General features: G+C 43.4%; 8 protein-coding genes across 13 annotated transcripts in view; 4 read left to right on the forward strand and 4 right to left on the reverse strand.

The window, feature by feature from the left end:
• The first annotated feature begins 31,625 nt into the window (after positions 1-31,625).
• On the forward strand, positions 31,626-50,864 carry LOC106562046 (adhesion G-protein coupled receptor G5). Its single transcript, XM_014126583.2, has 14 exons — positions 31,626-32,266; positions 40,712-40,806; positions 40,931-41,377; positions 41,528-41,579; positions 44,511-44,625; positions 44,711-44,833; positions 45,098-45,226; positions 45,856-45,898; positions 46,323-46,429; positions 46,555-46,670; positions 46,931-47,190; positions 47,304-47,403; positions 47,524-47,804; positions 49,844-50,864. Exons 2-14 carry the CDS (start codon positions 40,740-40,742, stop codon positions 49,960-49,962), a joined length of 1,959 nt encoding a protein of 652 aa, XP_013982058.1. The 5' UTR covers positions 31,626-32,266; positions 40,712-40,739; the 3' UTR covers positions 49,963-50,864.
• A 3,691-nt stretch (positions 50,865-54,555) lies between these two features.
• LOC106562048 (receptor-interacting serine/threonine-protein kinase 2) lies at positions 54,556-63,752 on the forward strand. 3 transcript variants are annotated; one of them, XM_045689059.1, is made up of 11 exons: positions 54,556-55,109; positions 58,709-58,862; positions 60,066-60,215; positions 60,480-60,622; positions 60,771-60,820; positions 60,957-61,109; positions 61,537-61,622; positions 61,841-61,909; positions 62,004-62,145; positions 62,296-62,487; positions 63,138-63,752. In XM_045689059.1, exons 1-11 carry the CDS (start codon positions 54,964-54,966, stop codon positions 63,449-63,451), a joined length of 1,599 nt encoding a protein of 532 aa, XP_045545015.1. In that variant the 5' UTR covers positions 54,556-54,963; the 3' UTR covers positions 63,452-63,752. The 3 variants fall into 3 exon arrangements, with proteins under 3 accessions (XP_045545015.1, XP_045545016.1, XP_013982059.1); XM_045689060.1 differs by having other exon boundaries at positions 54,559-55,109; positions 63,141-63,752; XM_014126584.2 differs by having other exon boundaries at positions 54,559-55,109; positions 60,960-61,109.
• Positions 63,753-65,281: 1,529 nt separating this feature from the next.
• Positions 65,282-79,071, forward strand: LOC106562049 (Y+L amino acid transporter 2). Of its 3 annotated transcripts, XM_014126587.2 has the most exons (11): positions 65,308-65,400; positions 70,773-70,837; positions 70,959-71,539; positions 72,241-72,366; positions 72,489-72,633; positions 73,124-73,247; positions 73,656-73,759; positions 76,116-76,212; positions 76,472-76,621; positions 76,776-76,959; positions 77,128-79,071. In XM_014126587.2, the coding sequence occupies exons 3-11, from the start codon at positions 71,038-71,040 to the stop codon at positions 77,193-77,195; spliced, it is 1,500 nt and encodes a 499-aa protein (XP_013982062.1). In that variant the 5' UTR covers positions 65,308-65,400; positions 70,773-70,837; positions 70,959-71,037; the 3' UTR covers positions 77,196-79,071. The 3 variants fall into 3 exon arrangements, with proteins under 3 accessions (XP_013982061.1, XP_013982064.1, XP_013982062.1); XM_014126586.2 differs by lacking the exon at positions 70,773-70,837 and having other exon boundaries at positions 65,282-65,400; XM_014126589.2 differs by lacking the exon at positions 70,773-70,837 and having other exon boundaries at positions 65,282-65,400; positions 70,959-71,491.
• A 37-nt stretch (positions 79,072-79,108) lies between these two features.
• On the reverse strand, positions 79,109-82,186 carry s7a6o (SLC7A6OS). Of its 2 annotated transcripts, none has more exons than XM_014126558.2 (5): positions 81,891-82,186; positions 80,881-81,189; positions 80,463-80,669; positions 79,689-79,821; positions 79,109-79,556 (listed from the first exon to the last, which is right to left on the reverse strand). In XM_014126558.2, exons 1-5 carry the CDS (start codon positions 82,080-82,082, stop codon positions 79,447-79,449), a joined length of 951 nt encoding a protein of 316 aa, XP_013982033.1. In that variant the 5' UTR covers positions 82,083-82,186; the 3' UTR covers positions 79,109-79,446.
• Positions 82,187-83,667: 1,481 nt separating this feature from the next.
• On the reverse strand, positions 83,668-89,459 carry LOC106562050 (adhesion G protein-coupled receptor G3). The gene is made up of 12 exons (XM_014126590.2): positions 89,287-89,459; positions 88,714-88,777; positions 88,241-88,331; positions 87,914-88,048; positions 87,523-87,651; positions 87,301-87,355; positions 87,049-87,140; positions 86,371-86,489; positions 85,832-86,112; positions 85,631-85,730; positions 85,246-85,526; positions 83,668-85,139 (listed from the first exon to the last, which is right to left on the reverse strand). The coding sequence occupies exons 1-12, from the start codon at positions 89,345-89,347 to the stop codon at positions 85,030-85,032; spliced, it is 1,518 nt and encodes a 505-aa protein (XP_013982065.1). The 5' UTR covers positions 89,348-89,459; the 3' UTR covers positions 83,668-85,029.
• Positions 89,460-92,378: 2,919 nt separating this feature from the next.
• LOC106562069 (adhesion G-protein coupled receptor G2) lies at positions 92,379-95,490 on the reverse strand. Its single transcript, XM_045690347.1, has 7 exons — positions 95,277-95,490; positions 94,981-95,096; positions 94,761-94,879; positions 94,278-94,546; positions 94,052-94,157; positions 93,541-93,830; positions 92,379-93,300 (listed from the first exon to the last, which is right to left on the reverse strand). The coding sequence occupies exons 4-7, from the start codon at positions 94,372-94,374 to the stop codon at positions 93,155-93,157; spliced, it is 639 nt and encodes a 212-aa protein (XP_045546303.1). The 5' UTR covers positions 94,375-94,546; positions 94,761-94,879; positions 94,981-95,096; positions 95,277-95,490; the 3' UTR covers positions 92,379-93,154.
• A 297-nt stretch (positions 95,491-95,787) lies between these two features.
• LOC106562073 (uncharacterized) lies at positions 95,788-101,098 on the reverse strand. Its single transcript, XM_045690348.1, has 7 exons — positions 100,832-101,098; positions 100,348-100,416; positions 98,880-99,116; positions 98,184-98,358; positions 97,947-98,097; positions 96,482-96,604; positions 95,788-96,319 (listed from the first exon to the last, which is right to left on the reverse strand). The coding sequence occupies exons 2-7, from the start codon at positions 100,409-100,411 to the stop codon at positions 96,176-96,178; spliced, it is 894 nt and encodes a 297-aa protein (XP_045546304.1). The 5' UTR covers positions 100,412-100,416; positions 100,832-101,098; the 3' UTR covers positions 95,788-96,175.
• A 13,091-nt stretch (positions 101,099-114,189) lies between these two features.
• Positions 114,190-122,465, forward strand: part of LOC106562051 (matrix metalloproteinase-15) — a 23,527-nt gene continuing 15,251 nt past the window's right edge. The window contains exons 1-4 of the mRNA XM_014126591.2: positions 114,190-115,297; positions 121,266-121,414; positions 121,817-121,939; positions 122,033-122,340. Of these exons, the coding sequence (XP_013982066.2) occupies positions 115,172-115,297; positions 121,266-121,414; positions 121,817-121,939; positions 122,033-122,340 (706 nt within the window). The 5' untranslated portion in view covers positions 114,190-115,171. The remainder of the gene's footprint in view (positions 115,298-121,265; positions 121,415-121,816; positions 121,940-122,032; positions 122,341-122,465) is intronic.

Below are 122,465 nucleotides of genomic sequence, written 5' to 3' on the forward strand. Positions count from 1 at the left end.
ATGATGCCATCTAGTTTGTGAAGTGCACCAGTCCCTCCTGCAGCAAAGCAGCCCCAAAACATGATGCTGCCACCTCTGTGTTTCACGGTTGGGATGCTGTTCTTCGGCTTGCAAGCCTCCCCCTTTTTCCTCCACACATAACGATGGTCATTATGACCAAACAGTTATATTTTGGTTTCATCGGACCAGAGGACATTTCTCCAGAAAGTACGATCTTTGTCCCCATGTGCAGTTGCAAACTGTAATCTGGCTTTTTTATGGCGGTTTTGGAACACTGGCTTCTTCCTTGCTGAGCGGCCTTTCAGGTTATGTCGATATAGGACTCGTTTTACTGTGGATATAGATACTTTTGTACCTGTTTCCTCCAGCATCTTCACAAGGTCCTTTGCTGTTGTTCTGGGATTGATTTGCACTTTTCGCACCAAAGTACATTCATCTCTAGGAGACAGAACGCGTCTCCTTCCTGGGCGGTATGACGGCTGCCAATTTGGCGCTCTGCAATTTCACCGGTGGTGGCCAGGTGGGACGATAGCGTCCCACACCCCCTAGAGAGGTTAAAGGCACAGTCAACTTAGTGTATGTAAACTTCTGACCCACTGAAATTGTGATACAGTGAATTATAAGTGAAATAATCTGTCTGTAAACAATTGTTGGAAGAATTACTTGTGTCATGCACAAAGTAGATGCCCTAACCGACTTGCCAAAACTATAGTTTGTTAACAAGAAATTTGTGGAGAGGTTGAAAAACTAGTTTTAATGACTCCAACCTAAGTGTATGTAAACTTCCGACTTCAACTGTATGTAAACATTATTAAAGTGCCATTATTTAGAGTACATTGTATAAAGTGACTAGTGATCCATTTATTAAAGTGGCCAGTGATTGGTCTCAATGTAGGCAGCAGCCTCTCTGAGTGAGTGATTGATGTGTAGCAGTCTGATGGCCTTGAGATAGAAGCTGTTTTTCAGTCTCCTGGTCCCAGCTTTGATGCACCTGTACTGATAGCGCTGATCTTCGGGCTAGAAGGTCAGAGGCTTCGAGACCTGCTCCCTGCCAGTTTCATTACAGTATAGTAGTCAGATGAAGCTAGCTGGATGGCTACCTAGCTAATACTCACATGGATTCCTAAATCATTGCTATGAATATTGAAAATGACTGCAGATTCTATTGTTCATTGTTTTCAGGCTGCTTGCAGTGGTGCTAGCTATGTACTAAGCTAAAGCTAGCTAGTTACCGCAGAAGTTGCTAACATCTGTATCAAAGATATTTGCAAACCTTTTTGATCCTGCTCGTTTGATCCTGATTTAATATCAAATGCTTACACAGACGTTTTCACATTCAGTCGAACAAATCATGCCTTATTACTACCAACACAGTATTGTACAGCTTTGACAGTGATCGTAATGGTGGCGCTTGGCTTTCACGTGCAAATTCAGCACACACAACATTCTATAATAGAATTGACGTGCATCTTTTTTGACACGCAAAGACCCAAACGGCGTTCCAATTTAAAAGGCCAATCGAATTGTGCATTCACACTTTGATTGGGCATAAATCACAAACCCTGTGCAAAAGTTGTAAAACCATTTAATCCCATCCTTTTTCATGAACATAGCAACTGTATCACTCACATTTTACAACATTGTATTTATGAGTCATGGTTAAGACCAGATTCCTTTTCACAAAAATACTTTGTTTAAACAGTCAAGGAGATAAGAAAAAATAAGTAAGGACATAATGTAACCAACTGTGAATATCTGTAGCCTACCCCTTGTAGAAAGGAAGTATGGGAAGAATATCCATGATTATGTAATCATATCCATGGTTAAATAAACAGCCAATGTAACTGTAACACGCTTTACTGAATTGCAAATGTCTGTTACATATCAAAGACGATGCAGATTAAAAGTGTTTCTCTTCCAACTTTTTAAGGAAGAGGATCCAAGCTTTCTCTCTTTATGTAGGCTACAACTTCACAGAGTGCGACCTAGATACCTCTATGGTGTGTGTGCTTTCTCACCAGTAATTGTTTTTTCAGTGCATTACATCAGCTGCACTGTTGGAACTCAAACATCTTCCTTTGATAAATTATGTATGTGATCTCCGTTCTCCAGAACATTTGTGGTAAACACATAAAGTGATGCTAACATTTCGACACATTATACACTCTTTCAATGGATTGAACATATATCTCCACCAAACTGTTAGATCTTAAATTACCCCAACATTGGGTGTATCCATGGAGACTATAACACTTAGCAGGGTGCTAGATCCACAAAAAATGCTTCAGCTGATTGATGATGGTAGGCGTGGATTACTCTTTGCACAAACTCTGCAGTACAGAGAGAGGGCCTGCTGTCAAAGTAACTCTCTCTCCCTAGCCTATCATTGTCTGTGGGAGCCTGTCCATCAGTGTGGTGTGGTCTGCACCCCCTCCCAGGGAGACAACCAAGGAGCCAGAGGGAGTAAATGAAACCAGAGGGGCTGAGGAGAGACTATAAAACCCCTGCCAGAAAAATATTGTATTCATTTAAGAGGAGATTTTAATATCTCGCAGAAATCTATTCCATGAGTAGGGGCAAAGAGGATACTAGCCTCTATTACACAATACTAGAATATTAGTGTAATAGTCTTAGCATGGGGTTTAGCTATAACTAGTGCCTATAGGTTTTCCTGGTTGGGTCAAGAGGTCAGGAAAAACTCCTGACTCTACCCATAAGGTGTGGTATTGGGCGTACCTGAGGTTAGAGGTGAAGGAGGAGGTGGAGGTGAGAAGGTGAGCGACGGAAAGAGGCACATCCCTTCAAATCAATGATTTCATTGTGTTATGTATAATCCTGTCTAACTGTTATCTGTTACAACAATTGCAGCTTTTCTTCACCCTGTGGGGGAAGAGGGGGTGGTGAAGAATGCTTCAGAGACGAGTGCAACAATATGGAGGCCAAGGACAGAATGACATGTGCACTGCAGTGGGCGCTCTGACTGTACTCTTCTCTCACAGCACTCTCTCTCATGTTCCCTAGGGAGCCGAGCAGGCCCACAGGCCCTCTTAGGATGATTGTTAATAGCTGATGATGAGGTCACTTCTCCTGGGGTTTCCTCTCAGTCTCCACACAGCCAGGAGACTCACATAACTGTGGTCTGGGTGGGGGGACTAGGACACTGATAAAAATTAGGAAAGGGGGAGTCCATCCTTTTTCTAACCCATTATTACTACAGGTTTGCGTTGTTACTCAATTTGTTCTGTTTTGTTTGCCTGGCTGATTTTCGTTTTTGCAAGTCTCAGCTGGACTGTACAGGAAGTATGAGCATTATTTATTTACATTAGCAACATGTGAAACATAACAGGACATAAAATTGCATTGTCACTTCTATTCAGCCATCAGCTTTTAACAAGGGATGGGAGACCATCCACACAAATCAAGCAGGGGATTCTTCAGGCAGAGAGTCTAGTATACTCTGTGAACAGCAAGAAAGGAAGAACCCTGTGAACAGCAAGAAAGGAATACATATTATTTCTTGTTCTCCCCTGCCTACTGCGCCACAGCCAGCAGCCCTCTCAAATGTTTGGGAAAATGCATGTAATACAAACGCAATTTCAGTCAAGCACATCTGCTCAGGCCTAGTTTATGCAGTGTGGAGCAGGATGGGGCTAGGCGGAGAGGGAGGGAAGGGTAGATGGGGCCAGGGGGTTCTCCTCCTGTTCTTCCCCAGCCCAGCAGCTAGTCTCTGGGGCTCGCTGTGCTGAAAGATCAGCATGTCTTCTGTATATCTGGTTCATGAGAAGTCATACAAACCACAGAAGGAGTCATCATCATGTATACATGAATGAATATTCCACCCGCACTCCTACTTACTCAAACATTCATAGAGTACACGCACACAAATAAGCACACACAAGTCAATGCAAAAAGTCATGCACAGGTCGCTTCCAAAGCAAACAAATGAATGCTACGTCACATTGTGGAGCCCTGGAGTTGTTTTCAAAGCCAGGAAACTTTCACTGAAGAGCTGCCCAGCCACAGCAGGGAGACATCCAAGAAGAGGAGGAGGGACATGCGGAGTAGAGAAGGAGAGAGAGAGTGCAGATAGAGAGAGAGTAAGTAGAGGGGACACCTCAAAGTAGAGCTCGTAGAGAGAAGCCGAGCCTCTGAGTTGTTAGGATCAGCGTGATGGTGGTGTACACTTCAACAACGATTCACAGAGACCACACAATAATACACTCAGATCTAGAGCAGAGCACAGGGACTTTCCTGGGCTAGCTAAGAAACTTAGATTCTGCTCCCCACCCAGTGCTATACAAGTTCACTTGATAGTTCGAAGCCAAGATGGCCTAGCAGTCGGACATGTTTTGTCTTGTCCCGTCCTGTCCCGTGTAAATATTGTTTTTTTGTATATATTTTGTATATATTTTAATCTCACTTTCCATCTACGGACTGAATATACTCTCCTGCAACCCACCTCACCCAATGTGGTACGGATCTGCTATTTTTATACTTTAGAACCGGAACCCCCATCAGAGGCTAGCCACCTAACTAGCTACTAGCTAGTAATCAGTTAGCCACTGCTAGCGGTCTTCACCGTTAACTCGGACTCCAACTAGCCTCAGCTCGGCCAGTCTGCACAGCGCGATATCAACCCAGAGCATATCGGACTGCTTTTTCTCTACCACATCTCCGGATTCCTACCGCAAGCTCTGAACCTTTACACCGGATCATCACAACTAGCTTGCTGCAATTCGAGTGGCTACTCCTGGCTAACGTCTCTGTCCCGAAGCAAGCACCAGTTAGCCGTGAGCTAGCCTCGAGCTAGGCCCATCTCCCGGCTAGCTGAAGAGGTCCACCAGCCAATTCTTGGGCTACAATACCTCTTCTGCCAATTGGTCTGGACCATTTATTGCCGACTCAGAGCCCCACCGATCCATCACGACTGGTCTGCCGACGTAATCGTCCGAGGTGGTTTCAACAGGCTCTTCCATTGCAATGTCGCCGGAGCCCCATCTGCTAGCACCGGCCCGCTAGCTGTCTGAATCGCTGTGTCTCCAGCTCGCCTAGCATAGTAGCAACTACTGAATCAGCCCTCTGACTCATCTATTGCTACTCATTGAACGCTATTATCACTCGGCTACACATGCCTCTCCCTAATGTCAATATGCCTTGTCTATTGTTGTTTTGGTTAGTGATTATTGTCCTATTTCACTGTAGAGCCCCCAGCCCTGCCCAATATGCCTTAGATAGCCCTTTTGTTCCAACCCCACACCTGCGGTGACCTCACCTGACTTAACTGGTTCCTCTAGAGACAAAACCTCTCACATTGTCACTCAATGCCTAGGTTTACCTCCACTGTACTCACATCCTACCATACCCTTGTCTGTACATTATGCCTTGATTCTATTCTTCCACACCCAAAATTCTGCTCCTTTTACTCTCTATTCCAAATGCACTAGATGACCAGTTCTTATAGCCTTTAGCCGTACCCTTATCCTAGTCCTCCTCTGTTCCTCTGGTGATGTAGAGGTTAACCCAGGCCCTGTAGCCCCCAGCACCACTCCCATTCCCCAGGCACTCTCATTTGTTGACTTCTGTAACTGTAAAAGCCTTGGTTTCCTGCATGTTAGCATCAGAAGCCTCCTCCCTAAGTTTGTTTTATTCACTGCTTTAGCACACTCCGCCAACCTGGATGTCCTAGCTGTGACTGAATCCTGGCTTAGGAAGGCCACCAAAAATCCAGAAATTTCCATCCCCAACTACAACATTTTCCGACAAGATAGAACTGCCAAAGGGGGCGGAGTTGCAATCTACTGCAGAGATAGCCTGCAGAGTTCTGTCATACTATCCAGGTCTGTGCCCAAACAATTTGAGCTTCTACTTTTAGAAATCCACCTTTCCAGAAACAAGTCTCTCACTGTTGCCACTTGTTATAGACCCCCTCAGCCCCCAGCTGTGTCCTGGACACCAAATGTGAATTGATTGCCCCCATCTATCTTTAGAGTTTGTACTGTTAGGTGACCTAAACTGGGATATGATTAACACCCCGGCCATCCTACAATCTAAGCTAGATGCCCTTAATCTCACACAAATTATCAAGGAACCTACCAGGTACAACCCTAAATCCGTAACCATGGGCACCCTCTTAGATATCATCCTGACCAACCTGCCCTCTAAATACACCTCTGCTGTCGTCAACCAGGATCTCAGCGATCACTGCCTCATTGCCTGCATCCGTAATGGGTCCGTGGTCAAACAACCACCCCTCATCACTCTCAAACGCTCCCTAAAACACCAGCGAGCAGGCCTTTCTAATCAACCTGGCCCGGGTATCCTGAAAGGATATTGACCTCATCCCGTCAGTAGAGGATGCCTGGTTGCTCTTTAAAAATGATTTCCTCACCATCTTAAATAAGCATGCCCCATTCAAAAAATGTAGAACTAATAACAGATATAGCCCTTGGTTCACCCCAGAATTGACTGCCCTTGACCAGCACAAAAACATCCTGTGGTGTTCTGCATTAGCATCGAATAATCCCCGCAATATGCAACTTTTCAGGGAAAGTCAGGAATCAATATACACAGTCAGTTAGGAAAGCTAAGGCTAGCTTTTTCAAACAGAAATGTGCATCCTGTAGCACTAATTCCCAAAAGTTTTGCAACACTGTGAAGTCCATGGAGAATAAGAGCACCTCCTCCCAGCTGCCCACTGCACTGAGGCTAGGAATGAGTCTACATGCTGCTTGTGCATTTTGTTGCTAACCTTACTTTGCTACCTGCCAACTTTAGGGTTTTTACTTTTTAATTACCGTTTATATTTTTAGTTTTTCCCTCGCTCAAATTTTTGCATTCAACTTTTTCACTCCGGACGCTTTATCTGGACGTGGTTCGTCAGGACCTCCACCAGCCGAAGCTAAGTAGCAACATTAACATGATGCCTTCTAATTGCAGTCGCTGTACTCAAAATATACAGGAGAACGATAGCTGTGCTGCAAGCCCAGCTTCAGACGCAATCGTTAGGCAAGGGTCATTTAAGTGTAGGAAAGGATGAAACAGAGTGTGCCACCAGTAAGTACAGATAGTAGTATAAATCCCCTCGCACAGTCCCCGCAGCCAAACAACTTTCTCATGGTTTCTGGAAGGAAATGCTGTAGGAATGCTCAACTGGTGTCGCTCATTCAGCCGACAGAAACTTTCAACCGGTTCTCCCCATTAAGCAGCGAGTCGGAGTCAGAGGCCGAGTCTTCTCTGGTCTCTACTCCTCCCGTTACGGGGGCTGAAACGCTCAGCGTGTAAATCAGCTAGAAAGATGTGTCAGCATCGAGTAATTGTCTCTGGCCCCCTCCCAGTTAGGGGTAGTGATGAGCTCTACAGCAGAGTCTCACAACTCAATCGCTGGTTGAAAACTGTTTTCTGCCCCTCCCAAAAGATAGAATTTGAAGATAATTTGCCCTCTTTCTGGGACTCACCCACAAACAGGACCAAGCCCGGCCTGTTGAGGAGTAACGGACTTCATCCTAGCTGGAGGGGTGCTCTCATCTTATCTACGAATATAGACAGGGCTTTAACTCCCCTAGCTCCACAATGAGATAGGGTGCAGGCCAGACAGCAGGCTGTTAGCCAGCCTGCCAGCTTAGTGGAGTCTGTCACTACCACAGTCAGTGTAGTCAGCTCAGCTATCCCCATTGAGACCGGGTCTGTGCCTTGACCTAGGTTGGGCAAAACTAAACATGGCAGTGTTCGCCTTAGCAATCTCACTGGAGTAAAGACCTCCTAAATTCCTGTCATTATTGAAAGAGATTGTAGGGCTACTTAATAAGAGATTGTAGGGCTACTCAAAATAGGGCTACTTAATGTTATATCCCTCACTTCCAAGGCAGTTATAGTCAATTAACTAATCATAATCTTGATGTGATTGGCCTGACTGAAACATGGCTTAAGCCTGATGAATTTACTGTGTTAAATGAGGCCTCACCTCCTGGTTACACTAGTGACCATATCCCCCGCACATCCCGCAAAGGAGGTGTTGCTAACATTTATGATAGCAAATTTCAATTTAGAAAAAACCCCAGATTCTTTTGAGCTTCTAGTCATGAAATCTATGCAGCCTACTCAATCACTTTTTATAGCTACTGTTGTCACGTTCATCTCTGGAAGAAGGAGTAGACCAAAGCGCAGCGTGGTACGTGTTCATGATGTTTATTATAACTGAACACTGAAACAAAAAACTAAGTGGAACGAAACGCATCAGCTCTGTCAGGTGAACACACCAAACAGAAAACAGCTACCCACACCAACCCTGTGGGAAAAGGCTACCTAAGTATGGTTCCCAATCAGAGACAACGATAGACAGCTGTCCCTGATTGAGAACCATACCCGGCCAAAACAAAGACATACCAAAACATAGAAAAAGCAACAGAGAATGCCCACCCTGGTCACACCCTGGCCTAACCAAAATAGAGAATAAAAACCTGTCTATGGCCAGGGCGTGACAACTGTTTACAGGCCTCCTGGGCCATATACAGCGTTCCTCACTGAGTTCCCTGAATTCCTATTGGACCTTGTAGTCATGGCAGATAATATTCACATTTTTGGTGACTTTAACATTCGCATGGAAAAGTCCACAGACCCACTCCAAAAGGCTTACGAAGCCATCATCGACTCAATGGGTTTTGTCCAACATGTCTCCGGACCTACTCACTGCCACAGTCATACTCTGGGCCTAGTTTTGTCCCATGGAATAAATGTTGTGGATCTTAATGTTTTTCCTCATAATCCTGGACTATCGGACCACCATTTTATTATGTTTGGAATCGCAACAAATAATCTGCTCAGACCCCAACCAAGGATCATCAAAAGTCATATTATAAATTCTCGGACAACCCAAAGATTCCTAGATGCCCTTCCAGACTCCCTCCGCCTACCCAAGGACGTCAGAGTACAAAAATCAGTTAACCCCCAAACTGAGGAACTAAATTTAACCTTGCGCAATACCCTAGATGCAGTCACACCCCTAAACACAAAAAAACATTTGTCATAAGAAACTAGCTCCCTGGTATACAGAAAATACCCGAGCTCTGAAGCAAGCTTCCAGAAAATCTGAACGGAAATGGTGCTACAACAAACTGGAAGTCTTCCGACTAGCTTGGAAAGACAGTACCGTGCAGTATCGAAGAGCCCTTACTGCTTCTCGATCATCCTATTTTTCCAACTGAATTGAGGAAAATAAGAACAATACTAAATGTATTTTTGATGCTGTCACAAAGCTAACTAAAAAGCAGCATTTCCCAAGAGAGGATGGCTTTCACTTCAGCAGTGATAAATTCAGGAACTTCTTTGAGGAAAAGATCATGATCATTAGAAAGCAAATTACGGATTCCTCTTTAAATCTGAGTATTCCTCCAAAGCTCAGTTGTCCTGAGTCTGCACAACTCTGCCAGGACCTAGGATCAAGGGAGACACTCAAGTTTTTTAGTACTATATCTCTTGACACATTGATGAAAATAATCATGGCTTCTAAACCTTCAAGCTGCATACTGGACCCTATTCCAACTAAACTATTGAAAGAGCTGCTTCCTGTGCTTGGCCCCATTATGTTAAACATAATGCCCTGCTAACTATATCTACCGGATGTGTACCAAACTCACTAAAAGTGGCAGTAATAAAGCCTCTCTTGAAAAAGCCAAACCTTGACCCAGAAAATATAAAATACTATCGGCCTATATCGAATCTTCCATTCCTTTAAAACATTTTAGAAAAAGCTGTTGTGCAGCAACTCACTGCATTCCTGAAGACAAACAATGTATACGAAATGCTTCAGTCTGGTTTTAGACCCCATCATAGCACTGAGACTGCACTTGTGAAGGTGGTAAATTACATTTTAATTGCATCAGACCGAGGCTCTGTATCTGTCCTCGTGCTCCTAGACCTTAGTGCTGCTTTTGATACCATCGATTACCACATTCTTTTGGAGAGATTGGAAACCCAAAATGGTCTACACTGACAAGTTCTGACCTGGTTTAGATCTTATCTGTCGGAAATACATCAGTTTTTCTCTGTGGATGGTTTGTCCTCTGACAAATCAACTGTAAATGTTGGTGTTCCTCAAGGCTCCGTTTTAGAACCACTATTGTTTTCACTATATATTTTACCTCTTGGTGATGTCATTCGGAAACATAATGTTAACTTTCACTGCTATGCGGATGACACACAGCTGTACATTTCGATGAAACATGGTGAAGCCCCAAAATTGCCCTCCCTGGAAGCCTGTGTTTCAGACATAAGGAAGTGGATGGCTGCAAATGTTCTACTTTTAAACTCGGACAAAACAGAGATGCTTGTTCTAGGTCCCAAGAGACAAAGAGATCTTCTGTTGAATCTGACAATTAATCTTGATGGTTGTACAGTCGTCTCAAATAAAACTGTGAAGGACCTCGGCGTTACTCTGGACCCTGATCTCTCTTTTGATGAACATATCAACACTGTTTCAAGGACAGCTTTTTTCCCATGTACGTCACATTGCAACAATCAGAAACTTTCTGTCCAAAAATTATGCAGAAAAATGTATCCATGCTTTTGTCACTTCTAGGTTAGACTACTGCAATTCTCTACTTTCCGGCTACTCGGATAAAGCACTAAATAAACTTCAGTTAGTGCTAAACACGGCTGCTAGAATCTTGACTAGAACCAAAACATGTGATAATATTACTCCAGAAGACAGAGGCCTGCGTCACAAGATGCAGGCCTCCTAATTGCCCTTAGAATTTCTAAGCAAGCAGCTGGAGGCAGGGCTTTCTTGTAACGCTTACTGTAGTGGGTGTGGAGTCAGGCGCAGGAAACAGGAGTGTTTGCTATCGGGCTTTAATGAAATGCACCGTCAAAAGAATATACACCCAAGAAACAACAACAGGGTGTAATCCAAAAACACAAGATCCAAAAACACGTACCACTACACGAAACACAGTGAACAACAGAAATAAGCCCGCACACAGAACAGGTGGGGAAACGGGCTTAAATACCTAACTAAACACTAATGAGACACAGGTGAAACCAATAAAGACAAAACCAACAGAAAAGGAAAAAGGGATCGGTGGCAGCTAGTAGGCCGGTGACGACGACCGACGAGCGCCACCCGAACAGGGAGAGGAGTCACCCTCGGCAGGAGTCGTGACAGTACCCCCCCCGACGTGCAGCTCCCGCAGCGCGCCGACACCGGCCTCGGGGACGACCCAGAGGGCGAGGCGCAGGGCGATCCGGGTGGAGGTGATGGAAATCCCTCAATAGTGCTGGGTCCAGTATGTCCCCCACCGGCACCCAGCACCTCTCCTCCGGACCGTACCCCTCCCAGTCCACGAGGTACTGCAGGCCCCTCACCCCATACGCCGGGGACCCCTCGATGTCCAGAGGGGGCGGGGGGACCTCCGGCACCTCACCGTCTTGTAAGGGACCAGCTACCAGCTACCACCGGCCTGAGGAGAGACACATGAAACGAGGGGTTAATACGATAATACGAAGGGAGTTGTAATCGGTAACACACCTCGTTTATCCTCCTCAGGACTTTGAAGGGCCCTACACGCTGCGGACCCAGCTTCTGGCAGGTCAGGCGAAGTGGCAGGTTTCGGGTCGAGAGCCAGACCCTGTCCCCTGGTTGGAATGCGGGGGCCTCACTGTGGTGGCGGTCAGCGCTCCTCTTCTGTCGTCCCCCTGCTTCTTTAAGGGCCTCCTGGACAGCCCTCCAGGTCTCCTTGGAGCGCTGCACCCAATCCTCCACCGCAGGAGCCTCGGTCTGGCTCTGATGCCACGGTGCCAGGACCGGCTGGTAGTCTAACACACACTGAAATGGTGAAATGTTAGTGGAGGAGTGGCGGAGTGAGTTTTGGGCCAGTTCGGCCCAAGCTATGTACCTGGACCACTCCCCTGGCCGGTCCTGGCAGTACGACCACAGAAACCTACCCACCTCCTGGTTAACTCTCTCCACCTGCCCATTGCTCTCGGGGTGATAACCGGAGGTCAAGCTGACCGAGACCCCCAGGCGCTCCATAAATGCCCTCCATACACGGGACGTGAACTGGGGATCCTGATCCGAAACGATGTCCTCCGGCACCCCGTAGTGCCGGAAAACATGGGTGAATAGAGCTTCCGCAGTCTGTAGGGCCGTAGGGAGACCGGGCAACGGGAGGAGACGGCAGGACTTAGAGAACCGATCCACAACTACCAGGACCGTGGTATTCCCCTGAGACGGGGGAAGATCGGTGAGAAAGTCCACCGACAGGTGGGACCACGGCCTCTGTGGAACGGGGAGGGGTTGTAACTTCCCTCTAGGAAGGTGCCTAGGAGCCTTACTCTGGGCGCACACCGAACAGGAAGAGACATAAAACCTCACGTCCTTAGCCAAGGTGGGCCACCAGTACTTCCCCCTAAGGCCTAGCACTGTCCTCGCCACCCCAGGATGACCCGACGAGGGTAACGTATGAGCCCATCGAATCAATTGATCACGGACACCAAGCGGCACGTACTTACGGCCTGCTGGACAGTTGGAAGGCGCAGGCTCCAACTGTAGCGCCCGCTCGATGTCCGCGTCCACCTCCCATACCACCGGTGCGACCAGCTTAGAGGCTGGAAGGATGGGAGTAGGATCGATGGGCAGATCCTCAGTGTCATAAAGACGGGACAGTGCGTCGGCCTTAGTGTTCATGGAACCTGGTCTATATGAAATAGTGAACTGAAACCGGGTGAAGAACATGGCCCACCGTGCCTGACGCGGGTTCAGTCTCCTAGCTGCCCGGATATACTCCAGGTTCCGGTGGTCAGTCCAGATGAGAAAAGGGTGTCTAGCCCCCTCAAGCCAGTGTCTCCACACGGTCAGAGCCTTGACCACAGCCAACAGCTCCCGGTCCCCCACATCATAGTTACGCTCCGCCGGACTGAGCTTCCTAGAAAAGAAAGCACAGGGGCGGAGTTTTGGTGGCGTACCCGAGCGCTGAGATAGCACGGCACCCACCCCAGCCTCGGACACGTCCACCTCCACTATGAATGGTAAGGAAGGGTCCGGGTGCGCCAACACAGGCGCATCAGTGAACAGTGCCTTCAACTGGCTGAAAGCCCTGTCCACCTCTGTTGACCAACGCAAATGCACCGGTCCCCCCTTCAGCAGTGAGGTAATGGGCGCCGCCACTTGGCCAAAACCCCGAATAAACCTCCGGTAGTAATTGGCAAAACCCAAAAACCACTGCACTTCCTTCACCATGGCTGGAGTCGGCCAATTACGCACGGCCTTAACGCGGTCACACTCCATCACCACCCCCGAGGTGGAAATGCGATAACCCAGGAAGGAGACGGCTCGTTTGGAGAACTCACACTTCTCAGCCTTGATGTATAGGTCATGCTCCTGCAATCTCCAAGCACCCTGCGCACCAGGGACACATGCTCGGCGCGGGTGGCGGAGTAAATCAGGATGTCATCGATATACACTATCACGCCCTGCCCATGCAGGTCCCTGAGAATCTCGTCTACAAAGGATTGAAAGATGGCTGGAGCATTCTTTAACCCATACGGCACGACGAGGTACTCATAGTGGCCCGATGTGGTACTGAATGCGGTTTTCCACTCGTCTCCCTCCCGAATACGCACCAGATTATACGCGCTCCTGAGATCCAGTTTCGTGAAAAAACGCGCTCCGTGAAATGATTCCACCGCCGTAGCGATGAGAGGTAGTGGGTAACTAAACCCCACTGTGATGGATTTGAGACCTCTATAATCAATGCACGGATGCAGACCTCCCCCCTTTTTCTTCATGAAAAAGAAACTCGAGGAGACGGGTGAGATGGAGGGCCGAATGAACCCCTGTCTCAGAGATTCCGTGACATATGTCTCCATAGCCAACGTCTCCTCCTGGGACAAGGGGTACACGTGACTCTTGGGAAGCGCAGCGTTTACCTGGAGGTTTATCACACAATCCCCCTGTCGATGGGGTGGTAATTTAGTCGCCTTCTTCTTACAGAAGGCGAGAGCCAAATCGGCATACTCAGGGGGAATGCGCACAGTGGAAACCTGGTCTGGACTCTCCACCGACGTGGCACTGATGGAAACTCCCAAACACCTACCCGAACACTCCTCTGACCACCCCTGGAGAACCCCCTGTTTCCACAAAATCTTGGGATTGTGACTGGCCAGCCAAGGCACTCCCAGCACCACTGGAAACGCAGGCGAATCGATAAGGAAGAAACTAATTCGCTCCTTATGATTCCCCTGTGTTACCATGTCCAGTGGCACCGTAGTCTCCCTGACCAGCCCTGACCCTAATGGCCGGCTATCTAGGGAGTGCACGGGAAAGGGGGAATCTAACGGTACTAGTGGAACTCCCAGCTTAAGGGCGAGTCCGCGATCCATAAAGTTCCCCGCTGCGCCTGAATTGACTAGCGCCTTATGTTGGGAACAAGGGAAAAAAATAAAGAAAAAAATTTCAAACAAACATATGACCAACAGAGGGTTCTGGGTGAGTTTGGTGCAGACTCACCTGGGGTGAACGAGGAGTGTTCTGCCTGCCTTCTCGACTCCCAGAGGGACCCCCCCAGCATCGGTCGACCGTGTGTCCTCAGCGACCACAATTGGTGCAGGAGGAGCGCCCTCCTCCGGTTCCCTTAGATGCAGCCACTCCCAGCTCCAGAGGAATGGGCACGGGAGGGCTAGGAGGTGGAACTGACAGGACCCCTTCTGAACGCCCACGGTCAGCCAGCAGATTGTCCAGTCAGATTGACATGTCAATCAGTTCATCCAAGGAGAGTGTAGTGTCCCGACACGCTAGCTCCCCGCGGACGTCCTCCCGGAGGCTGCACCGGTAATGATCCATTAGGGCCCTGTCGTTCCACCCGGCCCCCGCAGCCAAGGTCCGGAACTCCAGAGCGAAGTCTTAAGCGCTCCTCGTCTCCTGCCTGAGATGAAACAGTCGCTCACCCGCCGCCCGGCCTTCTGGAGGGTGATCGAATACGGCCCGGAAACGGCGGGTGAACTCAGGGTAATTCTCTCTTGCTGAGTTGGGGCTGTTCCAGACAGCGTTGGCCCATTCCAAAGCTCGCCCCGTTAGGCAGGAGACGAGGAGGCTGACACTCTCCTGAGGGAGTCGGCCTCACGGTAGCCAGGTACAAGTCAATCTGCAGCAGAAACCCCTGGCATCCCGCTGCTGCTCCATCATACTCCCTCGGGAGCACAATACGTAATGCTCCAGAACCAGACGTAGGAGGGAGCAGAGTAGACCACTCCTCTCCCATCGGTCCATCCTTTCCATCATTTGGTCCATCGCCGACCCGATTCGATGGAGTACGGTGGTGTGGTGGAGGACCCGTTCCTCCATAGAGGGGAGAGGGGTGGCGGCTGCTCCTGCTGACTCCATACTTGATGGTGCGGGCTTCTGTAACGCTTACTGTAGTGGGTGTGGAGTCAGGCGCAGGAAACAGGAGTGTTTGCTATCGGGCTTTAATGAAATGCACCGTCAAAATAATATACACCCAAGAAACAACAACAGGGTGTAATCCAAAAAAAAACAAGATCCAAAAACACGTACCACTACATGAAACACAGTGAACAACAGAAATAAGCCCGCACACAGAACAGGTGGGGAAACGGGCTTAAATACCTAACTAAACACTAATGAGACACAGGTGAAACCAATAAAGACAAAACCAACAGAAAAGGAAAAAGGGATCGGTGGCAGCTAGTAGGCCGGTGACGACGAGCGCCGAGCGCCATCCGAACAGGGAGAGGAGTAACCCTCGGCAGGAGTCGTGACATTTCTCCTACAGAGCTCCATTTTTATGGAATGGTCTGCCTACCCATGTGAGAGACGCAGACTCGGTCTCAACTTTTAAGTCTTTATTGAAGACTCATCTTTTCAGTAGGTCCTATGATTGAGTGTAGTCTGGCCCAGGGGTGTGAAGGTGAATGGAAAGGCACTGGATCAACGAACCGCCTTGCTGTCTCTGGCTGGCCGGTTCCCCTCTCTCCATTGGGATTCTCTGCCTCTAACCATATTACAGGGGCTGAGTCACTGGCTTACTGGTGTTCTTCCATGCCGTCCCTAGGAGGGGTGCGTCACTTGAGAAGGTTGAGTCACTGACGTGATCTTCCTGTCCGGGTTGGTGCCATGGCAGAGATCTTTGTGGGCTATACTCAGCCTTGTCTCAGGATGGTAAGTTGGTGGTTGAAGATATCCCTCTAGTGGTGTGGGGGCTGTGCTTTGGCAAAGTGGGTGGGGTTATATCCTGCCTGTTTGGCCCTGTCCGGGGGTATCGTCGAACGGGGCCAGACTGTCTCCCGACTCCTCCTGTCTCAGCCTCCAGTATTTATGCTGCAGTAGTTTATGTGTCGGGGGGCTAGGGTCAGTCTGTTATATCTGGAGTATTTCTCCTATCTTATCCGGTGTCCTGTGTGAATGTCAGTATGCTCTCTCTTTTTCTCTCTTTCTTTCTTTCTTTCTCTCGGAGGACCTGAGCCCTAGGACCATGCCTCAGGACTACCTGGCCTGATGACTCCTTGCTGTCCCCAGTCCACCTGGCCGTGCTGCTGCTCGTTTCAACTGTTCTGCCTGCGACTATGGAACCCTGACCTGTTCACCGGACGTGCTACCTGCCCCAGACCTGCTGTTTTCAACTCTCTAGAGACAGCAGGAGCGGTAGAGATACTCTGAATGATCGGCTATGAAAAGCCAACTGACATTTACTCCTGAGGTGCTGACCTGTTGCACCCTCGACAACCACTGTGATTATTATTATTTGACCCTGCTGGCCATCTATGAGCATTTGAACATCTTGGCCCTGTTCTGTTATAATCTCCACCCGGCACAGCCAGAAGAGGACTGGCCACCCCTCATAGCCTGGTTCCTCTCTAGGTTTCTTCCTAGGTTCTGGCCTTTCTAGGGAGTTTTCCCTAGCCACTGTGCTTCTACACCTGCATTGCTTGCTGTTTGGGGTTTTAGGCTGGGTTTCTGTACAGCACTTTGTGACATCAGCTGATGTGAGAAGGGCTTCATAAATACATTTGATTGATTGATTGATTGATTGATTGATTGATTGATTAATAGGAAACACTGTCACCACCGATAAATCTACGATAATCGATCATTTCAATAAGCATTTTTCTAAGGCTTGACATGCTTTCCAACTGGCTACCCCTACCCTGGCCAAAAGCTCTGCAACCCCTGCAGCAACTTGCCCAAGCCCCACCCCGCTTCTCCTTCACCTAAATCCAGACATCTGATGTTCTGAAAGAGCTGCAAAATCTGGATCCCTACAAATCAGTTGGGCTAGACAATCTGGACCCTCTCTTTCTAAAATTATCTGCTGAAATTGTTGCAACCCCTATTACTAGCCTGTTCAACCTCTCTTTCGTATTGTCTGAGATCCCCAAAGATTGGAAAGCTGCCGCGGTCATCCCCCTCTTCAAAGGGGGAGACACTCTAGACCCAAACTGTTATAGACCTATATCCATCCTGCCCTGCCTCTCTAAAATCTTTGAAAGCCAAGTTAACAAACAGATCACCGACCATTTCGAATCCCACCACACCTTCTCCACTATGCAATCTGGTTTCCGAGCTGGTCATGGGTGCACCTCAGCCACGCTCAAGGTCCTAAACGATATCATAACCGCCATCGATAAAAGTGCAGGAGTCTTCATTGACCTGGCCAAAGCTTTCGACTCTGTCAATCACCGCATTCTTATCGGTAGACTCAATAGCCTTAGTTTCTCAAATGACTGCCTCACCTGGTTCACCAACTACTTCTCAGATAGAGTTCAGTGTGTCAAATCGGCGGGCCTGTTGTCCGGACCTCTGGCAGTCTATGGGGGTGCACACAGGGTTCAATTCTCGGGCCGACTCTTTTCTCTGTATATATCAATGATGTCGCTCTTGCTGCTGGTTATTCTCTGATCCACCTCTATGCAGACACCATTCTGTATACATCTGGCCCTTCTTTGGACACTGTGTTAACTAACCTCCAAACAAGCTTCAATACCATACAACACTCCTTTCGTGGCCTCCAACTGCTTTTAAATGCTAGTAAATCTAAATGCTTGCTCTTCAACTGATTGCTGCCCTCACCCGCCCACCCAAATAACATCACTAGTCTGGACGGTTCTGACTTAGAATATGTGGACAACTACAAATACCTAGGTGTCTGGTTAGACTGTAAACTCTCCTTCCAGACTCACATTAAGCATCTCCAATCCAAAATTAAATCTAGAATCGGCTTATTATTTCGCAACAAAGCCGCCTCCACTCATGCTGCCAAACATACCCTCTTAAAACTGATTATCCTACCGATCCTTGACTTCGGCAATGTCATTTACAAAATAGCCTCCAACACTCTACTCAGAAAACTAGATGTAGTCTATCACAGTGCCATCCATTTTGTCACCAAAGCCCCATATACTACCCACCACTGCGACCTGTATGCTCTCGTTGGCTGGCCCTCGCTACATATTCGTCGCCAAACCCACTGGCTCCAGGTCATCTATAAGTCTTTGCTCGGTAAAGCCCCGCCTTATCTCAGCTCACTGGTCACCATAGCAACACCTACCCGTAGAACACGCTCCAGCAGGTATATTTCACTGGTCATCCCCAAAGCCAACACTTACTTTGGCCGCCTTTCCTTCCAGTTCTCTGCTGCCAATGACTGCAACGAATTTCAAAAATCACTGAAGCTGGAGACTTATATCTCCCTCTCTAACTTTAAGCATCAGCTGTCAGAGCAGCTTACCGATCACTGTACCTGTACACAGCCAATCTGTAAATAGCACACCCAACTACCTCATCCCCATATTGTTATTTATCTTCTTGCTCTTTTGCACCCCAGTATCTCTATTTGCACATCATCATCTCCACATCTATCACTACAGTGTTAATGCTAAATTGTAATTATTTCGCCTCTATGGACTATTTATTGCCTTACCTCCCTACTCTTCTACATTTGCACACACTGTACATAGATTTTTCTGTTGTGTTATTGACTGTACGTTTGTTTACGTGTAACTCTGTGTTGTTGTTTTTGTCGCACTGCTTTGCTTTATCTTGGCCAGGTTGCAGTTGTAGATGAGAACTTGTTCTCAACTGGCCTACCTGGTAAAATAAAGGTGAAATAAAATAAAAATACCAGTATTGCAGAATTGGCGCATAAAAAAGGAAGTCACTGGGCCTCCCAAGTGGCACAGCAGTCTAAGGCACTGAGTTCGATCCCAGGCTGTGTCACATCCGGCCGTGACTGGTGGCGCACAATTGGCACAGCATTATACAGTATGACTGTGAATCCGTGGATCAGAGTGCATATGCTGGCACAACAATTACTCTATTTTCCACACCATCCCTCTTTCTTCTGTCTTGCAGGGAAAAGGCTGTGTATGAAGTTTCTCTCTCTCAGCTTTAACTTCAAAGAGGATGGTGAATGTGCAGAGAGACTGAGCTCTCTTATGTCAGCCATGTGTGGTATGTGAGAAACTGGAGGAATATGGTTTTGCTGAGAATAAGATAATCACTTGCTGCACAATCAACTCTTTCTCATCCTGTGGGACCTGGAATTGTGCTCTCTTCCTCTGCATCACTGGACACCACAACTGTCAGCTGTGCTTTACCTACAAACACACTGCAGGGGAGGACTATATAAACATGTAAATCAAATAACAGTAGACAGGCGTTATATGGAATGTTGATCTCTGTGCTTTTCCTAGTTAATTGCATGCAATATACATTTTGTCCAAACGTGGCGCTATATACTCACTTTTGTCTTTTTAGAAAGTTCACTGTAGCCTCAGTGCAATTGCTTCATTCACTGTGTAGACAGACATACAGTCGACAACACAATACTGTTTCTAGGGGCCGAGGTTAATCTGAGGCAATATCTTTTAAAGTCTATAAAGTATGAAAACCAGCCAAGAATACGCCATATCTGGTACTGAAACATTCTCAATGGTGCTGTGTTCACATTAGAAAACCATGAAATGACTCAGTGCCCGTGCCTAGTATGATGAGGGATAACCAGTAACATCTGAGTCACAAGGATTGGTATGTAATGAGGAACAATACTCCAATTACATATTCAGGGTTAAAATTAAACTTGAAACATACATTCTGACTGTTAAGGATAACTTAAACACATTTCTACACATTTCAATGTCATATGAGAACGGAAATAATCAAATCAGACACACGCCTGATCACACCGATATGATTGGGAGGAAATGCTGAGGGGATGCAAGAGGAGGAGGTCAGAGGTGATACACACTGACCAAAAATATATTAAATCCCAGCTGAGTCAGAAAGAATCTCTTTCTATTAAGGCACAAAGACTGATAAATTATTCTGCCTCCCCATCCCCCTCTTCCCCATGTGACTTCCTGTAAAACAGACGTCCCTTACAAAAAAAATGCATTTTTGTCACATTTGCATTTTCACAAGTGAAATATCTGTTTTCAAATGTTGAGCTTAAATTTTACATGTGAAACCATATTTTCATATGCACTACATTTTCACGTGAGGAGAATAACTTGTAAAAAAAATGGTATTCGTCACATGCTTCGTAAACAACAGGTGTAGACTAACAGTGAAATGCTGACTTACGGGCCCTTCCCAACAATGCAAAAAGAAAGAAAATGGAGAAATAACGGAAAAATAATAACACGTAGTAATAAAAGTAATAATAAATACACAATGAGTAACAATAACTTTGCTATATACACAGGGTACCAGTACCGAGTCGAAGTGCAGGGGTACGAGGTAATTGAGGAAGATACAGTATGTAGATATAACTAGGAATAAAGTGACTAGGCAACAGGATAGATAATAAACAGTAGCAGCAGTGTACAGTATGTGATGTGTCAAAAAGTGTCAATGCAGATAGTCTGAGTAGCTATTTTGTTAACTACTTAACAAACTATTTAGCAGTCATATGGCTTGGGGGTAGAAGCTGTTCAGGGTCCTGTTGGTTGCAGATTTGGTGTATCGGTACCGCTTGCTGTGAAGTAGTAGAGAAAGCAGTCTATGACTTGGGTAGCTGGAGTCTATGGCAATTTTTAGGGCCTTCCTCTGACACCGCCTGGTATAGAGGTCCTGGATGACAAGGAGCTCAGCCCCAGCGATGTACTGGGCCATACGCACTACCCTCTGTAGCGCCTTATGGTCAGATGCCAAGCAGTTGCCATACCAAGAAGTCATGCAGCCAGTCAAGATGCTCTCAATAGTAGAGCTGTAGAACTCTGAAGGCCCATGCCAAATCTTTTCAACCTCCTGAAGAAAAAAAATGTATTTATTGTCACATGCACCAGATGTGTTGTTTTACAGGGTAAGCCATAGAAGTTAAGTTAAAGTTAAGGTTTAGTGCCTTGCTCAAGGGCACATCGACAGATGTTTTACTCTAGTGACTGAGTTACTTTTGTGCCATTAATATCAAGCAAAACCTCAGTAGTCGAAAACAAAATTCTTAGTATTGCAAACAAAAAGAATGATATTGAAAGAAACAAAGATAAACCCTAAAGTAGTGATAGCAACAACAAAATAATTGCAAGGATATCCTTTTTAAATGCCAGAGCAAATTCATTGTAGCTCAGAAATTCATTCCATCAACATAGCACCCTGCATCCCACTGCTGGTTTGCCTCTGAAGATAAGCAGGATTGTCCCTGGATGGGACACCAGCTGTAGTTGAAAGTGGTCAAAAATAATAATAACAATAATAAAAAATGTGGGAAAAAAAAATCACATGGGAATTTATTTTTCACATGAGGAAAAATTAACATGTGAAACTTCACACGTGTCCGTAAACCACAGCTGTGTTCGAATACTCATACTAACCGCACTAAACATACTATTTATGTCGTACTAAATTCGCCAAAATATCAAGTATTCACGCAGAGGACACTATTTCCGTACTTTAGGGCCCATAATGCAATTCTTCAGGAAATGGGCGTGGCTTCACATCATTTCCAAATTTGAAGAAAATGGCAGAAAATATGCAGTCGAAGTACAACGAGGGCGGATACAAATTCATTGCTTTAACTAATTATGACAAATGTTAAGAAAAGGTTGAGCAATGTAATAAAGTAATGACTTTTCAAATAAGTTACCTTATGTGTTATATTGGCTGACAATTTGTTAGCTATGCTGTCCTTACGAACCACATAGAGTATCATTACAGCAGTATGTCCCAGTATATTGTTAACTCGCTACCTAATGTTAGTTGGCTACTTATACATCAAACTTGCCAGTATATTAACTATAGACTAGCTAACTACCCAACATTTATTGACTTGATTATTCCCGTCATTCTTAGCTTAGCTAAATGGTATAGTCGTTGTGCGTTCTCAATGGACATTCGGGTGCTTTCGTAAATTTGCTCTGGCAATCTACTTCGATTTCAGAGCACTCTCGTCTGAGTGTACCAGAGCGCAGAATAATGAATTGATGAGTGCTCAACACCCGGCTAAAAAGCGTAATTAGCAGCACAGTTACGGTTACCAATGCTCTGGATAACATGAAAACTGCCTAACCAGCTCTGCTAGGGCGATTAAAATTGTCAGAGTGGTCTCATTTGTGTCTGGAAGTAGCTAGCAGGCTTGGGTGCTTGACTGCTGTTGTAAGGTCAGAACGCTCAAATCAACCCTACTCCTCGTCCCGAGCTTCCAGTGTGCGCTCCGAGAGCAAAACGCTCTGAATTTACAAACTAACAATCTGACAAAGCTCTGAATTTACGAGTGCACTCTGGCAATCCAGATTGAAAATGTCTAACTAGTCATTTGTTATGCTAACTAGCTAGCAAGAGGTTGCATAGCAACAGCATCAACTTCCGGTAGACAGACTAAGAGCTAGCAGCTAAACTGAAAGCATACTGTTCATTGACAGTATACTAAAATGAACTAATAATATATAGTATATACTCATTCTGTATGTAGTATACAGTATGTTAGTAAGGGTATTCGAACACAGCTCACATGTTTTTCCACAAGTTTCTTTGTAAGGGGTGTCAGGATCCTTATCAAGTAAGGCCAGGGAAAAACAGCAAATAATTGATCAGTTAAGCACAGAATTTAATGTTTTTCATATAACCTAACTGAAGAGCATACTAGAGTGAGGCAGCTGGAAATGAGTGAGTGAGTGAGTGAGTAAGTATGGAGTGATATAATGGAAACCTTTGCATGTTTACTCTGTAATCATGTAGACTCTCTTACAAGCAACAGAGCTGGTCTCCACACGTTCTTACAACTTCCCCGGGTTCGATGGTTCTGAAATATACACACTACTCAGTAGCCATAAACCATAGCATTGGGATCCTTTATCATAATGGCCAAAGTACAATCTTATCAATATGGCTATTTTGTGAGATTTGTTTTTTTATGATACAGAACTCCAGTATAAGTGATACAGTCATTCAATGGCTAAACAAGCTCTATCTATATGGCAATGGCTGTAAAAAGGCAGCTCGGTGGCTGACTGGCTGCAGAGAGAGAGCCTGGGGGAGGAGCAACGCTGACCAGCTGGTCCCTGGGCACACACTCATCGCCTTGGTGACAGGACACAGCAGATGAGGACCTTATGTAATCGCAGGGTCGTTCAGTGTCCTAGTGAGTCCCTATGTTCAGTTAAAATTGTTTAATAATGCAGGGGACAAGGTCCATCTGTGGTTGTCTTTGTCAGCCCAGCCCAAGCCAAACCCCTGCCATCTGTCTACAGTGAGAGATGCCACTGACCACACAGTCAGTCAGCTACAATGTTGCTTGTGGGCAGACATAGAAAGGAGAAAGGAGAGAGAGAAAGAGAGAAAGAGAGAGAGAGAGAGAGAGAGAATATTAGATGCTGGCTACTGCCTCAGGACAGAAATTCTCAACAGAAGATGGTGGGGAAGGGGGAAGAACATTTGTTATTCTGCTTTTTAAATAAGATAACAGCGGCAGAAGAATGGGAGATACAAAAATTAAAAAGTTGGCTACCCACTGAAAACATCAAACTACCTATCTTTGAAAATTGTGTGGGTGATATGCACATTCCAAATTATTAAACTGGTGTTTGGCAGCATGTTGGAGCAGAATTTAAGATCGTCTTTCCTTATTCAAATGTTATATCATACCAGACACATACAGTTGAAGTCGGAAGTTTACATACACTTTTCAACCAAAACTATAGTTTTGGCAAGTCGGTTAGGACATCTACTTTGTGCATGAAACAAGTACTTTTTCCAACAATTGTTTACAGACAGATTATTTCACTGTATCACAACTCCAGTGGGTCAGAAGTTTAAATACACTGTTGACTGTGCCTTTAAACTGCTTGAAAAACTCCAGAAAATGATGTCATGGCTTTAGAAGCTTCTGATAGGCTAATTGACATCATTTGAGTCAATTGGAGGTGTACCTGTGGATGTATTTCAAGGCCTACCTTCAAACTCAGTACCTCTTTGCTTGACATCATGGGAAAATCAAAAAAATATATGTTTTAGACCTCCACAAGTCTGGTTCATACTTGGGAGCAATTTCCAAATGCCTGAAGGTGCCACGTTCATCTGTACAAACAATAGTACGCAAGTATAAACACCATGGGACCACGCAGCCATCATACTGCTCAGGAAGGAGACGCGTTCTGTCTCCTATAGATGAACGTACTTTGGTGCGAAAAGTGCAAATCAATCCCAGAACAACAGCAAAGAACCTTGTGAAGATGCTGGAGGAAATGGATACAAAAGTATCTTTATCCACAGTAAAATGAGTCCTACATCAACATAACCTGAAAGGCCGCTCAGCAAGGAAGAAACCACTGCTCCAAAACCACCATAAAAAAAGCCAGACTACGGTTCGCATCTGCACATGGGGACAAAGATCGTACTTTTTGGAGAAATCTCCTCTGGTCTGATGAAACAAAAATTGAACTATTTGGTCATAATGACCATCGTTGTGTGGAGGAAAAAGGGGGAGGCTTGCAAGCCAAAGAACATCATCCCAACCGTGAAGCACAGGGGTGGCAGCATCATGCTGTGGGGGTGCTTTGCAGCTGGAGGGACTGGTGCACTTCACAAAATAGATGGCATCATGAGGAAAGAACATTATGTGGATACATTAAAGCAACATCTCAAGACGTCAGTCAGGAAGTTAAAGCTTGTTCGCAAATGGGTCTTCCAAATGAACAATGACCCCAAGCATACTTCCAAGGTTGTGGCAAAATGGCTTAAGGACAACAAAGTCTAGGTATTGGAGTGGCCATCACAAAGCCCTGACCTCAATCCTATAGAAAATTTGTGGGCAGAACTGAAAAAGCATGTGCAAGCAAGGAGGCCTACAAACCTGACTCAGTTACACCAGCTCTTATTGTGGGAAGCTTATGGAAGGCTACCCGAAACATTTGACCCAAGTTAAACTATTTAAAGGCAATGTTACCAAATACTAATTGAGTGCATGTAAACTTCTGACCTACTGGGAATGTGATGAAAGAAATAAAAGCTGAAATAAATCATTCTCTCTACTATTATTCTGACATTTCACATTCTTAAAATAAAGTGGTGATCCTAACTGACCTAAGACAGGGAATTTTTACTAGGATTAAATGTCAGCAATTGTGAAAAACTGAGTTTAAATGTATTTGGCTAAGGTGTATGTAAACTTCTGACTTCAACTGTAACTCAAATCAAATTTTATTGGTCACCACATGGTTAGCAGATGTTATAGTGAGTGTAGCAAAATGCTTGTGCTTCTAGTTCCGACAGTGCAGCAATATCTAAGAAGTAATATCTAACAATTACACAACAGATACCTAATACACACAAATCGAAGTAAAGGAATGGAATAAGGATATATAAATATACGCTACTGTTCAAAAGTTTGGGGTCAATTAGAAATGTCCTTGTATTTGAAAGAAAAACACATTTTTTGTTAATTAAGATAACATCAAATTGATCATAAATACAGTGTTGCAATTGTTAATGTTGTAAATGACTATTGTAGCTGGAAACGGCAGATTTTTTATGTAATATCTACATAGGCGTACAGAGGCCCATTTTCAGCAACCATCACTTAATTCTAATGTGGACTACTTATAGAAAATGCTCCAGATACTCAACTAGTCTAAAGAAGGCCAGTTTATTTGCTTCTTTAAATCAGGACAACAGTTTTCAGCTGTGCTAACAGCAAAAGGGTTTTCTAATGATCAATTATCCTTTTAAAATGATAAACTTGGATTAGCTAACACAACGCGCCATTGGAACACAGGAGTGATGGTTGCTGATAATGGGCCTCTGTACGCCTATGTAGATATTGCATTAAAACAATCTGCCGTTTCCAGCTACAATAGTCATTTACAACATTAACAATGTCTACACTGTATTTATGATCAATTTGATGTTAATCTAATGGACAAAAAAAAGTGCTTTTCTTTCAAATACGAGGACGTTTCTAAGTGACCCCAAACTTTTGAATGGTAGTGTAAATATATGGATGAGCAATGACAGATCGGCATAAGCTAAAATGCAATTGATAGTATAGAATACAGTATATACAAATGAGATGAGTAATGCAAGATATGTAAACATTATTAAAGTGGCAATATTAAAGTGACTAGTGTTCTATTTATTAAAGTGGCCAATGATTTCAAGTCTTTATGTAGGCAGCAGCCTCTCTGTGCTGGTGATGGCTGTTTAATGGTTTTATGACCTTGAGATAGAAGCTATTTTTCAGTCTTTGATGCACCTGTACTGATCTCGCGTTCTGGATGGTAGCGGGGTGAACAGGCAGTGGCTCGGGTGGTTGTTGTCCTTGATGGTCTTTTTGGCCTTCCTGACATCGAGTGCTGTATGTGTCCTGGAGGGCGGGTAGTTTGCCCCTGGTGATGCTTTGTGCAGACCGCACCACCCTCTGTAGAGCCCTGTGGTTGTGGGCGGTGCAGTTGCTGTACCAGGCAGTGATTCAGCCCGACAGGATGCTCTTAATTGTGCATGTGTAAAAGTTTGTGAGGGTTTTAGGTGGCAAACCACATTTCTTCAGCCTCCTGAAGTTGAAGAGGCGCTGTTGCGCCTTCTTCACCACACTGTCTGTGTGGGTGGACCATTTCAGTTTGTCCGTGATGTGTACGCCGAGGAACTTAAAACTTTACACCTTCTCCACTGCTGTCCCGTTGATGTGGATAGGGGAGTGCTCCCTCTGAGGTTTCCTGAAGTCCACGATCATCTCCTTTGTTTTGTTGACGTTGAGTGAGAGGTTATGTTCCTGACTCCACACTCCGAGAGCCATCACCTCCTCCCTGTAGGCTGTCTCGTCGTTGTTGGTAATCAGGCCTACTACTGTTGTGTCATCTGCAAACTTCATGATTGAGTTGGAGGCGTGCATGGCCACGCAGTCATTGGTGAACATGGAGTACAGGAGGGGGCTGAGGACGCACCTTTGTGGTGCCCCAGTGTTGAGGATCAGCAAAGTGGAGATGTTGTTTCCTACCTTCACCACCTGGGGATGGCCCGTCAGGAAGTCCAGGACACAATTGCACAGAGCAGAGATGAGACCCAGGGACTCAAGCTAAATGATGAGCTTGGAGGATACTATGGTGTTGAATGCTGAGCTGTAGTCAATGAACAGCCTTCTTACATAGGTATTCCTCTTGTCCAGATGGGATAAGGCAGTGTGCCGTGTGATGGCAATTGCATCGTCTGTGGACCTATTGGGGCGGTAAGCAAATTGAAGTGGGTCTAGGGTGACAGGCAAGGTGGAGGTGATATGATCCTTGACTAGTCTCTCACAGCACTTCATGATGACAGAAGTGAGTGCTACGGAGTGATAGTCATTTAGTCAAGTTATCTTTGGCAGCTTTGCAAGGGTTAACACGTTTAAATGTCTAACTCACGTCGGCCAAGGAGAAGGAGAGCCCAAGTACTTGGTAGCAGGCTGCGTCAGTGGCATTGTATTATCCTCAAAGCGGGCAAAGAAGGTGTTAAGTTTGTCTAGGAGCAAGACGTCGGTGTCCGTGACGTGGCTGGTTTTCCTATTGTAGTCCGTGATTGTCAATAGACCCTGCCACATGTGTCTCGTGTTTAAGACGTTGAATTGCGACTCCACTTTGTCTCTATACTCACATTTTGCTTGTTTGATTGCACACAGGTCATGTAGACTAGAGGGGAAGTTGTCACGGTTGTCCTAGGAACGGGACCAAGGCGCAGCGTGTGTAGAGTTTCACATCTTTATTCCAAAGTGAAACTTCAAGCAAAATCAAATAAACGAACAACTAAACGTGACTACGTGGTACACAAAACAATATCCCACAAACACAGGTGGGAAAAATAGCTACTTAAATATGATCCCCAATTAGAGACAACGATTACCAGCTGCCTCTAATTGGGAATCATTCAAAACACCAACATAGAAAATATAAACTAGAACACAACATAGAAATATTAAACTAGACTACCCCATAGTCACGCCCTGACCTACTACACCATAGAGAAACAAGGGCTCTCTATGGTCAGGGCGTGACAGAAGTGTTTGCATTCTATCTAAAATAAGAGATTCTTATCAGCGTTTGACTGTTAGATTATCTCCACCTGCCAGGAACTATACAAACAGCACCCAATCATAAAGCAGTGGTGGGAAAAGTACCCAATTGTCATACTTGAGCAAAAGTATAGATACGTTAATAGAAAGTTACTCAAGTAAAAGTAAAAGTCACCCAATAAAATACTACTTGAGTAAAAGTCTAAAAGTATTTGGTTCTAAATATACTTAAGTATCAAAAGTAAATGTAATTGCTAAAATATACCCAAGTACCAAAAGTAAAAGTATAGATCATTTCAAATTCCTTATAATAAGCAAAGCAGATGGCACCATTTTCTTGTTTTCCAACACTCAGAAATAATTTACAAATGTAAGAATATTTTAAGATAATACACAACGCAGAGGACTAGAGGTCAATAGGGAATTAACGATCAATAGAAATAGTTGTTTTTCAGTTCAACATCTGTTTAGAATCTGTGTAGGAGTTTCCGTCCTGGACTCATAGCGACATGTGTCAAGTTTTCATTGGTTCGAATGATCTATACGTTGAGCCTGAAACAGGATACTTGTTATTTGGCCATTGGACCAATTTTACTGTAAGGAATTCTAATTGGTCAACCACAGGCTAGGGTTGGGGGTTATAAATTACATCCTGTCACTTTGTTCTGTGAAGAATCATTGAGGACAGGGAAGAATGAACATCTACCATCTACTTCCCAGCATAACTACTATGATTTGTTCTCTTTGAATAACATATTTTCCTCCCCGATTTACTTTGGGGTCTGTGTTATTGAAGGATAACATCAACTGCTAACATAAACAATGCATTTGTGTTTAGTGAGTCTGCCAGATCAGAGGCAGTAGGGATGACCACATGTTCTCTTGATAAGCGCGATAATTGGACCATTTTCCTGTCCGAATACTTTTGGGTGTCATGGAAAATGTATGGAGTAAAAAGTACATTATTTTGTTTAGGAATGTAGTGAAGTAAAAGTAGTCAAAAATATGAATAGTAAAGTAGAGTACAGATACCCCCAAAAAACTACTTAAGTAGTACTTTAAAGTATTTTTGCATAAATACTTTACACCACTGATCATCAATACACACTCAACTAAATTTTGATGAACATAGGCTATAGTCTGGGAAACACTACAATATGAGCTTTAAGTGTGTGGAGTCTCTCACATAAACAGACATTATCTCTCCTGTGAGGCCACCACCTGGATTTCCCCCACATTCTATCACCGTTGGTAGTAGGCGTTAGACAAAACAGGTGTGGGAGTAGGGATACGGGCGGTGGTTTTAAGAAGTCTGCTGGCACCTCATTGGCAGGTAGCCAGTCTCAATGTTCACCACCCTGGAATAACAACTACAATACATACATGTGTAGTCATGATTGGGCCTGTGGTGAAAATGAGGGCACATAAACTCAGAGATGCCAAAAAGCTGTGATACCAAAGTGTAGTGAACTCAGCATTACAGGTCCAAAATACTATTACATCTTTGTGTTTGCTGTGAATGTGGTATTATACTCTTTAGTGTGGCCTTAGGTGCTATAACCATTGACTGGAGTTAGTGGTGAGGCCCCAAATCACCCAAATTGCTATGAAACCATTGACTTGGACAATAACAAGAGGAGGCCTCAGAGAACGTGAGTCCAAGTGTCTTGGTTTGCATCCATAAAATATTTAATAGGGTAAGACCTAAGACACGTGTGTGAGTGTGTGTGTGTGTGTGTGTGTGTGTGTGTGTGACCCTAGGCACAATACATCAGTGTTATTAACTTGGGGCGCCACGGCATTCCAGGGGTGAGGGAGGGAGAAAGGGTGTGAGGAGGTTAACAAAAGTATCTCGGAGCACAAGGCACCTGCTGTATTTGAGCCATAGCTGTGAGTGTGCAAGTGCATGAGGGGAATCTACCTGATACTGTCTGACGTAATACGGAATGTTTTAAGCTTTGAGCTTCAGAGCATTAACAAGTGAATGAAACCTCCTACAAATGACATGATGTTCAAAGAAAGGTTTGAGGAAGTGTAGGTTCCTTCAACACCAAGTTCACGTCATATTTCTACATTTTTATGACTTCTCTGCAAAAAATGACAGACAATTTTTTCACAAGTGGTTAAAAGCAAAGCACATTTGTGTTTGATATTTGTTTATGAAAGGTTGAAGGTGAAAACCATAATTGCAGGATGTTGGAGTCCAGACAGAGGCCACCAAACCTATAAAGGCATGCAGCAGAGCTGACTCATCACTACCTATTGGTCTCCCAGTGAAAAACTACACCAACATGCAATTTTAACAAAGACCATTACTGTTTTACAAATCTTTAATAAATGACAGACCTTCTAGAACAGATGATAGGCAAGTGTGTGTGCGTGTGTGTGCTGAGGAACCATTGTGAAGTTGTTACTTAACTGACTGCCACAGTTAATAGCCTACTTCCTTCACCACAAAAACACTATGTCCTAATAGTGAAAAAGCCTAATCATCAACCATTATAACCACTGTCTGGAGATTGGCAAAGAAATAGTGATGTTTGTTTAATCTTCCTCTTTGTCTCTGATATGGAGACTTGACAAATTTCTGCTTCCCTTTTTAACTCCTGGGGTAGGCTGGACAGTTATTGGGGTGTCAGGGTGCATGCATTGCTGGACAGACGGCCAGTTGTGACTCTCAACTGTAGCCCCCTATGCCTATATTAATTCTGTATTGTCCTATTCCCGCTACCAAACACAAAAACAAGCCACAGAGAATCAGCAGACACCTTTCATCACCAGTGAAGTGGGACTTATCCTTATCGCGTTGAGGGCAACAGCCATATAATAAAATAAAACTGGAAAATACTTCCACTCCACAGACAAGTATCCCTTTGTTAGCTTGCTTTCTTCACATGCACGCATGTGCACACCCTCCTGTACAGACACACAAACACAGACAGCTGAAGAGAGAAGAGGAGCCTCTACCTCATTCTCTCTCTCCTTCCTGTGAGGTTTTTCATCGGAAAATGTGACTTGACAAAATGTCAAATGTCAAAGTCTACAGGTAATTGTTACCCATGGTTAAACATTAACGTGGCACAATATCACAGTTGGCGAGCCTACTGCTGATAACCTTGGGGAAATAACAGTGCATAACAATAAGACATACTGTAGTATGTAGACTTCACTTATAGATAATGACGTTCTCTAAGAAAACATTACAGAAAGTGAGAGCTAGGAACACGTTATAGCCTAAAATAGATTGTATAGTGAATAGCCTATTACTTTCTATTCTTCTTGCAGAGAGAAAGCTTACCAAACAGTGGCCCTCTTACCAACCACCCGCAGGCAGTCTGGCGCTCACACGTTGTCCGTGCTGACAGCTATTCCCTAAGGAGTGTACAGGGTTAGGCAGCTCAAACAACACTGGACCTTTTCTTTGTGGCTGTACTGTGTAGCACGGGTGCCAGTGCAGTGTCGTATGGTCTGGAAGTTGCCTAATGACATTTAAAAATACCCGAGTCTTTGAAAGAGTAACTTTCAGTCATGTATGACTGAGCTCATTTTCACACGCTGTGAGTGAGTGTCTGAGCTTTGGGGAGGAATCCGGTTTTTTTTCGCCTTCCATTTCAAACCGTCAGTTTATGTTTCTGTCACCAGTGTATAGTCCGCGTGTGGAGTTGTGGAGAGCATCGCTTATAGGAGGACCTCTAACACAGATCTTTAGACATCGACGGAAAACAATCGACGGAAAACCATAACCACCACGTTCAGCAGAGGCGCAGACGGGGTCCGATTGTGTAAAGGTAACAACAACAAAACAAATGTAAACCCGTTTTTTACTGCATTAATCTGTGATATTTAATTGTTTTCCTAATTTCACCAGAACACATGTGTAGCCTACCGGTTAATAAATGCAGTGTGGAGACAATTCATTTATTGACAAAGCAGAGGCAGGTGTTTCTGTATTTTAGGGTCTAATAGTGAACGTCAGATTTGGCCTGCTATACATTGTGCTAAATGAGTCTACAACTCGTTACAAACCAGTTCTTACATTTGTGTTTTCTTTAATTTCTTATTTTTTTTCTGTTGTTGATAGGAATATGTTACGTTAACTTGATAACTTTCTTTGTCAGGTTGACCAAAACATAAATAACTTGCTCTGAAGTACGTGACAGTTGATTTTGGCTTAATTTCTATCTGTTCTTACTTTTAGTAGGCATAATTGTAATGGTATTACGTATTACTATTATGAAATGCAGAATCGAAAAATGAGGTGCTGCTAGTATTTATACCAATGCTTGGGTGATGGGTGATGGTTCTGGTGCAGTTTAATGTTTGTCCGCTTGCTTGCAAGGTTGGCAAAATAATACAATTCCTGTATCAGGATAAGCCTTTTAACCAGCAGATTACAATTGTTGCTATAAACACTGGGACAAAATGCCTGTGAAGACTGCAAAGTTCAATAACTACTGGCATTAACTAAATGCACCTTAGGAAATGGGGACATCTAGTCAGCTGCACAACTGAATGCATTCAACCGAAATATGTCTCCCATATTCAGCCCAAACCCAACCCAAACCCTCTGAATCAGAGAGGTGCGGGGGTCTGCCTTAATCAACATCATAGGCGCCCAGGTAGCAGTTGTTGTTGGGGGTTAACAGTTGACAGTGCATGTCAGACCAAAAACCAAGCCATGAGGTCGAAGGAATTGTCCGTAGAGCTCCGAGACATGATTGTGTAGAGGCACAGATCTGGGGAAGGGTAACAAAAAATGTCTGCAGCATTGAAGGTCCCCAAGAACACAGTGGCCTCCATCATTATTAAATGGAAGAAGTTTGGAACCACCAGCACTCTTCCTAGAGCTGGTCGCCCGGCCAAACGGAGCAATCGGGGGAGAAGGACAACCATCCCTACGATGAAGCATGTTGGTTACAGCATCATGCTGTGGGGATGTTTTTCAGCAGAAGGGTCTGGGAGACTAGTCAGGAGTGAGGGAAAGATGAACGGAGCAAAATACTGTACAGAGAGATCCTTGATGAAAACCTACTCCAGAGCGCTCAGGGCCTCAAACTGGGGCGAAGGTTCACCTTCCAACGGGACAAGGACCCTAAGCACACAGCCAAGACAACGCATGAGTGGCTTCAGGACAAGTCTCTGAATGTCCTTGAGTGGCCCAGCCAGAGCCCGGACTTGAACCCAATCGAACATCTCTAGAGACCTGAAAATAGCTGTGCAGCGACACTCTCCATCCAACCTGACAGCGCTTGAGAGGATCTGCAAAGAAGAATGGGGAAAAACTGCCCAAATACAGGTGTGCCAAGATTGTAGCCTCATACCCAAGAAGACTCGAGGCTCTAATCACTGCCAAAAGGTGCTTCAACAAAGTACTAAGTAAAGGTCTGAATACTTATGTAAATGTGATATTTCAGTTTTTTTTTTTTGTCATTATGGGATAGTGTGTAAATTGATGAGGGAAAAAAACAATTTCATCAATGTTAGAATAAGGCTGTAACGTAACAAAATGTGGAAAAAGTCAAGGGGTCTGAATACTTTCCATATGCACTCTATCTCTAGGTTAAACTGATAGATTTTTATGGGGATTTTTTTATTATGCTAATTAGATTCCCGCAGGGGAACAGACATCGATTAGAGCGCTGGAGTAGTAACCGGAAGGTTGCAAGATCGAATCCCCGAGCTGGCAAAGTAAAAATCTGTCGTTCTGCCCCTGAACAAGGCAGTTAACCCACTGTTCCTAGGCTGTCATTGAAAATAAGAATTTGTTCTTAACTGACTTGCCTAGTTAAATAAAGGTAAAATAAAAATAAAATCGACATTGGCAATGTTGATGCTTACTGGGCCATGGCTTCCTCACAGAAGGAATCAATATTAAAGTCATATTAAATTACTGGATGAACTGTATACCCTTAAATTAAAATGTAGTAAATGTGAATATTTTTGGCACTTTCATCTTTGTTTTGGCCCTCTTGAAACAGCTGAGTTTCCTAGCATCTCTGATCTGAACCAACTACTCTGCCCACCTGTTCATCTAAATGGCTGAAATCAGGTCTTTGAGGGGACACTGGTCAACATAGCTAAAGCAGATGCTGGACCATCGTTTGACCCTTGAACTTTATTCACGCTCTTTGTCTGTTTAGCTTAGGGCCCCAACAACAGAGCTTTTTTGTTTAGCTCTGATGTCACAGACCAGGTCACATTTCTCTGCCATAGCGGGGCGTTTATGCTCTGTTTACTCTTCTCAGACAAAAGGTGGTGGAGTAAAGCCTGTTGCATGTCTGTCTGACTCACAATTGCTTTGACTGGTTTGCCACTCAGAGCTATACTACTCTGAAGTGATATACAGATGCTGTCCATGACAGACAGGATGAATCACTGTTGTTGAATACATCGAAACACTGCAGCTTAAAGAAAAAAGGTTTGCAGTTTAAAATACTGCTGCTTATTAAATAAATAAAAAATTGAACAAGAGTTCAAGGGATAGCGGAAGTTTCAATTGAGGCCACAATGTCACACATGCAGCATCTTTGAAAAGAAAGGGTGAAACGGGTGGGGGAAGTGTGAAAAGAAATTACAGTAAGTAGTTCAAATCTTTTTTATGATCGTGTGTGTGTGTGTGTGAATTTACCTCTGTCACATCAGAAGTATCAAAATGTAAACTTAAGTTGCTTACACAATGATAAGACTCATATTTGACACCAAGCTCATGAGTTATTTGGCTAGCTACTATACAATATGCTTTGTGGCCTTGAGCATTTATAACTGCCTGAACCGTGTCAACACACACACATACACACACACACACACACACACACACACACACACACAAAGTTGAGAAGTGAAAAGGGACATTCTTTCACTGCATTTAGGCCCTCGGCTTGAACAATGGAGAGGGGGTGGGGGCAGAGACTGGGTGGAGGTCGGGTTCGCCCTTCTCAAACAGAAGAGAACTGAGCACCGTGTGTGCACTTGTTGATTATGTGAAGTCTGATTATGTGGTGGGGGAGACTGTGCATTTCTTATAAGTATGGTTAAGGTATAGTCCACTGTATAATCCATAAAGACCATGCTGTTGACGATTGTCTGATATTTGACGTTGTCTTCATACTTTCAAAAATGTGCTGTATTTCATTTACTCATAGACAAATAATCAAGACCTCTCTTATTGTGCTCACTTTTTGCATGATAATAACACTACTGTTACATTGTTTTTATACTTCAACTTGTTGGCAAATGATCTTAAGCCCACTTTAGCAGTAATGTGACAGATAGGGAAGGTGTGCAACACTGCTTGTTGAGGTGGCTACAAGGGAGTTGGTCATGCAAGGGCGATAAAAAACATCAAGTTTAGACCTGCCTGGTGGGTTGATGCGTAGATCTTATTGGTATGTTCAGCAGTTTCACATAGACTCACAGTGGTATTCAAAGTCGGGGTCGCCAAATTATTATTTAGTATTTATACATTTTTTAGGAACAAAAAATTCAGAATACAGATTATTGTATTGGACAATATAAAAACATTTGAGAAAGACAATAAAAACATATATACAGTACCAGCTAAGTTTGGACACACCTACTCATTCCAGGGTTTTTCTTTATTTTTGTAATTTTCTACATTGTATGTAGAATAATAGTGAAGACATCAAAACTATGAAATAATACATATGGAATCATCTAGTAACCCAAAAAATTGTTAAACAAATCAAAATATATTTTATATTTGAGATTCTTCAAATAGCCACCCTTTGCCTTGATGACAGTTTGCACACTCTAGGCATTCTCTCAACCAGCTTCACCTGTAATGCTTTTCAGACAGTCTTGAAGGAGTTCCCACATATGCTGAGCACTTGTTGGCTGCTTTTCCTTCACTCTGCGGTCCAACTCATCTCAAACCATCTCAATTGGGTTGAGGTCAGGTGATTGTGGAGGCCAGGTCAAATGATGCAGCGCTCCATCACTCTCCTTCTTGGTCATATAACCCTTACACAGCTGGAGGTGTGTTGGGTCATTGTCCTGTTGAAAAACAAATTATAGTCCCACTAAGCGCCAACCAGATGGGACGATGTGGTAGCAATGCTGGTTAAGTGTGCCTTGTATTCTAAATAAATCACTGACAGTGTCGCCAGCAAAGCAGCCCCACACCATCCATCACACCTCCTCCTCCATGCTTGACGGTGGGAACCACACATGCGAAGATCATCCGTTCACCAACTCTACGTCTCACAAAGACATGGCGGCAGGAATCAAAAATCTCAAATTTGGACTCATCAGACCAAAGGACAGATTTCCACCGGTCTAATACCCATTGCTCGTGTTTCTTGGCCCAAGCAACTCTCCTCTTCCTATTGGTGTCCTTTAGTAGTGGTTTCTTTGCAACAATTTGACCATGAAGGCCTGATTCAGGCAGTCTCCTCTGAACAGTTGATGTTGAGATGTGTCTGTTACTTGAACTCTGTGAAGCATTTATTTGGAATGCATTTTCTGAGGCTGGTAACTCAAATGAACTTGTCCTCTGCAGTAGAGGTAACTCTGGGTCTTCCTTTCCTGTGGCAGTCCTTGTGAGAGCCAGTTTCATCATAGCGCTTGATGGTTTTTGCGACTGTACTTGAATAAACTTTAAAAGTTCTTGAAATTTTCCGCATTGACTGACCTTCATGTCTTAAAATATTGATGGACTGTCGTTTCTCTTTGCTTATTTGAGCTGTTCTTACCATAATATGGACTTGGTCTTTTACCAAATAGGGCTATCTTCTGTATACGACTCCTACCTTGTCACAACAGAACTGATTGGCTCAAATGCATTAAGAAGGAAAGAAATTCCACAAATGTACTTGTAATTGGCACAACTGTTAATTGAAATGCATTCCAGGTGACTACCTCATGAAGCTGGTTGAGAGAATGCCAAGAGTGTGCAAAGCTGTCATCAAGGCAAAGGGTCGTTACTTTGAAGAATTTCAAATATAAAATATATTTTGATTTGTTTAACACTTTTTTGGTTACTACATGATTCCATATGTGTTATTTCATAGTTTTGATGTCTTCAATATTATTATACAATTTAGAAAATAGTAAAAATAAAGAAAAACCCTAAAATGAGTAGGTGTGTCCAAACTTTTGACTGGTACTGTATATTTTGAGTAAATGTATTTATTGGTTTCTTTTCATTTTGATAAGAGATGGAAATGTAAGGAATTGAAGGTTATTTGTTGATGTAAAAATGTTCATGTAACTATTTTAAGGTTGTTTCATTACATTTTGGGTGGGGTCCCGAGAAGTCCTTATGAACACGTTTTTTTGTTGTTGAAAAAGTTTGAATACCACTGCATTAGAGCATGTTACTACAGTCCCCCTCATGCCCCAGTGCATGAAGACTAACTGCTACTGCTGCTAAAACTAAAATGAATTCCCATCCTTATTCCTGAAGTGTACAACGAATTCCTAACTGGAATTACACAATGCAATACTTCGAAGTACAAAACCGTGTATAGCTTATCAGTAGTATGATCTGTTTGCCAAGGGGGCCATGCTTAGAGAGGAAGAAAGAGTGGTTGAACATGGAGAAGAGTAGTATTGCAGACGTGTGTGACCTGACCCCATTGTGTTAGATTATGTGAGATAAGTTCTGAGCAAAGTACAAATATTGTGTAGGGAAGCAGGATAGGTAAAGACATGGTTAAAAAATAAAAAATAAACAGTCAGAGGAGAAAGGTTTGTGGAAATGGAGAAGTTTCTCAACACCTGAAACCACCGGGAACTCACACCTTACCACAAAGGGCAAGTACAGAGACCACAATCCAGACATACTTTATAGAAAACGGCATTCACTGTTCTGTTTGTGACATCTGTCATATGCTGCTGTTTTTACAGCAGGCCTATTGTGGGATTGATGATGTCTCACTTGTGTTGGTGCTCACACTCATTACATAATAAATACATTTTTGCATAGATGAGAATAGGCCTTCACCTGTAGGAAACCTTTCTGTCTCAACATTTAGCTCAGTGCTTGTACGTGTGTATCATTTGCAGGTGGCAGGTTTCTTAGGTATGTTGTACGTAAACTGTCTCCTCCACAAATCCCACTAGATTGTGGTTCAATGGCTGTGTGCAGTTTTTGTCTGTCTTCTGTTATGGAGGAGTGAAGTTTTCCCACAGAAACCAAAGCATGTAGCCAATAGCTTGCACTGTCATCATTAGTTTGTGTAATGCCATTGTAATAAACGTTCTAAAGCCGCTGTCCACCATATTGCTGCCGAAAAGTTGACTGATGTCCAGTTATTCTGAAAGGGGACTAATGACCATTTAGTCTAAATTACGATGGCATTGCTAAAGTAGGCAAATAATTAGTAGGAAACAACTTTGCCATTATTATCATGTCGTCAAATTTACTTTAGAGAGATGGCAATGTTTCCATTAGCTAATAAAGTTTGTCAAAAATAGCTAGCATTGTTAACGTTAGCTAGCTAAAATCCCGTCCTGTCCCCTCAATCTTAGGGCCTCTTTACACTACACTATTTTGACGCCACAAACTAGTCCCAGGAAATATACTTTTGTAGTGTAAAGAGACAGATCTAGATTCAAATCTTTCTTCAACAGATGTCTCCAACACTTCCTCCTGAGGTAATGTGGGAGACTACTACACCATATACCCCACTCTGAGTCGTACAGCGTGAAGCTCATTTCCCTGCAAGAATTACCTTAATACCAATAGATGGGATTTTTGCTCTGTTAGCGAAATTGTAAATTAAAGGCTCTAAAAATATCCACAAAAATATTTGTGAATAATATCACTGCATTAATCACGTTTGCAACACTATGCACAATATGGTTTAGATGAGAATCTCCTGTATAGTTTGAATTGGTGTCCTTATTTTGTTTGTCTATAAACTATGGTATTTACGGTATGCTAATAGCTGCACTCACACATGAAGCAGTAATGTGGCTTTGGCCATATCACATCAGAGGCTAGTGTAAACAGAAAAGTTGTAAATCTGATGTTGAAGAGAGATAGATCTCACTAAACATATTTTACTAATGTAGCGAAATTCACCCTTAGCTAGCTTCCATGTAGTGGTGTAGCTAACTACTGGAACTACACACTACTTTTTAACAAAAATAAAATATGGATGAAGTAGTCAAGAATTTCCTTTATTTTTCGGCATCAGATCTGCATAATTCTTACTTGAAACATAATTTTTGTGTTTAATAGGCTAAATTAAACATTCTGTAACATTTTACCCAAGTGATCTGTTCTTGCAATTTGTAGTCTATGACATTTCAGATTTACATATGATCATTTTTCACAAAGTAGTTTGGATGTAGTGAACTACTTTTCCCAAGTAACTTTAGTTAAATAAACAATACTTTTCTTCAGGGTAGCTTTAGTGTAGCTTAATTTCTTCCAGTGTGACGTCATTTCTATATACTCTTAGGAAAAAAAGGTGCTCTCTAACCCTTTGAAGAACCCTTTTTGGTTGCAGGTAGAACCCTCCTGGGTTCCATGTAGAACCCTTTATACAGAGGGTTCTACATGGAACCAAAAAGGGTTCTCCTATGGGTACAGCTGAAGAACCCGTTTGGAACCCTTTTTTTTGTATTTTCAGAGTAGCTTCCCCAACACTTTAAATTGTGCACATGTAGGTCACTTGTCTGCTACTACAACTCAGTTGGAATTGAAATAAAAGACTGTGGCGTGTGTCTGTGGGAAGATACGTCGATCACCATGGCAGCAGCCACATGGGTTTTACACGTCTTCTGCAGAATAGCTAATACAATATCGAGATTTTAGTTCTCAAAAAGGGAATTAGTGTGAATACAGTGAATTAGCATTGCATTCATTGGCAAGTCTGCATCTGTGAGACCTCAGAACACATACTTGTCATTGACGACTCAGTGAATACAAGACACAGTGACTGGTGTCCGTGTGATTGTTGGAAGGAAAGAGTGTTCTCATTGATAAGAACTCAATAAAGGACACTGAATGTATTTTTAGAACAAATGTTTTTATTGATAAGGAAATAGTAAATTCTACATTTTGTGTCTAGGAAATGTGTTGTTTAGAGAAGACAGGGTAAATAATTAGAGAATCGCCCCTGGAAGGAATGGTACAGATATGTGTTTGAAAGACTGACTGCAATCACCCTGAGACAGATCTATCCTGCTTTTCACAGAACGCTAATTAAAGTTGAGCAGTATTCATGTTTTACAACTGTGTTGTTCTTCTTGCCGTTCTATAGAGGTCAAAGGTGAAACCATACAGTAACAATGGGGCCCAACCAGGGGTTTGGAGGGACCTTGTGGATGATCTTTCTCTTTGCCCTCTTTGCATCAGGTAAGTGAACATTTTATTTGTAATGTCCTACAAATAAAGCAAAATACTGTATGAACTGAGAGGGATTCTGTTTCTTAAAAAGTTTAAAAGTAAAACTAAAAGTCAAAAACTATTGTCCAAACAGGATCAGGGGAAAACGACAGGGACTTCAAAATGTGTGGAACCTGGTGCCATGGCAACGGGCTTTTAACTCTGGCTCACGATTTGAAAAGGGGCTGTGGCACCATCACCATCTCAGCCAATGAGAGCTCCCTGTCCATCCGAGGTGAGATAACGGCCCAATGTGAGAACTCCTCTGTCATCAAGCTGGATCCGAGCCCAGGGGCAAGAGAGAGACACTTCTGTGTGTACTGGGAGCCGCTTCTGGACCAGCTCTGGGTAGAGGTGAATGGACAGAACCACACTCTGTGCTGGCCGTCTGGTCTACAGGGGAACTGCTGCACTGACCTGTCCCAAGGCAGCAACAAAGGGACTTCGACGTACGGGATACTCAACGCGACACAACGGGATGATATCATAAGTTACAAAACACACCCAGCCTATGAGTTTTTTGGCGAAATTATCAACTGCAGTAAGCAAGCCTTTAGGTTGTCAGTTAAATTGTCTGATGAGGAAATCAACTTGAATAATTTATTGTTCATCTAAGTACATTTTGGGTGTGTTATACAGTCTTGAAAATATAAATACTAGACTGTTTCTGAACGGATTCTTTGCCTTTCAGAAAACAAGTTTTGTGATGAGGCGAGTCAGGGATCTGGTGATAAGGTGAACATGTAAGTTGTACCTCTTTATTTTGAATTACACCCCTCCATGTCATCTCTCAAACTCCTTTATCCTCTATGCCTATCGTCCTGAGTTGACTAACCAGCATGACAAGATGTGATTGTAAACATGCTCGGGCAGTAGTGAAGTATTTTTTATTTTTAACTAGGCAAGTCAGTTAAGAACAAATTCTTATTTTCAATGACGGCCTAGGAACAATGGGTTAACTGCCTTGTTCAGAACGACAGATTTGTACCTTGTCGGCTCGGGGATTTGAACTTGCAACCTTCTGGTTACTAGTCCAACGCTCTAACCACTAGGCTACCCTGCCGCCCCAAGTATGAAGTCATCTATTATGAGTGAGCTGCAGAGCTTAAACAGAAAATTGAGCTCATTGTGATTAGTGGGTGGTGGCTGGTTTGTACACAAAACGTCCATCTATTGTACAGCAGTTTCTATATCACTATCACATGCCCAAAAGCAATCTACACACAATAGCTGTAACGATGTGTGCTGAGAGTCAGGAAACAAGTTCAGGGAGTGAGTGTTTTAATAAATAAATGAAACTAACACGTAACACAAACAACGCACAGACATGACCCAGGAACAGAAACAATAACGCCTGTGGAAGGAACAAAAAGGAGTGACATATTTAGGGAAGGTAATCAGGGAGGTAATGGAGCCCAGGTGAGTCTGATGATGCGCAGGTGCCCGTAACGATGGTGACAGGTGTGCGCCATTATGAGCAGCCTGGTGACCTAGAGGCCGGAGAGGGAACACACGTGACAGTACCCCCTCCCAAAATGATGATCCCGGGTATCAGGAGCAGACCGGTCACCTCTGCTGAGGCGCAGGAAACCTGTCAATCCGGCTGAGACGCGGGAGCATGGTGACCTAGAGCGCCGGAGAGAGCATACGTGACGGTACCCCCTCCCTGGCGCGTTCGGCTCCAGCAGCAGGACGCCAACCAAGGGGACGAACCCGGGGATCAGGAGTGGACCGGTCACCCCTGCTAATGCACGGGAACCTGTCGCCACCTGGGGCGCGGGAACCTGACAGACCGGCTGAGGCAGGGGAGCCTGGCCATCCGGCTGAGGCATTAGAGCCTGACGAGCCGTTGGAAGCAGGGGAGACTGGCGATCCGGCAAAGGCATAAAAGCCAGACGAGCCGGCTGTGGCAGGGGAGTCTGGCGATCCAGCTGAAGCATGAGAGCCTGTAGTGGGTCCCGGACCCGACTGCATTTACAATGACACACAAAAAAAAAGACTCCCTGATGCTTCCCTTAGGTGAGGCGTTATTCCGTAACGATGTGCGCTGAGAGTCAGGAAGCAAGTTCAGGGAGTGAGTGTTTTAATAAGTAAACACACTAGAGGCCGGAGAGGGAGCACACGTGACAATACCCCATAATGACAAAGTAAAAATAGATTTTTTGTAGTTTTTGCAAATGTATAAAAAATAAAAAACAGGGACCCTATTTACATAAATAGACTCAAAATTGAGCTCAGGTGCATCCTGTTTCCATTGATCATCCTTGAGATGTTTCTACAACTTGATTGGAGTCCACCTGTGATAAATTCAATTGATTTGACATGATTTGGTAAGGCACACAACTGTCTGTAAAAGGTCCCATAGTTGAAAGTGCATGTCAGAGCAAAAACCAAGCCATGAGGTTGAAGGAATTATCCGTAGAGCTCCAAGACAGGATTGTGTTGAAGCACAGATCTGGGGAAGGGTACCAAAAAATGTCTGCAGCATTGAAGGTCCCCAAGAACACTGTGCCCTCCATCATTCTTAAATGGAAGGAGTTTGGAACCACTAAGACTCTTCCTAGAGCTGGCCACCCGGTCAAACTGAACAATCGGGGGAGAAGGGCCTGGTCAGGGAGGTTATCAAGAACCCGATGGTCACTCTGACAGAGCTCTAGAGTTCCTCTGTGGAGATGGGAGAACCTTCCAGGAGGACAACCATCTCTGCAGCACTCCACCAATCAGGCCTTTATGGTAGAGTGGCCAGACGGAAGCCACTCCTCAATAAAAGGCACATGACAGCTCGCTTGGAGTTTGCCAAAAGGCACCTAAATACTCTCAGAGAAACAAGATTCTCTGCTTTGATGAAACCAAGATTGAACTCTTTGACCTGAATGCTAAGCGTCACGTCTTGAGGAAACCTGGCAGCATCCCTACAGTGAAGCGTGGTGGTGGCAGCATCATGCTGTGGGGATGTTTTTCAGCGGCAAGGACTGGGAGACTAGTCGGGATCGAGGCAAAGATGAACGGAGCAAAGTACAGAGAGATCCTTGATAAAACCTGCTCCAGAGCGCTCAGGACCTCAGACTGGGGCGAAGGTTCATCTTCCAACAGGACAAGAACCCTAAGCACACAGCCAAGACAACACAGGAGTGGCTTTGGGACAAGTCTCTGAATGTCCTTGAGTGGCCCGGCCAGAGCCCGGACTTGAACCCGATCAAACATCTCTGGAGAGACCTGAAAATAGCTGTGCAGCAACACTCCCTATCCAACCTGACAGAGTTTGAGAGGATCTGCAGAGAAGAATGGGAGAAACTCCGCAAATACAGATGTGCCAAGCTTGTAGCATCATACCCAAGAAGACTCAAGGCTGTAGTTGCTGCCAAAGGTGCTTCAACAAAGTACTGAGTAAAGAGTCTGAATAGTTATGTAAATGTGATATTTCAGGGTTTTCTTTATTATAAATTAGCTCAAATTTATTAACCTGTTTTTGCTTAGTCATTATGGGGTATTCTGGGTAGATTCATGAGGACGGGGAAAAACTATTTAATCCATTTTAGAATAAGGCTGTAATGTAACATAATGTGGAAAAAGTCAAGGGGTCTGAATACTTTCCAAAGGCACTGTATGTAATGCATAGAAATTACCTGTATGAGATAGAGTGGGTTGTAAATGCTGTCTGTATTGGTCTGTAGGATAGAGGAGACAGTGATGAGGTCCAAGGTGCTGGGGAACGTGGTGCTGCCCTGTGCCCTGAGCTCTGTGGTGGAGATGAAGGAAGGCTTTCAGGGCTACAACATCACTCTGCCTGTAAGACCATAAACGCACACACAGACACACAAACACGTAATGTTATATGATTATTATAACTGACTTGTGTGTTGGTGTTGTGCAGGCGCCTCAAGGAGTTCCTCCTCAAATGATTCCATCAGTTCACCTGCCTTCTTGTCTGAAACCTCCAGAAAAGAAAAAGGTCAAGGTTGTCTGCACCTACTTCAAAAACAGTACCTTATTCCAGGTAAGAGCCAATTGGGTTTTTCACTTGGCTGCTAACCTAGTCTATGTAAACTGTACATTACAGTTTACACTAAAGCACCAAATCATTGGTAATGCTTCCTTATAGCAGGACCGGTTTTCCGGACATAATTTAAGCTAAGAATTAGACAATGAAGATTCTCCATTGAACATGCTTTTTAGTCCTAGACGAAGTTTAATCTGTGTCCGGGGAAACCGACCCGTATAGTATGAAGTGTAGTTGTGATTCTGGTTGTTGTGTTCACAGGGGTGTTCTAAGGTAGACCAGAATGACATCAGGATTCTAGAAGATGTGGTGGGAATCACTGTGGAGAATGAGATCATCACCAACCTTCCAGAGCCAATCAGGATTGGTTTCCATCATTCTGTCATACCAGTAAGTGTGTGCGTGCTTGCCTGAATGCATCTGTGTATCTTAGTTGACTTGAAGCACGCCAAATCCTTCCCTTGATGTATTTTACTGTCTCAAACCCTCCGAGCACAAACCACTTCAAAAGCCCTTTCAGAAGCAAAAGGAAACAATGTGAAAGATTTGTAGAAAAAGATGTCTGCTTCATCTCAGAATTAGTCACTCTAGCAATTGTACTGTAGCAAGTAGCTTTTTATTCAACACTGTACATCACAGGGGTGTTGCCCCTGAGTACAGTAGATTTGTATCCTTAAACAGTTGTACAGTTAGAGTAAAGTTAACTTTCTGTTGTATGGTTGTAGTGTTTCTGTACTTTATCTCAGCGTGGTCTTAGTGTTGATTGATTCTGGTGCATCAGTTAAATTGAAAATATGTTCACATCATTGCACACTTGATCCTTTCTGGTCTGACTCAGTGTGTGATTTGGTCAACAGTAGCACTTGTAAAATATGATTGAAGCTAATCTTGTATGCCAGACAGATATACAGTATTTGGTATGTGTTGTTGTTCAGTATCCAGGTCACCATCTAGTGGTGAATTAAATATGTTAGTCCCTACTTGCCTCTTATCTCCTTTTTGTAACTTGTCTTTTTCAGACAAGTCACTCAAGAAAATGTGTTTCTTGGGACACAAAGAAAGGTTTGTAAAGAAGCATGTTTAAACTTGGTTGCAATAATAGCGTACTTATTTATATTATTATTTGTATTGAATATAGAGGATGTTTATTCATGATTATAAACCGGTCTTTCGAACCCTGGATGCTGATTGGCTGAAAGCCGTGGTATATCAGATAATATACCACAGGTATGATGCAAAATTACTTGTTTACTGTTCTAATTATGTTGGTAACCAGTTTATAATAGCAATAAGGCACCTCTGGGGTTTGTGATATATGGTCAATATACCATGGCTAAGGACTGTATCCAGGCACTTCTCGTTGCGTCGTGTGTTAGAACAGCCCTTACTTGTGGTATATTGGCCATATACCACACCACGCTTAATAATGAAGTGTTAGCATTTCCCGGTCTTGCTACGGCTATTGATATTGGTTTAATTGTTGCAGATCCAACAGAGGTCACATGGAAAAAGGAAGGTTGTGAGACCATACAGAAAGGTGGGGAGGACACAGAGTGCCACTGTAATCATCTCACATACTTTGCCATCCTAGTGGTGAGCTATAACCTCTATCTAGAATATTTACATGGGCAATCATTTAAATAAATAAATAAGAACTCATCTCAAGTAGATTAGTAATAGTAGGCCTAAACTTGGTTTTTGTCTTCTATTCACCTCAGCAATTGGAACCACGACCAGTCCGCCATCTGGTGGCTCTAACTGTCATTACATCTATGGGCTGTGCTGCCTCTACGTTGAGCTGTGTTGTCCTCATCTACTTCCTTAACACACAGAGGTACTTCTCCTCACATGCAATGATCTGTCTCCCTGCAGCCTGTCCTACGCATAATATCTCCTACCAGGCCTCAACATGTGACAATACTTCCTAATCATGTTGTGCAAATATCTGAGATCATGGGAAATCCTAAATGTTTGAAAAATATGAGTGATATTCGTTTCATTACAGTTACCCACTCTCTCCCTCCCTCCCTCCATCCCCCTCCCCTTCCTCCATCTCTCTCACTAACTTTCTCTCCTCTTCTTGCACTGTGGCAGGAGAGCGAAGGACCAGTCCACTGCAGTCCATCGGGGTCTGGCCATGGCACTGTTCCTTCTTAGCCTCTTCTTCTTCCTGACAGGGACTGTGGCCAATGTAGGAGGGAACAGGGCATGCTGGGCTTTTGGGGCAGCTCTCCACTATGCTCTGCTCAGTTCCTTCTCCTGGATGTTTATTGAAGTGTTTCACAGCTTTTGGTTGGTCTACATGGTGTTCAGCTCCTCCCCCAATCCTTATGTTTGGCACCTGGTTGGCTTTGGTGAGTAGAAACATACACAAAGAATTGGTTTATATTCCACTGCCCATTGGTAGATGAATACAATTGACTTGAATAAACATTAACTGTTACCATCATTTTGATCCTCTGTCCAGGTCTCCCAGCTGTTCCGGTCATTGTACTGCTTGCCATTGGAAAAGTCTATGGTGTGATAGAGGTTGTGTCCAGTGATGATGTCAACAACCCCTACTTGATGTGAGTGCACTTTGGATCTACTGTACCTGTAAGATGAACAGTAGTTAAAGTTTTGACATTTGACTGAGGTGATGAGTAAGTTAGCCCAGCGATTCATTCTTTTTCACCATGGTCTTCTAGGTGCTGGATGGATGTGTCTCCACGCTCTGTAGGCCTACTAGCCCATTACTTCATCAACCTGACCTTCCTGGCTGTAGTGGTCATCTCTGGTCTGATCATGCTCTTCCTGGTCCTGAGAAATATCCAGAACCGAGACGAGTGGCGGAAGAACAAGGTGGCGTTCCTCAGTATCTGGGGTCTCAGCTGCCTGTTCGGGACCACGTGGGGCCTGGGATTCTTGGACTTTGGACAGCTCTCTGAGTTCATCCCCTTCCTCTTCTGCATCCTCAACTCCCTACAGGGTAGGTCCACCTCTGTTGAGTCTATCAAAAAGTGAATATGGTCACATGACCAGAGGAGGCTGTCAGAGCCAACTGTCTATTGTGTTGCTTTGAAACAATGCCCTGTAAAAGTGTTCCGTTTCAACAGCGTATCAGGAAAAACCTCCCTGCAACCGATTTCCGGTTGTATTCACTAGCTATTAGCTACATGCTTAGTTTAGAAGCTAGTGTATAGCTCTGTCTGCAGGAAGTTCACAAAAAAGCTGCTCTTTATTGCTGGTGTGACCTTTTTAAAATACCTACACTACCAGTCAAAGGTTTTAGAACACCCACTCATTCAAAGGTTTTTCTTTATTTTTACTATTTTCTACATTGTAGAATAATAGTGAAGACATCAAAACTATGAAGTAACACATATGGAATCATGTAGTAACCAAAAGTGTTAAACAAATCAAAATATATTTTATATTAGATTTTTCAAACAGCCACCCTTTGCCTTGACAGCTTTGCACACTCTTTTCATTCTCTCAACCAACTTCACCTAGAATGTTCCCACATATACTGAGTACTTGTCGGCTGCTTTTCCTTCACTTTGCGGTCCAACTCATCCCAAACCATCACAATTTGGTTGAGGTCGGGATTGTGGAGGCCAGGTCATCTGATGCAGCACGCCATCACTCTCCTTCTTGGTCAAATAGCCCTTACACAGCCCGGAGGTGTGTTGGGTCATTGTCCTATTGAAAAACAAATGATAGTCCCACTAAGCCCAAACCAGTAGGGATGGCGTATCGCTGCAGAATGCTGTGGTAGCCATGCAGGTTAAGTATTTTAATTCTAAATAAATCACAGACAGTGTCACCAACAAAGCACCCCCACACCATAACACCTCCTCCTCCATGCTTTACGGTGGGAAATACACATGCGGAGATCATCCGTTCACCCACACCGCATCTCACAAAGACACGGCGGTTAGAACCAAAAATCTCCAATTTGGACTCCAACCCAAAGGACAAATTCCCACTGGTCTAATGTCCATTGCTCGTGTTTCTTGGCCCAAGCAAGTCTCATCTTCTTATGGGTGTCCTTTAGTAGTGGTTCCTTTAGCAGCAATTCGACCACGAAGGCCTGATTCGGGCAGTCTCCTTTGAACAGTTGATGTTAAGATGTGTCTGTTACTTGAACTTTGTGAAGCATTTATTTGGGCTGCAATTTCTGAGGCTGGTAAATCTAATGAACTTATCCTCTGCAGCAGAGGTAACTCTGGGTCTTCCATTCCTGTGGCGGTCCTCATGAGTGCCAGTTTCATCATATCGCTTGATAGTTTATGCGACTACACTTGAAGAAATATTCAAAGTTCTTGAAATGTTCCTTATTGACTGACCTTCATGTTTTAAAGTAATGATGGACTGTCATTTCTCTTTGCTTATTTGAGCTGTTCTTGCCATAATATGGACTTGGTCTTTTACCAAATAAGGCTGGTATACCCCCCCCTACTGGGTCACAACACAATTGATTGGCTCAAACGCATTAAGAAGGAAAGAAATTCCACAAATTAACTTAAGAAAGCACACCTGTTAATTGAAATGCATTCCAGGTGACTACCTCATGAAGCTGGTTGAGAGAATGCCAAAAGTGTGCAAAGCTGTCATCAAGGCAAAGGGTGGCTATTTGAAGAATCTCAAATATATTTTGATTTGTTGAACACATTTTTGGTAACTATATGATTCCATATGTGTTATTTCATAGTTTTGATGTCTTCACTATTATACAATGTAAAAAAAAAAGTCAAATAAAAAAAAAACTTGAATGAGAAGATGTTATAAAACTTTTGACCGGTAGTGTATATGGATTTGTTTCCATGTCATTTGTTTCACTACTGTTGAAATAAGTGACATTCATTAAGCATTTAGCTGTTACAGATAGCTTAGAATGATGTTGATTATAGGCTGTTTTGAATTCAGAATCTGGAATCTAATTCTAGAGCATAGATTCCAGCTCCTGTACTGTATTATTGGTCCATCACAGAACTAATCTGAAACATTGTGTGGTCTGTCCCATAGGTTTCTTCCTGATGCTCCGATTCTACATTCTTGATCGGATGCGGAAACAATCCAGGTCTAGTTTGGATGGTAGCACAGCATCTTCCACCAGGCAACACATGCTGCAGGAGAAGAGCTGAGCTGGGGTACATGGGATATCATTTTTTTTGTAGGCTAACGGAGGAGCAATGTACCAAATGTACCTCTGTCAGTCAGAACATTCCAACTCTGGGGGTGAGATTCAGAATATTGCACTATACAAGCCATTTCCATACACATCTGAGTGACTGTAAAAAAAAGCTTAAAGCTATAATTCACATAAAGTGAAACAGTGCCACTGGTCACTCCAGGCACATTTGTTATTCTTTTATTATGGGGCAGAGATGCATCCTGGTAAAAAAAATATCATAGTACTCTGCTGATCTATCGCATGTGCAATGAAAAAAAATTGTGTTCGTTGTTTGAAGTAACGTCTTTGTTGTAATATTGCAGACGGATGTGGCAGTTTCACCCCTACAGATTTCAGCTTTAAGCCCAGGGCGAACCTTGATAAGCTTGTTTTATTCTATGTAAACATATCATTTCATAGATATCAGTCATCGCTCATTTCAAACTTTTGAAGTAGCACTTTAGCTTCTTAGTCTTGTCGTTTACCCATTCATCGTGTTGTAGAATCACATATGTAAGAAACTTTCATACATCATTTTCCAGAGAATGGTAGTTTCTTTACTCAGAAAAGGACTCATAGAAGTGTCACTCAGGCCATCATCTGAAAGACGGCAGGCATTGTACAATGACATTTGGCTGAAGTTGGCAACTTGCTCTATTCTGTGACAAACACTGTATTTTCAGATCATAGTTACTGGACTGTGTTTTGCACTTTATTGTACAGAGATATATTTTTTTGAAAACATGACTGGTTGTGCCACTGCCATTATTGTGTGTATATATTTTGCAACTTTTGAAAACGTATTGTAATATTGTATTTGTGTGGATGTAAATGTATATTGCTTCAATAAAAGTTTACTGTATAAGAAAAGAACACCAGGACCTTAGTTTGACTGTACAACTACAAAAATATGTAATATTTGATCTTAACAATTCATAAGCGAAATACCTGCACTGTATACAACTACAATGTGTGTACAAAACATTAAACACATGCTCTTTCCATGACAGACTGACCAGTTGAAGCCAGGTGAAAGCTATGATCCCTTATACCTTATTAAATCCACTTCAATTCCATGTAGATGAAGGGGAGGAGACAGGTTAAAGAAGGATTTTTAAGCTTTGAGACATGGATTGTGAATGGGCAAGACAAAGACTGAAGTGCCTTTGAACATGGTATGGTAGTAGGTGCCAGGCGCACCGGTTTGAGTATGTTAAGAACTGCAACGCTGCTGGGTTTTTCGCACTCAACAGTTTCCTGTGTGTATCAATGATGGTCCACCACCCAAAGAACATCCAGCCAACTTGACACAACGGTGGGAAGCATTGGAGTCAACATGGGCCAACATCCCTGTGGAACACTTTCGACGCCTTGTAGCCCGTGTCCCGACAAATTGAGGCTGTTCTGAGGGCAAAAGGGGGTTCAACTCAATATTAGAAAGGTTTTCTTAATGTTTGGTACACTTAGTGTATGACGCTGTAGCTCTGGTTTACAGTAAATTGCAGAGGTTCTAAGGAAAGCAGAGTGTTTCATGATTGCTTAGTTGCAGGATGATTACAGTGACTGTGTGGAAACTTGCACAACATGGTTTTTACGTGGCCCACACACTGGGTTACTTCAGAGTGACAGGGAGCAGGGTAAATGCACTGTAAAAACACATGATGGAAAAGAGTGGGGGAGAATGAGGAAGTAAACCATCAAACTGATACTTATGTCTCTTGTAGCCTGTCAATGAGTTGTCCATTCTTAGGAAGAGGATTGACTATATTTAGCCTACATTAGAATTTACTGTTACCAGACTTAGATACAGCAAACCGATTGTGTCCACACTATCTCCCTGTGCTTTTAATGCCCAAAGGCAGGTGTGAGTAAAACATAGTGTTTAATAAGACAGTCTTTTCATACCCACAAACATTTCAACCTACCCATTGTGCACTCGTACATTGTAGCCTATTGTTAAATAGCGTAACGCCCTAACCAGATCTTAAAGTAAATGGAATATAGATAGACACATAGGCCATGCTCTTCTCTATTTCTGTTTTATGCCTCCATCAACCGTGTCTACCTCATGAGTCTCATCAAATATCACTTCCTCTGTGTCTGAGTCATCAAGGCCAGTCATAAAATCATCACATGGACAAAATGATGATCCAAGTCAGATACAGTACCAGTCAAAAGTTGACACTCCTACTCATTCAAGGGTTTATCTTTGACTATTTTCTACATTGTAGAATAATAGTGAAGACATCAAAACTATGAAATAACACATATGGAATCATATAGTAACCAAAAACGTGTTAAACAAATAGAAATATATTATATATTTGACATCCTTCAAAGTAGCCACCCTTTGCCTTGATGAACTCTGAACCAGCTTCACCTGGAATGCTTTTCAACAGTCTTGAAGGAGTTCCCACATATGCTAAGCACTTGTTGGTTGCTTTTCCTTCACTCTGCAGTCCAACTCATCCCAAACCACCATTTTCCAGGTCGCATTTGTAAATGAGAACTTGTTCTCAACTTGCCTACCTGGTTAAATAAAGGTGAAATAAATAAAAATAAATAAAAATCTCAATTGGGTTGAGGTCAGGTGATTGTGGAGGCCAGGTCATCTGATGCAGCACTCCATCACTCTCGTTCTTGGTCATATAGCTCTTACAAAGCCTGGAGGTGTGTTGGGTTATTAGATAGTTGTTTGTGAGTGTTGTGTTAGATGGGATGCTATTTGTTTATTTTTTTCAAGCAAAGTATAAGGGAGTTGTACTCCAGTCTAGTAGCTGGCGGTAATGCAACAGTTATTGGATGCAAAACATCGTTAAACCTCATGGAAGAAGAAGGAGATTGGCTAGGGGCGGCTCGCGTGCCACTGAGCGCGGGTTTGAGAATGAGCGAATCCAGAGAGCAATAGCGTCTTTTTGTAGGCACTAATTCCGCCATGGTTCGTTGGACAAAGTCTATGTGGAAATGAATGCCGTTTTTGTAGGATTTTGTGATATACGCCAAAAATAAGGTGAGGTTGACAAGTTTATGAGATCTTATACCTATTGTTCTATGAAAGTCTTCAACAGCTAAAGTCACATTTTGTGAATTTTGTAGCATTTGTAATTTCAAAAAGCACATAAAGGCTTCATAAAGGTCATGTTAAGTTATTAATATTATCTTGTAGAACGAAACGTATACTATCTCCTAAGCGTGTGTTAACCTCATACCTTATTTTCGGCATTTATCCCAAACCCTTTTCTTTCCCCATTTCTTTTCGCCACACTGTAGGAATGACTGAAAGAACAAGAGGTTAGGACTACAAGCTGGCTATCTCTATTAAGGCGCTCTATTATGACAAACAGCGGTGGCCCATACATTTTCAATTAAGCCTAGGTGGAGGTGGTATTCCATCCAGGTGGAGAGGAGAACATGACCGTGTTTGAGAGCATCAGAGCGACTGCTGACTGACTGATCAACAAAGCACCTTGCATCATAAATAACAACTCATTATTATTTGTAGATCAGTCAGTCACAATTTATCCATGATACACTGCTGTTTTGATCCTCTCCAAAACAGCCTTTTGGCTTTTGCTCTATTTTTTCAAGAAGTGCCTTTCATTGTTGACCAATCACAGTAGAAAACGTGGCATGCGTGGTGAAACGTCAGGCTTTGTGGAGCTGAAGAAGCTCATTCATATTATCCCATCATTCGTTGGCTAATTATTAGGCCTAATAGGCTACTGCAGTACATTGATCATCACCAGTCAACGTTATCACACCACCACAGCTAACTTCCCCACTCTAGCTAGCTAGCTAAGTTAGCTGGTTAGCACAATCTGCCAACTGTCACGTTTAACAATAAAAATCATTGTTTTGTAATAGATTTTTTTTGTGAATAATTTCTGTTGCCTGTAAATACGTTTTATGAATGCTTATGTTGTTATAGCGATTATTCTTTTCGCATGTTGATAATGTTTGTTTATTTCATTGCTATGGTCACCGGTGGCTGTCGCATAGACTGGTGGGCTGTCGCATAGACTGGTGGGCGACAGGTGGTGTATTCCGCAGGCTACTCTGCGACATTCCGCTGGTTGGCTGAAAACTGCTTTGTTGTCACAGCGACTGGGGAGTTCACCCTTTGCCAAAGAAGTTGCTATTTTAAGAATCTCAAATATAAAATAGATTGATTTGTTTAACACTTTTGGGTTATTACATACGTGTAATTTCATAGTTTTGACGTCTTCACTATTATTCTACAATGTAGAAAATAGTAACAAATTAAGAAAAACCTTTGAATGAGTAGGTGTTCTAAAACTTTGGACCGGTAGTGTAAGATGTTTTATTCTGTTATATTCCATAATTTTCTTACTGTAAAATGTGTGTTGACTGTTTAATGAACAAGATAATGAACTATTGATTTCATTTGCATGGCACAGCCATGCAGCCTCCGTCCCCTAACAGCCCATCTCTACAGGAGGCATGGGGAAATCCTCTTCAGTCCTTTCCCTTTTGGTTGAGTTGTCAACTAACAAAAACATTCACTATGTCATTATCATTTAGGTTAAACGTTGGGTGAAAAAAAGTCGAAATGCCCTCAGTTTTCCACGTGGATTAAACATTGTCATGTAGATATTGCGGGTTAAAATCACGTGGTTCAATTCGTTTTTGACCAGTTGGTAGTTGAATCAGGAGTTGTTCAAGCCAAGTTACGCCGCTGCCTTTATCTGTTGTTACGCCATTGACAAAAAAAAATGACTTCATCCTTCATTTTATAGCCTACTGTTGCTAGCCAGGAGATTTCCGTGAACAAAGCAGCCAATCGTGTCGATGTACATACACTGTCTTAATAGCACACGTGGCAACTCGATGCTTGCTGTTCAATTTGTCAGTGCAGTGAAAGACAAATATATTAATCCATGGCAGAGCAACAAGCAAGATAAAATACAGTTTTATTATTATTGAGCCGACTGGTTTCTATTCCTACTATCAGATGGCGGTGGAAACTGTTCATCAAGAGGACGTGCTAAATGTGATATTGTGCCGAACCAGCGCAGGCGGGTGTCTTCGGGGTACTTACCGGAGAACAGAGCTACAGGTGTCAATCAAGGTCCTCTCGTCTCGCACTGCAGGTGGAAGGTAAAGTTTGCAAAGCTCAAATGCAATGACAAAATCTCTCTCAATTCAAGTCAAGTCAAATGGCTTTATAGGCATGGGAAACATGTTGACATTGCCAAAGCAAGTGGAGTAGATAATAAACAAAAGTGAAATAAACCATCAGAAATGAACAGTAACATTACACTCAAAAGTTTGTAAATAATAGAGGTATTTTAAAAGTTGTATTACTAGCCAGGTACGGTGTTGCAACAATATGCAATTAGTTGAAGTAGGCTACGAAAGGGAAAATAAGTAGACAGATAAATATAGTATGTATTTACAATGATGTTTGTGCTTCACTGGTTGCTCTTTTCTTGTGGCAACAGGTCACAAATCTTGCTGCTGTGATGGCACACTGGTATTTCGCATAATAGATATGGGAGTTTATCAAAATGTGATTTGTTTTCAAATTCTTTGTGGGTCTGTGTAATCTGAGGGAAATATGTGTCTCTAATATGGTCATACATTTGGCAGGAGGTTCGGAAGTGCGTGTCAGTTTCCACCTCATCGTCTCTCGAGAGCCAGGTCTGCCTATGGCGGCCTCTCTCAATAACAAGGGCTATGCTCTTTGAGGCTGTACATAGTCAAAGTGTTCCTTAATTTTGGGTCAGTCACAGTGGTCAGGTATTCTGCCACTATGTACTCTCTGTTTCATTTGATTTATTTTATTTTATTTAACCTTTTATTTAACTAGGCAAGTCAGTTAAGAACAAGTTCTTATTTACAATGACGGCCTACCAAAAGGCAAAAGGCCTCCTGTGGGGATGGGGGCCTGGGATTAAACAAATAATAATAATAATAATAATACAATATAAATATAGGACAAAACACACATCACAACAAGAGAGACAACACTACATAAAGAGAGACCTAAGACAATAACATAGCAAGGCAGCAACACATGACAACAGAGCATGATAGCAACATAACAACAACATGGTAGCAACACAAAACATGGTACAAACATTATTGGGCACAGACAACAGCATAAAGGGCAAGAAGATAGAGACAACAATACATCACACAAAGCAGCCACAACTGTCTGTAAAAGTGTCCATGATTGAGTCTTTGAATGAAGGGATTGAGATAAAACTGTCCAGTTTGAGTATTGTTGCAGCTCATTCCAGTCGCTAGCTGCAGCGAACTGAAAAGAGGAGCGACCCAGAGATGTGTATGCTTTGGGGACCTTTAGCAGAATGCGACTGGCAGAATGGGTGTTGGATGAGGGCTGCAGTAGATATCTCAGATAGGAGGGAGTGAAACCTAAGAGGGTTTTATAAATAAGCATCAACCAGTGGGTCTTGCGACAGGTATACAGAGATGACCAGTTTACAGAGGAGTATAGAGTGTAGTGATGTGTCCTACAAAGAGCATTGAGCATTTTTTATTCTACTGCATCATTGATTGTATGTTGTTTTACTCCATGTGTAACTCTGTGTTTTTGTATGTTGTCGAACTGCTTTGCTTTATCTTGGCCAGGTCGCAATTGTAAATGAGAACTTGTTCTCAACTTGCCTACCTGGTTAAATAAAGGTGAAATAAAATAAATAAATAAATAAATTGGTGGAAAATCTGATGGCCGAATGGTAAAGAACATCTAGCCGCTCGAGAGCACCCTTACCTGCCGATCTATAAATTATGTCTCCGTAATCTAGCATGGGTAGGATGGTCATCTGAACCAGGGTTAGTTTGGCAGCTGGGGTGAAAGAGCAGCAATTACGATAGAGGAAACCAAGTCTAGATTTAACTTTAGCCTGCAGCTTTGATATGTGCTGAGAGAAGGACAGTGCACCGTCTAGCCATACTCCCAAGTACTTGTATGAGGTGACTACCTCAAGCTCTAAACCATCAGAGGCTCTAATGACACCTGTGGGAGGAGGGGCATTCTTCTTACCAAATGATTACCACATTACCTTTTCTTTTGGAGGTGTTCAGAACAGGGTTAAGGGTAGAGAAAGCTTGTTGGACATTAAGAAAGCTTTGTTGTAGAGCATTTAACATAAAATCCGGGGAGGGGCCAGCTGAGTATAAGACTGTATCATCTGCATATAAATGGATGAGAGAGCTTCCTACTGCCTGAGCTATGGTGTTGATGTAAATTGAGAAGAGCGTGGGGCCTAGGATCGAGCCTTGGGGTACTCCCTTGGTGACAGGCAGTGGCTGAGACAGCAGAGTTTCTGACTTTATACACTGCATTCTTTGAGAGAGGTAGTTAGCAAACCAGCCCAAAGACCCCTCAGAGACACCAATACTCCTTAGCAGAGAATGGAATGGTCTACTGTATCAAAATCGTTGGCCAAGTCAATAAAAATAGCAGCACAATATTGCTTAGAATCAAGGGCAATGGTGACATCATTGAGGACTTTTAAGGTTGCAGTGACACATCCATAACCTGAGTGGAAACCAGATTCCATACCCAAGAGAATACTATAGACATCAAGAAAGCCAGTCATTTGATTATTGACAAGTTTTTCCAACACTTTTGATAAACAGGGCAAAATAGAAATAGGCCTATAACAGTAAGGATCAGCTTGATCTCCTCCTTTAAATAAAGGACGAACCATGGCTTGCTTCCAAGCAATGGAAACCTCACCATAAAGGAGAGACAGGTTACAAAGGTTCGATATAGGCTTGGCGATGATAGGGTCAGCAACCTTAAAGAAGAAAGGATCAAGTTTAAGGAGCTCCTTTAGCACCTCAGACTCAGTGACTGCCTGCAGGGAGAAGGCCAAATATCATTAAGGCCAAATAGCATTCCAGTTTGCTTAATTTTTTTTGTTAGTTCTTTCCAATGTGTCAAGTAATTATCTGTTTGTTTTCTCATGATTTGGTTCGGTCTAATTGTGCTGCTGTCCTGGGGCTCTGTCGTGTATTTGTGAATCATAGCCCCAGGACCAGCTTGCTGAGGGGACACTTCTCTAGGTTAATCTCTCTGTAGGTCATGACTTTGTTATGGAAGGTTTGGGAATCACTTCATTTTAGGTGGTTGTAGAATATAAAGGCTCTTTTAGCCAGATCCTAATTGGGATGTTGAATTTTATGATCATTTTGATGGCTTAGAATGCCCTTACTTTGTCTCTCAGATCATTCACCGCTTTGTGGAAGTTACCTGTGGTGCTGATGTTTAGGCCGAGGTAGGTGTGTTTTGTTTGTGTTCTCTAGGTCAACGGTGTCTAGATGGAATTTGTATTTGTGGTCCTGGCAATTGAACCTTTCTTGGAACCCCATTATTTGTATTATAGGTGCTGCTGTAGGCCCTTGTTGGGAACAGAAGCACCAGATCATCAGCAAACAGTAAACATTTTACTTCAGATTCTAGGAGGGTGAGGTTGGGTGGTGCGCTCTCCCTCTTTCTCTCTCTCTCACACACACACACACACACACACACACACACACACAAATATGAAAAATCTGCCACATTATTGTGGTTACTTGTTTAGTGTAAACAAAAGCCTTGTGAACCAAGACCACTTCAGCAGGTGCGTGTCTGTTTGAGGGTTTGTGTGTTTTTATGTGTTTACTGTATATGTCTGCATATGTTTGTATGTTGTGCGTTTACTGTGTGTTCTGTTCTTCCCCAGTGAGTGGACTGAGTGGATGAGAGATGTGGCTGTAGTCAGACAAGTCCATTCAGAGCGGGTTTTGGTTCCTCTGGGTGTGTACAAGGCCTGGTGTCTGATGGGCCTGCTGTATGACTGGATGCCAGAGGGCTCTCTACACTCTCTACTATACCAGGTCAGTGTTATATATGCACACTCAGTCTAACTCAAATATGAATATGCATGTATAGTGTGTGGCAGTAGGCTAATTGATTAATCTAAGTTGGTTCTGCAACTTCCCTTGGTTGCAGCATACAGTAGACACAGAGTACACCAAACATTAAAAACACCTTCCCAATATTGAGTCGCTCTTTGCCCTCAGAACAGCCTCAATTTGTCAGGGCATGGACTCTACAAATGTTCCACAGGGATGCTGGCTCATGTTGACTTCAATGCTTCTCACAGTTGTGTCAAGTTGGCTGGATGTCCTTTGGGTGGTGGACCATTCTTGATGAACATGGGAAACTGTTGAGCATGAAAAACTCAGCAGCGTTACAGTTCTTGACACCAACCGGTGCGCCTGGCACCTACTACCATACCCCGTTCAAAGGCACTGAAATATTTTCTCTTGACAATTCACCCTCTGAATGGCACACACACAATCCATGTATCAATTGCCTCAGGGCTTAAAAATCCTTCTTTAACCTGTTTCCTCATCTACACTGATTGAAGTGGATTTAACAAGTGACATCAATAAGGGATCATATCTCTCACCTGGATTCACCTGGTCAGTCTATGTCATGGAAAGAGCAGGTGTTCTTAAAGTTTTGTACACTCAGTGTATCAACAAACTGGCGGTCGATTGACGCACATAAAGTTAGTCAAATAATGTCCTTCTTTTGATTGCTTTATTTACAATTTCTGTGTCTTCATGGTGAAACAATGCTGTGCTTGTCGCCCACATGCTGTGTCTGGAAAGACCCTGGCTGATGCAAAAATTGATCTATGTGTCATCAGCACTGTCACTGCCTTATTTACACAGAGCTCTTCCTGTTTCAGGAGAAAGTTCAGACAGTAGATGTGACACTGCACATGATTTGATCTGTCATCAGCACTGTCACTGCCTTATTTACAGAGCTCTTCCTGTTTCAGGAGAAAGTTCAGACAGTAGACGTGACACTGCACATGATTTGATCTATCTGTGGTTAAACTGTATTCACATACAGTAAGTTGTGTTGTGGTCATGTTGAATTCTTCAGTATTTTCAGTTCACAATTTCAACTTTGTGTTGTCATGTGCTTTTTTTTCAGTTCGCTTTTATTTATTATCCATTATAATGAAGTGAATAGAGTTGATACTGCATCTTGTGAATGATTGTAACCCTTGTTGTCCCTGTCAGACCCAGCTGTATCCAGGTCTACCCATGAGTTTCAGGCTAGGCATCCTATTAGATGTGGCAGAAGGGTTGTGCCACCTCCACTGCATACCCCTCCCCCACCAGGCCCTGAAACCCACCAATGTTCTCCTGGACCAGCAGTACCGGGCCAAGGTAGAGAACAGTGACTGTTAACTGACCCAGTCCTGTACTACAGAGACAAAAGTCTTCTCTCTGAGTGGTGAAACTAATGTGAGAAAGAACTCCCTTTGATTGAGGGTATATTTTCCATGGGATATGGTGTATTGTGAACAGTTACAGGTGTAAGCTTTACAGTGTACGTATGTGGGTTTGAGTCTGTGTTAGAGCAGGTGTTTTTTGTCGGTTTGTGTGTGGGTGTTTGTTCATCTGTGGGGGTGTTCATGTTCCTACCTCCAGGTGAGTGACTGGGGCCTGCCCAGGGAGTGGAGGGTTGGCGCCTCTCTCTCTGCTGGAGGAGGGCCCTGCTTCAGGGACTTGGTGTACCTGTCTCCTGAGGCCCTGACTGGGACCACACCCTCTGTGGAGGCAGACATGTACAGGTGAGGTCACCTTTCATGGTCCTGCCACTTCAAACAGTCATATTCACCAATTAAATTTACCAGGTGGTGAAGGATAGGTTTACCACTTTTCTACAGATGCCTTTACTAATGGCCATGCAGTTACCCAATGAGTATCTTCTCTCTTTAGCTTTGGCGTGCTGCTGTGGGAGACATTGAACAGAAGACAACCATGTGAAGGTGTTTCTATTTCCTTCCGTCTATTCAAAGCACAACTCTGTTTCTATCAGCAGAGACTAGATTATACCTGGCTGTATATCATACAGTCTCAATATTTTATTACATTTGTAATTTGTCATCATTGTCTATGCCCAAGCAGATTTGCTCCAGCTGCTTTCAGGTGATGATGGGATTGGTTCAGGCCTGAAGGATGAGCTGCTACCCAAGCATGTACCCCACTGCCATACCCTCTCTCAGCTGATGACCAACTGCTGGAGCACTAACCCACACAGCCGTCCAACAGCAGAGGGTAAGTCTGTCTGTGAGGGTGAATCAGAGTATAGATAGACAATGGTGAAGAGAGCAGCTGTGCCTGGTCTTTGTGATCTCTCCCTACAAGTCCCCCTTCCTTGACTGCTTACCTGTTGAGGACAAGTGACAGGCAGAACCACTTGCAGCACCCACCTCCTCTCTGTTCCACACGCCATGACTGAGAGATACAATCCCATACCCTACTTCTGCCACTTAACTCAAAAGAGTCTTATTGATTTTCTCATCTAAATTGTGTTCAATTGTTTATTATCTGGTGTTAGTTCATATCCATGTATTTCCTTGCCTATAACTGCCATGTGGGTATTAAAAAAAACGGGACATTTTGGTGCATTATGGTCAATGTGATGTTTACTTGGCAGACATCTTTCTCATGTCCTCTTCTTTCTCTGGCTCTCTGTCCATAGACTGTGCACTGGAACTGAGGAGTGCCATAGCAACCTTTGATCCCGATGACATGACAAGGGCTACCCTCAGGGTGAGGGAAAGCAAGGTACGGATCATCCTCATTTAATAAGTTCAATATTACACTCCGAAGTCCGATATTCTCTGTTTCCACAACCCTGATCTGCTATCGGTTTGTTTTGACTGAGGAAATCAGGATATGTTACATGTGCTTTTAATCTCTCAACAGGTATTACTGAAAACAGTAAATAGACCAGTCACTAATCATGAGCAAACATGTGTATGTGTTTTCTGTCCCTTCACCAGGAGAGGGCACTACATGACTCTAAAATACATCCTGTGAAGGACATTCCCATTGAGATAAACAACCTAGAAGTGAGCTTGGTTCACATTTTTTGTGATATTCTGATTGTACTTAATGCTTGTGATGTCTTACATTGAAAACAATATTTACATATCTCATTTCTAGGCCCGCGCTGGTTCCGGAGACGCTAAATGTGTCGGCAACAAGACACTGCCCTTTCCACAGACTTCCTACCCTAGTAAAACACTCCCTAGTCCCACTACAGCCATATATACAGGGGAAGCACCCCAGAGGAAGCACTGTCAGGGTAAGAACTTCAAACTGATCGATAATGAGAGCAGTTTGTGAATATACTCAGTTTGTTGTCAGTGAAACCACCCTGTTTATCTTCTTTATTAAATCATAATTAATTTATATCTTATCTTGAACAGTCTAACAGCAACGTGTCTCTCCCCAGACTGTGTGACTGGCTCTGCGGTGTCTTCCACCAGTCCCAGATGTCCCAGCAGTGGACCGGGTCCTGAGCATTCCAGAGGGACAGGAGGCGTCTCCCAGGGACAGAGACAGAGCCCACCACCCCCACTCTCCTCCAGTCCCTCCAAAGCCCTCAGACAGAGCCCTCTCAACCAGCCCACTGCCAGCTCCCATGGTAGAAAATGTGTTTAAGCTTAGACCTCCCACCTATTACCCAGTTTTGTCTGCAAACGTTTGTACAGTGCCAGACTGTAGCTATCTATAATTGACTTATCTTTCTCTAGCGTGTCTAAAATGTTGCTGAAAAAGACAAAGTGAAGCATTATGAAAATGAGTAGACGTTACAAACAGTGCCTCTCTCTGTGTGTTTGTATGTGCACAGTAAGCAGTTTTGGGGATTGCTGGTTTCCTGCATGGCCATCCTTTCACAGTCTTATCAGTATCCAATGCGTTTCCTCCCTTGGGGATCTTTGTTTCTCTCTATAAGTTGTCTGTTGTCCCAGTAAATGCTCTGAGTCAAAAACATTTTGTCTTTTTAAAAAGCAATACATGGCTACTAGGCATTTATGATTGTGACCAGTGTGTTGAATAAGAGGGTAACTTGTCTAGTAGGGCTATGAATTTCAGTCTTCAGTGAAATAATGTACATATTACTGTCTTTCATATCAGATAGCTACTACTTGTCTCTTGTCCTCTTTCTCTGAGTTGTCTCAGTATTTTCTCAAAGTCCTCTCTACATGATTTGTGTTTTATGAGTGTTTGAGAGAGATGTGATTATTATAGTTCTTGTGTCATCCCTGAAACTTCACCCGCCCTTCTTGTCAGCAGCTGCACGGTGTGCGTCTCCGACTCCGATGGCGGTGAGCTGTTGTCGTATCCTGCGCGAGAGACGTGAAAGCATCATTCGAGGCATGACGGAGGGACGACTCAACAACCTGCTGGATGTGCTCATCTCACGGCGAGCCCTTCCCCCGGAGGCCTGTGAGGTCATCTCTGCCTCTCTGACACTGACCGCTCGCACACGCTCCCTACTGGACACCTGTGCCTGTCAGGGGGAACATGCAGCTTCCCTGGTAGCTACCACCCTCGGTCTGATGTCCATTGCCACCAATCATTGCCCTCCACAGATGTCTCACTGAAGGTGGATGGATGGTTATTAGAATGGGGGTTGTGTAGTGAAGGGCCCCTAACCAAATGTATCTGTTCACGGTTTATCATGTCATACTGTATCTCAGAGAGTGTCAATTGAGACTGGAGCCTTGGAATGAAGAGCTGAGGAACCCTAACCAAATCTATTCTATACTCACTCAGGTCTAATACAGACCACAGTCAGTCAGAGAACCTGAGATTCCTAATTTCTTCATAACAACTGCAATGACTCATCTATATCCATAGAGATCCATGTTGGGGGGGGACCTGTCCATGCCATTGATAAGTCTTGAGTATTCAACCAGTGGTGCTACCTCTTAAGTTGATGTCAATCAAAGGTTTGATTAGAGTAAGCTTCTGTGACAGTCAATGATAGAAACAATAGTGTTGGAGAGAAACCAATGAAAGTGAATAGCTGTGTGGATGATTAATCTGCTTTGATCATGTTTATGACCCATCACTAGCGATAATGAGTGTTAACTATGTGTTGAGGGACTACTGAGCTAGCAAACAAAAACAGCTTTGTTCTATATTAGATGCTAAATTTTCTGTGTTGTGTCATGACTTTTGACCCTCTCTCTGCTCTGTGGGTTATTGTGTGGTGCCACAATGTTGCTCGTCTTTTGACTGCCTGTTTCTAAAGTACATATTGTACAAAACTATATGTTCAAATAGTTTGGATTATCCCGTTCAGCACTTTCTGACTTGGTATCTTGTAACAAGATTATTATTTGTTGGTTTATCAGATAAGATAAAATAACTGAACTTGAGTCTAATTTTATGCCACTTTTGTTGGTTATTTGTGTTTGTAAACCTGTTAAATCCTTGAACCTATAGGTCATTGTCACATTCCCCTCAGGGTGCCCTTTGATGTTGTTCCCCATCTCCCGCAACACTCCTTTTAACAGTTCGTCTGGTCTTCGCACTTCCACCGGCTTCACACAGTACCAATTGTCACACAAGTTCTAAAGACGTTTATGTACTAAAAGGGTGAAAAGGGGTCTTGTCAAATGAGAGGCCCAGTTGAGTATTGGCCATAGTGTACATCTTTTTGTTGTTGTTTGTCTGTTTAATGGCATGCTGAGAACAGAAGACAGTAATTTCCCCAAGCACTGTCTGTGTGAATAGCCTAAGGATTTGAATATTTGGAGTTCTATAATAAAGTAAATACATCTATAACGACAACATTAGATCAAGACTCCTCGACACTCAAGCAGCTCTTTTCTTGTTGGTTTTTGAGTTCATGCCCTCAGAAACAAAGGAAGATGTTTAATAAAGGCTGTAATTTTCATCCAGTGGCGTAAAGTAGGTCTACTTCTAGAATTGTTGCCTATTACTGTTGCGCTCAAATATATTGCCCACTGGGCACACACTTGTATCAATGTTTGCTCGTCATTTCAATGAAATTACGTTGAACCAATGTGGAATAGACAACTAATTGTCATCTGTGCCTAGTGGGTGTTTTCTCGCTTCAAAACTGGTTGAATGGCTATTTTCACCCCGAAGGCACCTGCAAATTACCACAGGTGAGAAATTACACAGTAAACGAGATTCACTTCACTTGCCTCCAACCAAATTCATTTGATTTCTGAATAATTGATTCCAGGTAATTATTTTACGTTGAAGTGAAAAATCTGTTTCATTTTTGTTTTTTTGTCCAGTGTAGTTGTAAATCAAACAAATACACGGTGAACACAAAGTGTGTGAATGTATATATATATATATATATATATCTTTTTTTAAAGTTATTTTAGAGGAAAATAAATAGTGAATCATACAAGCGTTTCAATATACTGTATTTGAGAGACCGTATCCATTCGTGTGATCGTTTATTGCCGCTGTCACATGACTATGATAATTGATCTCTGTTGTGTGCACAGTGGGGATGCCACACATCTTGGCAGGACGTCAAGAGCGATAAACAGAAAACAAGAAAAAGGTAAGACAAATAGCCGATACAAATGTAGCGGTTACTACTAATTTCACTAGTTAGTGTAAATTTCTGATTCACAGCCAACCTGCCATGTAGGATAAAGGACGTTGTTATTTCCTGGAAAGAAGATGAAAAAAATAACTGTTCCCTTGCGTTTGCATAGGGTTTACTGTATGTTTTACTGAACATTACAGTAAACAATGTCAATATTGTTTTAGAAACAGACCAAAATCAATCTAATTTAGGCGGAAAATATCAAATCCGCGATTTCCCTGTAGGGGAGAACGGGGTTGGTTGTCACAGTGCTTATCAAAATCCATGGGAGCTGTGTAATAATCTGCTGCTACTGTAGTCTGAATGATAGAACAGCTTGTAATATTCATATGTTTAAACATACTGAATTATAATTGGATGCATTTTACCACCATATCATACTGTGCTATGATTGGTTAAGACCACCCAGATGGTTAGGTCATGGTCAGTTGATCATGGTTGGAGATAAGTGAACATGCCAGTTGTAGCTAGCTAATAAAGAGCTACGTTAAGAAATATCCTGTAGTACTGCATTTTATTATTTTGTACAAAGCGTGCAAAACAAGACACAGCTATTTCCATGTTAAAATGTTATGGGATGCATTTTTCTCCATTGTTTTTGATGGTTGGATGGTTGGTAGGCCTAAGTTATAATCAAATAGTTTTAACAGTAGACTGCTGTGGCTAACTTAAAGTGGGTACATTCTCAGTGTTAACAGTAAATGCGAGGCAGAAGTTGGACTGAATTTTCACAATGTTCAAGTTTGTGCTCAGCAGACCTGAAATTTGCTCAGGGCCTAATTTTTTTTTGAGGGAACATTGTTCAGATGCATGATTTATGTCTACAATGAATGATCCTTTTACTGAAAACGAAAGGCTGGTAATTTAAAAGATTCATAGTCATAAGTCATTACTTTCTTTTGTCTAGAGACCTTGTGAGTATGGTGGTAAGGCTGGGCAATATATAGTCTTTTAATGTATACTGGTATGGATCCACGTACCTTTATTTCTTTTTGAAATACCGTCTATAAAGTTATTTTTGATACAGTGCTAAATAAATGAAAGGTTGGACAAATTGGACTAGTTTACTGTCAGTTTTGTCCTAGTTTGATTGAGTATAAAACAATCAGAATGGAGAAAGCCCATTTAAACCACTTAGAATTCATTGGTTGTCATCTAGGGATGCACGATATATCGGTGAACATATCGGAATCGGACGATATTAGCTAAAAATGCCAACATCGGTATCGGCCGGTGTCTAGTTTAACGCCGATGTTAAATACCGATGTCAAAGGTACCGTGCATAACTATGTAACGTAGGTACATGACTTAATAACCCCACGTAAAATTTTGCGCTACACATAACCGCCATCGATAAGAGACATTACTGTGCAGCCGTATTTATCGACCTGGCTAAGGCTTTCGACTCTGTCAATCACAACATTCTTATTGGCAGACTCAACAGCCTTGGTTTCTCAACTGATTGCCTCGCTTGGTTCACCAACTACTTCTCCGATAGAGTTCAGTATGTCAAATCGGAGGGCCTGTTGTCCGGACCTCTGACAGTCTCTATGGGGGTGCCGCAGGGTTCAATTCTCGGGCCGACTCTCTTCTCTGTATACATCAATGATGTCGCTCTTGCTGCTGGTGATTCTTTGATCCAACTCTACGCAGACGACACCATTCTGTATACCTCTGGCCCTTCTTTGGACACTGTGTTAACTAACCTCCAGACGAGCTTCAATGCCATACAACTCTCCTTCCGTGGCCTCCAACTGCTCTTAAATGCAAGTAAAACTAAATGCATGCTCTTCAACCGATCGCTGCCCGCACCTGCCCGCCCATCCAGCATCTCTACTCTGGATGGTTCTGACTTAGAATATGTGGACAATTACAAATACCTAGGTGTCTGGTTAGACTGTAAACTCTCCTTCCAGACTCACATTAAACATCTCCAATCCAAAATGAAATCTAGAATCGGCTTCCTATTTCGCAACAAAGCATCCTTCACTCATGCTGCCAAACATACCCTTGTAAAACCGACCATCCTACCGATCCTCGACTTCGTCGATGTCATTTACAAAATAGCCTCCAACACTCTACTCAACAAATTGGATGCAGTCTATCACAGTGCCATCCGTTTTGTCACCAAAGCCCCATATACTACCCACCACTGCGACCTGTACGCTCTCGTTGGCTGGCCTTCGCTTCATACTCGTCGCCTAACCCACTGGCTCCAGGTCATCTACAAGTCTCTGCTAGGTAAAGCCCCGCCTTATCTCAGCTCACTGGTCACCATAGCAGCACCCACCCGTAGCACGCGCTCCAGCAGGTATATCTCACTGGTCACCCCCAAAGCCAATTCTTCCTTTGGCTGCCTCTCCTTCCAGTTCTCTGCTGCCAATGACTGGAACGAACTGCAAAAATCGCTGAAGCTGGAGACTCTTACCTCCCTCACTAGCTTTAAGCACCAGCTGTCAGAGCAGCTCACAGTTCACTGCACCTGTACATAGCTCATCTGTAAATAGCCCATCCAATCTACCTCATCCCCATACTGTATTTATTTATTTATCTTGCTCCTTTGCACCCCAGTATCTCTACTTGCACATTCATCTTCTGCACATCCTACCATTCCAGTGTTTAATTGCTATATTGTAATTACTTCGCCACCATGGCCTATTTATTTCCTTACCTCTCTTATCCTACCTCATTTGCACATACTGTATATAGATTTTTCTAATGTATTATTAATTGTATGTTAGTTTATTCCATGTGTAACTCTGTGTTATTGTATGTGTCGAACTGCTTTGCTTTATCTTGGCCATTTGCACAGTTTTTTGCACTAATTTTGTTTATTTTCGTACTTGTTTTGTTTAGGCTACTTTATTTATTTTATTAACTTGTAGGCTTATATGAAAGGATTTGTACAGTTCGATAGGCAAAAGCCATATCCCAATAGACTTATTCGTTTTTAGCATAAGCCAATGTTCATTCGTTTTTAAAGGTTCTAAATAATTAGTTCTATCTCATTGTATATTTATGATTTTTACAGTTCGATAGGAATAATAGGCCTATTAGTTTCTAGCCTAAATCAATGTTCATTCAAGTGTTATAAAGATTGTTATATGCTAAATAATGATTTATTTAATCTGATTGTTGACTTTTATATAAATGCACAATTTGTAAGCTATATAAAACAGACTCATCATTCATTCATTCATACAACGACTTCATCATTCATTTAGCCTATTTTTGTTTGTTTCTGCTTATTGAAAGTGTTGCTGCGAGAGCTTCTACCCGATTTGCCGGTTGCGCAATTTAAGGACATTAAAAGGCTAAACGCTTCGACAATATTATACATATTTGTTTATAAGTTTAACTTGTGAAAGTAACGTTTACTGCAATTTGTATTCACAGTAGCCTATGTGTAGGGCCCTTTTTCCCAAACAGACAATAATATAGGCCTATCTGACATTTTGGGCTGCGTTGGTGCTCTCTGCTCTTTCTACAATCTACATTGTCCTCTTGCGTTATGTTATAGTTTAACTACCACATATGTATTGAAATATACTGCTCAAAAAAATAAAGGGAACACTTAAACAACACAATGTAACTCCAAGTCAATCACACTTCTGTGAAATCAAGCTGTCTACTTAGGAAGCAACACTGATTGACAATAAATTTCACATGCTGTTGTGCAAATGGAATAGACAACAGGTGGAAATTATAGGCAATAAGCAAGACACCCCCAATAAAGGAGTGGTTCAGCAGGTGGTGACCACAGACCACTTCTCAGTTCCTATGCTTCCTGGCTGATGTTTTGGTCACTTTTGAATGCTGGCGGTGCTTTCACTCTAGTGGTAGCATGAAACGGAGTCTACAACCCACACAAGTGGCTCAGGTAGTGCAGCTCATCCAGGATGGCACATCAATGCGAGCTGTGGCAAGAAGGTTTGCTGTGTCTGTCAGCGTAGAGTCCAGAGCATGGAGGCGCTACCAGGAGACAGGCCAGTACATCAGGAGACATGGATGAGGCCGTAGGAGGGCAACAACCCAGCAGCAGGACCGCTACCTCCGCCTTTGTGCAAGGAGGAGCAGGAGGAGCACTGCCAGAGCCCTGCAAAATGACCTCCAGCAGGCCACAAATGTGCATGCGTCTGCTAAAACGGTCAGAAACAGACTCCATGAGGGTGGTATGAGGGCCCGACGTCCACAGGTGGGGGTTGTGCTTACAGCCCAACACCGTGCAGGACGTTTGGCATTTGCCAGAGAACACCAAGATTGGCAAATTCGCCACTGGCGCCCTGTGCTCTTCACAGATGAAAGCAGGTTCACATTGAGCACGTGACAGACATGACAGAGTCTGGAGACGCCGTGGAGAACGTTCTGCTGCCTGCAACATCCTCCAGCATGACCGGTTTGGCGGTGGGTCAGTCATGGTGGGGTGGCATTTCTTTGGGGGGCCGCACAGCCCTCCATGTGCTCGCCAGAGGTAGCCTGACTGCCATTAGGTACCAAGATGAGATCCTCAGACCCCTTGTGAGACCATATGCTGGTGCGGTTGGCCCTGGGTTCCTCCTAATGCAAGACAATGCTAGACCTCATGTGGCTGGAGTGTGTCAGCAGTTCCTGCAAGAGGAAGGCATTGATGCTATGGACTGGCCCGCCCGTTCCCCAGACCTGAATCCAATTGAGCACATCTGGGACATCATGTCTCACTCCATCCAGTTGGTGGATGCTTTAGTCCAGGTCTGGGAGGAGATCCCTCAGGAGACCATCCGCCACCTCATCAGGAGCATGCCCAGGCGTTGTAGGGAGGTCATACAGGCACGTGGAGGCCACACACACTACTGAGCCTCATTTTGAGTTGTTTTAAGGACATTACATCAAAGTTGGATCAGCCTGTAGTGTGGTTTTCCACTTTAATTTTGAGTGTGACTCCAAATCCAGACCTCCATGGGTTGATAAATTGGATTTCCATTGATTATTTTTGTGTGATTTTGTTGTCAGCACATTCAACTATGTAAAGAAAAAAGTATTTAATAAGATTATTTCTTTCATTCAGATCTAGGATGTGTTGTTTAAGTGTTCCCTTTAGTTTTTTGAGCAGTGTATATTAGGCCTATGGCAAATGGGGAATAGGCCATTTGGCATGTCGCCCTGTTGCGGAGGTGCAGTCAAATTCAAATATACTTCACCATTGTTTGTGACATCACAATGTCATCACCGTCGACGATGGCTGTCGAACATTGTCATAGAAGATGCTATTGTAAAATTGCTTGCTACATGTGGAAATTAAAAAGGTTTATTGTCAATTATTTCTTTAAAACGTTCGTACTGTTTAGACATGGGCGTGAGATGATGGGCGATGATGGGGCCTCCCAGAGCTGCAGGGGTTTCCGCTACACCGGTGAGTGGGCTTGAAGGAAAGTAGAGGGATTTGCTTCAGAGGCATTAGCCAGGCTAGTTTTCTTTCTCTCTTTCAAATCTCTAATTCTCTGTCTTCTCCTTTCTTGTCTCTTGTCTCTTAGGGCAGATAGCACCTAGTCAGAGTGGACCCTTTTCCCAGAAGTAGCCAGCCAGCTAGGACCCCAGACAGACAATCCCAGCATGGGGAACCAGGACGAGTCCAGGAAGCTGAACGGGAGCTCCTCGCACCCCGACGCCACCTCAGCCGTGGCCCCCGAGCAGGCTAAAGAGAGCATGCAGATGAAGAAGGAGATCTCCCTGCTCAATGGAGTCAGCCTAATCGTGGGCAACATGATTGGCTCGGGCATCTTCGTGTCTCCCAAGGGCGTGCTCATCTACAGTGCCTCCTACGGCCTGTCGCTGGTCATCTGGGCCATCGGTGGAATATTCTCAGTGGTCGGCGCTCTGTGTTACGCAGAGCTGGGCACCACCATCACCAAGTCCGGGGCCAGCTATGCCTATATCCTGGAGTCCTTTGGTCCATTCATTGCCTTTATTCGCCTGTGGACATCACTGCTCATCATTGAGCCCACCAGTCAGGCGGTCATCGCCATAACGTTCGCTAACTACCTGGTGCAGCCACTGTTCCCCACGTGTGAGCCACCCTACTCATCCTCGCGCCTCATTGCAGCCGCCTGCATATGTGCGTAAACACTTATGACGCGCTTACGCACTCACTGCCTCACTTTTTCCTTTATCCTTCTCTCACAAGTGGCAAACAAAGTGTCAAAGGACACTCTGAAAATACAGACACTGTAAAAATAGAATATTAGCAGACTGTTTAATTTAAGTTGAGTCACTAAAAGAAATAGTACATACTGTTCCTGCATTACAGGGTGTACATTTGAACTAATTCCAAATCTGTTTTCATGCATGTGTGTGCACTCACTGGACTGTGCATCTGTACAGGCAGAAGCCCAACAGAACAGAGCAGGCAGAACTACTCTCAGAGTGAAGAAGCTTCAAGTCCTCTCATCATGTGACCTGTGAATTGTAACACATAACATGTAACTAATTGAAAGAGTACTGTGTGATTGAAAGTCTCACAGCACAGTAAAATAATTTGTCTCTGATCTTTGATCTTTCACAGTCTTCTGCTAAGTACTAGTCTGCTGATGTTTTTTTTTCTTTTTTTTTTTTTTCTACTGCATCATTGATTGTATGTTGTTTTACTCCATGTGTAACTCTGTGTTTTTGTATGTTGTCGAACTGCTTTGCTTTATCTTGGCCAGGTCGCAATTGTAAATGAGAACTTGTTCTCAACTTGCCTACCTGGTTAAATAAAGGTGAAATAAAAATAAATAAATAAAAATGTTGTGTGAACACTGTCTTTGGTTGGCCCAGGTTTGCTGACGTTCATCAACTCGGCCTACGTGAAGTGGGGCACCAGGGTGCAGGATGTCTTCACTTACGCCAAAGTTCTCGCCCTCGTCGTCATCATCATCACAGGCATAGTTAAACTATGCCAAGGTCAGTGACACTGTAACACTGCTGCCAACACACTACTGTTGATTCATTTTCATATCAGATTTTTATCCCATTTGCATGAGAGGTTGTATAGTAATTATTGTAATTAGTAATTGTCCTCTCAGGATGCACCGTGAACTTTGAGGCGTCGTTCCAGGGCTCTTCTACAGACCCAGGAGACATTGCCTTGGCCCTGTACTCTGCCCTGTTCTCCTACTCAGGCTGGGACACACTCAACTTTGTTACCGAGGAGATCAAGGACCCAGAGAGGTACTCACGACACCCTGAAAAACACATACCAAACATACCGTTATTGACCTGTTTGATTTCCGCCTCTTTAGTCAGTCATTAACTAGCCTGGCCACAGATCTGCTTGTGCTTTAGCCAACTCCTTTGTCGTGCATGACAGTTTGGCATGACAACGAATCCAACAGAGGGGTCGGCTGAAGCACAGACTGCTCTGCTCCCGTGCTAGAACAGTAACTGTGTTCCGTTACTAATTGGAGGAAGCTTTGGTAACAAGGATGTGTGAATACAGTGGTAGTTAATGGAGTGCCATAGTGATTGCGGCAACTGGATGTTATTCCAAAGTAGAACCTCCTGTATGTACATTCACACATTAACGCCATTGCCATGTAACCTTAACACCATGTTGCACTGTTTGTTTAAGCAAGTAAACTCCTGTAAGAGTATATGCCAAGCAGAGAGAGACGTATACTGTATGAATGATAATGTTTGACCTCTTACCCTGTTTCCATAGGAACCTGCCCCTGTCCATTGCCATCTCCATGCCCATCGTCACGATCATATATATCATGACTAACGTGGCTTACTACGCCGTGCTGGATATGAGTGCCATCCTCGCCAGTGATGCCGTGGCTGTGGTGAGTTCAGAATTAAGAGCGCTCACTTTTATATCTTGGAATAGAGCTGTTGAAGAGCAGATTATTGCTCTGATTTCCGGGAATGTAGTTTGAGAGGTAAGTTGCATGCAGCGCCGACCCACATGCCACATGTTGAAGTTATTACCAGGCGATGAATGCCCTTGCTTTTTTTTTATGTATACATTGATTTGCTGTTCTGTTCCTAGGCCTGTTTGTCTTTTGATTCTATAAGCGTCTGCTCACCCTCAGGCAACTGTGTCGGCTGGGCTGGCCCGGCCCAGTGACAGTCTGGATGTTTAATTGGAGTCCGACAGACTCCCATTTAGATATGGATCTTTCTTTATAAATGTGTAAAAGTGCGTTTTTGAGATTCTGTGTAAAAAATCTTTTTTTAAATCTCCTCTGTAGACGTTTGCCGACCACACTCTGGGAGTGATGAGCTGGACCATCCCCATCGCTGTGGCTCTGTCCTGTTACGGAGGGCTAAACGCATCTATTATCGCCGCATCCAGGTAAACCCTGTGACACACACACATACAAGGCCCTAAACTTTATAGTCTTGCTGTACAGTCTAAGGCCTCGATTTCCATGTTCCATCTGGTTATATCTCTGGTTATGTTGAGCTCCGATGGATTTTATAGTGACGTTCTATAATAAAAAAACATCTGGAGTGACTTTCTGGTAATGCTACGGAGGTACACTAAATTGCCAAAAGTATGTGGATACCTGCTCGTCGAACGTCTCATTCTAAAATCATGGGCAATAATATGGAGTTGGTCCCCCCATTTGCTGCGATGACAGCCTCCACTCTTCTGGGAAGGCTTTCCACTAGATGTTGGAACATTGCTGCGGGGACTCGCACCCATTCAGCCACGAGCATTAGTGAGGTTAGGCACTGATGTTGGCCGGTTAGGCCTGGCTCGCAGTCAGTGTTTTAATTCATCCTAAAGGTGTTGGATGAGGTTGAGGTCAGGGCTCTGTGCAGGCCAGTCAAGTTCTTCCATACCGATCTCGACAAACCATTTCTGTATGGACCTCACTTTGTGCACGGGGGCATTGTCATGCTGAAACAGGAACGGGCCTTCCCCAAACTGTTGCCACAAAGTTGGAAGCACAGAATCGTCTAGAATGTCATTGTATGCTGTAGCGTTAAGATTTCCCTTCACTGAAGTAAGAGGCCTAGCCCAAAACATGAAAGCCCCAGACAATTAATTCCTCCTCCACCAAACTTTACAGTTGGCACTATGAATTCGGGTAGGTAGTGTTCTCCTGGCATCTGCCATACCCAGATTAGTCCGTTGGACTGCCAGAGAACATGTTTCCGCTGCTCCAGAGTCCAATGGCGGCGAGCTTTACACCACTACAGCCAACGCTTGGCATTGCGCATGGTGATCTTAGGCTTGTGTGCGGCTGCTCGGCCATGGAAACCCATTTCTTGAAGCTCCCGACTAACAGTTATTTTTGCTGACGTTGCTTCGAGGCAGTTTGGAACTCTTCAGCACTCGTGGTCCCGTTCTGTGAGCTTGTGTGGCTTACCACTTCACGGCTGAGCCATTGTTTCCCCTAGACATTTCCACTTCACAATAACACCACTTACTGTTGACCGGGGCAGCTCTAGCACGGCAGCATTTACTTGTTGGAAAGATGGCATCCTATGACTGTGCCAATTTGAAAGTTACTGAGCTCTTCAGTAAGGCCATTCTACTACCAATGTTTGTCTATGGAGATTGCATGACTGTGCTCGATTTTAAACACCTGTGAGCAAAGGGTGTGGCTGAAATAGCCGATTCCACTAATTTGAAGGGGTGTCCACATACTTTTGTATATATAGTGTATGCTGTATGCCACAGATTTACCATTATGTTGTCCAGATACTCTAGTGGCCGCTAGTGCTGAGCGATTAACCGAAATGTTTGTTATTTTTGTAATTGACGGACATCTGTTAAATTATTTGAACTCCGTTTCGTTCTTATTTTTTTTTTTACTCTCAATACACACATTGGCTGCAGTTTCACTAGTCATAAATCAGATCATGCCTGAACTGTGCGATGTAGCAGAGAGTTGTAGTTACCAATAGGCCAATTTTCTACATAGTTTAGCGCAGAAAACGTGATTATTAACTACAATGACCATAATCCATTGCATGGCTATTTGTCTGGTTTGTGTGGGGCAGCCATGGAGAGGGAGAGAAGAGACAGAAGAGGTGAGATTGAGAGGGATAGAGAGCAGATAGAGAGCGAGGTATCTACCTGAAAATACATAATCTAAGTGATTGACAGTGGGTACTCAGCAGTCATAAAAGCCTTATTTACTTTGAAGAACTATTGAAATAGTTTGGGCTCCCGAGTGGCGCAGCGGCCTAAGGCACTGCGTCTCGGTGCAAGAGGCATCAATACAGTCCCTGGTTCGAATCCAGGCTGTATCACATCCGGCTGTGATTGGGAGTCCCATAGGGCGGCGCACAATTGGCCCAGCGTCGCCTAGGTTTGGCCGGGGTAGGTCGTCATTGTAAATAAAAATGTCTTCTTAACTGACTTGCCTAGTTAAATAAAGGTATGTCAGACAACATAGGCAGGAGCTCTATAGAGATGAGGTGATGGATTGGAATTAAATATAAAGTCATCAAATGTAATTTATACAACTGAAATACTTAATTTAAGTAAAATCATGTGAGTAACTGATGATAAATAAGTGATAAACAGTACTGGGCAGGCACTACCATCATGGGACTTTTATGATTTTTTTTATTCTGTGTTGTTCAACCCACATAATGCATAGTGCATTAAATAATCTAACCGAAACAGAACCGACCAAAAAAAGCACTAATCGCTCAGCACAATCTCTAAGTGATACCTCTGCCGTTGGCAGGCTGTTCTTCGTGGGTGCTCGTGAAGGTCACCTCCCGGACGCCTTATCAATGATTCATGCGGAGAGGTATACTCCTGTCCCTGCTCTGCTCTTCAACGTAAGCACCCCCTTTCCTTACATCACTTACATCGCAGACTTTAGAACAATTGCATCGACTTTTATGCCAAACAAACAAAGTAGAATCATCTCCACTGTCCACATCAATGCAATGCTACTGTCAATGCTGACACCTGGTGGATGGACATGCCCAGGGCAGCTTCCTTACTATCTGGTGTGGATGATGCTGATGAGCCATGTCTCCCTGGCGAGTCATACATTCTGCCTCTTTTGACCAGCGTCTTTTTTTGTGCCCACAGTGTGCCATGGCCTTGGTATACCTGACTGTGGAAGATGTCTTCCAGCTGATAAACTACTACAGCTTCAGCTACTGGTTCTTTATGGGTCTGTCTATCGCCGGGCAGATCTACCTGCGCTGGAAGGAACCTGACAGACCCAGACCACTCAAGGTGAGATGAGATAACTTGACTGTCTCACCCGTGAACCAATATGTTCATACTTTATCAATTAATAGACTAAAGATAAGTAGTTACATGTAAGGCAACAATAAATGTTATTTTCTTCTTCTTCCTTCCATGTCTGTCCTTGTGTTCCTGTGTGCAGTTGACCCTGTTGTACCCCATCATCTTCTGTTGTTGCACTGTGTTCCTCGTGGCAGTGCCACTGTACAGTGACACCATCAACTCTCTCATTGGCATTGCCATTGCCCTCTCAGGAGTGCCGGTCTACTTCCTGGGCATCCACCTGCCCGAGTCCAAACGCCCACCCTACATTACCAAGTTACTACGTGAGTTACCCTCTCTAAATAATACCCTTTCCTCAGCCTGTTTCCAAATAAGGACTGATTTATATTCCTGTCTTGTATAATAGTTTTAAATAATTCCATTGAGAGATGTGGAGTCAGTATTTTCATTTAGTAATTTCTGATTGCTCTTAACTCTTTCTTTTGTGCTAGGTTCTTTCACACGCTTTACCCAGCTCACCTGTTTCTGTGTGCTCACCGAGATGGACATCAGTGAGTGAACCTCACTCCCAACCATGACATAAAGTTCTCACCATGTTACCCACCACCCTTTGCAATTCACAAACAGACACATGGGACCAACTCGTGGAAATCCACCTCTTTTGCAAAAACAAGGGAATATTTAAACATTTTACCTGAATGTCTCACTACTACATTAGTCTGTAGTTTACAAGTTGGGACACTATACACACGTTTACATGCACAGACAGGTATAGAGAGGTGACAGTGTGGGACTCCAGTTGCTTTTCACTGCCGCCAACCTGGTGCCTGATGGTTCATGTGAAGTTAAGAATTGAGGCAAGGACAGATCCCAAGGAAAGCCATGGTCATCTGACCAGTACTCTAGGACATCCCCTCCTCCTTATGTCATTATCCTACTCATAGTTTCACTTCTCCCCATCTCCTGACATAGCATTGTCCCCTGCCTAGTGTATGAGCTGAGGGGGTGAGATCCACATCAGTGCCTGTGGAGGTCTATCCCTTCTCAGGGGCTGGAGATCCATGTAAGATGGCAATACATCTCTTATCTTGTGATGGAATGACCTAGAGAGGTTAGACAATTTTGTTATATGATCTCAGAGTACACTTTAATTTTTAGAATTTGAATGTGCTGTGCCTGTCAAAAACATATACACAGAGTGTACAAAACATTAGCAACAACTGCTCTTTCTATGACATAGACTTACTAGGTGAATCCAGGTGAAATCTATGATCCCTTATTAAATCCAGTGTAGATGAAGGGGAGGAGACAGGTTAAAGAAGGATTTTTAAGCCTTGAGACATGGATTGTGTATGTGTGCCATTCAGAGGGTGAATGGGCTGATAGTATGGTAGTAGCTGTCCTGCGCACCGGTTTGAGTGTGTCAAGAACCGCAACTCTACTGGGTTTTTCACACTCAACAGTTTCCCATGTATATCAAGAATGGTCCAACACCCAAACGACATCCATCCACCTTGACACAACTGTGAGAAGCATTGGCGTCAACATGGGCCAGCATCGCTGTGGGACGCTTTTGACACCTTGAGACTGTTCTGAGGGCAAAAGGGGGTGCAACTCGTTCCTAATGTTTTGTACACTGTATGTCTACATATCCCAAAGGGACATGCAAACAGAGATTTTTATAAATATTCAAATGTGTTTCTTAAAAGTGATGCTACGGTCTGTGTTCTCGTGGAGCTTTTGAGTTATGGATGATAGTTTGTTATTATGGATGATTTTTGGAAAAGGGGAACAAATGACTCCGTGTGCTGCTACTTGGTTCACCACAGCTCTACTACTGTCCTTTAGTTCAGTGTTTTTTACAGCCCTCTGGAAAAATGCAGTTTTTATCAGAAGCAAATTTTTCTGTGAACTGCTGACTGACCTCAGTAAGGTTAATATATAAATTGTAAACTATATCTACAGTATTTGTCCAAGTGTACACATTTTCATTAGTGGGGCTGGACCTCTATCAATTATACAATAGTCATTAACCTGAAAAACCAATCCCACCCAGACATTCTCGACTGTATTGCTTTGGAAAATGTGCAACAGCCCCAACTAAATGCCATGTAATCTCAGAAATGGCAAATGCCACCATGGTCTTTGGAGGGTTACACATACATAGAGGCCATGTCAGCTTTACCAACAGTTTGGGATCACTTGGGGCAGCAGCAGTGAATTAAACAAATGTTCACTTTACTGTACATGTAAGTCAACCATGCAAAGGATCTCCTGGGCCAATACTTAATGAAGCCACTTAACTTGAGTATATTTTTTCTGGGGAATGACAGCTGGCAAACGTGACTGAGCCAACTAGAAACATGAAATGCCCCATGGGAGATTAGATGGTTATCTAAGTTATTGTTTGGTTTATCAATAAAACTTAACCAGTTTGCAGTACATTTTAATTCATTACAGCAATAATGCACATTTATTTTGAAAGCTTTATTTTATACACATCTACATATTTACAAAAGGGATTCAGAGTTAATCTTTCAAACATCGCGAGTACAATCTCCATGTGACAGGAAATGTAGACCAAAACATTTTAACACACAAAATGAGTCACTACCATACGCTTACATGTACATACTAACATGCACAAAAGGCAAACACGCAGTCCAAACCATCTCACCAACATACAAATTTAACAAGAAGCACACAAAGCATACCACGGTTGTGCGACACATCTCACACAAATTCACACCAACACTTGCACAGTAAAAAAAGGACACTCAAACACATCCACCAATACTCGAAGTTGGAGATCAGTCGGAGTCATCCTTGTCTCCATCGTCATCATCCAACTCTTGCATCACCTCGCTCTGGTACCGGTCCCAGGATCTCCGACTGTACGAGTGCTCCTCTTCCCAGTACCCTTCAGGATGAGAACGGCAAAATTAGGTTCCGGAGAGAAACTAGTAACGCAACTATCCTTAATATGGGAGCTTTGATAATCATTGCGTGAAGCTTTTGTGAACATTGTACAATGAAAAAAGTACTAGCCTACCTCCATAGCGCTCCTCTCTGTCGCTGCCATCCTCACCATCTTCATCTGGGTAGTCATTCCTCCAGTTCCCCTCTTCATTCTCATCATCCTCATCCTCATACACTTCTTCCTCATTCACCACCAAGTCAGGCACCTGGAAAACCAAGACATCAAGGTTATTCCTCCTGCACCATTTTATGATATTCAGATACTAACCTCATCCCAGGCTCAATTTCTACCGCAAATAGAGCCTGGAAACAGTGCAACAAAGTGGGCCTTGAATTGAAAGTGGCATGGGTTAAAATCGAGGTGAGAGAGGGCCTGCTACATCTATTAGAATTTAAAAAGTTATAAACGCAACCATAGTTTTGGGAAGCCCAATTGATTCTGAGTTTGGGCACAGTTTGAAAACTCTCCCATTTCACTTTCTTGTTTAGCCTAAAATCACTTTTAATGCTTGCACTTTGAAATCCCCAATGTAGAGGGGAGGTTCTGAGGGTTCTGCTAGATGGTGGCGACAGATCAGCTAATGAAATCCAGCTGGAATTCTTCCCATTCCTGCCATAGGCTCCATTCAAGTCCCTTTCTGAGGCGCTGTGAAACCAGACAGTTTGAAAGAGAGAGAGTCGGCTGGAGGACGAGATTAGTCAGATACCACAGCGGTTTACCAAATCAATTATGCAGGTACAATTGAGATTGGTCTAGGTGTTAGGCTAAGTTATCTGCATGGCTGTGAATGGTCATACTTGTATAATGAATGTTCATTGCATTTGAGTATTGTGTTCTGATCCTTACCAACTCTCCCTCGTCTAAGTAGGGCCTAACAGACAGGATGTCCTGGATCCAGCCTGCTGTGACTGTTTCCTGGTAGTAAAGGTCATACACGTAGTCGTCCTCCCGTTCACGATGCTCAACACCCACACCCTCTCCAGACACACTCAGCTTCTCACGGATCATCTTCATCGAGTTACACAGGATAGTCTCTGGGTCAGGGGTCAGCAACTGGGAAACAGAGTGCAGTCACACAATAAGCATCAAATTCAAGCCATCCAAATATTAGGCCTGTGTGTCAGTGGCAGGTAGGCTACAATCTGGATCAACTGAATTCATCATATGGGAACTGTTGGCACTGACACGTTTACATAGGATATCCTGGTTTTAAGAAGGTTTCCCCAGCTCTAGCTAAGCCTTAGGGAGCCCAGCTCACACTTACCTTGCTAGAAGCTTTGTCATGGTCCCCATCTTCCTGGATAATGTCAAACACCTGAACTTCACCCAGGCTCCAGGCATTTTTGCCTGGCTCCTCCTCTGTGGGCTCTGGCTGCGTTGAGGGGGGCTGTTCTGCAGGCAGCCCTGCTCGATGGCTGGAGAGGATCCTGTATCGCTCCTCCCGCCTGGTGCTCCACTTAGCGCTCCGTAGATCTCCCACAATCCTCTGGGAGCTGCCTGCAGAGGGGCGCAGGGCATGGGCCATACGGGGGCGGGTCAGTGCTTCACGAACATGTGTCTGGACCGGGGCATCCTGAGAATAGTGACAAAGTTGGGAAACAGTTATCCTAACAAAGAGGGTTGAGAGACTAAGACTAGCAGTGCATTACATTAAATATTCACTAAATTAACTTAGCTAATAGAACTGTTTGAGTGCTAAGAACACATTACGATTGTTTTATTTACAATGTAGAAGAAATAGGTCATAGAAACTAGCTACCTAGCTATGACTGACTGACTTTCAGGACCATGACCACAGAAGTCATCTGCCAAAAAAAGTTATTTTCTACCCAAACAACAGGTGTTGCGAAGGATTATTTCCTCATAGCTAGATAGCTATACAAATTAATATTGTCCCATGGTCTTGAAAGGGCATGTGTACAAAAGGCAGGTACACCAGATAATGGTGCTGTGAAGTTAACGTGATCTAGAACGTAGGCAGGCTGGCTGGCTAGCTAGTTTGCTAACGATAGCTATCTGTGTTGTTAGCCAGCTAACGTTAGCTAGCTTGCTAATCAACACAAAGCGAGCTAGCCAGTTTGCTAAGTAAGGATGACTTGAGCTGGAGAGAAAATCTAATTTAGATAGTTAACTAGCAATAAACATAACGTTCGTTAACCAGCTGATAAGCTAACCATAGTTAGTTAGCTAAACAGCAGACTCGAGTGTCTTGCGCAGCACCAGCCGATTGTGTCCAGCGCCCACGAGACACCGTGGTTTGACAGCGGCCCATACCTGTGATGCTACGGTCGCCACGAGTTTGAAGACTGAATTCTCAACCTCTGTATCATTGGGCTCAGGCACAGATTCCCCAGCGGTCTGGGATGTGGTCTCTGGTCGAATACGTTTACAGGCAAGCAGCAACGCATCGGCAGGGTCAGTTCCTCTCTTTCTTTTCACCCGGAGAATAGTGGTGCTTGGATCCATGGCTACTGCTCCAACTGGCGCTACCGTAACTAGCTAGCTATAGTCGCACTTGTGAAAGAGGAGACAGGGTTCTTCTTCTTCTTCTTACACTATTGTATCTTCTTCGATGAGGTTTAACGGCGGTTGGCATCCAATACATGTTGCATTACCGCCACCTACTAGACTGGAGTATAATTCCATTACATTTAAAATAAATCATCACAAAATAAATAAATCAACATACGCCCTTCCATCTAACCCTACACCACAACCTACATTTTCTGCGACTTACGTTCCATGCAGTACAGTTGATAACCATTACTATAAATGCTAAAAATCCAATCCTACTGAAACATACACTACCGTTCAAAAGTTTTGGGTCACTTAGAAATGTCCTTGTTTTTGAAAGAAAAGCATTTTTTTGTTTGTTAATTAAAATAACATAAAATTAATCAGAAATATAGTGTAGACATTGTTAATGTTGTTAATGACTATTGTAACTGGAAACGGCAGATTGTTTTGATGGAATATCTACATAGGCGTACAGAGGCCCATTATCAGCAACCATCACTCCTGTTTTCCAATGGCACATTGTGTTAGCTAATCCAAGTTTTTACATTTTAAAAGGCTAATTGATCATTAGAAAACCATTTTGCAATTATGTTAGCACAGCTGAAAACTGACGTTCTGATTAAAGAAGCAATACAACTGGCCTTCTTTAGACTAGTTGAGTATCTGGAACATCAGCATTTGTGGGTTCGATTACAGGCTCAAAATGGCCAGAAACAATGAACTTTCTTCTGAAACTCATCAGTCTATTCTTGTTCTGATAAATGAAGGCTATTCCATGCGATAAATTGCCAAGAAACTGAAAATCTAGTACAACGCTGTGTACTGTACTACACCCTTCACAGAACAGCACAAACAGGCTCTAACCAGAAAAGAAAGAGGAGTGGAAGGCCCCGGTACACAACTGAGCAAGAGGACAAGTACATTAGAGTGTCTAGTTTGAGAAACAGACGCCCTCACAAGTCCTCAACTGGCAGCTTCATTAAATAGTACCCGCAAAACACCAGTCTCAACGTCAACAGTGAAGAGGCGATTCCGGGATGCTGGCCTTCTGGACCAAAAGAAGCACCCACTTTCTCTGGACAGAAGAAATACAGAAAATCATCACAAGTCCACTTCGAGCAACCTTCACCGGTTTAACAGTACCCAAATTATTTTCTACCCAGCCTGAGACTACATTTGGTCGGCCTCTTTCTCCAAAATGTCACTCCCACCGGGCCAGAATCATCCTTTGCATGACCATCGGGGCCCGGACTCGGAGGTCTTCAACACACCTGCCACCACAGGTAATTCATTCTCACTCTCGTCAGGTTCAATTTCTGAGCCATCAGAGACAGCAGAATATGGTTTATATTTGGCGCCATTCTTCCTCAACACACATCTTTACACTACACTCACCTCTTCTCTTTCTTCCTTGCTGTCCATAACCACACCTATCTGTTCACCACGCTCTTGCTACAATAAATTACATTACATTAAAGTTCAAAGTGACATTCTATGTATCATTAAACCGTTGGGGAAAAGGCTGAATCATAGGTTAGATAGCATTGGTAAATTATTTTAATGAAACAATAAGAAAACATTCAATTGTTCAATTATCTGATTAACACCACAACACCATTTTATCCAGTAGATAGGCTGTGTGCTAATGGCTATTTGCTCCATGTGTCACACTTTATGTGTCATATCATAAATGTCATGTTTACACCAGGGGTGAAAGTAAAGCGGTACGGTCTGGCGTCCACAAAATAAACGGTGGGGTTACGCTGTACCGGTAAAATATGAGCCTATCACAATAATTGAAATCAAAATGTTAAAAAAAAACTGGAGCCTACAATACTATGTTTTATTATTACCGCATGTCAGAGGCAGGAACATGTTGCGAATGGAAATGAAAACAGGTGGTAGGTGTCACGACACCGACTGATGGTGGCGCCCCTCCTCGGCCGGGCGGAGCTCGGCGGTCGTCGTTGCCGGCCTACTAGCTGCCATCGATCCTTTTTTGTTTCACTTTCTGTTGGTTAGGTCTAGGTAGGCACGCACCTGTTTTGGGTTAGTCATTAGTAGGGGGGGGTTATTTAGTTTAGCGTAGGATGTCTGTGTTTGTGCGTGATTGTGTTTCTTGTCCGGTTTATGTGCTTGAGGAACGTGTGCTGGTTTTCCTCTGCCTGTGGTTGGTTTCGTTGTGTTCACCACCGCAGAAGTATTTAAGGGCTACGTCCCTATATTTTTGGCGACCACATCCATTTTCTTGAATAAAGAAGTGTGGTCAAGAACTCTCTGTCTCCTGCGCCTGACTCTACCTCTCCTGCTTTTTTTGAGCCAGCCCGTGACAGTAGGCATATGCTCCAAAATGTAATGTGGTTCGACGAAAAGAAACACTGAAATTATGCCAAGGCAGAGATGAGTGGCCGACACCGAGATGCACGCAGACAGCAGTGGACGCATACATTCTGGCCTAATTACAAACGCCATGTCATTACACTTTTTGGTGTTTTGTGTAACAGCTGTCTCTTTCCATTCAACACTGTTTGGAGGCTGGAAATATATTGCGAGTGGGTGAACGTGCATGGGTAGCCTAGTAAAGGAGCCCTTGTTTGACAATCAGATGGAAACATAATGACTGGTTGTGTTATGCCATAATAAAAGGTCATACATTTTAAAAGTTACATGTCAAATCTTTACGACTAGGCCCAGAGAGATGCTATTGAAGGGATTATATATGTCATTCTATGAATCGGCCCATACATTTTATTTCTCGGTATAAGAGGTCTGTACCGGGAAGAAATTAATTAGACTTTCACCTCTGGTTTAAACTCAGTGTATGCATGTGTAGAATGGGACGTGGTCTGCAAACACTACTAAAGGTATGCTGGAATGTGTTGCACGTCCCACAGTATCAGTTGAGGTTTGTCTCCATCATCTTTTGACTGGAAGAGTCTTTCACAGAGGGGCGCTCTGGGCGGCCATTATGTAAAAAGGCAAGAAACCACAGGAACAAGAAGACACCTGTAGGAGGGATTGAAAAGCAAAAAATCAGTCAGCGATCACTCAGATTTAAAGCAGTCAATCATATATCTTTCCTTAGAGAGGTTGTATATGATAGGATATTGACCTTGGAAGCAGTTGAATATACTGAAGAGGTATAGTCCAGGGAGAGAAAGGGGGCCGTAGGTGCAGAACGCCAGCCCCCATGGTACTCCTAGCACACAGCTGAGCCCCAGGACCGTGGCCCAGTCCTTCCACATCCTACCCTTCCCTCTCTGCCCCCAAAGCTTCACCACCACCACACCTAGCATGGCTGTGTTGAAGAGGAAGACCAGGCCCAAGTATCCACTCACTGTGACGTAGCTGACCACCACTCCATGGCTGTCTGGAGCGCTGCTTATCCAACATCTGCAGTTAGACAAGAGTCCATTTGACCCTTTGTTTGTTTTCATGGCTATATATATATTTAAATATTAACTTTCTGTCACAAAATACTGTGAATTGAACCTCACATGTCTGTTGATGAGCCATTATTGGCCCCCTTCATGTAGAAGCTATGTCTTCCGTAGACTCCTGAGAAACCACAGGCCACCACAGTCACAGTGGGTATGCCTGGAATCAAAGAACGCTTTTAGACTATACATTGTATGGTGTAGAATATCACTCAACTGTCAAAGAAAAAAAAGACTTATGAGTGAAACTTTTGATCTCACCCCATCCAAACAGGCTCAGTTTGAGCAGGTATTTCCTGACATAGATGTTGAAGACGCGGACTAGCAGCATGTAGAGATTGAAGCCTTCAATGGCCAACCAGGTGAAGGTGGACAGGAGAGCCCAGTGCAGCATCAACCCAAAGGCCAGACAGACACGTCCCTCAGCCCCATCGGCCTCATGCCACACCCACCACTCGCTCAAGAGGTAGGAGAGGTGCAGAAACAGGAGCGCTCCTGTCAGATGCATATGAATACCTATTGACTGTTCAGAACTCCCCTTCCTATTGGGACAGAAAACAAAAGGCTCAGGCCCACAGAGATGTTTATATAATGTATAGCATTTATGCTCTGTTTCTGTCATCAGGCCTTTGTCTGTGGACAGATTAAAATGGCTAAAGTGAGTTCTCTTGCTTACCTCTACTTTGAATTTTATTGCTTAATATTTTTGACACATACGTTTGTGAATGTCTACTATTGTGTAGCTGCATTGTGGATGGTTTAACTACTCTGTTTATGTTCAAGGAAGAGAGAATGCTTACCTAAGACATGTGTACATGACAAGGCTTACTGTGGTGAAAACCACAGAGAATGATGAACCAATGTAGGAGATGTAGCCGAGGACGGCGGCATTCACAGGGTCTACCGACAACTTTGAGTTCTGTCAGTGGGAAAATAGGATAAGGAATCAAGAGTATGTAACCAGCTAGGACTGACCATACACAAATTATGTCATTATTAAAGTGATAGTACACCCAAATTAACGTTTTGGCGTTGGTGGTACAAATCCAATGCAAGTCAATGGTACCTATTAGCAATTTTCGCACTTCATGTCCAAATTATCCTAAAGTATCTACAATTGATTGCACAGCGCAATTAAGTTACTTAGATGATTTGGACATGAAGTGCAAAATATGATAATATCTGTATCATTGCCTTGCATTGGATTTGAGCCAAAAATGCTAAAACATAAGCATTTGGAAAACATGGCCAGGTTAACCAACCAAAGCATGGATTGCAGTCATACTTTGTCGATGGACTGCTTATAGAGTAAAGAAATCATTATGACATTTTGTAATTTGGGTGAAGTATCCCTTTAAAGTGAGCGTTTTGAAGACTTCTATATCAGTCTTTGCATGTATTACACAGCTATGATTTGTATAGAGTTATTCAAATAATTAAAGTAATGGTCTATTTAAACAACTGTAGCACGTATTTACCACAAGCACAGCAAAGAAGCTGAGATGGTTACAGCTGCACACAAACTCTCCGCGAATGAGGGTGGTATTACAACCCTCTGAGCTCCAGTCCCCTGCAGACAGAAAAGTCCCAAATGTCACAACCACACACACACAAACACCCCCCCCCCACACACACACACACACACAAACACCCACACACACAGGAAAAGAACATGGTAGTTCACAGCAGTGGTTCAACCACTAAAAGATGAGTCAAGACATAGCCCCCACCTTCGCCTTTATTAATTTCTGAGTCCTCCCAGGAAACACAAGTCCCTCTCTCAGTCTGAAACAAAGGCAATGTAAAACACACAGTGTGTAAAATGTATAGTTACTTCATTGAAGTATAGACTAGACTAATATTTGTTTTAGATGCACAGTCACAGTCTTATTCGTCCAATTAGTGTCTAAAGTTCAAATGGCCTCCATTCCACAGTTGATCCATTCACCCACCACATTTGTGTTTCTGAAGGCGATTCTGACAGGCTGGTCAAGGTCACTCACACCGTGGTCCCCCACCCTCACAGCCAGCACAGACTGCCTTAGGACCTCCCCTGATCTATAGCCTCGAACTGGACCAAGCTGTTGGCGACATTGGAGGAAAGTGCAACAGAAAGCAGTAACAGAGGAGCAAATGTCATTCAGATGTGCCTTTTACTTTCATAAAATCCTTCCTCAAGGGAAACATTTGTATTTAACAACTTCATGATACTAAATCATATACTCATTGTTTTACTGTAGTGATAAATTGTATACCTGATATGGCAGCAATGATACGATTTTGTCCATTACCATTGGTTGGTTTCAGCTAAAACTAAGAATAGCCTATGAGTCAGTTACCAACCTTGAATAGAGAGCTGTTGAGTACAGCCACAGTAATGTGCACATAGTCAGTGGTATGAGAGTCGTTTCTCTTGCTTCTCTGGAGGGCATGTGCAGGGATGTGCACTCTGTGTCCAGAATCCATGCCCGCTTCTGCCTATGGTGGAATTATTAATGGACATTTACATTTTGAGTGCAACATATCCATCGGAAATACCAAAAATTGCAATATGCAACAATAAAAAAACCAGGAGATTAGGCTGTATCTGAAGTCTTTGTTGCTGCACCCCGGTATATATGACTGAACCAGAAAGTTGTGAGATCAACAGCAATGAATTCATGATCTCACCTTATTGGATGAGTTGACAGACCATCTGTAGAAGTTTGGGATGGGTATTCTGGTCCTTTGAATGCATCTTGAAATTCTGTCCTCATAACACCTACCAAAAACACAAATCATCTTACACGATTTGACCCCTTTCTTATATTCAACTTAATCAATCTAATACATGGATATCAAATGGATATCAAATCCCGTGTAGATCAGTTGGTAGAGCATGGTGCTTGCAACGCCAGGGTCGTGAGTTTGTTTCCCACAGGTGACCAGTATGTCAAATTACAAACTGGTGTAAGTTGCTCTGGATGAGAGCGCTAAATAACTAAAATGTCAACTTAATGGACATTCCCATATGGACTAGCTAGATGTTTAACTGTGTAGCTAAAATGATAAACAGGTACTGACTTTCTTCGTAATATCCATGGCAAGTTAAAATCCCCTTACAATAGGGGATAAGGATAGGTGCAGGACTTTTATAGGAGTACCTGGTCCATGGCTCTTCCTGGTGAAGACAATCTTCAAGAGCATCTTTACAGTTTGGAAGATGGACTGAAAACGTTATTGACAAGGTTAGCCATTGTAGTGCATGTATCACTCTGAAAATGACTAAAAGCCATATAAGGTACCAATGCTTCATTTCAAGACAACCACATTAAAACAACCAGATGAAAATCTACTGTAGGCACTCTAGCACTAAAGCCATTGCAGGTGACAAAAACTCAGTGGGGACCACATCAGTCAGGGGTGGTAAACCCTGGTCCTCGAGAGTCGCAGTGAGTGCAAGATTTTTTTCAGCCCAGTTGAGACACACCTGGTTGAACTAATCACGTACATTTAACAGACCTTGATTAGGTATCTTATTTGAATATGACAGCTCTCCAGGCCAGGGTTGTCCACCCCAGATATAAGTAATGCACTTGAATATTTAACTGGTCAACCCATTTTCACTGATGTCCATGAATGTCCAAACATGTTTACATAACCTTGACCTATACTCATCCACACGTGCCATCCATTTTAACACTTAGTCAACACATAGAAACAAAACAGGAGCTTACCACTGGTACTCAGGGTTGCAGGGATGCATATAAATATGAGAGTTAAATAACTGGTCTTCATCGCTCTCTCCCTCTTTTAGTCTGTCTTCTTTGTTGATCTTTGCTTGTGTGTTGATGTTTCCTGATTTCATATCATCACCACAATTGGAGAGGGGGTTGGACATATTTGTACATGCAGGAAGTTGATTTCTTATTCAAATTCGACAGAGTATACTGTAGGCTGTGCCATTTCAAAACTGGATGAATACAAGTAGGCTATTGTAAACACAGCATGTAATGAATACAACACTTTTATTGGTGGTTGATTCAATTTGTAAACATACAACATACAATTTATGAAAAATCAACAAGAATACCACAATAAAACTTAAAAGCATATTTCCTTTGTAGTCGTTTTTTTTTGGGGGGGGTGGTGTTTGAGGGGTTAATGTTAGGTAAATTAATATATTAAAATAATTTCAGTTAGAATCAGAAACAAATCTTAGATGGTGGCATTTCTCTGATACGGATTTCATCGTCACAACATCTCTCAGACTCATTCTGCCACTCACCAGAAAATTACTAGAAAAGAGGATGTCTCTGTTTCACAATCATAAGGAAATGGCCAAACGAGTGTATTTGAGAACCTACTGCTCACAGTGAGAAACTTTCTGCAGTAGTTATATACTGCTCAAAAAAATAAAAGGAACACTTAAACAACACATCCTAGATCTGAATGAAAGAAATAATCTTATTAAATACTTTTTTCTTTACATAGTTGAATGTGCTGACAACAAAATCACACAAAAATAATCAATGGAAATCCAATTTATCAACCCATGGAGGATTTGGATTTGGAGTCACACTCAAAATTAAAGTGGAAAACCACACTACAGGCTGATCCAACTTTGATGTAATGTCCTTAAAACAAGTCAAAATGAGGCTCAGTAGTGTGTGTGGCCTCCACGTGCCTGTATGACCTCCCTACAACGCCTGGGCATGCTCCTGATGAGGTGCCAGATGGTCTCCTGAGGGATCTCCTCCCAGACCTGGACTAAAGCATCCGCCAACTCCTGGACAGTCTGTGGTGCAACGTGGCGTTGGTGGATGGAGCGAGACATGATGTCCCAGATGTGCTCAATTGGATTCAGGTCTGGGGAACGGGCGGGCCAGTCCATAGCATCAATGCCTTCCTCTTGCAGGAACTGCTGACACACTCCAGCCACATGAGGTCTAGCATTGTCTTGCATTAGGAGGACCCCAGGGCCAACCGCACCAGCATATGGTCTCACAAGGGGTCTGAGGATCTCATCTCGGTACCTAATGGCAGTCAGGCTACCTCTGCGAGCACATGGAGGGCTGTGCGGCCCCCCAAAGAAATGCCACCCCACACCATGACTGACCCACCGCCAAACCGGTCATGCTGAAGGATGTTGCAGGCAGCAGAACGTTCTCCACGGCATCTCCAGACTCTGTCACGTCTGTCACGTGCTCAGTGTGAACCTGCTTTCATCTGTGAAGAGCACAGGGCGCCAGTGGCGAATTTGCCAATCTTGGTGTTCTCTGGCAAATGCCAAACGTCCTGCACGGTGTTGGGCTGTAAGCACAACCCCCACCTGTGGACGTCGGGCCCTCATACCACCCTCATGGAGTCTGTTTCTGACCGTTTGAGCAGACGCATGCACATTTGTGGCCTGCTGGAGGTCATTTTGCAGGGCTCTGGCAGTGCTTCTCCTGCTCCTCCTTGCACAAAGGCGGAGGTAGCGGTCCTGCTGCTGGGTTGTTGCCCTCCTACGGCCACCTCCACGTCTCCTGATGTACTGCCCTGTCTCCTGGTAGCGCCTCCATGCTCTGGACATTACGCTGACAGACACAGCAAACCTTCTTGCCACAGCTCGCATTGATGTGCCATCCTGGATGAGCTGCACTACCTGAGCTACTTGTGTGGGTTGTAGACTCCGTCTCATGCTACCACTAGAGTGAAAGCACCGCCAGCATTCAAAAGTGACCAAAACATCAGCCAGGAAGCATAGGAACTGAGAAGTGGTCTGTGGTCCCCACCTGCAGAACCACTCCTTCATTGGGGGTGTCTTGCTAATTGCCTATAATTTCCACCTGTTGTCTATTCCATTTGCACAACAGCATGTGACATGTATTGTCAATCAGTGTTGCTTCCTAAGTGGATAGTTTGATTTCACAGAAGTGTGATTGACTTGGAGTTACATTGTGTTGTTTAAGTGTTCCCTTTATTTTTTTGAGCAGTGTATTATTTCAAATGTAAAAAAACATGACCAGATTGCAGCACACTTTCCATAGTTGGTTAGGCTGTGGAAATGCAAGGGATAGATTGTGAAACTAATAATGACGAGTCTGTGTGAAAAGGTCTAGCACATAAGAGTGCTTTGTCTCAACGTGTATTATGTGGGCTTTATCCTAAAATTCAGAAAAACCAAGGTTACAGTTTGGTTGATAATCATAAACAACATACACTTCGAATTAAATTATTATCTCAAAGCACTTTCCCAATAAATACATTGGAATGATACAGAAGAAAATAAAACACAATTTTTTTTTATTTTTTATTTATTTAACTAGACAAGTCAGTTAAGAACAAATTATTATTTACAATGACGGCCTACCAAAAGGCAAAAGGCCTCCTGCGGGGATGGGGGCTGGGATTTAAAAAAATGAATAAATATAAATACAGGTGTAACGGTTGTCTTCATGAATGGACCAAGGCGCAGCAGGTATGTGAATACTCATGGTTCTTTTATTACCAAAAAAAGAGTAAAGCATCCACTTGAAAAAAACAATGACGGTGACAACAGTAGCAGTTTTACAGGCTATACACGCAGTGTAAAAACAACTACCCACAAACCCAAGTGACAAACATACTCCTACATATATGACTCCCAATCAGGAACAACGATCCCCAGCTGTTCCTGATTAGGAGCCACAAGACCAACACAGAACACAAGACTGCCACGTCCTGACCCCAAAACTACAACAACAGCTCCATCTGCTGGTCAGGACGTGACAACAGGACAAAACACACATCACGACAAGAGAGACAACACAACACTACATAAAGAGAGACCTAAGACAACAACATAGCAAGGCGGCAACACATGACAACACAGCATGGTAGCAACACAACATCGTACAAACATTATTGGGCACAGACAACAGCACAAAAGGCAAGAAGGTAGAGACAACAATACATCACGCAAAGCAGCCACAACTGTCAGTAAGAGTGTCCATGATTGAGTCTTTGAACGAAGAGATTGAGATAAAACTGTCCAGTTTGAGTGTTTGTTGCAGCTCGATCCAGTCGCCTGCTGCAGTGAACTGTTTGCAAGACCCAGGGATGTGTGTCCTTTGGGGATCTTTAACAGAATGTGGCTGTTGTATGTGGATGATGAGGGCTGCAGTAGATATCTCAGATAGGGGGGAGTGTGGCCTAAGAGGGTTTTATAAATAAGCATCAACCAGTGGGTCTTGCAACGTGTATACAGAGATGACCAGTTTACAGAGGAGTATAGAGTGCAGTGATGTGTCCTATAAGGAGCATTAGTGGCAAATCTGATGGCCGAATGGTAAAGAACATCTAGCTGCTCGAGAGAGCACCCTCACCTGCTGATTTATAAATTATGTCTCTGTAATCTAGCATGGGTAGGATGGTCATCTGAATCAGGGTTAGTTTGGCAGCTGCGGTGAAAGAAGAGCGATTACGATAGAGGAAACCAAGTCTAGATTTGCCTCTTAGATGGCAAGGGGAATGATATTTGTGAAAGAGAAAGAAAGAGACAATGCACATGCCATTAGACACAAAGCAAAAACTCCCCTTGCCATCTAAGTAGATATGAGTGATCTCCATTGTGGACATCGTTTACTGGTCGGGGTTGTTGCCAGGATACATCTCCTCCTTGGGTTTGGCTGTAGAGGTGTTCAGAGCTGCTGATGTGATCTTGTTTTTCGCCACGTCGTCCCTGTCTTTCCTGGCAGTGCCACAGATCCATAGGAATATAAAGAATCCTTAGAGAGAGAAACACAGACAGATCATCACCCAGACTCCACCCACATAGGTGCTCAATAATAGGTGCTTTCAAGCTATTCAAAATCATGGGGCTGGTCATAGGGCCAATTTTCTCTACCTGTCACTCCTCTCCCTTTGTACATAATCTTATTTGATCTCCACTCTCTTCCCTTCCACCCCTCTACATCAGCTTTACTATCTCTTTCTGTCCCTGTCTTTCATGATGTTCCCTGGGTCACCTTGGAGGGAGTTGAAAATGCTGAACAGGTAGAGGATGGGAAGGTTGACATAGCCGTAGCTGAAGAAGGCCAGGCCCCAGGTGATGCCCAGCAGGCAGGTCAGACCCAGGACAGTGCAGATGTCCTTCCAGGCCAGGCTTGCCTTCCCAGGCTTGCCCTTACTGCCATAGCACTGCAGCTGGCAGATCTGGGTGGTCACCATTAACAGAATGCCAGAGTTAAAGACAAAGATGAGAGCGAAGTAGGCCAGGTTCATACCGTAGAAGAAGGGGACGTCCATGATCCAGCAGCTGCAGCAGAATGATTTTAAATGCAGTGACACAGTGATTAAACAGAGATTCTATTGGACAAACTGCATCTGGTCTTTACCAAACACATGATCATAATCACCTTGTCCTTAACGTTCACCTATTGATCTTCACATTAGGAGCTATACTGTACATTGGGCCACCTCTGAAATTGTATTGATATAAAGTGAACATTCAAAAAGAGAAAGATAACATTTACTCACATTGTATTTGTCTGGTTAGTGTATGCCATAGTAATTTTTGTAGGTCCATATAATGGTTTGATATCCTTGACTGCCAATGAAACTCCCACAATGATACCAGGGACTCCTGAACAGTGCACACACAGTATGAGTGTATTCACATATCTGACCACAGTTTCATGTATGCAATGTCTTGTTCCACTGTATCTCTCAGCTGAACGAGCATGTTTATAACTGATTCACTTACCCCAGCCAATGACAGACAGCTTGGCTATATAGTGTCGGTAGTAAGTGTTGAAGACCTTGACCAGGAGGAGATACAGGTGGACAGCTTCAATGGCCATCCAGGTGAAACAGCTGAGGAGGCTGTAATGAATGGCCGCCGCAATGAAGATACACACGCCCCTGATGCCCAGGTTGGCCACCCACTCATTGAGCAGGAAAGAGGTGTTGAGCAGAAACAAAGCCCCGCTCAGTGACACGTGGATGCTGTTGGCGTTGTCCCCCCTGGAGTTCCTAAAGGAAGGGTACAACAGTATCAGACAGCTGATATAACAGGGTGGATATATGACTAGTATGGGTGCAGTCATCTATACACACGCAGGGATAACTACAAGGGCCGTGCTGAAATAGGCACGGGATACAATATACAGCGGAAGTGATCCAATTAAAAATTGAGAAAGAAGGGAAAGGTGGGCACGCAGCATTCTGGTGAGGTGGGGTCACATACGTGGTAATGACGTAGGTGAGGAAGGATATGGCGGAGAAGAAGGCAGACAAGCCACAGCCAATGTAGCTGATGTAAGACAAGACCCGCCAGTGCACACTGCCAATAGATAGGTCAGCGATCTGGAGGGGATAAGAACGGATAAGGCATGACGACTAACACCAGATGACATTTGTGATAGAATGATGTAGATAGATCAATGGATTTGATATGAATAGATCACCAGCAGCACGGCAAACGGGGTAGCGTGGTTACAGATACACTCCACCACGCTGTCGTTGATCTTAGTAACACATCCATCCGTTTTCCAAAAGACAGTGTCTGGGAGGCTTATGTTCCCTTTTTGGAAGAGAGTAACCTTTTTAGTCATTCACAAATGCAGTCAGTAGGTGTACAGCTTATATTTCCATATGAAACAACAACAAAATGTTATGCAAAGGACTGTGGTATGCAAAGGACTGTAGTTGTATGCAAACACTGTTTCCGTAGGCATACGTACTACAACAGAAATAAACCCACCATATTCATTGAAATATTGACATGACAGGCTGTAATTCACCTGTAGAGAAAAAACCACTGATATGGTAATGCAATAATAGAATCAACTGTGAACTACAGTGAGAAACAAAAGTATTGGGACAGTGACACATTTTTTGTCGATGTTTTGGCTCTGTACTCCAGATTTGATGACAATGAGGTTAAAGTGCAGACTGTCCGCTTTCATTTGAGGGTATTTTCATCCATATCGGGTGAACCGTTTATAAATAATAATAATAATAATGACGAGTGAGAAAGTTACAGACGTACAAATATCATACCCCTAAGACATGCTAAACTCTCACCATTAAAATAACAGGGGAGGGTAGCATTTTTGTGAGGGGAATGATATTTGCGCGTCTGTAACTTTCTCACTCATCATTATTCACGATTCATTCAGGACTATCCGTAATCATGGTAGCATCCACATTAATGTGTTAAAGTGTTTAGAAACATACTCTATTGTTATTTACAATAAAAGTTACTCCAAAGTGACAATACATTATTTACCATTCCTTTCTATTGGGCACAAAGTAATCTGAAACACAACCAAAACAAACAAGAAATGCATCCAACAAGTTTGTAGATTCACAAGCTTGATGTGATCATTGTGTGCTAAGAATATGGGACCAAATACTAAACTTTTGACTACTTTAATACACATATAAATGAATTAGTCCCAATACCTTTGGTCCCCTAAAATGGAGAGACTATGTACAAAAAGGAATGTAATTTCTAAACAGTTCACCCGATATGGATGAAAATACCCTAAAATTAAAGCTGACAGTCTGCACTTTAACCTCATAGTAATTGGCTCTGTACTCATAGTCCTGGAGTACAGAGCCAAAACAACCAAAAATGTTGTTTTGTACAGGAACATCCTAAATCGTATGATGATAATTCACTGGTATTATAGGGTCAAGCAAATTGAACTTCATCTTCAGTGGAGTGGTCAAGTTCTCAAGTCGTCTGCCGCCCTCCACCTCTATCCGCATGACCATGGTTCTCACGAGTTCCTCTTTAAACTGGATAAAAGAGGGTGATAATGACATGGAGGATTATGAGGGTTGCGATTTCATGAAAGCCCGTCCATCAAATCACAAAATGTTTGATTTATTTACATTTATTGAATTGGAAGAATGATTGAATTGAATTATAGAATAGATGCACTATATGAAAAGTCCTACCAAGAACTGATTGGGTGATTTATAGGTGACCACGCCCACTTTCCTCTTTCCCTTTGGGATCTTCTGGAGTGCATCAATGGGGATCCATATTTCCGAAATGTAAGAGTTGTTCTCAGAGAGGAGCTAAATGATTTCACCGAGAAAATAAGTACCAAGCTGACATACTATACTCATTCTCATTAGAGGGTCCCCTTCTGAGGTCAGAGTATTACAATATGTACATAAAATATACACAGACAACATATTTACTCAGGACATGCACTACCGTTCAAAAGTTTGGGGTCACTTAGAAATGTCCTTGTTTTTGAAAAAAAGCACAGTTTTTGTCCATTAAATTAACATCAAATTTATCAGAAATACAGTGTAGACATTGCTAATGTTGTAAATTACTATTGTAGCTGGAAACAGATGATTTTTTATGGAATATCTACATAGGCGTACCGGGGCCCATTATCAGCAACCATCACTACTGTGTTCCAATGGCACGTTGTGTTAGCTAATCCAAGTTTATCATTTTAGAAGGCTAATTGATCATTAGAAAACCCTTTTCGCAATTATGTTAGCACAGCTAAAAACTGTCATGCTGATTAAAGAAGCAATAAAACTAGCCTTCTTTAGACTAGTTGAGTATCTGGAGCATCAGCATTTGTGGGTTCGATTACAGGCTCAAAATGGCCAGAAACAAATAACTTTCTTCTGAAACACGTCAGTCTATTCTTGTTCTGAGAAATGAAGTCTATTCCATGCGAGACACTGCCAAGAAACTGAAGATCTTGTACAACGCTGTGTACTAGTCCCTTCACAGAACAGCGCAAACTGGCTCTAACCAGAATAGAAAGAGGAGTGGAAGGTCCCGGTGCACAACTGAGCAAGAGGACAAGTACATTAGAGTGTCTAGTTTGAGAAACAGATGCCTCACAAGTCCTCAACTGGTAGCTTCATTAAATATTACCCGCAAAACACCAGTCTCAACGTCAACAGTGAAGAGGAGACTCCAGGATGCTGGCCTTTTAGGCCAGTTTTATTGCTTCTGTAATCAGCATGACAGTTTTTAGCTGTTCTAACATAATTGCAAAAGGGTTTTCTAATGGTCAATTTTCCTTTTAAAATGATAAACTTGGATTAGCTAACACAACGTGCCATTGGAACACAGGAGTGATGGTTGCTGATAATGGGCCTCTGTACGCCTATGTAGATATTCCATTAAAAATCATCTGTTTCTAGCTACAATAGTCATTTACAACATTAACAATGTCTACACTGTATTTCTAATCAATGTAATGTTATTTTAATGGACAACATATTTGCTTTTATTTCAAAAACAAGGACATTTCTAAGTGACCCCAAACCTTTGAACGGTAGTGTGTACATTTGGCATTTACACATGCTCTATAGGTTGGGTACCTCTCTGACCTCAATCTGAAACAAGATGTCCAAACACAAACCCAAATAAAAGCAGCCCTACCTCTGGAGCTTTTATGTGCACCATCTTGTCATCAGCACTGGTTAGGTTGGCCAGGTTGAACACAGTCAGAGCCAGATCCCTGAGGTCGTAGTACACAGACTCTCCAGTGAATGAGATGTTCATTATGCTGTGTATGAGGACCCGTTCAACGCTGCAAGTACAGCACAGATACAGGGCAGGTTATCAAAGTTACGTCTCTGTCAGAAGTAAATGGAAATAGGTTGGCTGGTTACTTACCCAATAAACATCATCCTCAAGGTCAGATTGTTTTTAAACAGGTCTGCACACATATTTCGTATGTTCAAGATCCTTCTAAGTTTCTTTGGACCTTCACTGGGATGGTCTTGTATCTCTCTCAACAAGGCATTGATCCCTGTCTCTGTACAATTGGTGACTTCACACGTGGATGAAGCTGAGGGACAAAAAAAGAGCCTTGTACTAACATTACAGTTTAGGAGGGGTTATATCAAACCTTACAGAGGAATCACAGCTACACTTTCACATTTCATCCAGAATTTCTATATTATGAATATAAAATTCAAAAGGCACTCGCACATCTGAGCAATCTTATTGCAGGTGCATGGCAACAGTTGAAACAGGATGAAGGAAAAAGGAAACCACACACTGCTCTTGATAGTATCCCTGATATTTAATAAGCTTACGTATCGGCCTCACGGCCTTCGTCCGAGCTTTGGTGAATTTTCTGAAAACAGCACCTCTATGTAGACCTAGCCCCACCCACATCCGTTCCACGCATGGAAAGTGGTTGGAGGCAACGGAAAAATAAATAAGTGCTACCAAACATAACAATATGCATTTCACAAACACTACAAAAGTGTGTAAATAAGAAGTACGTAAGCTTATTAAATATCAGTGATACTATCAAGAGCAGTATATTATGAATATACAAACAAATTAAGTTGATTTGCTCACATATGTTGAAGATGAACTTGCTGATTGAGTTATTGACCAAAGAAATCTGAGCAGTCCAACAGCCAGTTTGGTTCATTGAGGTCACATTCATTGAGGTGCAATCGATATAGCTTTCACTGGATGCCCAATAGCATTTCAAAGTATCCTCAGGTTTATCTATGATGGTGATCTTCTCTTGTAGAATCTTTAATACCATTGAAATCCCCCCAGTTGTGGTGTTTAAATAAAAGGTATTGTCTATGGAAATGAAATAGCATGCATAAAGTTATTATTATTTGGTTGATATCCCATAATTCAAATGAGGAGTTACAACAACCATGAATGGGGTGCAGTTCAAGAAGAGTTGAGAAAATATTTACCAAATAAACTAAAGTAAAAAAATTATAAAATAACACAATAAAATAACAATAATGAGGTTATATACAGGGGGTACAGGTTAGAGATAATTTGTACATGTAGGTAGGGGTGAAGTGACTATGCATAGATAATAAACAGCGAGTAGCAGCAGTGTACAAAACAAATGGAAGGGGGGGGGGGGGGTGTCACTGTAAATAGTCTTGGGGGTAGAAGCTGTTCAGGAGCCTTTTGGTCCTAGACTTGGCGCTCCGGTACTGCTTGCTGTGCGGTAGCAGAGAAAGCAGTCTATGACCTGGGTGACTGGAGTCTCTAACAATTTTATGGGCTTTCCTCTGACACTGCATATTATATAGGTCCTGGATGGCCGGAAGCTTGGCCCCAGTGATGTACTGGGCCGTACGCACTACTCTCTGTAGTGACTTACGGTCAGATGCCGAGCAGTTGCCATACCAGGTGGTGATGCAACCGCTCAGGATGCTCTCAATGGTGCAGCTGTAGAACATTTTAAGGATCTGAGGACCCATGCCAAATCTTTTCAGTTTCCTGAGGGGGAACAGGTTTTGTCGTGTCCTCTTCACGACTGTCTTGGTGTGTTTGGACCGTGATAGTTCATTGGTGATGTGGACACCAAGGAACTTGAAACTCTCGACCCGCTCCACTACAACCCCATAGATGTTAGATGGGAGCCTGTTCGGCCCGCCTTTTCCTGTAGTCCACGATCAGCTCCTTTGTCTTGCTCACGTTGAGGGAGAGGTTGTTGTCCTGGCACCACACTGCCATTTCTCTGACTTCCTTCCTATAGGCTGTCTCATCGTTGTCGGTGATCAATATCAACACAAATCAAGTGTACTTAAGTCCTCCCTATCAATACTTTATACAATATTTGGTCCACATGAGGTTGGTGGCACCTTAATTTGGGAGGACGGGCTCGTGGTAATGGCTGGAGCGGAATAGGTGGAATGGTATCAAATACATCAAACACATGGTTTCCATTCCATTAGCTCTGTTCCACCCATTATTATGAGCCGTCCTCCCCACAGCAGCCTCCACTGATTTGGTCCCACAGTGCATTAAAATGAAACACAGTTTGAGATCATTAGTGTGTTAGTACCTGAATTTGAGCAATTCATAGCCAGTGTTCCAGATATCAGTAGAAGGAGACGCAGAGGAATCATTGTGGCTGTTTTAAGGGTAGAAAAGTACAAAATATGAATGACAAAAACATACTTTACAAAGTAATCCTTGTTTTCAACATACTGTCATAGCCCTTACCACTCATTCAACATCACACTCAGTAAAGTACACTATACAGCCTGAGAATTACATTTCAGCTTGACACCTAGGCTAACACTACCTAATACCACAACGTATGCCTAACACATTCTGTTTGTTTTCAACAATTCGTCAGCACTAACAAAACCTAGCCATGCTTTCTGATTATCAACACTGTAATGTCTGCTTATTACCAGACATATCATTCTGCCATCACTCAGGTAAGATAATGACACAACATTATCAATACAATAGCTGAACTTTACAATGACAAAATAGGATGGAATCCTATTCCTCACACACGAACACATACACTTACTTACATGCTAGGAGTTGATTTCACTCACATTTGATGTCCTTTAGGGGTGAGAAAATGGTCCGTCAAACCGCTGTGTGCTTTGTAGAGAGGACACAGTAAAATCCCTTCTCTTCTAACGTTAGCTTATGTCATGAATGTTCATAGTCATATATCATTTTGTGACTGCAAAATGTACGTTTATGTTACCTATAGAGGAACCTGGTGGTATTGCATTTGTTTTATGCAAATCTAGTCCGAACTTCAGATTGCTCAAGCCGAGCATCAATGAATAGGCTATAGTTCAGCTTGCATCAACACATTTATTTTCTGTTGCATGTTTATCAACTAGGATCTCACAGCATTACATCAGATCCTGTTGGCTCACATGATTTATAATGAACAAACCACACACGAAAACAGTTCTGATAACACCTTCCTTCATTCCATAACTAAACAATGACATGCTATTGTATTGGTACAAAACAAGTGGGTGGTTTGTAGACACTTTCGAAGGTCCACAGTTTAGGGCAAGTATTCTCAAAATACAAAATCTCAATAAAGTTTGAAATGAACATTGATAACAACAGTGCTGGATTGGTTGACAATAGACTTTTGTTCTCAGACAGATCAGGTTTTGGTACAGTGAGTGTCACTGCCGGGTTGGCAGTCCTCAGTCGTCCATTTGAACACACAAAACCAGAGGAAGATGAAAAAAACCTACAAAAAATGATGACACATTTTACTCTTCATGACAGTACTTCATTACAGTATTCAGTCGACCTCTCACAACCCACACAATATATTCCAAATGTCAATACTTATTCAAAGTTGTCATTTTCTGTAAAAGCTGTAAAAGCACTACAAACAACTTCCAGAAGGTTTAAAATGTGTTGCAAGTGTTAGTGAGTTCACACAAAACGTGAAAAAGTGGTTCATGGAACAGCAGGATATGAACCTTTTTTGTTGCTGTTTGTACAATTTGTTTGTACACTTTGGTTGTTTGTATCAAATCAAATCAAATTGTATTTGTCACATGCGTCGAATACAACAGTTGTAGTCCTTACAGTGAAATGTTTACTTACAAGCCCTTAACCAACAATGCTTTAAGAAGTTAAGAAGAAAAATGTGTTAAGTAAAAAATAGATAAGTATAAAAATGTAAAATAAAAGTAACAAATAATTCAACAGCAGCAGTAAAATAACAATAGTAAGGCTATACAGTATACAGAGGGTACCAGTACAGTCAATGTGCGGGGGCACCGGTTAGTCGAGGTAATTGAGGTAATATGATCTGATCTGTTTCACCTGTCTTTGTGTTTGTCTCCACCCCCCTCCAGGTGTCGCCCATCTTCCCCATTATCCCTAGTACCTTAGTTCTCTGTCTGTTGCCAGTTTGTTTTGTTTGTCAAGCCTACCAGCATTTTCCCCCTTGCTCCTCTGTTTCTGTACATGTAGGTAGAATTAAAGTGACCATGCATAGATAATAAACAGAGAGTAGCAGCAGCATAAAAGAGGGGTCTGGGTAGCCCTTTGAGTTTTAAGGCTTGGGGATAGAAACTGTTAAGAAGCCTTTTGGACCTAGACTTGGCACTCCAGAGGGCATAGTGTGATTTCTTATAAGCTTCCGGGTTAGTGTCCCGCTCCTTGAAAGCGACAGCTCTACCCTTTAGCTCACTGATGTGGTATACTCCTCAATGCCATCAGAAGAATCCCGAACATATTCCAGTCTGTGCTAGCAAAACAGTCCTGTACAACACATAATCTGCTTCATCTGACCACTTCCACGTTGACTGAGTCACTGGTGCTTCCTGCTTTAGTTTTTGTTTGTAAGCAGGAATCAGGAGGATAGAATTATGGTCAGATTTTCCAAATGGAGGGCGGGGGAGAGCTTTGAATGCATCTCTGTGTGTGGAGTAAAGGTGGTCTAGAGTTTTTTTTCCCTCTGGTTGCACATTTAACATGCTGGTAGAAATTAGGTCAAATGGATTTGAGTTTCCCTGCACTAAAGTCCCAGGCCACTAGGAGTGCCGCCTCTGGATGAGCATTTTCCTGTTTGCTTATGGCCGTATACAGCTCATTGAGTGCAGTCTTAGTGTCAGCATCGGTTAGTGGTGGTATGTAGACAGCTACGAAAAATACAGATGAAAACTCTTGGTAAATAGTGTGGTCTATAGCTCATCATGAGATACTCTACCTCAGGTGAGCAAAACCTTGAGACTTCCTTAGATTTCATGCACCAGCTGTTGTTTACAAAAATACATAGACCGCCACCCCTTGTCTTACCAGAGGCTGCTGTTCTATTCTGCCGAATAAGCTTAAAACCCACCAGCTGTATGTTAATCATGTCGTCGTTCAGCCACGAGTCGGTGAAACATAAGATATTACAGTTTTTAATGTCCCATTGGTAGGATATACATGATTGTAGTTCTTCTATTTTATCATCAATTGATTGTACGTTGGCTACTAGGACCGATGGTTAAAGGTAGATTACCCTCTCGGCGACGGATCCTAACAAGGCACCCGGATCTTCATCCACAATACCTCCGTCTCTTTCTCCTGTGACTGACGGGGATAAGGGCCTTGTCGGGCGTCTGTAGTAAATCTTTCCCATCTGACTCGTTGAAGAAAAACTATTCCTCCAGTACGGGGTGAGTAATCGCTGTCCTGATATCTAGAAGCTCTTTTCGGTCATAAGACACGGTGGCAGAAACATTACGTACAAAATAACTTACAAATAACGTGAAAAAACATTCACAATAGCACAATTGGTTACGGGATCGTAAAACGACAGCCATCTCGTTCGGCACCGTTATTATTGCTTACTGTTTACGGTCATACAACCAGTTTCAGGTTGTAAAGTGCAATCTCACCCCATCCTACCAGGCTCAGTTTGAGCAGGTATCTCCTTACATTGATGTTGAAGACACGGACCAGCAACAGGTAAAGGTGGAAGCCTTCGATTGCTGTCCATGTGAAGGTGGCCAGTAGAGAGTAATGCAGAAGGACAGCAACATAGATACATGGCCCAGAGGAGGATAATGCTGCTACCTGCTGGCTTGGCAGGAAGTGCAGGTTGAGGAGGATCAGGGCCAGACAGGTTGATATGCACCTTCAGGGAGATGTCTGTACATGTACCTCTGAACAATGGAATAGAGAGAGAGTATGGTGAAAACAAGGTCTGTTGCTTTAAAAATGTAATTTAATCGGCTCCCTTCAGTTCATGTACATCTTGGTGTCACTTTCTGATGACGTCAAACATATGACAAACCAGGGGTTCCTGTGAGGAGCTGACCATGACGCCCAGAGTGTGACATACCTTTGAGTGGCGCACAGAAAGATTGTGACCACCAGGAAGAACAGAGACAGACTGCAGCCAATCAGAGTGGGTCAGCTTAGGATCTCCTGATCGCTTTCAGAGATGGAGGGAGACACCTAAACTCAGGAAAATACAACTAATGCTAAAGTGTATCTAGGTAGATGGGTATACTTCACTGACTTTTGTTTTTATTCTCTTCCATTTAAGAAGAGTGCTTATGCTGTGATAAGGAAACGAAGGAAGCACTGTGGTAGTTGTAAAGTAGTCTACCATCAGTACAGCAAAATATGTGAGGTGATCACATGAGCACACAACACGACCCTCGTCTCTCTTGCACTCTGTGGTGCAGCCATCCTGGTAGAACTCTAAACATTCATTTGTACATAGGAAACACAGTCGTGATATCACATGAATTGATACCTTAAGGGTATAAAAAGTTTCATAACAGTATTATAATGAGTATTATAACATTTCATATTGGCACTTACTGTTGGTTGAAAAATTAAAGAATTGACAAGATGGTTGTTTGTCCGCCTATGAACAACAACAGAAATGAGTCATCTAAGTTTATATTCTTGCCACTATCATAGTCATAGAACTGGTGTAGGTAGCTGAGAGTTGACATTGCACTCACCTGACTTTCCAATGTGGGGCGCTGTAGAGGCATGGAGAAGTTGACCTTGTCCTGCAGACCCAACACTGTCTTCATGCTCACAGCCAGACCTACTACTCGGTCATCAAGAAGCCCCAATGGCTAGAGGAACATTTAAAAATAATAAATAATTAAGCATGGTACTAAAAACCCAAACAGGCACACGCACGCATGTATGCACGCACCATGCACACAAACACACACACACACATACACACACACACACCTACCGCACATTTTTCAGGTGAGGTAATCATGCAGAAGATGATGGTATCGTTCTCTTTGGCTTTCAGGAGCTCTTTGGGCAGGTGGACCTTGACGGTAGTGTTGGCCACATGGTCACTGTCTGATGTTACCTAGGTAAAAGGGATGATGCTGCTCTCTCCTCGTCTGCCCACGTGTTCTCGCATACCCCAAGAGCATCGAGCCAGCGGGGTGGTGGCACTGGAATCCTCATCTCTCCCAAGTGGACATTCTCTCTTTCTCCCCTGACCCATCTGTATATCTCCTCATTTGAATTCCATGCTGTCACAGTTACCAGCCCTTTCAAGCTTAACATCCTTATCATTTATCGCCCTCCAGGTTCCCTTGGAGAGTTCATCAATGAGCTTGACGCCTTGATAAGTTCCTTTCCTGAGGATGGCTCACCTCTCACAGTTCTGGGTGACTTTAACCTCCCCACGTCTACCTTTGACTCATTCCTCTCTGCCTCCTTCTTTCCACTCCTCTCCTCTTTTGACCTCACCCTCTCACCTTCCCCCCCTACTCACAAGGCAGGCAATACGCTTGACCTCATCTTTACTAGATGCTGTTCTTCCACTAATCTCATTGCAACTCCCCTCCAAGTCTCTGACCACTACCTTGTATCCTTTTCCCTCTCGCTCTCATCCAACACTTCTCACTCTGCCCCTACTCGGATGGTATTGCGCCGTCCCAACCTTCGCTCTCTCTCTCCGCTACTCTCTCCTCTTCCATCCTATCATCTCTTCCCTCTGCTCAAACCTTCTCCAACCTATCTCCTGATTCTGCCTCCTCAACCCTCCTCTCCTCCCTTTCTGCATCCTTTGATTTTCTCTGTCCCCTATCCTCCAGGCCGGCTCGGTCCTCCCCTCCTGCTCCGTGGCTCGACGACTCACTACGAGCTCACAGAACAGGGCTCCGGGCAGCCGAGCGGAAATGGAGGAAAACTCGCCTCCCTGCGGACCTGGCATCCTTTCACTCCCTCCTCTCTACATTTTCCTCTTCTGCCACCTTCTACCACTCTAAATTCCAAGCATCTGCCTCTAACCCTAGGAAGCTCTTTGCTACCTTCTCCTCCCTGCTGAATCCTCCTCCCCCTCCCCCCCTCCTCCCTCTCTGCGGATGACTTCGTCAACCATTTTGAAAAGAAGGTTAACGACATCCGATCCTCGTTTGCTAAGTCAAACGACACCGCTGGTCCTGCTCACATTGCCCTACCCTGTGCTTTGACCTCTTTCTCCCCTCTCTCTCCAGATGAAATCTCGCGTCTTGTGACGGCCGGCCGCCCAACAACCTGCCCACTTGACCCTATCCCCTCCTCTCTTCTCCAGACCATTTCCGGAGACCTTCTCCCCTACCTCACCTCGCTCATCAACTCATCCTTGACCACTGGCTACGTCCCTTCCGTCTTCAAGAGAGCGAGAGTTGCACCCCTTCTGAAAAAACCTACACTCGATCCCTCCGATGTCAACAACTACAGACCAGTATCCCTTCTTTCTTTTCTCTCCAAAACTCTTGAACGTGCCGTCCTTGGCCAGCTCTCTTGCTATCTCTCTCAGAATGACCTTCTTGATCCTAATCAGTCAGGTTTCAAGACTGGGCATTCAACTGAGACTGCTCTTCTCTGTGTCACGGAGGCTCTCCGCACTGCTAAAGCTAACTCTCTCTCCTCTGCTCTCATCCTTCTAGACCTATCTGCTGCCTTTGATACCGTGAACCATCAGATCCTCCTCTCCACCCTCTCCGAGCTGGGCATCTCCGGCGCGGCCCACGCTTGGATTGCGTCCTACCTGACAGGTCGCTCCTACCAGGTGGCGTGGCGAGAATCTGTCTCCGCACCACGTGCTCTCACCACTGGTGTCCCCCAGGGCTCTGTTCTAGGCCCTCTCCTATTCTCGCTATACACCAAGTCTCTTGGCTCTGTCATATCCTCACATGGTCTCTCCTATCATTGCTATGCAGACGACACACAATTAATCTTCTCCTTTCCCCCTTCTGACAACCAGGTGGCGAAACACATCTCTGCATGTCTGGCAGACATATCAGTGTGGATGACGGATCACCACCTCAAGCTGAACCTCGGCAAGACGGAGCTGCTCTTCCTCCCGGGGAAGGACTGCCCGTTCCATGATCTCGCCATCACGGTTGACAACTCCCTTGTGTCCTCCTCCCAGAGTGCTAAGAACCTTGGAGTGACCCTGGACAACACCCTGTCGTTCTCCACTAACATCAAGGCGGTGACCCGATCCTGTAGGTTCATGCTCTACAACATTCGCAGAGTACGACCCTGCCTCACACAGGAAGCGGCGCAGGTCCTAATCCAGGCACTTGTCATCTCCCGCCTGGATTACTGCAACTCGCTGTTGGCTGGGCTCCCTGCCTGTGCCATTAAACCCCTACAACTCATCCAGAACGCCGCAGCCCGTCTGGTGTTCAACCTTCCCAAGTTCTCTCACGTCACCCCGCTCCTCCGCTCTCTCCACTGGCTTCCAGTTGAAGCTCGCATCCGCTACAAGACCATGGTGCTTGCCTACGGAGCTGTGAGGGGAACGGCACCTCCGTACCTTCAGGCTCTGATCAGGCCCTACACCCAAACAAGGGCACTGCGTTCATCCACCTCTGGCCTGCTCGCCTCCCTACCTCTGAGGAAGCACAGTTCCCGCTCAGCCCAGTCAAAACTGTTCGCTGCTCTGGCACCCCAATGGTGGAACAAGCTCCCTCACGACGCCAGGACAGCGGAGTCAATCACCACCTTCCGGAGACACCTGAAACCCCACCTCTTCAAGGAATACCTAGGATAGGATAAAGTTATCCTTCTAACCCCCCCCCCCCCTTAAAAGATTTAGATGCACTATTGTAAGTGGTTGTTCCACTGGATATTATAAGGTGAATGCACCAATTTGTAAGTCGCTCTGGATAAGAGCGTCTGCTAAATGACTTAAATGTAAATGTAATAAAAAAATATATATATTATTTAACTTTTATTTAACTAGGCAAGTCAGTTAAGAACAAATTTTTATTTACAATGCCAGCCTACCGGGGAACAGTGGAATAACTGCCTTGTTCAGGGGCAGAATGACAGATTTTTGCCCTGTCAGCTCGGGGATTTCATCTAACCACTCTAACCACTGGGCTACCTGCCGCCCCGATCAGGCACAGAGTTCACTATTTCTGTAAAACTGAACTCTATCATGATGTCATCCCCATCTCAAATCATCCCCCCGCCCCAAATGTCATACCTCAAATATTATATTTGTATTTACATTCAAATGATATACAGTTGAAGTTGGAAGTTTACATACACCTTAGCCAAATACATTTAAAATCAGTTTTTCACAATTTCTGACATTTAATCCTAGTAAGAAATCCCTGTCTTAGGTCAGTTAGGATCACCACTTTATTTTAAGAATGTGAAATGTCAGAATAATAGTAGAGAGAATGATTTATTTCAGCTATTATTTATTTCATCACATTGCCAGTGGGTCAGAAGTTTACATACACTCAATTAGTATTTGGTAGCATTGCCTTTAAATTGTTTAACTTGGGTCAAACGTTTCGGGTAGCCTTCCACAGGCTTCCCACAATAAGTTGGGTGAATTTTGGCCCAAGCTTTAACTTCCTGACTGATGTCTTGAGATGTTGCTTCAATATAGCCACATCATTTTCCTTCCTCATGAAGCCATCTATTTTGTGAAGTGCACCAGTCCCTCCTGCAGCAAAGCACCCCTACAACATGATGCTGCCACCCCCGTGCTTCACGGTTGGGATGGTGTTCTTTGGCTTGCAAGCCTCCCCCTTTTTCCTCCAAACATAACGATGGTCATTATGGCCAAACAGTTATATTTTGGTTTCATCAGACCAGAGGACATTTCTCCAAAAAGTACCATCTTTGTCCCCATGTGCAGTTACAAACCGTAGTCTGGCTTTTTTAAGGCGGTTTTGGAGCAATGGCTTCTTCCTTGCTGAGCGGCCTTTCAGGTTATGTCAATATAGGACTTGTTTTACTGTGGATATAGATACTTTTGTACTTGTTTCCTCCAGCATCTTCACAAGGTCCTTTGCTGTTGTTCTGGGATTGATTTGCACTTTTCGCACCAAAGTACGTTCATCTCTAGGAGACAGAACGCGTCTCCTTCCTGAGCGGTATGACGGCTGCGTGGTCCCATGGTGTTTATACTTGCGTACTATTGCTTGTACAGATGAACGTGGTACCTTCAGGTTTTTGGAAATTGCTCCCAAGGATGAACCAGACTTGTGGAGGTCTGCAATTTCTTTTCTGAGGTCTTGGCTGATTTCTTTTGATTTTCCCATGATGTCAAGCAAAGAGGCACTGAGTTTGAAAGTAGGCTTTGAAATACATCCACAGGTACACCTCCATTTGACTCAAATGATGTCAATTAGCCTAACAGAAGCTTCTAAAGCCATTTCCAAGCTGTTAAAAGGCACAGTCAACTTAGTGTATGTAAACTTCAGACCAACTGGAATTGTGATACAGTGAATTATAAGTGAAATAATCTGTCTATAAACAATTGTTGGAAAAAATGACTTGTGTCATGCAGAAAGTAGATGTCCTAACCGACTTGCCAAAACTATAGTTTGTTAACAAGACATTTGTGGAGTGGTTGAAAAATGAGTTTTAATGACTCCAACCTAAGTGTATGTAACCTTCTGACTTCAACTGTATTTGCATGTGACGCGGTTCGCAGGTTTGAAGGTTATTGAGATTAATCTTGTCATGGAGGCCGAGCTGAGCGCTTTCCGCTAGATGGGCCAGCCACAAAGTCAAATTGGCTATATCGTAAAATGTTTTATAAAACAAATTTAAGGTTAGGGTTAGGCATACGGTTAGCAGTGTGGTTAAGATTCGAGTTAAGATTAGGGAGGTTTAAAGTCAGATTTTATAACTTTGTGTGGCTAAGGCAGCTAGTGACCACTCAGCAGAACTGCCTCCAGGACAACGTTCATCCCATTCCCAATAAATACCAAACTGCACGTGGTTTACAGAAAACTGTGTCTAAACTTCCTCAAGCATTTTATTGCGGGTCACTGTCATCTTACCACTTCTCGAGTGGCAGATATACTAAGCCCAGTAAAGTTGCCCTCGGCCCTGAATATGTGGGCCACAAGCCTCTCAACAATGACTGAAGTCGTCTCATTCAAAGCTGTGTTTTCAAGAATCCTTTCTAGTTTCTCCACAGATCTGTAAGGAAAGCACGGACAAACATAATACATATTCTTTGAGGTTTGGCAAACGTACAGATGTCAATACCAGATTTGGAGTGTATAAAATGTATGAGATATATAATCTATATTATCGTGCAAAATAATTTGATGCATACTTAAAAATAGTGCCTGAGGTTCTCCAACTTAAACCACTTGACAACTTCCATCCAGCATCTTGCACCATCCACAATGGCTACAGACGGAACATAAGACAGAACTGTACAAACAAACAATACGATTCATGAAAAATCTGAGTTCATTATATTTGTTTAAAATAAAATGTACATTTGATGCAAAATCAGGAAATCAAAGTGATAAAACTAGGCAACAGAATATCCGTAACATAATAATAAAGTTCATACAATTTAACTTTTTAAGTCAGCTGGTTAACTCATATTTGTAAGCTACCTTGAGTGTAGTTGGAGCACGAATAGTTTTTTCCTTCGTTCATAGAGAGACCTCCTGTGAGCAGAACCATGATGTAGAAAAACCTGGACTTCATCCTGTGTGAGTAAAAGTCAAACACGAGGTGCAAAGACATCCCCTACTCTTTTATTCTGACTATTTATCTGATATCACATAATGGTTGAATCAATCTTCCAGGTGTTGCAATGCCCAAATATTCTAACTCAACGTCACACTGTCTCTGTATTGCACCAATAGAGTAGCCAATGTGTTCAAGACCTATACTTGAATCCAGTGAAAATGGTCAGTCACAAAACATTTGTTTGCCTTTAATTCAGAAACAATCCATTTTAATAAAACCAAATTCAATCTCATCACCTTATGCATCTTTCACGTGAACTTACAGTAAATGGCCCTAAAGCACAGTAAGAGGAAATGCTGCTATAATTTTGTAAATAACCCATCTTCTCACTTACCTGTCACCACTGAATACTGGTTGTAAATACTAAAATTGAATCAAATTAATGCAATTATGATTATTGTAGCAATACATCTTTGGGTGTAGTAATAACCATGTGTCTCAAAGTCAAAGTAGAACGTATCTATCAACCTGGGAAGTCAGGGTTCAGGGTAAAAGTCTTGAAATATTATTAGAACAGAACATGGGTCCTAACGACAGCACTCAAAGAAGTGCAGGGGAAGAAGAGAGTTTTTATGCATTCTAAGGAAGTGATGTGTGAGCAAATAGAATCACAGAGGAAGTAGATACAGTATATGACAGATACTGTGTTACACAGTTTGACTGTGTTGTTTCAACTTATACCCTTGCTGTACACTTACCTGCGCATTGACATTCTTTCATCACTGTCATGTGGTCTATGACAAACTTAAATGCCAAACAAACTTAAACAAAGGTTGTTTGTTCTAGCTGCTGGTTTAGCACTATTATAGGAGGTCCGTCATAATAGTGAACACCGCCCTAGAAAACTTGTTTTATTTGGACTGAGATTCCACAGCCAGTAGTGATTAGAGGACTCTGGCTGGCTAAACCACTGCGGAGATATTATATTTTTCCAAGAAAAATCCTCCTTCCCCTGCCTTTCACTTTATTGAGACTCAATACAAAATCCTGTAATGCGTTTTGGTTCGCATTGCTCATTGCATAAGGCTTTGGCTGACTTGTAAGTGTGAATGCTCACTTAGGAGCGGCAGGAAGAAAAGAAAACATTTTCTGATGATTAATTTGATCATCGCTATCATCACCATCACAACCATAGTCTTCATTTACACTGGTAACCGACCTCTCCAATGGATCACAGTCTACCTATGACACAAGACAGCCATGCTGCCGAGCCATCGTTCATGGCGACTACAGGTCACATCTGACTGAGAGTCAATGCCAGTAGAGGGCGCCCAGAGATAACCAAATCTCTCTCAACTCTACTGAAGCCGTTTCAAGGTAGAGTTACATGGCCCGTATTTATCAAGTGTCTCAGAGTAGGAGTGCTGATCTAGCATCAGGTGGTCTCTGTCCATAATAATCTCATTCATTATGACTTAAAAGGCTAAACTGAACCTCTATCAGCACTCCTACTCTGAGAGACGTAATAAATACGGGCCCTATTAGTGACAGAAACACGGGTCCTAGTCCTACCCAGTAGCCATACATACCCAGGGTACAGCTGTGGCCATTCATTCTACATACATTCCAGCCACATCTTTGTTTTGTCACTTAGTCCACTCTGGGACACCGCTTTATCAATCAGCATGTTTAGCGGCTGGCTGGACACATGGGACGGGAGGCCACATTCTCAGGTGGTGGCCTCCCGTCCCATGTGACGCAGAGGTCCCTGCTCTGCTCATGTTTAGACACAGAGGTCCCTGCTCTGCTCATGTTTAAAATGACTAACCTACTATATTATTGCAAGCAATAACATATGTAGCTACATCAGTAGCGTACTGCAGTCACATACTGCTTGAATCAATCTTCCAGGTGTTGCAATGCCCAAATATTCTAACTCAACGTCACACTGTCTCTGTATTGCACCAATAGAGTAGCCAATGTGTTCAAGACCTATACTTGAATCCAGTGAAAATGGTCAGTCACAAAATATTTGTTTGCCTTTAATTCAGAAACAATCCATTTTAATAAAACCAAATTCAATCTCATCACCTATGCATCTTTCACGTGAACTTACAGTAAATGGCCCTAAAGCACAGTAAGAGGAAATGCTGCTATAATTTTGTAAATAACCCATCTTCCCACTTACCTGTCACCACTGAAAACTGGTTGTAAATACTAAAATTGAATCAAATTAATGCAATTATGATTATTGTAGCAATACATCTTTGGGTGTAGTAATAACCATGTGTCTCAAAGTCAAAGTAGAACGTATCTATCAACCTGGGAAGTCAGGGTTCAGGGTAAAAGTCTTGAAATATTATTAGAACAGAACATGGGTCCTAACGACAGCACTCAAAGAAGTGCAGGGGAAGAAGAGAGTTTTTATGCATTCTAAGGAAGTGATGTGTGAGCAAATAGAATCACAGAGGAAGTAGATACAGTATATGACAGATACTGTGTTACACAGTTTGACTGTGTTGTTTCAACTTATACCCTTGCTGTACACTTACCTGCGCATTGACATTCTTTCATCACTGTCATGTGGTCTATGACAAACTTAAATGCCAAACAAACTTAAACAAAGGTTGTTTGTTCAAGCTGCTGGTTTAGCACTATTATAGGAGGTCCGTCGGCTATCTTCCTACAATTCAACACGTTTTGCCATGGGGTAAAGAGAAAAATGTACCGTTTTAAAGCTAATCTGAGGATATAACCAGAATGTGCCTCCTTTGTTGGAAAGCAGCCTTACTCGTGGAGAGGAGGTATTGGGCTGCTTACTGAGGTATGAATCCACTTTCGTTGGAGAGGACTGCTCCATTGACCCTACAGACATGTCTGTCCCCAGCTGCCATTAGGCAGGAGTCAGGACAGGACTTAGGTTAGTCAAAGGAGTTGGCTGAATGTGACAGAACTATTAAGAGGCCTGCTATACACATACCTGTCTCTGTCCAGCTGTTGGCACACATTTCCTCTGCAACTGGCTTGTTGTTGACAACCATGAGTGCTCTGCCTGGCTGCTGCTAGTCCCTTCCTGAGGCATTCAATTTTGGTCTAGACTATGAATAGTATATTTAATAATAGAGGGACCAAAAAAAATCATAAAGTAGGCCTACTAAGGCGTTATCTCGTTCACCATGACACTTCTGCCAATGGTCAATTAGCCTAGGGAGGTGAATTGAAGTTTTAGAGCTACCAGGCAGTAGGCCTACAGTATAATCATTTTTGGGGCTAGGCTATTTGTTATTTCCAACTATGAAGATGAATGAATTCAGCCAATAACAATATATATATATATATAAAACGTTTTGTGAAACCTCTAAAAACGTAAATGCCATCAAAATACTAATCCGTAGCATATACGAGCTCAATAGTGTCCAAGGGGGTGGGGGGCTACATCCGCTAACGGGGTGGGGGGCTACATCCGATAGCTGGAGGAACGACTTTGACCGCGACGCACAAGGTACAGAGTCACTGGTGAAGCAGCCAGTCCAGCTTCGAGCTGCCCCGCTCCATAAATCGAACTTAAATCCACCCTGGTGGTGGACAGAGTCCAGGAAAACTGGAAGAAAAATTTGGATTTTAACGGGCAGAGAACCATCATATTAAATCTTCACAAGAGTCGCCGCAATTCAGCGCTAGATTTGCACGAGTGTTGGACATCTGCAGCCGACTTCAACTTCTTTGTCAGGTTCCTTAAATAATTGTCAGCAAACTTGGACCCGATATTTAACCTTCAACCGTCTTCCGTTGCTCTGGGCTCATCTGCACATTTGCAAGATTAATTCGTTTATTCTGTCAACATTACGCGTGTTATACACGGCAGTTCAGTAAATGACTGACATATTAAGATTAAAGTCACTATGCGTGCTTTGTGAGCTGGCTTCTGTGCAGTGACACCAACATGTCACTTACCATAAAGCGGGTTGTTAGGACATTATTTTCTATCCGCACGTCCTGATATGGAATTGTGAGTAAAATTGGGACACGCCCGCAAGCAATAATAGGCTACCCAAGCTTTTTATAAATCCTGGCAACAGTGCAATACTTCTCTGATCCCCCTCCTGGGATTGTGGTCTATTCAAACAGAACTGTTAAGAAGACTTGTAGTGTGGCAATCAAAAGGACATCCTTTCGAACACCTCTGGCAACTCGAGTGAACCTTGTTTTCTGGAAGCGATACTGGCGGAGTTGATGAATGTCACTGTCTTTATTGGTGACCTCGCCATAGCATATGTAATATTTGTTCCTCTTAAAATGTACAGTATTTCAGAGGGACTCCTTGGAAGGTGACTAACATAAACTATTCTTAACAACTTGAAGCGCGTTTTTGTACCCAGTGACACAGTGGACACTTGGACAAGGTATCAATTTCCTTGTCCGGGGTTTAGGCAAGCCAAGAGTAGGCTATGGCATCCTCATGGGAAAAGTGGATTTGGTTACTCTGGAGACGGACTTTAGTTCCCTCTCTCCTCGTGCTTTGGGTCACCTGTCTCGGGACACACGGAGGAGAGGATGAAGCGTTTAATGCAGAGGTAATTGGATCATCTTCCCCGAAACTGTCAATGTTCAGAAAGTTCCCTGTGTTACAACAATGCTGTAGTGTTTATACAAAAACTAGTTTTAATGTATCATAATATGCTGCAAAACACATACAAATGATTAACAAAAAAGCTCTCACCAAATCCCAGTTAACTTTTGATGACATTGCTATTTGAATAGAGATGGTCGAGCATAACCTTGACAACCTTGCGCTCAAAATAACAATTGGTCCAAAATAACAATTATGTGTTATTTCCTGCAAGAAAATCAAAATATTTGTTTGGTCAAGTTTGTTCCAGTCTTGAAACAAAAAAAAAGTCAGATCACTATTATAAATGTTGCTTATTCACAAGGCATTCTTGTGTGCAAATTGGGCACTTTTACACACACATTTTGAACTTAATGACCCAGCTCATTCTGTCTGAGGAACTCAATCCAGCACACCAAGCTGCATATCCTGCTCATGACTAGCTGTTCCAATATTAACAGGACTATCCCTTGTGCGCCGCCAACAGGGTCCTCCTGGGCTGGAACCTCTCCCCAAAAAGGCTATGCTGCTAGCCAAACTACACAAATCTAGCTCATTCACTGACACACTGACACACTCTTGCAGGCAGCACCATATGTGGAAAGCTGCTGTTCTTAGAGGATCTCTGGGTCAGGTTAAGTAATCCTACTGTTATAACCACATTCTGTATGCACATATCCATAGTATTGTTCCACCCCACTTTACCTTCCCACAGGTAGGGTTGTTTTGCTTTCTTGAAATACTACAACAGTACCTGAAAAGATATCGGCATCACTGACTGAGCCATGCTCATCTCGCTAGTTTCCCCATGCTTTGGACATACAGTATGAACCAACTGAATGATTAAATGTTGGGGGGGAATAGGCAAATGCTTTCACGGTTCATTTCCAGACCGTCACTCTTTCTGTCTTCAGCAGCGGGCAGTGCTGATTCCCAACTTGCTCCAGATAGGTGAGAGGGAGCCCAGATGTAGGCTAATGTTTTGGGGCGGAGAGCTTAGCAACAAACGTGTGCCAGAGGGAATAAAATGTACCAACAGTTGTGTAGAGAAGAATATACCCCTCTAGTTTTCCTTTACAACACACCAACTGAATGTGGAGGGCCAGTTTCAATCCAGCGGAGCAGTATTGAATGTTTGTAATACCCTTTCTCCTTTGTTATTGTATAGGTCTGTGTTTTTGTGGACTTTGTCCCAGCTGCACCCACTTAACCATGCTGTGTTGACTTTAGTGCTTAGCCTCTCCCGTCAGGTCAAGGCTTAATGAAGGGCTCAGTTATGCACACGTTGTTTCCTTCTCTCTCGCGGGCCACTGCAGTTGAGGTCGGTTGTTGCGTTGTGACTCCAAAAAATGTTAAGCCACTTTGAAGTCATAGTATTAAAACGCACCCACCTGAGGTCGAGTCAGTCTGAACTACCACAATCTGCCTGGATCCTTTGCCAGCACACGTGTATACACATTTCTCCCACCTGTGGGGCCTGTGGCAGATTTAACAGATATACCGTAGCACCTTTGTGCTCGCTGGAAGGTTCCGGTGCTGTGAGAGATCAGGAGTTGTTCTCCTGCATCATCATGGATGGGAAACGCTGTTTTTCTTTTTTTCCAGACAGGCCAGATGAGGTCTACTTTTTATTGTCCCAACTTTCACAATGGACTTACCACTGCCAAATACATCTCATTTTAAAAAATGTGATTTTATGTGACACTAGACTCTCAGAGCCCTAGTAACCATGCCGATGGCGTTCTCACATGAAATGATGTGGCTGCCACCAGACCAGTGTGGCCGTGTTGTGGTGGTGCAGTGTGGGACTGGGTAAGTCTCTGGGGTGTTAGGCTGTGTGTGGTGAGGCCACAGTGGTCCACAGCCTCTCATTGTTGGCCTGGCTCTCAGTAGGACATACAGCTGATGTGAGAAAAGGAGACACACTGTTACAACAAGGTATATTACCAATATTATAATGTAATAATATCATTATAATACTATATTATGGCATATTTAGGAGAGACAATGTAAATGTAAGAAAACCCCATAAAGGTGTATAAAACATTCACATAATAAATCATCCACTAATGAATATAGTACAGACTCTTAGACTGAAACACTGCTGAGGAAAATCCAATATTGTCATGAGTCAATTAGTCAATACTGATCACATCAGGGACGGGTCGGGCCAATGCGTGCCACTGCATTCTTACCTGAGTTTTGGTTGAGTGCACTCTGAGTGAGGCAGATTTGTGACTGACTCGACTGAAGGATTACGATGAGGAATGAGGCTCATACACAGGTTGTTACTGCTGACCTGGCAGCCATTGTTTACCAGACAAAAAGACCAGGGGGGCCTTTCTTGTCCCAACATGCCACATCCTGGCTGAGTATTAGCATTGTAGTGTTTCGTTGGTAATGGGGTCTTTAATTGTAGTCAGGGAGACCTGTTGACTGAGGGATTGTTTGAAGAAAAAAAAACATTCTGGGGCGGGGTAGAGACTGACAAGAACAGACAGCCCGTTAGTCAATGCCTTTCTGCCAACGTCTGTCCTCAAGGTGTGGGTTGGTGTTCACCTGAGAATTTCAAGCTTTGTGTGTGTCTTCGCTGAACTGTTACACTTAGCCTATAGCTGATATTCTCTCGCCATTCAATTCAATACAAAGTGATTCATCGGCATGCAGGAATAATATGCATATGAGCTCAGCTGAGATCTGTCTTGAATGGATTCCCTCCTTTTACTGAACTTCTTTCTCACTGACTATGGTCATCAGCTCCCTCCCTGCGCCTACAGCTTGACCTATCAGAAGAGGCCGGACTCCTACACTCTGATGAACAGACATGGAGTGGGAGTGTTTGAGAGCGATAAATGATAGAGAGAGAGGGAGAGAAAGAAAGCGTGAACTCGACGGCTTGCTCAGCTGTACTGCATGTGATGGGTAAGGGTGACAGCTGTTTTCCAAACGGGACACAAACAGAGGAGAGACATTGAGGCCTGCAGGACTCCCAGGCAGCTGAGGAGCAACAATGAGAGCTCTTGTCTGGAGAGGACTGTTTCAGAGTGAAAAGGGGGAGCGAGAGGGAGAAAGAGAGACATAGAGAAGAGGTGGAGAGGGGGGGAGGGGCTAGGGTTTATTAAGTCTGCAGAACACAGGAGGCCGACTATATTGCTTCCTGAAACCCTATCTTTATCCCCAGTTTAACCCTTAACGTTGGCAGAGCCAGCCTCACTCTAGTTCTGCTTATCCATGGAATCTGCAGCATGCCTGCTCTCTGTATTCCAACCAGTTCCTTTGTGTTCCCTTGAGGTTGTCCGTCGCCATGGGCACAGCGAGCTTTCATCGCCATGGCGAGAGGTAATGAGTAGCGATGAGAACGGGAAACGCCATTAACCTCTAGTGGTGACTGTCTTCCCTCCGGATCTCTCTCTCTCTCAGTTTTTTCTCTCTCTGGATCTCTGTCTCTCTCTCTTTCTTTATCTCTCTCTGTTTCCATCTCTCTCCCTCTCTCTTTCTTCTCTCACTTTCTCTCTGTCTCTGTCTGTTTCCATCTCTTGCTCTCTCTCTCTCTCTCTCTCTCTTTCTTCTCTCACTTTCTCTCTGTCTCTCTCTCTGTCTGTTTCCATCTCTGTTTCCATCTCTCTCTCTCTCTCTCTCTCTCTCTCTCTCTCTCTCTCTCTCTCTCTCTCTCTCTCTCTCTCTCTCTCTCTTTCTTTCTTCTCTCACTTTCTCTCTGTCTCTCTCTCTGTCTGTTTCCATCTCTGTTTCTCTCTCTCTCACACAAGACACTCCCTTACAGAGGAGGACAGTGCCTGTGTGTGTTTTTTATTTCCTCCCCTTGTCTCTCTCTCCTTCATTTTAATTCTCTTTCTCTGCTGGAGGTTAGGACCAAAAGATGGCAGGCTACCAAGTCCAGGGAATAAAAGCATTCTCCATTTGTTAGTGTCTTGGCTGACATTGTGTGGGACACAGACACACACACACAACCACACACACCGAGTGAGGCTCGTTTAACAATTCCCTGTGAATTGCTGGATTCAGGGGGCCTTGGTTTTGGAGCTGAAGGAGCTGCTGACAGGGTGGCTGATTGGACTAAAGGAAGTCCAGCACTTCACTCCCCCCTGGAACCATAGCCTTGCTTTGAATTCATTACAGATGATTCTTAAAGGGTAGGGTACAGATTGAAGCATTTTACTTTTTAAAAGGGTGCTTTCATATATCTATAATGTAGTGTAGCCTATTTCTCTTGTTCCAACGCCCTTCAATAAATACTGTCCTGAACTATGCCAGAGAGAAAATAAACCAGGTTTGTATTTTACAAGCTGGGATAATATATTTTCCGTCTTGTATGAACACACCCCTTCACCTCCTACACCCTCCAGAACCCCGGACTCAGATTGTGTGAACGGGCCCTTATCTGGAAGATAAGGTGGGTCCCACCTTAACCAACTATTAACCAGCCATTCTCCGCTTCCACCCATATCCAATGAAAATATAGGGAAAGTATCTGCCTGAATTTGTATGAAAGAGAGAGAGAAAAATATAGAATGAGGGAAGCGAAAAGAGCCAGCCAGTAGGGGGTTGAGAATGTGACAGGAAAGAGACAGGAAGTTGATATCAGAGAGAGAAGGAAGGGGAAGAAAGTAGGAGAGGCTGGAGAGAGTGCAGAGAAAGAGCAGAGAGAGTGTCTCTCTTCAAGGCTCACAATGGCCAGTGTCTTCTATGGGAGGAGGTGTGTCTTTAAGAGTTTCTCAAGATGTCCATGGTTGCTTGTGTGACAGGGTCAGAGATTGTTCCTATTGTTGTGTAAATCATGTGGCCGCTTCGCACACTCAAGTCACACAAGGCAGGCTTACAAATATCAGAGGAGGGACATCAACAAAAGTGTGGCCATTCACATCTCCCTCCATGTGGCTTCTAAAGAGTTTTCTAACAGATGGAAGTGGTGCGGAATGATCCAAGGCAGAGATATAAAACATCTCACTGGGTGTTCAATGGCTCTTTTGAAGAACAGGAAATGTGTGCCACGTGTTGCCCGCGTCTTTATTTCTTCAGTGAAAATGTTGACTTATTGCTTTTTCCTCACTGGTTCATGCGCTGGGATTTGTCGTCTCTCGGACACAAAACTGCCGTCAACGAAATGGTGTCTCAGCACAGCTGTGTGTAATCAAACTCAGAGATGCATAAAGTTAACCCGCTGTGTTAACCCTGCTCTCAATCACTAGCCCTGTTATCGCCTCCACATTGGTTACAGCAGGCAGGGCGATGATTCAGCAACCACAGTATAGGGTTAATTGTGCTTATTACGGTACATGTGTGGGGGGTCTTCTTATGTAATTAGCACTAATTACATAATTAAAGAGCAGTAGCCTCCTATACGGTAGCGTGGGCTTCAGAGAAAAGCCAAACCCGCCTCTCCTTATCCTTCACCTCCCAGGCATATCCCATCAGCTGAGGGTTGAGGGGTGGTCGTTTTGGTGCGCCTGGTTAGTTCCCGATCGCTCTCTTTCACGATGGTTTAGCTGATAGAGTTCCTCGCCCACCCTGTTGAGTGTCTCCATCTGTAGATCTATCTGCCGTGACGCTCTGGCGCAGCCTGTGGTGGTATGATATATCCCTTTAACAGGTGGAACGGTCAATCTGAAGTCTGTGATTGTATCAGGTTACGCTGTTCTGTATGCCTATTAAGCTGCGTTTAGACAAGCAGCCCAATTCAGATTTTTATTTTTTTGCACTAATTGGCCTTTTGACTAATCAGTTCGGCTCTGAAAAACATCTGATGTGATTGGTCTTAAGGCCAATTAGAATTGGGTTGCATGTGTAAACACATCCTTAGCAATGTACACTCTGTATGGTGTTAAGTTTCTCTCTCTCGCGCTCTCTCTCTCTCTCTCTCCCCCTCTCTCTCTCTCTCTCTCTCCCTCCCCCCTCTCTCTCTCTCTCTCTCTCAGTCATGGCTGCGGATGTATGGCTACCTACCTCAGGCCAGCAGACAGATGTCCACCATGCGGTCAGCTCACATCCTTTCCAATGCCGTCAGCGACATGCAGCGTTTCTACGGCCTGCAGGTCACCGGCGCGATGGACCACGGCACGGTGACGTATGTGACACTTCCTTCCCTGTTGTGCTCTGTCGTTACTCCCATTACTGCCATCCTAATGCTCCTGAACCAGACCCCTCTCTCTCTCTGATGCCTATGGGGTCCAATCATATTAATGGATTCATTTCCTAGTTTGTAATGGATCTGTGCACAATGAGGGAGACGGAAGGATTTGAGCTTTGGAGTGATAAGTTAATAGGAGTGTGAGGTGGTCTGGTCTGGGGTGTAGATAGCAAAACCCCAACAGGGAGCAATGTCTTCCTATCTTTAGGGGCGGCCTATCGTGAACCCACAGATCAGTTACTGCACATAAAACGCATGAACCTTTCTATGGTACAGCACCTGGGCTGGTATCATGGGCAGTGTATCTCATAAAAGTGTAACCCTGACGTCCTCTCCTAGAGCCATGCGGAGGCCGCGCTGTGGAGTCCCAGACAAGTTTGGGGGTCAGATCAAGACCAACGTTCGGCGGAAACGGTATGCACTCACTGGCCACAAATGGAACAAGAGCCACCTCACCTACAGGTAAATAACAGGATTTACTTCATCTTGGTCAATCTTCATCTATAACCAAATTCCAAGTGAGTTATCATTTGGATTCCTCCTCTTCCCTTGCAGTATACAAAACTACACACCAAAGATCGGGGAGTACAACTCGTATGAGGCCATCCGTAGGGCCTTCAAGGTGTGGCAGAAGGTGACCCCGCTGACCTTCGATGAGATCCCCTACCAGGAGATCAAATATGGCCGCAGGAAGGAGCCTGACATCATGATCTTCTTTGCCTCGGGTTTCCATGGAGACAGCTCACCCTTCGATGGCGAGGGCGGGTTCCTGGCCCACGCCTACTTCCCTGGTCCTGGTATGGGTGGTGATACTCACTTTGACTCTGATGAGCCGTGGACCATCGGCAATGGGAACTTGCAAGGTAGGTGATGGATGTGGATGGACACCAGTCTCTTTAGCTCTACACCAGAATCAGTACATCTTGTACATTCTTCTGAATTAAACGCAACGTCCCTGCTTTCCTCTCTCCTCACCTACTTCAGCTGG

The sequence above is a fragment of the Salmo salar genome, chromosome ssa11 (genome assembly GCF_905237065.1).
Source record: "Salmo salar chromosome ssa11, Ssal_v3.1, whole genome shotgun sequence".
In the NCBI taxonomy this organism is placed as follows: Eukaryota; Metazoa; Chordata; class Actinopteri; order Salmoniformes; family Salmonidae; genus Salmo; species Salmo salar.

Coding starts and splice junctions, on each gene's coding strand:
- LOC106562048 (XM_045689059.1), top strand. CDS start 54,964: ATGGCGGTGGAAACTGTTCATCAAGAGGACGTGCTAAATGTGATATTG. Junction 60,216..60,479: donor ACCAGCAGTACCGGGCCAAG/GTAGAGAACAGT, acceptor TCCTACCTCCAG/GTGAGTGACTGGGGCCTGCC. Junction 61,910..62,003: donor TTGAGATAAACAACCTAGAA/GTGAGCTTGGTT, acceptor TCTCATTTCTAG/GCCCGCGCTGGTTCCGGAGA.
- s7a6o (XM_014126558.2), bottom strand. CDS start 82,082: ATGGATCCAAGCACCACTATTCTCCGGGTGAAAAGAAAGAGAGGAACT. Junction 81,190..81,890: donor TGGCGACCGTAGCATCACAG/GTATGGGCCGCT, acceptor CACTATTCTCAG/GATGCCCCGGTCCAGACACA. Junction 79,557..79,688: donor CAGAGAGGAGCGCTATGGAG/GTAGGCTAGTAC, acceptor CTCATCCTGAAG/GGTACTGGGAAGAGGAGCAC.
- LOC106562049 (XM_014126586.2), top strand. CDS start 71,038: ATGGGGAACCAGGACGAGTCCAGGAAGCTGAACGGGAGCTCCTCGCAC. Junction 71,540..72,240: donor CATTGCAGCCGCCTGCATAT/GTGCGTAAACAC, acceptor TGGTTGGCCCAG/GTTTGCTGACGTTCATCAAC. Junction 72,634..73,123: donor GAGATCAAGGACCCAGAGAG/GTACTCACGACA, acceptor CTGTTTCCATAG/GAACCTGCCCCTGTCCATTG.
- LOC106562069 (XM_045690347.1), bottom strand. CDS start 94,374: ATGGCCATTGAAGCTGTCCACCTGTATCTCCTCCTGGTCAAGGTCTTC. Junction 94,158..94,277: donor GCTGTCTGTCATTGGCTGGG/GTAAGTGAATCA, acceptor TGCACTGTTCAG/GAGTCCCTGGTATCATTGTG. Junction 93,831..94,051: donor ACTAACCAGACAAATACAAT/GTGAGTAAATGT, acceptor ATTCTGCTGCAG/CTGCTGGATCATGGACGTCC.
- LOC106562073 (XM_045690348.1), bottom strand. CDS start 100,411: ATGATTCCTCTGCGTCTCCTTCTACTGATATCTGGAACACTGGCTATG. Junction 98,359..98,879: donor CAAGTTCATCTTCAACATAT/GTGAGCAAATCA, acceptor TTTGTCCCTCAG/CTTCATCCACGTGTGAAGTC. Junction 96,320..96,481: donor AATCACCCAATCAGTTCTTG/GTAGGACTTTTC, acceptor TCTTTTATCCAG/TTTAAAGAGGAACTCGTGAG.
- LOC106562050 (XM_014126590.2), bottom strand. CDS start 89,347: ATGAAGACCAGTTATTTAACTCTCATATTTATATGCATCCCTGCAACC. Junction 86,490..87,048: donor GCTTCTTTGCTGTGCTTGTG/GTAAATACGTGC, acceptor TCCCACTGACAG/AACTCAAAGTTGTCGGTAGA. Junction 86,113..86,370: donor GTCATGTACACATGTCTTAG/GTAAGCATTCTC, acceptor CTGTCCCAATAG/GAAGGGGAGTTCTGAACAGT.
- LOC106562046 (XM_014126583.2), top strand. CDS start 40,740: ATGGGGCCCAACCAGGGGTTTGGAGGGACCTTGTGGATGATCTTTCTC. Junction 40,807..40,930: donor CTTTGCCCTCTTTGCATCAG/GTAAGTGAACAT, acceptor TTGTCCAAACAG/GATCAGGGGAAAACGACAGG. Junction 46,671..46,930: donor TACTTCCTTAACACACAGAG/GTACTTCTCCTC, acceptor GCACTGTGGCAG/GAGAGCGAAGGACCAGTCCA.